Below are 120587 nucleotides of genomic sequence, written 5' to 3'. Positions count from 1 at the left end.
CGCAGGAAACACTGACATATCATTCGTCCAATTGTTTTAGTATTGTTTGGGACCAAGGAAACGCACCATTGGTGACTTCTCTTCAGCAGCTGCTGCTACATCCACTTCAGTACCCCCCAATGTAGCCGCAATAACCTTGGGCTCTATTGTTGGTTTTGACATGACGTCACTAAAACTATCGATTCTACCGAGATTTTACTTTCACGATGTATTAGAGCAGCTGAAAACTAATTTTCATACAAATTTTCGCTTCAAAAGGGTTCTTGGTTTTGTGATAGAGTACGTTTGAATTTCTAAGCTTTTGCGTGACGCTGTATTTACATGACGGCCAAGAGAGAAGTCATGTAGGTTAAAAAGATGACTTATTTCAAGACATTTTGCTATCTAAATAGTTTATGTGTTAGAAAAAGTATTACTTTAGTGTTTCTGAGTTCCTCGAAGAATAAATTCGTGCTTTTATAGCAAAACTCGGTAACAGATGTTTCTGTTGGTTTCCGTCCGCAGTGTTGGTGCCCTTCCGGATTAGACTGCAAAACAGTCGGTTTTTTTCTCAAAATCAGTACAGAAATCGGTAAAGCGTAGCGTAAGAGTCTTATGCGCGCGAGGCGCCGGCCTCCCACGCCCGTAAGGCGTATGAGGCGACGTCTCTCCCCAGTCTCGCTCTCAGCTTTCAGCCTCGTTCCAGACCTTATGTTTGACAGCTCGCGCTTACTTGAATACGCAAAAATACGATTTTTATTTTGATTTATTTTGAACGGCTTGACACTGAAAACCAGCAATAAATGAGCCCACGCTCCTAATTTTACATTGTAGAAGGCACAAGTGTAATAACTAGACCCAAGTGTAATAGAGGTCCCATCTGTAATCACGACATTTGGACCCAAGCGTAAGAAAGTCTTATCCGTAAGAACATTTTAAACCCAAGCGTAATAAAGGTCTTACCTGTGACAACATTTGGACCCAAGTGTAATAAAGGCAATATTTGTAAAAGCTGCGTTTATACTCAAACCAGTAATACACCAACAAAAAATTATGGCCAATAAGAGGTAAAAAGTGTGAAATCATGTGACCTGCGGAAATCAACCCTTGCCATTCAATTTTATCCTCATGGCTTTCATCACTGTCCAACTGAATTTTACACTTAGTAGTTTGGCTAGAAAAGTATAAATTAGCTAAACGGCACGGACCCGTTGTTTAAATATTTATGTTTTGTTTTATTCCTTTGTTTACTTCTTCATCGCCTTGCCGTAAGGATCAGTTTGCCGTTTCATGCTTTTCTACAAGTTTAATTGTACTGATCCAAGTCTACAACTGGGAGATCCGGCATCACCCATTGGTTTGTTGCCGTGGACTTGCTGATATTTTATATATTTTCAAAACAAGCCTGCCCGGTTCATGTAATCAGCCCCTAACCAGCCGCAACCCCAGCCCCCCCCCCCCCCCCCCCCACCACCTTCCCCCGTCTGAGTGTAATTCGGAAAGTCGACAACACCAACGTTGCAGTGGATGCTGATCGATGAATCTGACCTGCCCTCGGGTCTCGGAAACCATTGTTAGTTCGCTTTTGTGTTGTGGTGTGAGTATTGTTCAGTGCCTTATTACATCATTCTATGATTACACCATTTGCAATACCAAGTAACCATTAGCGGCTGATACGGGTATCAGCACTGATGTGTTTCACCTCTCGTGCAACATGACACGTAAGGTTCAAGTTGATAGAATAAAAACGGTCCCGATAAATTGGGGTATTGAGATGGGTAAGTTTATATGGCAATGAGCTTGTCAATATTCAGTTTCCACTATGTTAATTAAAAAATGCCTGGGGCCTTAGAGCCATCTTAGAGTTCGGAAAATTTAAGTGGCTCTGGGCCTCGCCAACCTATTAGTCTCGCTTGCCTAAGCAGCGAGACTCATATTCTGCAACGCGTTTTTTGTCGTATTTTGGACGCAAAAATGAGGTCATTGTGTCGGGCGTTCCTTGCGGAGACCGTGGAAACTGGGACTAAGAATCGCGGCGTGATCGAAGCCACGCATGTTTAGGAAAGATTAAATTTCGAGCTTTTCCGAAACGTGTCGGTCCACGAATTTTATCGCTTGAAAGCGTTGATTACTTTGGAACAAGTGAACACTACTGAGTGGTCGAAAAAAAAAATAGGAATCTTAATAAACCTGCGATGTTCGGGTGTTGCAAACTTTCATTATATGCAAATGGCTCTTGTGATGAACATGCGTTTTATTATCGGCGATGATTGGAATGACGTGCCATGTAAATTCATTTTTTTGATCTCTGGCAATGATGTAATTTCTCTGGAATAGAGGCCCTAGAATTTTCGTGTATTTATACACGCGTATAGCCTGCGACCGCAGACGCATTTCTGGTCGTCACTAACACGCGTACTAAATCAATTCAGAAACAAATAAAAAGTATCGACGTCGATAAAGCAGGAAGTAAAATCCTTTAGCGATTAAATCCTGTTTCGTGTAAAATAAATCGCCTCCTCATTTCTAGCATGCGCCCACTACTTCCAAGCGCCTGCTACCTCATTTCTCGATCTATTAAATCTCCAAGCAAGCGAGACCGACGCCGCTGTAAGAGCATTCTTGTTTTGTTTTTAACTCGGTTTGTACGACCTAGGATGCCAAGTCATAAGAATTACATTACAAGACCAAATAAACAACACCATATTGAAGTCTAGTTTTATTACAAAGGAAAAATAAACCTGAGAGGTTTTCACTCATTTTGAAGTTCACACTAGTGTTTTATTTCAACAGCTTAATACCCGCACTAATTCCTCGGATTTACTCGAGGCACAGAGTTAGCAAAACTCGTACCAAATCGTTAAGCTAAATCTTTGGCATAAGGGATGATTTTAGTAAACAACTCAAAGTGAAGTCAAGTCGTATTAAACTACACTGTTTCTCTCTAGAATGTTACAAACCTATCTACAGTAAGTAGAAGTGGCGAAACGGTGTAATTATAATATTGGTAACTATTAGCAACTACGATAGCAACGCTAAGCACACCGTGGTAATAAGAATGCAGTATTACTGTTCTAAATCACTTTGAAATCGTTCCAATTTATGACTTAACTACCCAGAACATTTTCTTTTCAACTTAACAATATAAGATTTAGATTTAGATTTTATTGTTTTTGCACTATTTACATATTCCCCGAGAAATCTTCACGTTCTTAAATCTTAACTGACGTAGCAGTTTTGCAGAAAACGCTTGCGAAATGTAACAAAATGGGAAACGCATGTGTACAAAACACTGTTTTCCTTATCAATCTCATAGTTTTTGGGACGTTCTCCGTGCTGTGGACGCATCGCCTTCGTGGTTGCATCTCCCCACCCCTCCCTTAACCTTTCTATTGACGGAAGGGGAGTAGCCTTGAGCTTACATTTGCTTCGTATGCCTACACCAGCCCTTAACTTAAGAAATGCGGCTGCATTTTCGAGAACCTTTTTTTACTAAAAAACATCGAATAACGATTTAAGTAGAAAAATATTACGTTACAAAAGCTAGCAGTAAGTGTACTCCGGCACTAAACTGGAGAGCTTAATTAGAAAATATTACGTTTGCTACAATATTGGGAGAAATGAAGGGAACTCGTTAAAATAAAAGAGCTTGATATTTTTGATTTACAATCGACTGATAAAGAATACAAGGGCGTCTTTAAATTTTCTTAGTTTGCCCCACCAACATTAATGATTATAGTAGCACAAGTTGACGAAAGAAAACTAGTTTTTCGTGTTTCATGAAAAATGCACCCACAGGTTCGGGAGGGAAAATACTACTCCCCAAAAGCCACTCTGTCGTAGAATAAGTCAGCGATGATAAAGTACTTCGCAGAGTTAAAGAAATTCAGACAGTTACAGCATAATTCCAGCTTACAGACCAGCACCACAGCTGACATATTTGTAGCATATTCTTTTGTCAAATAGTTAATGGTTCAAACCCATGTCAAGCTATACAACTTTTAATCGGAGAAAATAAGGTTAAGCCCGTCCGCACCGAACAAATTTTGTTTGACAATTCAGTTTAAGCCACCCGTTTCTAATCCTAGGTTCGCCAGGAATGACTCGACACAGTGACGATATGCATCACAACATGGCTAAGGTGCGAGAAGAAGCTAAAAAAACACTTTCAAAAATGAATATGCCACAACTTTTGTACCGCAGAATAGTGAAGCAGCACTTTTAGACAACTTCATTTTTCACAGATTGCAAAGCACCTTTATTTTCACGTACACGAGCATATAAAAACTGTCACAAAATTTGCTTGCGCAGACAGGACCTAAATATGATCTTTTACCTGGTCTTGTTTTTCAACTTCTAGCTGGTCCTAAACTAAACTAAGTCTACCTGCTAATTAACGTGGCCCGCAGTATCTACGCAGCGTGACTTTCACTAAAATTAAACCATCGTCTGAGAGTTGCTCAGCAAAATTGCACAAAGCGAAGTAAAGCAAATCTCACTCATACTGACTGGATTTTTCAAAATACCTTTGTTCCACAAGTCCTTTTGCGCATTCAAAATGACGGAGTGGATACGCCCTTTGAAAACGTTGCTGAAATCTCAGTATTACGATCGTATCGTGGTAAGTTTTATTATGAATTGTTACGCCCGGGACTTATAAAAGGGTGAGTTTTATTTGGTTCTGATCTGGTGATAAAGAAGCATTATTATAAACTTCATCATTTCCTGCTTTCCCAGACGGAAACAGGGTAGATAGCTATAAGCTTAAGTTAGAACTATCAATTTATTTTAGGTATATCACAAATTTTCTGTATCGTTTAAGGTATACCATGGCTCCCGTTTACTTCACCTTTATTGTCACGCAAACATCTGAAGAGACATGAAAGTGGCTGTATACTGATATCAGCATCTACAAACAGATATAACGATCTGTGACTGACATAAGATAAACCACTTCCTCTTTTCCCCTCTTGACCTGGGACCATCGACAATGGATGATTTTATACACCATTCCATTTATTCCTAGGATTCTGACTTGTTTGAATCCTCCCTTTCAAGGAACCGCCTAACAAAAGAGAATCGACAATTTCTCAAGTAACACAATCTTTCCTTAAATAAATATATAAACAAATGAATAAATAAATAAATAAATAAATAAATAATTTAGAGGTAGCACACCCACATAGTGGTTCTTCGTCTACTATTCTTGGCACCGGTTATTCAAACATTGGATTGCGCTATCCACCGGTTTAATCACTATCCAGCGGATAAGGATATATTGCGCAAACTAACTGCACTATCCAATTGATAGAGATAGCGCTATCCAGCCTTTGAACAACCGAGGCCAGGTCGAGTTGGAAATTGGAAATGTTGGTTTTTGAGCAGGGGGGAGAACCAGAGTACTCGGAGAAACCACCCCCGGCCCCCAGAGCAAAAGAGAGAACCAACAACAATTTATTTATTCATTTGTTAAAGATTCGCCTAGCTGTTTGGCAGGTATGTCAGCAACAGAACACCATGTCCCCTACTAGGTTAAACACCAGACATAAGAAAAACTTGTAAGGGTAACTTGTTTACTCACGACTCAGCATTGTAAGTAAATAGAAGGTGTCAATACCTTGTTTGACAATGTTTTTATGTTCCAGATCGAATTGCAATTAGAAATGCTAGTTTTTAAAAAGAAAGGAAAACCGGGATACCAAGAGAAACGTATGCGAAAATAAGTCCCGAGCGGCGAGCAGCGTGGACAGACGGCTGTATTTACTGGCTAGAAAGAGAAAAACCTCTCGGAGCAAGGGAGAGAACCAACAGCAAACTAAACACACATTTCACTTACCTCCTAGCTTGCTGTAACATTGCTTCCTTCCTCTTCAGCAGCATAGTATGCCTAACACAAGGCTGTAAAGAGAACTCAGCTGAAGATGATGCAGCAGCAGCTGTGTATCCACTCCCTGCCGTTCTTATTTCCTGAGTGAGTGGGCTGCTTTCTTCTCTCACCTCCGCCTCCTCCACTGAAGACGACTGCTGTCTCTCTTCCATCACGGGCAGCTCTTCATCAATGGCTTTCTCTGTGTTTGAACTACTAACATCTTCTTGCTCTGCGGACAAGCTTCCAGTGTCATCAAGGTTATCTGATGAAGCGGTTGAACCTGAAAAGTAAGTTAAAGTGATCTGAATCAGCATCAGAGTCCATGTAAAAAGTTAAAAGGATCTAAAAGCATTAGTTCTTGGTCCACTCAAAATGTATCTGCCCAAACTACCTGTACACCACGTTGTGTTACATGACTATTCTCTCCCTATTTCACAAATACAAAAACAAATCACTGTCAACCGAACCATTTTTGCTGTCATTCTGGTTATAAGGCTTGTTGTTACACACATTGCTCATTGCTCTTGTCTTCCTTCGTCTAAACGTAAACAACTTTTCTATAACCCTTAATTTGGCAAGGTGTGCCTTACACAAGTAGCAAATAAGCTAATATGGTAAGTTCTTTGTCATACTTGGCTGTGCAATCTGTAGTAATTCAGAATCTTCCACTGTACGCTGATCTTCAGGTGGAGTCCACACCTGCGTAAAGAAGAAATCAACCTTTAAGACCTAACATCCACATACATTAAACAAATTCTCCATTCAGATCTCCCTACATTTCGTTAGAGAATTAGCTGAGAGAATTTGATTAGAAATCAGTTCATTTTCCCCTTGTGATCATTTTATTACTCTTCTAACCTCTTCTTTTAATTGTGTATTGATATCGTTAAAAGGAAATCGATGTTAGAGTATCTTAAGACTGAGGGGGTTAGTGAATCATTTTCACTCCCTGAGATAATAGAGAGTAGTAGTATGACGTCACGTTACCATGGTACCAAAATTTTTGGATCACAACAATAGGGAGCTTAAGCAACGATGACGGCGACGGCAAAGAGAACGGCAAAAAAGCAGTACACGCTTTTTTGTACATTTCTTAGCCGTCGTTGCACGACTGCGACATCACGCGGCCGTAGATGAACACAACACAAAATTTTCTTTTTCTTTTTCTAAACTTAGATACGTTCCTTTCGGATTCAACCCCGGAAAATTTCGCCAACATTTGACAAATTAAATGAAATTGAATAGGATCGATGAATTTTGAAACAGCGTGAATCCACTTTTTAAGTGACGTTTTTGGTTTGTTGTCATCCAGAAATTTTACTACCATGGTAACGTGGCGAAACGACTTCTCCCTCTCCTATTATGTACTATTTAAAAAAGGAGCAGGAGTGTTATTATCAGGTTTAAAAACTCGAGGCCAAGCCGAGAGTTTTTCCACCGATAATACACAACTACAAGGTTTTGAATTGCTTCAAAATCTCTGATATAGATCAACTCATTCTTGCAATAATATTCAGATTTTGGGTTACTTTTGTGTACAAAATTGGACGTAAAGTTTAGCCGTGTCTTTTTAAGATATACAGACACTCATTAAACATTAATTTCTTTTGTTTAATGAGTTTTTGAAGAAGTCTTATAAGGTTGTTCCAAATTCTGAGTCTGTGGATGAAAATTTACCATTTCCTTTAAAGTCTTTTTTAAAACAAAAGGGGCCCTGCCGCATTAAACTCGAACAAATGGAGATTTAAGCCACAGAAAGAAAGCTCTATTCACATAAAAACGTACAGATGGAACAGCAATGTTTCCTTCCAGAACATTCTCAATTGTGACTTCCAGAGAATGGGTGTGTCTCAGATCATCCATGATAATGTTGAATGGCATGTGTGGAAACATCGCTTGAACTTGATGTGCCTAAAGTGTATACAACAGAAATAAATTAACAGAAACACCTGAATACAGTAAAAGGACTGGAGATCCAAGGCTTCCCAGAATGCTGGCTGGATCCTTGAACCTCTGAGTTCCAAACCGATTAGAGTGGGGCCAGGGGGGGGGTTGGAGGAACCTCCCCCTTTATCTAAAACTGAGGGAAGATTTTAAAGAATTCTCAGTAATATCTGTCTTCTAGAGCCTTAATGTTGGAATGAGATGCTCTGATAGTGTTATAACCAATCAATACGTGTGAATAGTTTCGATATAAACTTGCTCTTAAGTCTCTTGGTGCACTTTTTTTGAATTAGCAAATCCGCCCATGGAACTCATAAAAAACTAAGCGTTAAGGTTCAGTTCATATATGACATGTCACTCTCAGCTAATAAGAAAAATAAATTAAAACAAAACAGACAAACAAACAAACCAACAAACAAAAACAAAAAGGTCTTGATAAAAGGACTCTTAGCGCCAAGAAAACATCACTTTTAGATCCTGACAGTTGAGATAAACGTTCTATTCTCACCATAGCTTCGATGCGACTTTCAGGAAGTTGTCCTTCCATTAAGTTATTGACTCTTGTATGCATCACCTCCACAGAAAAGCTTGGGAACCAGCTCGCAATTTGAGAACCTGTTAAAGAAAAGTTATGAAAGGTGTGATGCACTTCTCATGAAGAATTTAGTTTCATTTGTTTCAGTCAAAAGAAACCAGTGTTGATAAAACATTTTCAACAAACAAGTTGCATTAGGATTCTTAGGAAGGTTGATTACTTTAATTTTGAACGCACAGGAAGTCACAAACATGTTGCGGTTCAATTTAATCCTTGGTTTAAATTTTACTTTTCTTTGTTTTTTTGGTATGGTAATGTATGATAATGAGTTTAAAACAAAGGAAAATAAAATTTAAACCAAGGAAAAAATTGAACTACAACATAAACATGTGAAAAGATTATTATCCCGCTATACTTTTTTTATGTCCAGTAGTTTTAAAAGGATTTTTTTTCCTAACTTCAGAATACTGGTTCGTTGTAAGCAATAATAATACTTGAAAATCATAAAACATTAGATAAATTATACATGTACAGGTTAGCGAATACTAGCCATAATGAAATACATATGATGGCAGAAAGTCGTTATGTTGTCTTGATTTGTATCACCAAGGTTTGGTGTATGTTACATCCCAGGAGAACAAGTGGTCTCCAAACTGATCTACTTTTCTACCTGATAAGATCCTCCCGCATGATCATCTAAACAAGGAATCTTTGGCACATATTTCTTTAATTTAACACAATTACTCTTGACTATTTCAGAGGAAAAATGGTTTCTCATAAATAAATATGACCCAAATTTGTACCATCAAAGTGGAAAAAGTGGTTTCGTCTGAGGCCCCGTCCCATCATGAAGGCAGCCATCCCTCTTGGTTGCCTCTGCTCTTCCTGTTCTGGTTGCAGATCACTGGCTAATGACTGACGGCAAGTCGGACAGGATGTGTCATTTTCCAACCAAGATCTCAGGCAAGAACTACATCATAAAAAAGAAAGGCAATGCAAAACTCAAAGAAATGCTCAGAGTTACAACAACTTAATCAACACACTGAACCTTTTGGTTCTGTAATATTAACTACTTAATTTGCTGCCCAGAATGAAATCAATTTTTATGAAGATAAATTGTGAATGTAGCTGAATGTAATTTATGCAAAGTTAAATTGTGAGCCAATGCAGTCAGCAGTCTCCTCCTCAGGCGAACGTGATCTGTGGGGTGACCTTTGCTTATCTTGTGACTTACATTGCACCTCATGCTGGCATTTTCATTTGATCTTTGCAGATCTGGTGCTAAGGCAAATCTTTGCAAATTCTGGCTCCCAGCCCTTCCCTCCCTTTTTTTTGGGTTTGTGTGTTGGTAAGTATGGGATTCAAGTGAGTATTTTCCACTGAATTCCTTCAGTATGACCATTCAGTTGGCGGCTGCATACAGCGGTGGTTCCCGCTTGCAGGGTTGCCATGGATACCTCCTTGCTATGCTTGAGGCGCTCAGGCTCCCATCTAACCTTTAAGGCACCAGTTCCCAAGCTCATCTATTGATGATTAGTTTAAATACAGTGTAAGTAGAGGTATGACTGGACCAAATCAAACACTACCAACAACAAAATAGTTTGCAAAATGCACATGTCCATACATGTATCAAATTAATAGAGAGGAACCCACTCTCTACTGAACTTTGGGTAAGTGTCACGGGCCTGTTATTTTTAGCTGGCTTTATACTGCAATAAAGGTATAACGTAAAAAAGAAGCCATACTTGTGAAAGAGATGACCACAAGGTAACTTTCTTGCAGCTGCCATTGAGTCCCAGCAAATTGCACAGTCATCATTATTCTTGATCAGCTCTTCCTCAGTAGCCAAAGGAAATCTGGTGATTTAACATTGACCATGAATTTATAAAAAAGAAATAAATAATAAAAAATTCATGTGAATGTGTTTTTCAAGGTCTGTAATACCACAACCTACACATGTGACAGCGCAATTGCCAGCAAGCAATCTACAGCTTGAGAATTCTAGACCAACATTTTAAATACATAAATTCGTAAAGATGGTACTACATTGTACCTTGGCTTTGCTCTGCAATTGCTAAAATGGCTGTCCCATCTCCAGTGGAAAACATACACATGTAGGAAGAGTGTCCTCTATTTAATGGATGTATGGAAATGACAAATGTAGGAGCTTGTTACAGACCATATGACACAAAACACCCTGCCTTTGTGAAAATTCTTGAGTATTCTAAATTCTATAATTTACCTTGCTTCCATGCACTTGATAATTCTGATGTAGTTCCTGTGCTTGGCCAGCTTTTTCTTAATTTCATAGAAAAGATGTCGAAGCTGCATACACAGAACTAAACTCGCCATGCTTAAGAAGATATTTGACCACAGCTGCAATGGAATTTTTAAAAGGTTCATTAACCATCAATGTAATGGGTACAATAACACTACATTACATCTAAGGCTAAAAAGCAGACTTCCAGAATGTATAGATCTCATCTTCATTGTTTATTAAAGACAACAACATGCTTTTTGAACAAAGGGTTTCAAATGCATGTCCTTTGAACACTCCATTATAATTTTTATTATGCAAACAATGAAAAAGAGATATCCTTTTTGTTGCTTATTTGCTCACTTCTGTTTGATGCAAGTAATAATTAACAAAGCTCAGAAAAAAGAGCATGCAACAACTATAGTGAATTGTACATATCCATAGCTTTTTCTTGAGATTATTTTCAGCTTAAAGAGTGATAACAAACAACATCATGGACAGCCAGTGCTGTAAGACAGGTACTCAGTTGTAAGACGCTCCCCAAAACTAGAACAGATTTTACACAATCGAGCAAAACTTACCCCTTTTTACACACACCTTTTTTTAAAATAAGTTCATTGCTTAACAGATTTTTGCCAATACTGAAAACAATGTATTCAGTGCACGCAATCTAAAAGTAGTGCACAATTATTTTACCCACAGTTATGATAAGCTGCATGAATTTCCTCATGCTTTACTTTTCATGTACTTTACCTGTATGCCTGTCTTTGATGGTTTTTTGCCCAGTAACATTATTGCATGCCTTAATTTATGGCAGATTTATATGTACAATGAAACACGCATGCATGAAATATCCCTGGCCTGTACTGTATCAGACAATTTTTGATACCTCTGCTGTACATTATTGTTGATAGAAGATTATTAAATTGTTACACTCACCAGCATGTGTAAGTGATGTGCAAAATCCACTGTATACATTGCTAAATCCAAAATAAGATCCGTGTTGTAACTCCAAGTGCTTCTTCCTTCCCACATTGTGGTGTGTTCAATGTCCCACAGATGGATTCCATATCTTTAATAATGTAATGAATTGGGATCATTGATATTAACAGAGTGCTGCAAAACTACAGCTCAAGTATTCTAAGCAGTAACTTCCATGAGATGCATCCAAAATCCAGTGAACTAATCAGATCCCAAATCAATAATTAATGCACACTAAGATATTACAAAGGTTTGCAATTCTCCACTGCTTCAGAACACACCCACTAGATCAGCCATTCTCCCATTAAGAACTAGGTAAAATAAATGGACCAGGCCCTGGTTGTTCAAATATTGGATAGCGCTATTCATGCACCAGATAAATCCCTATCCAGTGGATGAGAAATAACGAAATCTATATTGTACAGTATACTTGATAGAGATTAATCCGGTGTAAAGTCACAATTATCCAACTTTCCAACAACAGGAGCCAAGACTCACGTAGGCTTAAGAAGCTATATCCAAGTAAGACTTATAATAACACCGAAAGGGATTACTAAATTTAATTTAAAAAATCATGACGCATGTATGTCAAACATTAAGAATATATTATTATTATACAATAATAATGCATAATATATAACAATTTGACCTCATTGTCTGAGCATCAAGATCTACCTCTACCTTTAAATTTCAAGAGACTAAAAGAGACAAGCAATTATAGTCCTTAACTAAACCAAATTCCCTCTATGCATGTATTGAACCATCTGACTGATGCATTTATGCATTAATGATGTACTTGTGCGTACCTTATCAAAGCATGGATCACTTTGATGAGTAACAGCATACACTACAAGAAAATAAATAAACACCAAAAAAAAAATTACAAGTGTTTCCAAGGAATGTTTAGTTATCACATTTATTACTTACTTACTACAAGGGCAAGAGAACAAGTTAGTGAAAGGTCCCAGGGGAAGAAACTGGTACTAGTAAGTCATAATGTTTAGCCTTGCAAAATGCAATAATATTGTATTTTGTTTGGTACAATAAAGACAGATTAAGTAAATTCGCTGATCACTTTTGAAAGAAAAGGCTGTAAATCTTAAGCCACGCGCAAACAGACACAACACCTCCCAACATTGTTGGGCCATGTTGGCAGTGATGTGCAAATGGATGCAACAACTCCCAGTAATGTTAGCCCATCATGTGTGGTCCATCATGCAAAGTCATTGCTTTGCTGACAGTCTCCAAGGTAATCATGTGTGATGCAGTAACACTGTGCTACGCTTTGGCGACCACGGAACAAAAGAAATGTTAGGCGCTGTTGGCTCAAAGGTTTTACAGGTTTGAAACTTTGCGCAACAACTCCCAACAATATGCAACAACATGCAACAAGACAATGCTGTGCTCTAGCAGTTCCTGGGTGGTGGCCCATGCACCTTAAACTTTTGCTCCTGAGTGCCCAGAAAATCTTACTTTCTTTAAAATATTATGCAACAAACACTGGACACTCTGGATTTTACAGGTTCAGAGCACTGGGATCCCTTCAATAATATTTTTCTTAGAGCACAGCCTTGCGAGGGTGTGCAAACCGATGTGACATGTAACATCCAACAATGTTGGAAGTTGTTGGCTAACAATGTTGTGTCTGTTTGCACAGGGCTTAACATTCGCACAGGTCTACATGTATTTAAGTCTGACCTGTCTAAACAAATTCCTCTCTTTCCACTTCCAACAGTTGCTGTTGGAATGTAAAAAGAGAAAAAAAAAGTACAGTACAAATGCACATGTACTGTCTTGCTACTGTTTATAACATAATATTATTTTACCTCTGCTAACATGAACGTAAAAGTATGAATGCCATCTGGCCAGCCAATAAAAAGGCAGATGAAGAAGAGGCCATTGCAGCATAAAACCAGAACATTGAGCAATCCAATCACTTTTGCATGAGACCAAGGTGACGTGGTTGGGGAAAATGACAACTGAAAAAGCAAGATCACTTGTAATAAATATACTGTACACTACAGTGTATGTAACAACTGCACATAGTTGAAAGAAAAATAAAATTATCGCCAACACTGGAGCTAAATGTGCCTCAGTCAATACTTATTACAACAACAACCACAGCAACAAGGAAATGTGCAAAGTTTGAGAACGACAAGGTCACAGGGTACCCCCAAATTTGCAGCAACCCTCCTAGATCATTGTTCTCGTACCTCAGACAAAGTACAAGTCCTAACTAATTCCTCTCCATTACCATTTTCACGTGGACTATTTATGATGCTGTATAAATTGGTTCTAACGTTTGAGAGGATCAAATCCTATGATGTGACCACTTAAATGAAACCTCATTAGCAGTGCATTTTTATGGTACTATTTATATTTAGTATGTTGTTTTAACTTGTTCTACATGTAAGTTTGGAATAATGTGTGGCCATTACTACACACAATCCTCTCCAGCATTGCTTTCACATGATACAGTACATGTAAAATTACAGTTGTGCTCCAACAGTAAGAACTGTACAATAGGTTCTTACATACACTGTACATGCAGGCTGCAAAGAAAGCCAGTTTTACAGCCTGTCATTCAGGCAAGCTGTAGCTAATATGTACCAGCCCACAAGTCATTTCAACTAGCCCCAAAACCCTTTTGATTAGTAGGATTGATTACAATCCTTCTGTAATTTGAATTTCCCAAAAAACAGCACTTGCCCGTTGGGCAAGTAAAGAACAAAAACCACTAACCCGATAGCAAAATCCACTAACCGCAGGCTATTGCACACGACTTTCTTTGCACGCTGACATGGTAATATTAGCATAAATTTAGGCTGCAGTTATTTAGGTTCTCAACATGTACATGTACATTCTTATTTTCTGAAGAAAAAAATTATCCAGCCTACATGTATTCCTTGCAAAAGATCTGCAAACCAAGTAGGTATTTCATAATATACAATGACAATAATAAGAAAATTTGAAGCACTGATCATGTGAATTTTGAAGTCCTCCTTCAGAGTACACTAATATTTTTTACATATAAACTTTAGAAAATTGGAACAAAAAAAAGGTCTTGTTTCAAATTTAGGCCAACCAGGCTCTTGTATTATAAATGTGGAAGGGGTCCAACTGGTACAGTACATGTAAATTAACACAACAGGTGCTTCTATTCAGAGGCTGTAACAGATTCGAACTGGACTATTAGACATTAAAACTGCCATTATTGGATGGGCCAGATATGATACGAAAAGTTATGCAGATAACACCCACTGAAATCTGTATAATTTTTTATATCAATAATCATACCTAAGCCAACATGAAGTTTTTGTCTTCAAACAATTCCCCCTTCCTCGACAATGTCAGTGCTTTTTTTTTTCACTTTCACTTGCAATGCCTTTTACTGTCAAATGCAGAAAACCGTGATCGCCTGAGAAATTTCTGGAATGCTGCCAGATTGTGAAGTCACCATTCACAATAAAGATCAGGACGTGCAAGCAAGTCTCAAAACCACAGACTAAAATTTTTCGCTTTCCTTTTTGTGGTTTAGTCTTCTCACCTCTTATTTGCTGTTTCATTGCAACACAATACAGGGTTTTTGATAAGATTTTAAGTAGATGGCAAAAGATTTGGAGTAGGTGAAGAAGGAAACAAAGTCGCGACAAAGTCACGACTTGCAAGTGTGAGTTTCTGGAAAATTTGAATGCATAGAATGTATTTCCAGCATTCTGGAGCAAAAATTAGAGTGTTGAACAGAACACAGACATCATTAAATTTTGGCTTTATTATTCAGTGACGGCACATGATTACTCTATCTTTTATTTTAAAACTTCTAGAACATTTCTTATACGTGCGTCGAATGAGATAAAGATGTGATGTCTTATTTCGAAAGTGGTTCAAGTCATTCGAACACATTCGTGGTCTCGGCATTTACAATTTCTCAAAAAAAAAAAAAATAGTGGGGTAATTTCGATAGAAAAGTAGGTGGCGAGTTCATGTGAAATAGCCGGCGAATTTCGCTGGCCACCGGTTCTAATTGAAAACCCTGCAATAGCATTCCATAAATGTTTCTGGTTTTCACGGTTTTGTGAGTTTCACAGAAATGGTATTGTTTATTCATCCAAATAAGGCTAAATCAAGTTTGGTATTTCATCTTGTGTTTGTTGGGGGTACTCTCAGAGATAACAGGGTTAAACCATGACCTTGGAGTTTTAACGAATGTTACTTAAGATAATTATTTATGGTACTTACATACTCAAACCTGTCCTTACAAAGCTGCGTAAAAAGATGAAAGAAACCCAACAATGTAAACCAAGCCGTCCACCACATGACTTCATTGAATTTCTGAATGTTCAGCACACCAAAAATGAAGATGAACTTGTAGAAAACAAAGTTCCAGAATCTGTCTTGAATTTGCTGCAAAAAAAACACATGAAAAAGTCAATGTCTTAATCTACATGTAGGGGCTGACCGATAGCTTTAGTCCTTAATTTGTAAGCACCGGTACAGCCTTACAGATCTTAAGTCTGCTTGATAACCACCAGAGCAGATCCACAGGCTGACATTAAAAAGTAGCTGGCAGAGCACTTGTTTACTGTTTTTGAAATGTGAATGTTTGTTGAAAACTTGCAATAATAATATTATATTTGTGGAAAACAAAAATAAGTCCACAATTCAACCCTCCAAATCCACTTGCTATGTCATGTGAGAATTGAATGTTGCCTGTTTTGCCAAAGAAAATAAAGCGCGATTTTTTGTATCAAGGACACAATTTTTGATGCCCAAGGCGACACTTATTTATCTCATGCAACAAGTTATGCTTCATGTTCATGCAGTACTGACAACTCTCCTGGATTAAATCCAGGAGATTTTGGACTGCATCTCCCAGTCTCCAGATTAGAGTAACTGTATGAAATCTCCCAGACAATCACAAAGTTTACCATTTCTTGTAGACTCGACTTTCCAATAATGAACTTTCACATATTATTTTGCCTTGTAATGTTAACATCGAACATTCCTTCATAAACTCAAGTATGCCATTGTAATAATATAAGCAATAATGTGATTAGTGGGAAGTAAACCGATCAGATCAAAATTAGTAATGTTACAAGACCAGTCTAAGGCCAACAACATCTTTTTTGCACGTTTTGCGTCATTGCAAATATCCATGACAGTAGGAGTCAACGAGTTTTTTTTGCACAAATGACATCATGTGCGGTGCATTATATGATGTCATCTATCAGCCACTCCCAATCAATTCTCAATATATGAAGACGTGGGAGGTTGACAGCCCCATTCATATAGCATGCCACTGACTGGTGTCAAAGAAAATGGGGTGTGACATCTTGCATGAAGGAAATGATTTTTTCAAAGCAACAGGTCGCACTTCATATTCATTTTAAATAACACACCAATGACCACAGTTTCCCCCTTTTTTGCAAAATTTCTTTTGACTACAAAAAAGAAGAAGACTAAAGGGTAACGGACTCTCCTTGTTTACAAACTGAATCATGCAGTATTGCATATTGCATTTACTTACAGACATGATGGACATACAAAATGAATTTCTTACAAAACGGGTGCAAGGGCGGAAATGACCTGTTAACTAGGCTCCTCACCCCATCATAACTCGTCGTGTAAGTGCTAGTTGTCACCCTGGTGAGGTTTCCAATTTCAAATGCAAATTAGTTGGTAGGCACAACAGTACCCACAGGTACTGGACAAAAGCCAGACATGCCTCAAAGTCCAGCACAATGGCTCGATTTGATGCGGAAATTATGAAAAAATTATGCAAATGAAATGAAATGCCAGACTAACCACATAAACTAAAGCATTTGTGAAATTATGGACAAAGAGCCGACACAAACATCATTTTTGCAGCATACAACTTCCATTTCACTTTGCACCGCAGCAGATTCAAGAACAGAACAGGTAAGTTTTTATCCCTCGTTTGATTTCCATTTGCAGTTTACAAATAAGAGTGTGGGTTCCCTATGCTGTGCGTGACAAAGAGATAATTTTTAATACATTATGTATAGCTGAAGCTGTATTTCATTGGTGAGACTTCAGTCGTACAACTGGACCAAGTTGTTTGCAAGACAATAAGCTGCCAATATAGGTGTTTTTACAGACAACGCACATGCTCTGTTTGTAGTTAATGTATGATTACAGGTCTAAACTAGGCTTTAAAGGGACACAGTCAGCTAATGCACCTGCGCATTAGATACCATTTCTTAGCTGATTTGCATGTCACAAGACGGATGTGAAACAGAAAGTGAGAAGCGTATTCAGAATACTCTAAACACACCTTGTAGAGTTGAACTAGTTACAAACCAAAATTGTGATTATAGACCCTAGAAAGCTTGTTTTTCCAAATATATTTAACCTTTTCCATCGATTTTCCAAATATATATAACAATTATTTGCTCGCCAATGTTACTGATTCATTTCTCTTGTTACTTTGGTAAATGGAGGCAATTTCTCCTGCCCGGGGCCTACGTGTTTCTCACCTCTTCTGTTTATGTTCCTTTGAATACTGTTTTTAAACAAATATGATAAAATAATGTAATAGGATGAGTAAAGTTTGCTCAAAAAGAGGTTTTCAGTAAAAGATTGAGGATCAAATGAAACCTTAGGTAGGATTGAAGTGGATTTCTAGATGTATCGGGCGAGTAGATTTGATTTTGGGTTGAGGTAAACACTTTTCAAACAGGCAAAAGTAGGGTCCAGGTCAGTGCGGTAACAAAGTCAGCTCCGTACGCTTCCAGTGGAAACTTATGTCAAGAAATATCACTGAAAAATATCAAATGTCTTGTCATCTGTAGAGGGATTTTTTTAGATTCTTGCAGTAAACATTTTAATATACTTGCACATGTTAACAAAATTTCCTTTAAAATGATAATAAGCTGATGTCCAATGAGCGATAATGAGTAGCAAACAGGGAAAAAATAGAGCGCAAGGATTGAAATTGATGTACCCAACACAACTTTGAATACTTAAACGTTTCATGAGATGTTGTTGGTGTAAGTGCAATAAGCTTAATAACGGTTTTTAATTTTTTATACCCTACAATGACAAGAAACAGTAGGAGTAATAAACTGATGATGAACGATCAACGTGTAAATACTAGCAGTTTACACAACATATAACCGACAGTTTCCTAGCCAAAACAGTCTGTACGGTACGGCGAATCAAATAGGTTTAAATATCTTGACTGGTGAATGAAGGTCCTAAGTTACAATTTCACCACAGGAGTAACAAGACAAAATGATGGCACACAATGTAAAACAATAATGACATGCTACGTTGGCTTTTTGATACATTTGCATGATCAACATCACTGCATCAATTATTGTTGTCCGTTCTAATAAATAGAAGCCAATTAAACCATGGAAAATATCGTTCTTTAGAGGCTGCTACAAACTGTCCAACTTTTAGACTCACCTGTAGTTCACTGGCTCGAAGATCGCCGAATACGACTCTCTGAATGATTTTCCCAAACAAAAATAAACAACAGTAAGCCATATTCAAGTTCGACTGAAAAGGAAAATGAATATGTTAGCATATCAGCAAACCACCGGTCGTTGTCATTAACGAAGTATCCCTGTGTTGAATCCATCGTTGTGTTTACTTACCCAGAAGCAAAAATTATCCTGAGACATGAAATCGTATACTGGGACTTTGCTTTCTTCAGAACCGATAGTCACATTCAATGCATAGAGAATGGCGGACACAAACACCAATACACTCACGGCAACGTAAGACTTAAGCGAAGGAAGCGGCAACTGTTCGAGAAAAACTAACGGCATTTTGTTTTGCGGCGATTGGTAGTTATGCTAAAGTGAATAAAGGTGATTCAAAACAGGAAAAGGTAAAAAAGGAAACCTTCCAGTGCAAGACTCGGTTGCTCAAGATCAAAGTACTCGAGCACGAAAGAGCTCGTAGTGACGTCACGTGCGCCTGAGAATGACTAGGGCCTAGGTCTCCTCCTACCAGATTCTGGTTATGATGCCACTGGGGCTCCCAGTGTGCCCAACTGCAAATGTCAGTTGTTACTTAAATTTTAAAGGATTCTTCTCTATTTTGTCTAAAATATTGGCCATTTTTGTGTTGTCAATGCTAGTGCAATTGATTTCATCCAACCCTGCAGCAGATGTACTCACTGATCCCAGGGGGTGGGGGTACTTGGGATAATTTTGGCTCAGATATGTGCCACTGGTTTCTTGGAACCCCTACTCCACTTTAGGCTATTCTGTGGCCAATTATAGACCCTCATCTTAGTCACGTTTGCCCAAATAAAGTTTTATGATCAGTCACTTTCTGTCACTTTTTTAACCACGAATCTCATTTTTAAATCCCTTCTCACCAAGAACTTTCTCATCCTCTATGTCAAAAAAGTGTCTTAAATGATTCTACTAAAGCTGGAACTGATCAACATTCCTGAAGCAGATTTTTTTGTTTGAAGTGATAATGATAAATTTTGTTATTTTCCTTTTCCTTTACATCTTTTAATATATTGTTGGATTTTATATAATTTTGTTATAAACTGAATAGATAAATGTATGAATAAAACATGCCGGCCTCCACAATAATATGATGAAGGGCTAATTGGAGGTGGGGAGTAGACTGCATTAATTTATCAGTAGCGAAAAATGATGATATAGTAGAGAAAATTATACAAGACCTAAATCAGTTAATGCTGTAGCTTTTTGAATTCACCAGCTTTCATAATTATATAAACTGATAAAGAAGTAGTTCTTTGAGATTTTTTTCTTAGAATTCTCATAAGCCGATTACTCAATAAAAAGCAATAACTTATGAGATCATCACTATTGTTTGCCCTGATTTATACTGTTGTTAACATTAGATAGCCAAATTTATATTAACAGAGGTCCCCTTATATTAATAGTTTTTGTTACCAAGGAAAAGAGTAAACACCCTCAGGCAAACAGGGGTCACAGAAGACAAATAATTGATAAGTCTCTGTGTCCCCTGGTTGCCTGAGGGTGTGTGCTGTTTCCAATTTGCTCAAAGAAGCATAATATATTGACTGAAGTCTTTTTCTCGGTAAAAAAAGAATATACAAACATGACGCAAAGTCCCCAACTGAAGAAATGTTTGCATATACAAGGTGTATTTTCAAAGGATGTCAACAACTTAACTCTCTGTTATAATGATACAGACAATTCAAGAACAACACCACTTTATTGCAATTTCAATTTTTATAACTATCAGGACACCCAGCGAGAATATAGTTCAAAACCACTTAGACATAGCATAGTTGAATGTATTTTAGTATAAACAGTAGATATAAGCATATTTTTATCCCCTAAAAATTTTTCATCTGTTCGGATTTTCTAGATGAAAGTCTAGTGATCCGAAAATTATCATTAGGTATCAAAACTTACCTTTTCAAAAATTTTAGCCAGAAAAAAGGCTCCCGAAAGTTCTAGGTCTTTTTAGGGTAAAATCTATTAACAATGGGCAATTATACCATTTTTAGATGTTCAAAAATCCTAGGAGAGGAATGCAAGAAAGAAATTCTACAACAAATGTTCCAAAAATTCTGGATCTCAAATCGTCTTCCGAACATATATTTTCCAAAAATTGACATTGCGTGCCCCTGAACTATAGAAACCACTTGCAATTGAAGACAAGGAGCTGTCACGTCCTCAAGGGACTGGGGCTGGAGATTTTCCCAAGCTACTATGAGGGTGACCCATGGCTACTTTCACAGGAAACAGTTCTATATGTATATAAGTGTTAAATTCCCCACCTACATGTATAGTACTAGCTGTATATACCTGGAAACTTGAAATCTTACTGATATCCTTGAAATTATTATTGAGGCAATATTCCTTCTAAACAAAAAAATTGTACTGCTCACTTCCATTTTTTTAGGGTACACTGTACTCATCCAATTATACATATCTATACTCACAGGTTAAAAGTGAAGCTGAAAAAAGCTTAACAGGCTTATTATACCCAGAAAACTCTTTTGCACTATTTTGCTTAAAGGGGCTGTGTCACGGCAGTCCAATTTTTGTTTAATTTTGCCAATTACCCACCCTCATCGCTATGGAATTTAAAGTAAGCAAAGAAATTACATGTAAATGACAAAATCAGAGATCCGAGACAAACAATTATGTCTCCTGAGCATTATTTTTGAAGTTGCAAGTAGCAGGGATCAACTTTGAAAAACTGTTAGGCTGAACAGTTTTCAAAAACCCTAATTTCAATCCGTTTCAATCTTCTTCAGTTTTGCCCATCTGTGGCATCTGTTGTTTCTGTTATGTTATTTTAACCTTCCTTTAGAGTTTTGAATGGTTATTTCTATGTTTCTCTTAATTTAACGCGCATTTTGTAATTTCCTAATTTGGCTGAATTTCGTTACACAGCTCCTTTAAAGGCAACTTCAAAATTTCCCCAGCATGTTTTGTACTCAAGAGATCTTTCAGCCTGTGATAAGATATGTTTCGCTGCAAAAATTAACTGACAGCAGACTATTAGTTCAAACATCTATCCCTGAATCTAAAAAAAATAATAATAACAATAAAAGTCCTGTCTGGTCAACTGCATGAGGCAAGAAGATTTGTTACTTAGCAAGTAAAATGGGCTTGGGTTGAGGCAATTCATTTTGTAAATAAATCTTTACTAAGACAAGAAAGAACTGGCCCTGTGCAAGTAAACTGCAAGGGCTGATTATCCAAAGGACAAGCTGGAATTCAAGTTATAACCACTGAGGAAGTACCCAGTGCTGGAAAAAATCTAGTCCAGTAGTCCTGCGAAAAAGCATTTTCTTGCTCAGTTTTAAGTAACTTTTACAGTCAAACCGGGAAAGCCATGAACACCAGAAATATTTCTGGAATGTTATTGTGTTGCAAGAAAAAGGCCAATTGGGTGTGAGAAAACTAAACTGCAAGCAAGACCATCAATTTGTTTGTGGTTTATGGCTGGTTTGCATGTCCTGATCTTTGCAGAGATTGGTCATAACACAATAAACATAATTTTCCTGAGATATTTCAAGCGTTCACAGTTTTCCCAGTCGCACTGTAAAGCTCACTTGCCCAATGGGCGAGGGTCCTGAAAACTCATCAGCATTAATGTGAGAGCTGATTGCCCAAAGGACAAGCTGGAATTCAAGTTTTTTCCTTTTTCGAGCGCTGATATGGAAGGTCTAAATTGACTTATACCTTACTCAAACACTTAATTTTGCCCTGTTGAGAATTCACCTGCTTAATATATTTTTCCAAATCTGGATAGTATTCACCAAGTTGATACTCAGGTAGCTTATTTAATGCTGCTACAGAGACTTTCAAACAAATTGTAGCTGTTAAACCCCAAATAACAAAATTCACAGGCTTGGTTTGATCTCCAGCATCTGTTTCATAGTCAAAAAAGGTGATGTCTATTTCTTTCTCCATGAAAGTCATTGTGCCTTTTCTGTGAGTGGCCTTATAAAGAAAAAAATTCAAAGGTACGTCGAATGTGGTCTGGACCTCCGAGGTGTTAATAACTAGTTCAAAGCTTGACTTTATGATACCAATGACAGGATAGACATATGCATGCAGTTTCTTGTTTCTCGTCACTAAAGGACATAGTACAGCCACTACTTCAACAATCTCTGGGGATAAGCCTACTTCTTCTTTGGCTTCTCTCAAAGCTGTTTCTACAATATCTTTGTCACTATCTTCTTGTTTCCCACCAGGAAAAGCTACCTGTCCTTTGAATGTAGGAAGCTCCTCTGATCGTAGAGTAAGGAGAAAGTGCAGAGCTCCTTCTTTAACGAAAATTGGGACTAAAACAGCCGCTCTTCTGAAGGCAGGATTTTCCTTTCCTGAAAAATATTTGTTGGTGTTGTACTTGGATTCGGCGAAACTTTTAACTCTCTTGCGACAGAACTCTAGCAATGCGGCTTCATCTGATGGAGTTGCCATTTGCTTCACATTTTCTTAGAAGAAAACTTAAAAAATGGCCAGGCGCAATGACTGTCACTTGTCGTGTGACATACATAAGGTCCATATCTATCTCACCCAGGCTCTCTCGGTGCAATTGTGGTTGGTGTCACGCATTCAGCCTGGGGGATGTCCTCATGACCAAAGTTTTTCTCTTGAACAAAAGAGTTTTTCGTTTCTCTCGCATCTCGAGAAAGGAAATGTTTTCACAAAGATTTAGTCCAACGACAGGCAAAATGGAGTGGGTTGTCGAAGATGAAGATTATGACATGCGAGACGAAATAGCGAGGTGAGCACGCGATTTGAAATACACGTGGTGTTTGTATTACCCATTTGCCTAATTTTACTTTACTACTTTTTATTCCACTCGCAGGTCAGCTTATACAGACATGCTTCACGATGATGAAAGGGTAGGAAATCATTAATGATCTGCGATCGTTTGCCAAAATGTATTTGCAAATTTAAACATATGACATGATACAGTACATCAGGGCGTAACACATCGATCGAAATCGATCATCGGAAAGCTAATCGATAAATCGATACTACTCGATATTACTCGATAATAATCAATCGATTAAGCAAATTAATCGATCAAAATCGATAATCACACAAGTTTTAGCATTTGGTATCGATTTCTATCGATTTCGTGAAATTTTCGAAGATTCCACGAGAAAACAACCGCTCATAATCTGCCCCGAGTATTAAAGCCAATTTGATCGAAACAATAGTGTTGAATATATTTACTACAAAGCAAGACTGGCTTAGTGCACCCTGTATTAACTCTGATTAACCATCGCTTTCATCCGCTTTCATACCTTAACACCGGCTATTAAACAACGCCGAACAACGGCAACTCTCAGGCGTCAAACTAGCAAACCTCAGCAAACGCATTTTGTCAGCAGCCATCATTTTCGGTTTGAGATTAAATATTCTTTGACCCACCGACCCATTCAGCATTCACCGGCCCATTCATTCTGCATTCAGTATGCTGCTGAGTATAGTAGAAAAATGTGCAAATATAGTCAGTCACGGATAACGAACGCTAACGAACGTCTTAGGTTAGTTCGCTAACGAATATTCTTCGTTCTATAAGCGTGAACAGTACCTTTTCTTGCCCAATATTATCGATCGAAATCGATACTAATCGAACGAGATCGATACTAATCGAACGAAATCGATACTAATTGAACGAAATCGATCAAATCGATAATCACAAAGAATCTGGCGATCGATTTTTATCGATTTCCGATATTAATCAATTGATTAGTATCGATGTTTATCGATGTTTATCGATTTTGATCGAGTATCGGAATTATCGATGTGTTACGCCCTGAGTACATATGTGTCTTTCTCACTCGTAGTCTAATGACTAAAGCGACAGGATATGCAATGGAAAGTTCTCAGTTATTTGATTCATCTGATCTGGCTGCCATTCTATATTAGATTATTTTAAAGTTTAGGGTTGATGTACTTTAATGAGAGATTAGAACTGAAACATGTGTGAATGCAGCTAATTAATTAATATTATGAATGAATGAGTGAGTTAATGAATGAATAAATGAAGAAAGGAAGGAAGCAAGAAAAGTGATTGAGATTCTGATTTTGCATACTAGAATAACAATCACCTGTCTTTAAACCCTTCAACAGACCTTCTTTGTTATACACTCATAACCTGTGCCACAGATGGAAGTGATCATGAACTTCCGGTTAAGTCCATCTGTGAAACAGCACCAAAATCCGAGTTCTGGGCCACCACCTGTGTACCAGGATTTGAGTACGCTCCATGATTGGCCTGTTAAAGAAGTCACTGTCAATTTGCCTGTCAGGTTGAAAGGCAATTTGAAATTAATTTTTGATAAATCCTTAAGTCTGTTGGGGGCCAAGAATTAGCGAACAAGGATACATTGTATATATTGGTGTGCGTCACAGATATAACTAACCGGGTATATAATATATACCCGGTTAGTTATATTATGCTCTTTGCCCATACGAGATTTTGTGATCTCAGAAAGGCAATATAATTATTTCATCCCTATAAATAGTACCAACAATCAGGGACAAAAGTAGTTGACACACTTGTTTAAAACGGGTGCTTTTAGCAAACATTTAATTCATCTATTATTTCATTCTTTTTAAACGCCGTAAATCCCCTCACCCCCCGAATCAATGTTGTCTGAAGTAAAAAAAAGACTTGAGGGTCCAAAATTCAACATTGATTTTGGGGGGGAAGGGGTTGGGGTAGACAGGGGAATGGGATAAGTATATCCACTATGCAAAAAGGGGCCATTTTACGGAAGTGTGCCAACACTTTTGTCCCTCATTGTCTGAATGCAAAATTGTGCTACTGCACACAAGTTGAGCCGTGCATGACACTGATTTTAACTGAAATTAAAGAAATCAAAGACATAATTATGTTATTGGTGGTGGGGGTGACATTGACTTATTCACGACCGAATTATAGGGCCAATTGGAATTACGTGATGACGTAATAAAAGGGCTGCGATATCCAGAATTAACGTCGATATGGTTTACAAGCTAAAAACTAACGCTGAAACTCGCGCACATGTACAACTTTTGATGAATTTCAAGGGTACGCGTACTGAAAATGTTTTTAATAAAGTGAATATTTCTCGTTCTTCACTTTATCCGATGGTTAAGGCGCAAACAATCACGGGTAGGGTAAGGATTGACACGTAGTGGGGATAGTCACTGGCCGGCCACGGAAATATGGAGCGTTAGTGCGGAGCGGCCGTCACTGCGTTCAATATCGAAACTACGGAAAAGTGAAGGTACATTCATTTTCAATTCAATAAAAAACTAAGGACAGCGTAGCAAACATTGCAAGTGTCCACGAAAACAATTACTTTCAATCCCACCTCGTGACACCATGAGTGACATGATAACGCAACGCAAATAGCGTGACATGAGCGCATATGTCTGTGTATTTGGACTGTATTTCTCAAGCGAAACCCTGTGTTTTTGTCTATTGTCGGCAGAGAAAATGAAAAGAGAGCTTTGAAACGTGAACTGGTATTTGACTCTCAAAGAAAACGACAGCTCAAACGGAGGAAAACACTGCTTCCTTCGTGTTACAACGGTTAACCACGTTTCGGAAAACGAAAAGTAAAATGAGTCTGTTATGACCTCTTAATGTCCATATGTATTCTTGTGGTTAACCGTTGAAACTCCTTATTTGCACCACATCGCTGGAATTTTTCTTGCCAAGAATACGTATTGCGAAGTACTTTCTACATAGCGGAATCTTCTTTTGCCTTTCGTGAGGAATTAGCGCATAAAAAAGGAAAATTTTCCAGCGCACGGCTGTCATTGATCACATGTTATCCCGCTTTCCTTGTCATCAAGTGAACTTCTGGGCAAAAGTAATTGCTGTTTTGGCGATGACGCAAACTGGTGTGTCTATCTTGAAAACAATTTCTTTGGTATTCTGTGATTTACGAGCTGGGAAATGAAATAGTTGTCCATCCAACATCAATAAAAAAATTATGCCACTGAATAAATGGCAGGCGGTCATCTAAAATCATTACAAAAGTACATTCCAAAACCTGGTCTAACCTGTTCGACGCCTACCTACGCTAAAGGTTTGGATCACTTAGGTTTGAAAAGGTCTCCAAAAAAAACACACATCTATATATAGGACATAGCACAAACGGCTGGCCCATCATTTATGAGGTTCATAACCTGTATATTGTTCACGTCCTTTCACTAATGGCACAAGTCAATGTCAAAAATAATGCATGTCCCCTCAGTTACTCTGCAGTACTTCATTCGCTTAAGTTAATCATTTACCAGAACAATTTCCATTGCACCTTAGTGTTTCCATCCTTTTTCCACTATTGATAATACTTGTGAAAACATTACATCCGCTGCAACGGCATTGATCATAACACAAATGATTTCCTCTCGACCCCACAGGGTATCAGGAACGCGCGCGGAAGTACAAGATTAAGTGATGACATACGCTTCGTACATTTTACTCTACGTATACTACAAATCAGGACGAAACTTTACAAATTGTTGTTTCTAAAAAAAACAATTTGGCCCATAGAGTAACGTCATCGCACAAAAATTCAGCAGCGTCAAAAATCTAGCCGGAAAACACAGATACATATTTCAGACAATCAGGGACAAAAGTAGTTGACACACTTGTTTAAAACGGGTGCTTTTAGCAAACATTTAATTCATCTATTATTTCATTCTTTTTAAACGCCGTAAATCCCCTCACCCCCCGAATCAATGTTGTCTGAAGTAAAAAAAAGACTTGAGGGTCCAAAATTCAACATTGATTTTGGGGGGGAAGGGGTTGGGGTAGACAGGGGAATGGGATAAGTATATCCACTATGCAAAAAGGGGCCATTTTACGGAAGTGTGCCAACACTTTTGTCCCTCATTGAATATAAAAAGAGAATATCCCCTAGACCTTCCTTCCTAGACCTTCCTTCAACCATGCTGACCCTGGTTGAACATTTGGCTACAGTTGTTCAAACATTGGATAAAGCAATCTGCCAGATAAACCCCTCTCCAGAGGACCCATGTGCAAGTACATTGTATCAAGTAAACCAATTGCTTTATAAATTGCATAGAGAGTTATCCAGTAGCTAGGTTTATCCACCTTTTGAACAACTGTAGGGCCCAGATAAATCACTACCCTGTGGATAGGTACTGTGTACTAGGAAAAAAAGTGTTAAGAATTTTGCACTTTCTAACTCACAGGAGACCCTCCCACCCCCACAAATTTGGCACCATGGTCACCCGGCCCCTTCTCTCACCCCTCTCTGGTCAATGTTGTTTAGCCGGGAGCAAAAATGTTCCAGCCACACTTCAACTTTTTTTTTTTGGGGGGGGGGGGGGGGGAGGGGGAAGTGTCTTGAGTGAACCGGGCTTTAGAGGGAAGTATTCTAAAATGAGACACACAATGTGCATTTTTCTTAACATTTTTGTCCAAGATTGTAGCTGGTATCCATTCAAAAGGATTTATCCAGCAGATAGTATTGTCCACATTTGGAACAGAAAGGGCCTGGTCTACAGAACAGGAGATCACCAACTTGATTCCCAGCGCTAAACCAATTTGGTTTTAAAATAACTAAGAAATAACATTTTTACTGCCATTACCCTGCCCTGGTAGGCTAGGCCTTCTTTTGCGATTTACATGTACCATCACTCTGTGGTTGTCATAGAACTCTCCAGTTGGAGATGACCTTTAAAAAACATTGACTATTAAAATATTGAAATAGGTTTTCAAGTACAGTTGTATCGTGTTTATGGGGCAACAATGTTATAAAATGAAGCATGGTCTGTTCTAATTTCGGCAGTTTATATATACCTTATTTTCACTACCATCCCAACTTTCATTTTCAACTGGAACACCCTACATTTTTCAATTCTTGTTTCATAGAACAAAAAGTACTATCAGGCCACTATACAGGCTGTGAAAAATCTTAAAGTATCTAGAAAGAAAGTGCATATGCTGGATATCGGAACAGGGACTGGACTTCTGGCTATGATGGCTGTGCAGAGTGGAGCAGATAGAGCTACTGCATGTGAGGTTAGGCATAAATTGACATCATCATTTTTTTTTCAATGTAGTTTAAAGATAAAGTTCCAGTTCACTTACATACTGACAACAACACATAGAAAAGAAGAGTTAAAAAAAAGTTGAATTTCTCATTCCATGTTTCTTGATGGCTGTACTTTGTACTTTGTGTTTTCTTTTTGTGCTGTTTGTGAGGGCATAATGAATATATTTTATTGGCCTTTGTTACAATGCAAGTAGATTATTGATATTATCTTTTTTATCATTGCAGGTTTTAAGCAACCAGCTTTTTATATTACTTGATTGACTCATGTTGTTTGAATAATTCTCACAAGAAAATTTCATTGTTGTCACAGGCATTTAAACCAATCGCCAGTGTTGCCAGTGATATTGTAAAAAAGAATGGATTTGGTGACAAGATCTCTGTTGTTGGAAAACGATCAACTAAGTTAGAATTGGAGAAAGGTAAAACCTACAGTAGTAGTGTATAGAATATTAGGTGTGGTTGTAACCAGTTAATAGTGGGAATTAAGAAGAGGATGAGCAGGCAGAGTTTTGTGTGGCTATTTTTACTTTCTTTTTCCAAATTGTAGTTAAAACTTAGGGTGAATGCACTATACAGGGACACATTAAACACTGGTGAATACATGTATATGGTATACACTGTATTTCAAAGTAATGACTTACATGTAATAAGCTGAGCCTGCTTTATGTTTGACCTCACACCAGTTCTACAGCTTGATTTATTTTGCTTTATTTAAAAAATAACAGATGTAGGTAGCCCAGTTAAAGCTAATTTACTGGTGACAGAATTATGGGACACAGAACTCATTGGTGAAGGAGCATTGCCGACCCTTAGGGATGCTTGCAATCGTCTGCTTGAGGTTGGTAAAGCATGTATTTCCTTATTAACTATTTACATTGTATTGCTTGCTTCATATAATCAGGCCCTTTATAGAGGGGTCATAACATACCAAAAGGCTCAACAAGGCCTGGGACTTCTTTATTTATTTATTTATTTATTTATTACAAATTCACTCCACTGCATAACAAGCAAATAATGAAATGAAATAAGCTAACACTACTTTAACAAACAAACAAACAAACAAACAAAAAAAGTTGTGGAGAAGGAGACAACCAAAAGCACCAATGCGCCATACTAGGGATGTGAAAGGAACAAAAAATTAATGCTTGTTGGAAAATTGGATGTCCCCACCTCTAAAGCAGAATTGCCACCTCTGGAGAATAGATTTGTCCCTCAGCCTCCTCTCCCCTCCCTCACCTGCATCCACACATAATCACAAATTGATCCATGGTCCAAAGAACATGGAGGTGGCATGGGATATTATACAAAGTCTTACAGAAGTACAGAGTAAATCAAAATTCACTTTTATGATGAATGGAACACACCAAAGTGAAACTCTAGATATAAAAAAAGATCTACTGTAAGGCTAAAATTAGTATTTTCATGTACATCACTGGTAAGAATTTTAGATGTGGCCAAGTTCCTCTTGACCTTACCACAGGAACCAGACCCTGTGCACTCACCTTCAGTTGTTGTAAAGGAAAAGTGACAAAATGTTGAAACACTTGTTGTGTTGCTTACTGTATGCATGAGCATGCGAGGCATTGGCAATGTTAAAAGGGAGGCCCTAAAGGAGTTTGGGAATGGGAATGGGAATTGCACAATTTTGAATGGGAAAAAATGGGATTTGAAGTGAACTGTAACTGAGACACTGAGATCTAAAAAACATTCACCATCAGGCTTGGAAAATTAAGTCACTTAAGTTATTGGTTTTGTTTTTGTCAATAGAAAAAGAAGTCAGGCAAATTTTCTGTTACAATGTAGTACGTAAAAAATGGGATTTAAACCCCCCTACTCCACGTTCCCCCCTTCTGTTTCAAGAACCTCAATAAGGCATAATCATTCATCATGGCAGAAGGCAACGTCATTTCAATCTGAAGTTGTCTTGATGGAACTTGATATTATTTTACTTTTTTGCAGCCAGGATTTGTGAGTGTTCCTGCAGCAGCTTCAGTTTATGTTCAAGTCTTTGGTAGTGAAGCTCTTTGGAATATGCATCAGCTGAACCCTAAACATGTAACTACATTTACTTCATAAACATACCTTTTATTTGACCCCAGTAGGTGGAAGGGAATTGTATTGCAACGGTGTGGAAGTCTCGGGGGAGTCCTTTTGCTATTTAAGTCATCTATCCCGTGATTTGTCTCTCCTTTGCCCTACTTAGCCAGGGTACAAATTTTTACCCTCCCACCTCCCTTTTGGGGATGCGTATCCCCCTCTCCATTCTCTGTCTTATGACCCTATGCCTTTGCAAAATCTTGCTTCCCATAACTTAGTTTTGTGAAGGCAGTAAGTGGTTGTTCTGACAATGAAAATGGTTTACTATTTTTAATTTAAATTAAACTTAAAGTTTGTTATGTTCATGGTATTTGGGGTGATAACAGTTTTAATTTCAAGAAGTTTTAATTTGGGTTTGAAAATCCACCACCCTCCTTTCAATGGTCTAGGTGTTGTCTCACCCGATCACTTGCCAGCTGATGGCCACTGATACTCTTTTGTACAGGATGTTGTTTTCATTGTGAAGAACAATTAGCAGAAGTTTTTGGCCATGGAAAATCACCTCTATATACTACAATAGTGGGAATTCTTATTATGAATATTGTTCTAACCTTCCACTTGGCATGTTTAAGCTGTAACATTTGCCTCATAGCTACAGAGAGATGTACAATTTTATGTAGATCAGTTTAAACCACATGTGGTGTTATTTGCACAAAAACAACATGTTTGATGTGTTTTTCCCCAGATATCTGAGAATCAAGATCTGATTTTGCCAACTGAAATGGAACAGTGTCGTGGAACAGCAAGTGCTTTTGATCTGCATGTTGATGAACTCTCTGATAAGGAAATCAATATTCTGTCAGCCCCTGTTCCAGTTTTAAGGTTAAAAATGAATTTTTGTACTTTGTATCTTTGAATGTAGTTTTTCCAATTAGCATAATAATTTATACTTATCCTCTCACCTGAGCTACAGCACATAGTAACACAGCACAGTATAATTATCTAAATGATTATTTTCTAAGAGGTGTCATTTCAGTCAAAAACATGTACAATAGAAAAGAGACGTGTGACGTCACGTTACCGTGGTAGCAAAATGTTTGGATCACAACAATAATGAGCTTAAGCAATGACGATGGCGACGGCAACGGCAACGAGAACGGCAAAAAGGGGCAGGAGTGGCAACAGGAGTTTTGAAGCAAGAGTGAATATTGACTGTCACATTGAACTATCTTTCTTAGCAGTCTGAGAACATCACCCCCCCCCCCCCCCCACCCCCTCCCCCATCACCGGCAATATTAATCAGGGTAAAAGGGGTTTTCCTTAACGCGTGATGGGACCCAAATTATCAGCGTGATGCGTGATCGGGCCCAAATTAGCCGCGTGAGGCGTGACTGTGCATAGTAACGTGATGCGTGATTTACTATTTTCACGACGCCTGTCGCGTGATTTTCTTTTGAAATTTCTGTGATGGTTAATGTCATTTGAAACTAGAAGCAGAGACATTAAAAATAGATAGGTATGACACCAACTTCTTGCCCTCTTTTCGCGTTCCTCAGACCTCAGATTTCCTCAGATCAAATGATAATAGGATACTTGTAAATGTAGTTAATATTTTGTTTTATTTTTCCGTGATGCGTGATAGCTTAAATAAAATCAGCATATCAGCATGATCCGTGATAGGACCCCCCCCCCCTCCCTCCCTCCCCTTTGCCACCCTGATCAATCTCTCATAAATTTCTTTTACTTAGTATTCTCATATTTATAGCTACATACCTTGTTGTAAGAAATTAGCGCTTTATTAGCCTTCGTCGCATGCGCAGACACTCTAAACCTTCTGTTTATATTAAGTTATGGTTTACGCGATACGTGGGTTGGCTGTAACGCAGGCTACGCCTCATGAAATTAACGTAAATTTCCAAAATTCGCGTTAATTTAGGTAAACCTTAATTTCCGCGCGATTAATTAAGTGGAGCGTTATTTTGCGTGAGCTTAATTTCCATAATTTGGCCCCAAATTCTCGAAACACTTTTGATATTCTTGACAAGAAAGAGGAACATTTTAATTCCAGGTGGAGATCCGCCAGTATCAGTAAAACTGTGAAGATCCCTCGAAGTGGGGAGATTTCTTCGCGTGATCCCTAGCTTCTGTGTTTAGGGAAAGTACCACGATCAAAGTTTCCATTTGGAGTTATACGATTAACTTTGGTCCTGTTGTCTCAACAAGTTTTGTTTCTTTGTAAACGCCGCGTTAATTTTCTTTATTTGAAAGTCGTTTTCCCTTAAGTCGCATTAATTTCCAATACCTCAAAATTTCATGGAGCGTTAATTTCCTATTAGAAGATTCACTTTCAGTTGAAATACCATGTGTCAATGTGCACTCTGTCCTTTCCTAATCTCAGGTTTGACTTCTGTAAAAACAGCGCGTCTACAAAGTCAGATTGTATCAACAAGGTTTCTATACCGGACACCAAAGACAAATCGGACAGTGAGTCTTGTTATAGTGTTCAGGCGTCTGTTGAACACTCTGGTATTGCTCATGGTGTGGTAATGTGGTGGACATTAGATATGGATGTTGATGGCGAGATTACCCTCACGACAGCACCGCGCTGGGCACATCCTGATGGCGACAACAGACAGGTTTGAATTTTGTCAGTCAGAACTCTGTTAGAATTGTTTCATTAATTTTCTGCACTAGCTGAGTCATTTTTCAAAAATTATGTGGTATTTAAGCTCTGAAGCTTTTAGTCGGTGGATGAAATCTTGTGACATCACCATTCAAATGAAACCTCTTCAGCAGTACTTTTACACGTACCTGTGACTGTTTACTTCTTTATGCTGTGCAAACTGGTTCTGATTTTTGAGTTTGTGGATGAAAACGTATGGTGTGGCCATTCAAATGAAACCTCTTTAGCGGTACCTTCACTAGGCTGGGACCAGGGACCGACCGTCTCTTGGTGGGGAAAAAGGGCAATACCTGTCATTGGATGCCAAAAAATCAGCGAGGCAATGGAAAGAGGGAAAGGGCGGCCGAGCTTGGGGCATGCCTTTGATGCTGACAATGGTATCATGCTCTGATTGGTCAAATATCTCAAATGTTTTGTATTTGGGATTTCATTCATCAGTAAGTGTAACCATGGGCAAAGATTTTGAGCTTTTTTTTTCGCTGAAAACGCTTCGCGCGGGAGTAAAATCATGCTGAAAAATGGCGGCGACAATAACACCAGAATTTTTTTTAAGTTAAGTAAGCTAAAAGGTTCTTGGAAGTACCTTGAACTTTCAACGCCTTAGACGTTTGACCGCGGTTATGACGCCACCATCTCGCAGGCTCAGATATCAGTAAAATGTGCGTTAGTGTGGACGTGAAAAAACAGTAAAAAAACGCAACCCATAAATAATAATTCTATTGCTACTAACTGTGGCTTGTACATCATACTGGATTGAAAAAATATATTAAATGAAAGAAATAAATCAATGAAGCCAGGTCAAATTATCATTGAAAACAGCACTTGATTCTATGAGCTTCATGTTAATGTCAACTTACAATATTTATTTGTTTACACAGTGGCGGGACCATTGGATGCAAGCAGTTTATTTCTTAAAACGACCCTTGCTTATACAAGCAGGTAAATTTGTTACAACACTTTAAACGTGGTACAAAATGAGCTGTTCAGTTAGTCTCACAGTTCTGGCAAAGTGAGTAATCTTAGCAGTTTTAGTTCCAAAAAAACTAGCTTATCTGTCTGCAATTGCCTACAAGTTACAAAAAATATGATTTTCACATTCATCAAATTATTAGTTTTAAAATGATCATTAAAGTCTAAATATTTATAAAGGTGCACCGCCCATTTTTTTGTGATCTGTTCCGTTAGAATTGACAATGTTGACAGGTAGAATCCCTAATTTTAATTGTAAAAAATTCAAAGCGCTAAATTTGTTCAATATATTTTCAAAAATAGCCAGAGAATTTTCCACAACTACTCTTAACTTTTAGACATTTTTTTGTATCTTACTGACAGGCGATAAAGTAAAAATTCAGTGTTGCCATGACGACTACAGCATATGGTTCGACGTCACACCACAGAATCGGTAAAGTACACTTAAATGAAATTTATTTTGTTCTAAGAACTGTGAAAGTGTTGATCATTATGTTGATTTGCCAACGTAAAAGGATTCAAAACCATCTGCCCTTTGTCAGAGGGAGTCAACGGATTTCTCGTTCAGTGAGGTTCATACAGTGCATCGAAGAGTGTTTCGGGCGAAACGTCCCCAGCGGCGAAGAGCGAGGAGAAACGGATGTTTTTGCAGGCCATGAACTGTGGAGCTACGTTTTTGTTGGAAACATGGTAACATGGTAAAAAACAAGAATAAATTAGTTCGATGAAAAACGTTAATTTTTTCTTTTGGGATTTAGAGTGCAAATTTGAAAGACAACTTTTGGTTCAATTTTTTTTTTTGCGGTCTCCCGAGTTGCCTTGATGTCGTTAGAGAGAGAAAGAGATTCCTTACTTTACTTTTTTGTAGGGGAGAGTGATTTGGAATATTCGTAGCGTACGTCTTGAGGCGAATTGCGGTCGTTTCGCCTGAAAGTTGATTCGCCTGATCTGACGGCTTTCGCCAGGACTTAAGTCTTTTCGCCCGATGACATACAACACTCTACAACATGGTGAACATGCTTTTCAGAGGTGTTGTTTTAGTTAACCTTGGATTCCACGTGTGCAGTCACTGTCTTTCCATGCACATTCCTTGTTTCAGGCTTAGAGAACAACAAATACACTTCGGGGGAATCGACTTACTCTGGGCGAACAGCTATCAGGCTTGTCGACCTTCGGGCAAAACGACCTTTCAGACTTGCCAAATGTAGTAAACTGTTCGTGGTGTTAGTTTCAACATCTATTTTTTTCCGAAAACTTTAAAAGAGGCTTGCTTGGCGATACATATGAAGTTATATATTGTCTTTGTTCAATCTTTTTTTTAAATCCCTTAAGAATTGCAACAACGGTTAATCGTCCTTTGTGCACGTGCGGTGCCCATGTCACTTGGAGTCGACATAGATTTGCCATGTTGAATGACAGGCAAAGAACACGAGCATTCAGGCAAGCACTGAAACAGGTAAATTAACACATACCACAGCCTGCGTGGCAGTAGTCTGTTACACAGCCGTTTTTAGTGTCGTCACGGGTCACGCAACGCTCCTCTTCACTGTGGGGAGGAGCGTTGCGTGACAACACTAAAAACGGCTGTGTAACAGACAAGCGTGGGAGCCGCCTGGTTTCTCTCCGAACGTGGCGTAATTTCCCGAACAGCTGCGGGAAACAAGGGGCATAACATGACACGAACCGGGGGAACTAACATTTCTATCTTTGAGACTCAAACAAAAGCGTCTCCAGTTTGCTGGTCATTGCTATCGGGCAGGTAAAGCTCATCCTCTGACGCCCAGTGGATAGACTGCAGTCACGTAAGCTAACATACTTGAAAGTGATTACTAGGGTTTCAGGACTTGACTCCAGGGGCCTGAGTACAGCGATGGCGAACCGTGATGTTTAGGACGAAAACTCCATCAACGTCCCGTCCACTCAGGTGGTCGCAATGGCGATGATGATTACATGCACAAAGGGCTACCCTTTGAAGTCTCTTGCTGCGGGCAATCCATACTATCCTTTCTGAGGCCTATTTTTCCATACTGCGCAAGAATATTAGTTGACAACATCCTTTATCAGGTACATTTTATGGTGAAAAAGACTTCCGGCAGTAAATAGCAAAACGCTGAAGGCCGTGTTGCAACTTTTTCGAAGGAAAAAAGAAAATTCCGAAACTGATCTTTTTTTGTTTTGTTTACATGAAGCTTGTTGCAGAAGGAAACTTGCGATGCCTAAGCATAAATGACGGGTCATTACTCCCGCTGTTGGCTGCAGAAGCTGGCTTTGATAAGGTAGGTTTCATGCAAAGAACAGGCCCAATGCAATTGCAGTCATCTGTATGTTCCAATTTCAACGAAGACGACCTCGCCCTCAAAAGGAACGCGTTTACTTTGCCCAACATGTTTAAACGTTCACCTGGTAAAAAGAAAGATGATTATTCAGGCCCGTATTTACAGAAATAGGTAACAGTAAAAGCAAAAGGTATTTTGACCAGCACTGTGACAGCTTGTTTGGTTTACGGTATTTCGTGCCTTTTTCTTGAACTGTTATGGATTTGCCCGTGGTGGGTAAAACGATCTCATTGTTATCCTACTACCAGCTTTAATATCATTAGCTCAGTTCCATCGATTCATGCTCTTTGCAACGGCGTCTTAGAATAAAAACTCGATCATTATATTATCTTTTCAGGTTATCGCAGTGGAGTCCTCTGTTCTTTATCAGAAGTTTCTTAGAAAGGTGTGTATTGTATACGTCATTTATTGCTAGCCTTTAGGGACTGTGCAATTATTTTGGGAAGGTGGCGCAGCATAATGAGCGTCATATGAAGAAATAGATTGGGTAATACCCCACTTAACAGTTTAACTCTCACACCCTCCTGATTCGTCAGAAATTTTGTCTGAACACCCCCTCGCTCCCTCCACCCTCCATTACATACAAGAGTGGCACTTTCTCGTTGTAGAGGAGGTTTAGAGTGGTTTTCGTTTGAGTGTCGTAAAACCAAAACCAAAGTAATTACTCTGGCCAATCACATAGGACACAGACAATACATTGAACCAATCAAAACTCGAAGTAATTACATGTGGCTGACGCAAAGCGCGGGAAAATGCATGCGAGCGCGTCACAATTGGCTTTGGTTTTACTTCTGATTGGATGAAAAGGTGGCGCGAATCTTTTAAGCCAATCCCATCGTGTAGAAAGTGCAAAACCAATTACTTTTCGACACTCACATGAAAACCGCTCTAATCATCAAATAACGTAATAAAAGAGTTAAAAGGAGATTCAGCAGTTTATCCACATCACAACACAAAGCTTACTCGCACTAACTAGGGAATATATACGTCGAACCAACAATTGTTTCGGTGTACAGTGCCAAAAAACAAATTGGGGGTGGGCGGGGGGGGGGGGGGGGTCTTAACTCTGTACTCGCTATCTTCCACACTACTAAGACGTTTAACATTTATCAGTTGTTCGTATTCAGCTTGCCCAGTTGATCGTCACTCTCTGTAATTATTTCTTCCATATCAATGGACATTTGTTTTAGCTCAACTTCCATCAGCCGCTTGTTCGAGTTGTGTTTTTAAGCTGTTTATTTTCTTACAGTTAATCGATTCGAATGGACTGGGTCAAACAATTGAAGTTCAGGACAAAGAAGCAGCAAACCTCCAAGCTAAGGACTTATCCACTGATCAGGTAGAGAAACGTCTTCCCCATTTTGCTCCACGTGGGTTCCATAATCAGGGTTGTCATTAAGAGCCGGGGGCCAGGGAATTTCCCCGGCTACTTTTATTGGAAAATAGAAGAAAAATGGGACCAAAAGAAATCCCTAGCCGTTTGATTTCCCGCCTACTTGTTGTATTTACCCGGCAACTTGAAATCTTAGTGACAACCCTGGTCCATATTTCACGCATAGTGTTCAATACGTTTTGATCTCATTTTGCCCAAAGCATTTATCCGTTTATCATGAACAGTTTCATGAAAGCATGTAGCGTACTAGACTAGAAAGGTACTTACCTTCTTTTAACGACCCTCTTAGAAAGAGATTTGGAGGTGCAATGATTCCTTAAACTGCGGTGCACCTAAGTTAGTCTCCGTTGCAAAAGCCGGCCTTAGACTTTAACTGTAGCTGCTGTTGTTGGGACTGGAACAGTGTTTCTGTTGGTTTTTCTGGTGCTTTTTCTAAGTCTAGGTAGCCATTCATTTTAGACCTTAAAAGACACCTGTCACATGTCCCATCCACACTGGGTCACAGGGGCTAAGTCACGCCAAGAATATTCCTGTTTTAGGTCAATTTTAGGCTGAAGTCATTACTCAGTACCTTGAACCCCTGAACCATACAGTTTCAATGCCTGAATATAGTCTTAACAAAACTGGACAGTTATTTTTAGAATTCAATTGATCAGAAGATATATTCTTGCTTTTCAAAATGATAGCAAGTAGCGTGAAGTTCTCATAACATCGAGTCATGTTTGTAGGTTGATGTCATTCTGGGTGAACCATTCTTTACTAGCGCATTGTTTCCATGGCATAACTTATACTTCTGGTATGCCGCATCCAGTGTTGCTCAAATAACCAGACCAGGGGTGAAGATACTGCCTCGCGGAGCAACGCTAAAGGCATTAGCAGGCATGTAATGAATTGCATATACATTTAATAGTGAGACTCGTAATGATAGTTATTGTGATAATGATAAAAGCAATGGTAATAATTATGATATGTTATGCAATATGTAATAATTATAATAAATAAATTATTTAATATTTAATAATTATGATAATTATGAAAATTGATTTTGACCGTGATTATGGTCTGGTCTATTTTCAGTGGAATTTGAAGATCTTTGGAAGTTCCATGCTCCAGTGAATACAGTGGAAGGATTTGACGTGACTTTGTTTGACAAACTCATTGAGGTAGTGAATGGATTATAAAATTTTTTTGCTACTCTACATGGGCGTAGTTCACGATTTCTATGACGCAGTTGGTACGTTTCATGCCTGATATCGTTTAATCAATTGTCTCCTCTTTGCGTTCTATGCATTCCTGTGATAGCATTTGAGAACACAGCAAAAAATTTCCTTCAGACATTAAGGTCTTTTCTAAAACTTTGAAAAGCAGTATAGTGGGCAACGTGTGAACCTTTTTGCGGCTTGGTCGGGTAGAAGGTCACTCGCCTACCAGAGTTTCTTACATTTCCTTACAAAACTTGCTGAGCCATTAACATAAGAAATAAAAGGTTGTTTCGGCTAGAAGAGTGATCCACTTTGCCGGGTCTCTCTTTCTAAATGGTAGGGTCACCCTCCAACCCGGACTAACTTTGGCTCTCCCAGCCGGGTCAACAAATGTTTATGAAGGGAGGCTCCAACCGAGGTCCAACCCATGTCGCTTTTATAGACCATTTTTCTCGAAATAGGTGCCCCTTTCGTTTACCTTCTATCGACAAATTGTGCCACTTCCATATACCTTGTTTAGAACTTTGCATCCCTTTTAACTGCTGTAAATGCACTGTGCGTTAAATAGGAATCACTCACAAAAATAGAACGTTTTCTCGACTTTATAACGCCATAAAATTCATGTGTGATCATGTTTTGGGACCTTTCACAGACCCAAATAACAGATTTCCATACCCATTTGCATACTTCAACGAGTAAAATCTCTACCCTTTCATATACCTGAAGCCTGAAAAAGATACCCCTTTCGGGCGGAGCCTCCCCGTATAGGCCATCATAGGGAGTCCCCCAAACCCCCCCGCCCCTCCCCTCGGCCGCGTTGGGCTGTATTTTCAAAACTCAAAATGTGTTGTTATTTAATCTCAAATCAACGGATTTTTTTGTTTCAATATAACAGGGTTCAAAGCTAAAAAATGAAGGTATTAATAACGAAAAAAGTCATGGAATAGCTCTGGAGCCTCATCATGTATGGGAGTACCCCTGCCGGGCGCTAACTCAAGATTCCACCATCATGACTTTTGACTTCACGAAAAATGTACCCGCCGAAAAAATTAAGACGGAGGGGGATATCAAAATACTAAGGTAATTCTGTGAATGGCAGATGTAGGGAGAAGCTGACTCGTACCCAGTCGTCTCTTACTCTCTCTTCCTAGTGGCGCGCGGGGCGAAGACGACTGGGGACGAGTCAGAGGGAGAAATGTTCCATTTGTCAGTTCTCAGTTATAATTTTACTGTCACGCAACGCCGTTGCGTGGCTGGGCCACAACTGGGCTTCGTTGTTGTTTACTCTAGAGTTGGTCTGCTACCCTGTTGTTTGTTGGAACGGTCATTTTGGCGCGATTTCTGTAATGGAGCGAAGCTGCGCAGGGCCGATCGTGAAAGTGGAACGTCGCATATCGGATAGCTTTCTTCTACTCTTATGACTCTTATGAAGAGGGTTATTAGTGAGGCTTCTCTATTCCCCGTTCTTTTATTTATTTACTACTGTGACATGTCTTAAATACCTGGTTTTTAGTTTGTGATAGTTTAATTCTAGTATACATTTGTTTCTGTTTTCTTCGGGTACTCCGATTTTCCCCTCTTCTCCAAAACGCACATTTTTCAAATCCAATTCGACCAGGAATCAGGTAGACTTAGAGCCACTAAGTGTATTTACTACCGGCTAAATCTTTATTTATTTATTTATTGTTATTATTATTATTATTATTATTATTATTATTATTATTATTATTATTATTATTATTATTATTATTATTATTATTATTATTTATTCATTTATTCATTCATTCATTCATTCATTTATTTATTTGTTCTAAACACTGCTCCCTTTTTTCAGCTCCGGAACTCTCCACGGTATTGTAATATGGATGGAGTTTCATCTCACCGATGACATAACAGTCACAACAGGATTACAAAAGGTAATGTTTTTTTCACGCCAGTGCGTCACTCAAGCTTAAAAGGCTACGGGGAGTAGGACGGATATGGGACATTAGTATCGAGGTAGGGGAAGGGAGGGTAGCCGGTTCCGATTTTTCCATGGGGTGCTTCGAAAAACAAACAAACTCCACTTAGTAGAAAAAATAAAACTGACATATTTTTATATGCAGATCTCGTTAGTTGATGCTACTCTTATGGCAAAAAATTCAAATTGTGCTGCTCTAAAAAATAGTTAGCTGGCTTACTGCCCTTATATCTTCCACTATCTACCTGCGGTTCGGTGAAAAGTAAAGATGGTGTTCTAATCCACTAGTCTAACCCTAACCCCTACTCCCTTCCCCCACCACACACACTCACAGACACACCCTAAATCTGGCTCGTGTTAGAATCTGGCTATATGCTGAGCTGTTTTTCATTTGCCTCTGCAGAGGTATTCAAGTTTGTGTCTAGTGAATAACACTTTTAGATTTGTAAAATACCATACCTACCCCGGTAAAGTGATTTGTCTGCAAGACCCCATTCTGCACGCTTTGCCTGCTGACCCCCAACTCTTACACTCAGGTCCAATTCATTTTGTCACGACGTATCCTTATGCGCTATGGAACGTAACGCTCGCAAAGAAGTTATTTGTAAATCTTCTTCAACTTTGTTCAGCTGTGCCTTCTTTTGTATATGCCTTGTTATTATACCTTCTTTTAATGTTTGATCGGCTGTTTTTGTCTTTCACTCAATTTGGTGGAAGTTAGTACTGTTTGAATTTTGATAAATTTCGAGAGCACAGCTCCTTTAACTTTAATGTGTCATTTTCTTTCTCGTTTTCGTTCTTACAGAATCAAGAAGTGAACGGCAAGTCGCAGCCAAAGTTGCACTGGGTTCGTCATACTAAACAAGGCGTATATTTCATTCAGTCACCGCCTCGAATTGAAGATGAAGCTCTCATAAAAGAAAACATTCCCCGTGTTCGATATTCTGTTAGTTTTGAACCAGCTACTGGAGAAATAGACTTTGACTTTCAGCTCTGTGCAAGTTAAGAAAATCACATTGATCTGCTCTTTGCAGGTTATGAGCCACCCTGCCTGTCAACAGAGCCTAGAGTGCCTTACACGAGAAAGACTCACAGTGAATCGAGCAAGATCTTTGTTGAACATACGCGGCATCTAGCTAGGATATAGTTTCGAAACCAGGCCTAATAGCCGTGCGCTCGCCACAGGGGGCTTGGTTCTGAGCATCGGTTCGTCAATAAAAGGATGCTCGCACTCGAGAAAACCAGTTTGACAAACCAGTTTGACCAGTTTGGCCTGTGGCGACCTCACAGGTTTGACGTGATTCAGGCAGAACCACGCGAGTCTTCTCTTCTCCTCCTCACTCAAGAAGGCAAAACGAACTTCTGCTCGCATGGTGGCTATGACCCTTTAAGAACTTGGAAGTGTTCCGGCTAAATTATTTAGTTGTTTATATTTAAATATATGATGACATACAATAAAAAGAAACGTGACTTCTTCCACTTTCGGGAACATATCATATGTATTTAGATTTAACGTCCAAATTGAATTACTTAAACTAAGATTGACTAGGATGCGTCGTACACTGTCTAAATCCCCGATATAGACGTGGACTATATCGAGTTCTTTATCTAGGACTCTAGTGGCAAGTCCGCAACGCAGGCCAAGAGTGACTAGCCTCGATTTAAAAACGTCAAGTGACCCAAAAGACCCCTTTAAGGCATAGGCCCTGTCCATACGTATCCGATCATTTTTCAAAACGGAGATTTCTTTCTTCCCTTTTCATCTTTCGTCCAAGGTGGATAGCGCTATCCGATGGATAAATCTCTATCCACTGGATAACGTGATTGGTTTCCCAAGTACTTATCCGCTAGATAGTGATTTATCCGGTGGATAGCGCTATCCAGCTTTTGATCAACCGAGGCCAGAGGTAAACGGCGTTTGCTGCTTCCAAAACCGAACAACACAAGGTTTACGAAAACCGTCCCCTGAGTGGAGGTCTTTGAACACGCCGACTTACCTTATTCGTGTGGACGGACGCAAGCGGAGGTTTTCGGATTCTATGATGTCATAGAGGCAGTCCAGTCCATCCCGGTCTGCCTTGCGAAATTTTGTCTGGGCGGGTGAAAGCGGTTCGAGTATGCTACACACTGTACGCGTATTGTTTTGAAAAAGGAGAAAAAAAATCTACGTTTTCAAAAAGCCCATATCGTAAATGACGCCCCCTCTAAAATAAACGCCATTTGTGACGGTTATAAAATTTTCCATTGTTTGTAACCTCTTCAAAGCGACCACCGAAAGAGTATGGTGATGATTGTGCTCGCCCTATGTCCTACGCTACTCAGAGTATTAGGAGTGCGTTTAAATAACAACATGGATTTATAAATATTGTAACCTAAAAATTGCGTGCAATCAGTAGCGTATTACCCATGGGCTCCTGCAAAAACACATAAATAGCGACTGGGTACAAGTCTACGCGAAAAGTAACAATTTTTGCGACATAAACCCTTTTGTTTTGTTGTTGACCAATCAGATTTCAGGATAGAGTAAAAGATAGAGCAAAGCCCGCCTGCGCGTTACGCGAAGACGACTGGTGACGAGTCAGTGTTCAGACGCCGCTACACTCATTTGCCGAAACTAACTGGACCTAACTGATGTCGAACGGTGTCTGAATTTTAGTTTGTGCGGCAAAAGCGTTAATTTGGACAGAATCTGTCGGACTTTTGACGAAGTTAACTTAGGTTCGACACACGATGCGCCGTCCGGAATCAGATGTCGCGCCAGTGTCGCTCTAAAGTCACATGAAAAGTACGGCTCCTGAACCACGCCTTTGTCTCCCTAGGTAGCATTTGTTTTTGTCTCTGTCGTCACGCAACACTCCTCCGTTGCGTGATGAGTGAAAAAAACGGCTGCGATACCGACAACTTAATAATACAAAACGGAGACGCTGTTCGTTTCAGAAACACCCCTCTCTGATCCAAAACTGACAACGAGCTGCAAGCATGAAAGTCATTTGCGCAGGACTTTCAAGAACAGGAACTACATCCATGGCAAGGGCTTTAGAGATACTGGGTTTTAAAGTCTACGATTACAAAGACCATGCAGAGTTCCATGGCCAAGAATGGCTTGCTGTCTACTTGAAAGGCAAAAACCCTGATTTTACCTCCATGTATAAAGATGTTGATGCGGTAACCGACCTTCCACCGGCCTTTTGGTTTCAAGAAATGTCAGAATCTTTCCCGGACGCAAAGGTGATTCTGACTGTTCGAGACAGCGAGGAAGTCTGGCTGAAAAGCTACACAAAATTAAACGATACGTTGAGAAATTTAAACGGGAGTGGATTCTTTACTAAGCTGTTTATCAAGAGATGGTCTCGACACTCCATGTATTACATGCTGGCCGATGTTGTGGATACTGCAGCGATGGGTAGCTTAAAAACAGAGTCTGCCCTTTTGTTCAGGAAAAAATATCGCGAGCACAATGAACGAGTTCAGGCCGTCATTCCTAAGGAGCGACTTTTGGTGTACAACCTGAAACAAGGCTGGGAACCTTTGTGTAAGTTTCTTGGATGTGAAATTCCACAGGAAGACTTTCCTTGGGTGAATGCAGGACAAAGCCTTCTCTTGGCTCAACTGGCGAAACGAAGACAAGAATTTGCAATTAAATCCTTGTTTATTAGTTTGTTTGTTATTCTGCTTGCGATCTGCTATAATATATACTTTTGATTTTCTAGCATGTATCCGAACTATTTTATAGTAAGGGATTTCGCCTCTGACATTAAGAATGGAGGACGAACTGGTGTTTAAAACAGGACAAGTGTCGGTTTTTACTCAGGTGCCGGGCTGGTTCCCCCGCAGCCGTTTTTGCCTCGGGAGGAGCGTTGCGTGACGAGACATAAACGACTGCGAGGGGGACTAGTGCCGGGCTTACGCCCGAAATACTGGTTACTGTTGCGTAACGGTCGAAATATCAAATACCGTAGACTGCGCGCCGCGCCTTGGGCTTACACATCTTCGTTATGGGTTTTAGGCAATAGGAAGGCTTATAAACGGAGGGGCTTGTATCCGAGGAGGCTTATAACCAGAATAAAAAGCCCTTCGAAACAAGCTGTAGCAATGCTTATCAAAATTCGTTCAGCATCTACTCGTTATTATTATAATTAAGCTTCCATACTTCATAATGATAAAATCGAATTCATACAATTGGAAAGGGGCTTGTATCTGGGAGGACGGGGGTATAATCGGATATATTTTTTCGTTTACAGAGGGTTCTTATAAGAGGCAGTTTGCGGTGTTGTGTAGGGATAAGCGATTGTTTCTGTAAGACGCTGTAACCTACCAATGATTTAAATAAAAATCAGCTAACCTCAGTTTAGTGTCTATTTCTTCTTTCATGTGTGGTTCCCGAGCCGAGTTTATTTATACGTTATTAACAAAGTTTTTACTCCAAAGGAAGCAAAGAACAAGTTTCCTTGACTTTTATGGCGAGTGTGTATAATTATTGCATAAATTATGCAATAATATGGATAAATTATGCAGTAATAGGCCTTTTAGCTTGTATGCTTGTTCTCTGTACCCAAGAGAATTATTTCTTTCAAATGTCGTCCTATGCACGTAAATCCACCTGCACATGTATCATAATTAATGAATAGACAAAAGGCAAATTCCCTGGAGAACATCACGTGGTCAGAATTAGGGAAACAAAATTCCAATTTTAATTGTGTTTTATTGAGTTTTCTTCCCGGAACGATGGAAATCGAGCAGACAGAGCCTCCCTGATTAAAAATTTTGTTGAGTGCCCCCATTCCCCCGCCAGCGGGCGGGGGTGGGGGGGGGGGGGAAGGGTTGTTATGTACGATCACAGGGAGGTCGAGAGTTATTTTCATTACGTCATAACTAATACTATATGAGGTACTTGCACGCCTTGCCTCGCTATTCCATGGAGGGGGGTGTGCATGGTACCTGAGACCTTTTTACCATATAAGGAAAAGTAGGGGCTCCTTAAAATAATTCTTGAATCTGTGGATAGTAAGTAATTGAGCAAAATATCGTGATTTGTCCGAGTGGCGAGCAGATCAATTGGCCATTTGTACGATGGCGTCATTTTACTACTATGACCAGAACTCTTTTCGTTTTTCTTTTCATATTTAAATTTGGTAATCCCAGTGAGGTTTAAATAACAAAAGCCCTTATTTGCAAAAGAAAGCAAAATCCTGAAGGATCCTGGTCATAGTAGTAAAATGACGCCAACATGCAAATGGCCTGTTATTTGCCGAAGTTTGTTTTTAATAAATATCTTCGGAAGGCGAAGCGATCTGCCATATTTTCACGCAAGTTTGTTTTAATCGAATGGTGTAGACCGCAGTCTCGGGCGCTCGAGTGCGGCGTACCTCAAGGTTCTGTCCTTGAATCGATTCTGTTTGTACTCTACACAGCACCACTGGCCGACATTCTACGATTCCATGAAATGCAATTTCACTTTTACATCAATGACACTCAATTGTATATTTCTTTCTCTACAAACAACGACATGGAATTAACCAACAGTATCACTGAGATTGAGGAATGCCTGTCTTACATTGATAAGTGGATGTCCATCAACAGACTAAAACTAAACAAAGACAAGACTGAGCTTCTCTACTTATTCTCAAAGTATAATCTACAACAATCCCTACCCCCTCTCAGATCTTCGCTTTGGAACTGACATAATCAAGCCCTCTCCATATGCAAGAAACATTGGCGCTATCTTCGATACCAATATGGTATCTGAATCCTGTTAGCTTTAACCTTAAGACCTATGGATCTAGAGCATTCTCTGTCTTGCCGCCCCCGAACTTTGGAACAAACTACCTGACGACATACAAACCTAGCTTTTTAAGAACTTTTACTTTAGTCAGTAGGAAGATGTATTTGATTTTATATGTGTTTTATTTAAATTTAAATTTATGTATTTTAATTAACTTTTAATTCTAAATTTTTCACTTTGTTAAGCGCCTAGATCTATTACTGGATAGGAGCTATATAAATCTTCTTCTTCTTCTTCTTCTTCTTCTTCTTCTTCTTATTATTATTATTATTATTATTATAATTATTATTATTATAATTATTATTATTATTATTATTATTATTATTATTATTATTATTATTAAGAACGATCGCAAGAAGGAGAAAAGCGTGGTTTCGTTTACGCATGAGCAAAATATTATTTGCAGCCAAACTCCGTTGGACGACATTGCGCATGAGCAGACCATTATTTGTAAGCAGTAATTGCAGGTCACGTGGTGGTCTTTCGGCCAATGAAAAGGAAGACAAATTTGCATCGAATGATAATAAGACTTCTTGATCTTCGCAAATTATCAATCTGGAATACTAAAAATTATATCACTACTTCCCCCTCTCATAATCAAATATCCTCTGTAACTAATAACAGATTATCTAAATTATAAAACACTAAGTACTTTTGTTTTTTTTCCTTAAGCCCGCCTCGAAACCTGTTACATAGGGTTTTGGATTATTTTTTGTTTGTTGTTTTTATAATTCATATCATTAATATCATCATCATTATCATCATCATAATCATCATCATCATCGTCATTATTATCATTATCATTATCATCATCATTGTCATCATCGTCATCATCATTATTATTATTATCTTATAAAGTCTGATGTTGTTTTGTTGCTTGAACGTTTTCCAGGTTGACAATAAATAAAATAAAGCAAGAAAGCTTAGTGCAGTCTCTGCAAGCTCAAGTTCTGAGAAGACTGTAGCTAACGTTTCCAAGGCTAACCAGTTTCCGTCTTCTGATAATAATTATGCAAAGACTTTTACTTATACTGAAATTATCTCAGTCGTGGGTGCAAAATAGTCTGTTCGCTCGCATTTGCCTTTTATCTCCTGTTTTCCAAGGTCGTCATCGTTCTTAAGGAACCGTTCTTTATGACAGTAGTTCTGAATCATATTCTCGCTTCACACCGAGGACCTTCTAACGGCGCTCTTGACACCGTGGACCATGATGGTCGATGGTCTTGCAGGCGTTTGGATGAATTGACGGATGGAGCCGACATGGTTCTCTTAACCAACATTTTATTTGGCTCGATATAAGCTCGATCAAAAAACCGGTTCAAATCCAAGGATGCTGATCTTCTCAACAAGACAGTTTTATCTTCTTCTTGTGTAATCTCCACCTTATCTTTTAGTGGACCACGCCCATCTTTTCTTTCGGTGAATCGCACTTTGTCCACTGCATTCTTTGGTTTAGGTTTTTTAATCCTCAAAATCTCGAGCACAACTTTCCTAAAACGACGGTCTCTGTAACAATAAATGAGTGGATTAACCAAAGAATTTGAAAACATTAGTGTTTCCCCTAAGCGCACTGCGGACATTTCACGAAGTACGGGAAAAAACCGTCCCAGTAAAGCAAAAGAAACAACAGGAACGAAGGAAAAAATCTGTAACAAAAGCAGTGGTCTTAGCAATTCTGTTTTCCAGTTTCATTGTCACTAACACGCTGACCTGGGAAATTTGATTGAACTTTTGTTTGCATACTCCAAGGTACACCATGACGTAAAAATATACGATGAGTGCAAGCATACAACATATTAAAGCCGCGAGAACTTCAATGGTATTGTGTCCATTGACCGCTATGGAAATAGTGGATGGGCTAAAAACGAATACTGGCCCAAAAATCCAAGCTATTGGGGCCAGCTTTTTCAAGCGGCCTTTAGTCACTATAACTCTGTAGTCCCTCCACTTTTGAGTGGCCACGTATCTCTCCCATGCAATCACCACCAGATGAAAGAGGGAACAAAATGTCAGAGTGATTGAGAACCAGCCTGTTGCCGTTTCGAGCGTGCAAATATGCTGAGCAGCAAGAATTTGATAGGGAAGTAAGAATCCAGTTACAGCAGATAACGGTATAGATATAGCACCTACAAGAAGGTCCGTAACGGCCGGACTTGACAACAGGATATTGGAAGGTTTCTGCAGTTCTCTCCTTTTCATAACTGCTATGATAACTAACGCGTTCAAAAGAACTGCAGCGGGTGAGATTATAGATGCAACACCAGCAAATATCCAAGGAGAAATGGTGTCATGAACGTCCCATATGAATTGTGGAACCTGCAGACAATTGAACACTGACTTGGTCGTGCTCGATGACATGATGGACGTTTCTGTCGGATTGTGGTCCAAGATGAAGCAGTTTCTGAGACTTACTGTCAAACAGGCACTTTCAGTTATTAATTTAAGCTATAAAGCTAGCTTCTACTGATTTTGCATAAAAGGATGGAAATTAATTCCATTTTAAAAAAAATTACGATTATTATAATGTTTATCTTTTATGTTTGATCGCAAACAAAAATTTGAACAGACAGTTACAAAGATAGTTCATTATCAAAGTAACCTTTATCCCAAATTTGGCAGTGTTAGCGCTCTCATGTAAGACCACAGGTACCCCAAGTTTACCAGTGACCGTTGTTGCGTAACAGAAATATTTTTAGGGCTTGTATCTTTGTTTTTAAAAAACTCGCTAAATCGCGCTGAAACGGCCAAGTATGTTAAGATCTAGAAAAAAACACACCATGAATAAAACTGGAAAACAAGGTAAAATGTACATGTTCTGATGTATTTTATTGCTGTTTTTGTGTCCTAGATAACGACTATACTCAGTTCCTTATTCTGTTACGCAACAACTACCTGAGCTTGGGGTACCTGTGGTCAGTTAAACCATCTGTACATGTCCGAGAACGTTCACGCTTTCCTATCCTCCATGATCACTTAATGCTTTATTCTGATCCCTTTTTTTAGTCTTAAAAGAATTCACGATCTGTGCCTATTTTATCTTAGGACACAAAAATCAAAGGCCATAGGATTTTGTAGCCTCGGCTAGATTTCGTGTTTTTTTTTCTGATTTTAATTTGCAAAATTTGCAGGTGCCAGAACCAGGAGCATTGTTACTTGGTGCTATCGCCAGAAAATAATGATGTCAATCAAATTCAGATACTGGAGAAAACAACTACATGTACGTCATTGTTACTCTGCGGCATGGGTAGAAATTTAAAGCCAACAATCTAATCAAACCAGACCAGCTGCTAAGTTACAAAGGTTTAAATTAAATTGTACATCAACTCAATAATCTTTTTTGTACTTCTTAGTATAATGTGGCTAAAATAATAAACAATAGTTCGTAATGACGTCGCTGATAAGAATGCATACAATAAAACTAAGACAGACTTTATTCGGACTTTTATAAGGGTAAAACCACTTGATAAGATACAACAAACTAAGCCACAAGAAAGCAGAGCACGGAAGTATGAAAATAGAAAAGCAGTTACGATAACCAGGATTGTTTCCAAGTTCAAAACTACAACCATCGTTTATTATGCACTTTACAGAAAAGTGCTGCTAAAATAAGGCACAACACCATCACGTGTAGCGCTTTCATAGGCGCCAAGATGAAAAAGGAAAAATACCGTTCGTGCAGGGAGAGCGTTTCATTCCGGCTTTCTTGATAATGAAAAAAGACCTATCTGCAAAACAAAACTTCAATGGCGATGGCCAAAAAAACCCGTCTTTTTAACCAAATCCTCCTTCCTGGACCGGCAATTAGCATTGATAAAAATGGAAAGTTTTCCTGCTGTTTGGATGCAATTAAGCTTCATTTCTTAAGCTTCATTTCATGACAAATTTAAGTCAATTTGATGTTTTCCAAAAACCCATATTTATTTAATATAAACCGTACCAAATTGGAGTTACCTTTCCACAAGAAAAAATTAATACAAATGTTTGAAATCTTTTCAAATTTTTTTCATCCTTTATGGCAAAAAAAGAAAAAGGGAAAAGAAAGTTATGCTTTCAGAAGCTGTTTTAACCAGATTTCGTGTTTCTAAATTTCATTTTGCGAAATATGAAGGTGCCAGGACTCAGTTTTCTAATTAATAAGTTATTGTTACAAGAGATATCACCAGGAAATTGATATCAATCAAATTAAGATGCTGGAAAAAACGAATCAGTACATGTACGTCATTGTTACTCAGCGGTATGGGTAGAAAAGAAAAGATCCCATCAAACATGACCAGCTGCTAAATTGTACATCAACTTATCTTTTTTACTTCTTAATGTGGCTAAAATTATGAGCAATAGTTCGTAATGACGTTGCTGATAAGAATGCATACAATAAAACTACGACGGACTTCATCCAGTTGTGCCACAGGAAAGCAGAGAACGAAAGCTTGAAAAGGGAATAGCAGTTACGATAGCCAGGATTGTTTTCAAGTTTAAAACTACAACTATTGTTTACAGCACTTACAACAACAACAATTTTATTCCACATAGTTCAGATACAAAGAAAATAAACTTTGCTACCGCTAATAGCATAAAGGGCTAATCGAGGCGGGGGAAATATGAAAACAAACCTAAGTTAATAAGATAAGACAAAAACTGATTACGGCAAACTAACATAACAATACAAATAAGGTTGAATAGGAAAATTAAATGAAAAAATTTACATCCAAACATAAATTAATAAATAAAATAAAAACAATTATTGCGCTTTCCAAGGCTAAGATAATTTGCACTTTATAAAAGACTGTAAAACAGTCGTTTTTTTTCTCAAAATCAGTAAAGAAATCGGTAAAGCGGGCGTGTGAGGCGAGAGAAAAAAAACCAGTCTCGCTCTCTGTTTTCAGCCTGTTCCAGACCTTTTGTGTGACTGCTTGCGCGTACTTGAATACGCAAAAATATAGACTGTTTTGCAAACTAACTTTATAGGAAAGTGCTGATGAAATAGGGCACAGCACCCTTATAAGCCCGAATCGCGCTTTCATTATAGGAAAAAAAAACGTATTTGTAAAAAAAATAAACTTCAATTTAACACTTTGGCGAAAAAAAAAACACCGCATTTTTAACTAAATCCTCTTTTTTGAACCTGTCTTCCGCCAATAAGCATTCTTGATAAAAATTACCAAAGAGTTCCAACATAAAAGGCGGATTTTCCTGCAATTTCCTCCTGCAAGTAAGCTTCATTTATCATAGTGGCATATTTTATCTATATATTTGATTTTTTTCCAAACACCTTTATTTAAAAGACTCGTATCAAACTGGAATTACTTTTCCAGCAAAAAAAATTGTTACAGAGCTTAAGATTTGTTCAAATTGTGCCTATCCTTTATGGTAACTAGTGAATTTACAAAAAAAAAGAGAGAGAGAGAGAAATAAAGTAAAAAAAGAAAGTTCTGTTTCCAGAAATAAAGCTGGTATACCGTAAAACAAAACCGTAACTTGTTCAACAAACCTCAAAAATTTTCAATAATTTAAGGAGTAAGGCAATTTATAATTTCACGATATTCAAAAACATTTTTCGATTTTGCAGGAACTGGTAGTTTTTCAAGACTTTTCAAGGCCAGCTGTCTGGTAACAATAAGATTGCGAAATTTGCATTAATTATTAAAATAATTTTTGTGTGAGTCCAGTAAGTGAAAAATTCGTCAACACGGCTAAAATAAAAAAGAATGCTTTAAAATTAGTAGAGATGCTAATTTACTTTAAATGTGATTTGTTGGAAACTAACGAAAGATGTTGCTCTGCAAAGTCACCGAATTTTACATACGTTTGTGTGGTGTGGGTCTGTGGGGGTGAGGGGTAAGTTCGTGCCCGCCACTATATAAACGTCTCAGGCCTGTATAGTTTCGCCACTTTGTGCAGCAATATCTTTGCTCGCTCAGCCGTATCGCCCTGAAAAAAAACTTGGAAAGTTTTCTAACTTTAAACCGCTCTCCCAGAAGTACATTGTCTATGGATATTCGCTGACTGGTCTTTACCAAAACTTGAGAAAAACAAAAACAAAAACAAAAACAAAACCCAAAGGGAAGGATCTACTTAGTAACGTTCATTTTTCGAACTTGAAGTAGTGTGGTCGTGCACAACCGGTTTTTTTTTCTCTCTATTTCGCGTCAATATATAGAGCACCATCGAGTTTCCTTATACGTTATTAACAAAGTTTGTACTCCAAGGGAAGCACAGAACACGTTTCCTTTATCAGTCCAGGCCACAACCAGATCTGGATATATGATGACGTCACCCACATTTGCAAAATGGCGCCCACGCCGAGAAACATGAGGGAAGGTCACTTCAGGGTTCTTTGCCGCGCCTAGAAGCGTCTTTTCCCCATACTACTTTGAGAGCTGTGACTTTAGACAATGAGAAATCAGGGGTGTGAAGAAAAAATTCCGTCCGATGAACGTTGAGCGTTCTTGAGAAGTAAAACGACCGAACACGAGAGTTTTTCAGCTCAAAGAAATGCCGGACAAGGCGCAAAACATCTAAAAAAGAAGGTGAGTTTCAATTTTCTGATCCTTGAAAAAATTTTTCTGAAAAAATCTACATAAAATTTGCTTTTTGATGGTGGTCTTTTTGGTGTAGTGCATAGCGAATTCAAATAGTGCTGTGCTTTGGAAGATGCAACAGTCAGCTGCGCCGTTCACGTGCAGGTTTTCATTGTAACGCCATGTTTATTTTATGTTATCTTGCAGTCGGATGCAAAAGCAAAAGCACCTTGTTTTTGTGGCAAAAAGATGCCGCCGGTTTGTTCGTGGAGAACCGTAACCATGGTCTTGCCTGATCACAAAGTGGTAATAACAAAGCAGTTCAAACACTGTTAAGCTTATTCAAAGCTATTACATATCAAGGAAGGGAATACGCGCTCCAGTCAGAAGACTCGCATTTATAGAAAAACACCAAGCTGGAGTCTACTGAGTCACAATGCATTTCTCCATAGTTGATGCAGCTTCAGTTGAAGCTGCACTTAATTCTTACAATTTTGTATCTGTAAATCACTATCCGTGATAATTTAACATCCTGCAAAGGAAACTCATGAGCTGGGCCCAGCGTGATACAACATTGCAAAAAAAAAAATTTATTTACATTCACGGACTAACAAAAATCGCTTAGTTATTCAGATCCAGAAGGCACTTTGGAGAAAATTAGAACCCTTATTCAGCCGTAATAAAATTCTTGACGCTTCAGAAACTGAGGTCACAGAATATGCGCTTGCATCAGAGGGAAATCCTTCAGACCAGATACAAAAACCACAGTAAATCGATATGTGTGCCATGACCTCTCAGTGTGAACAAGCGGCTAAAATCACAATTGCTCAGTGAAAATGTGTAGCCTTCCAGATCATAATCTACCCAGCAGAGGAAAAAAACTTAATTACCCGGGGGGGGGGGACTCTTCATATGAAAAGGGTGGGGATGCTCGTCGGAAATTTTGAATTAAACCCCTAAAGGAGACCGATCTGGGCGTGGCCCAAGCTTTTTTTGATCCCTAAAAGAGACCATGTTAAAACACAGACAAATGAGAAAACTTGGATTATATGAATGGAGTAAATAAAACGAATTAAAAATACACATATCAAATATATATTTTTTTATATTTTTTCGCGTGCAACCCTAAACGAGACCTTTACGGCTAAATATAATAGCGTTTTGCCCAGAACACACTAAATGAGACCAAAATCCGAAATTTACACCCCTAAGCGAGACGACGAGCATCCCCACCACTTTCATATGCGGAGTCCCCCCCCGCCCCCTGGCTTAATTGGAACGAGCAGCATTTTGGCATGAGATAAAAGTTGTGTAGGCCTACCAGCCCACTTTATTGCTATTAGAACACGATAAAGTCCATCTCTGAACTGGTGAATGGTATTTTAATATTTTCATCCGCAATAGGGTTTTGCAACACAAAAAGACAGACATTGATTAATGACTGTTTACGACCCTTCGTGAGTGCAATTTACAGAAATTCTATTTATTTTTTTACCTTCGCCTAATAATCCAAGATGTTTGACGACTGAAATATTGAAAATTAATATCCAGCACTCCTTCAATCGCAATTAGATTTTAGCGCGTATGGTATTGCTCCATAAGAAGCATAGAACACACTACTCTAGGCCGAAGCGGTGCTCGCAAAAAGTACTCCAAACACGACCTCTTTATACCTTTCCACTTAAAATGGATCAGTATTGCAAGTATTCAAATTCCCTACTCTTCCCTTTCGATCGGTGTCGTCGAGTTGCTTCGGGTCTCTTGATATCAGAAGTCCAGGCGTTTTTACAGAAACCTTCCTCGATCATTATCATCTTGATATTTGTAAACCGAACGCTAAGACGCATAACATCATCTCTATTAATCGGTTTGGAATTGCATGCTGTTACTTTTCTTCAAGGAACATCCCAGCCACACCGCTCTTTTCTTCGACATTTCTGTCGAACTTAGTCCTTTTGCGGTCAAATCAATGTTTTGGTTACGGTCTGGACCAATCACATTGCAGGAAATTACATATCCAGATCTGGTTGTGGCCCGGACTGTTTATGGCGAGTGTGTATAATTATTGCATAAATTATAAAACAGACCTTTTAGCTTGTATGCTTGTTCTCTGTGCCCAAGAGAATTATTTCTTTCAAATGTCGTCCAATGCACGGTGGGGAAGGGGGGGGGGGGGGGGGGCATGTATGATCAGTAACATCTGTAAACCTGAAGAAGGCTGGTATGGCCAGCCGAAATATTGTTATAAGAAATTAATACACGATGTTATGAATCAGCTTTGCAGTAGTCTTTGGACTGCTCGTTTTTGGTTCATTATTTGTAGGCAGATATTTGCAGGTCACGTGGTGGTCTTTCGGCCAATGAAAAGGAAGAAAAACTTGCATCGAATGATAATGAGACTTATTGATCTTCGCAAATTAGACAATGTGCGTTGAATATGGTGAATCTAGAATACTAAAAATTATACCACTACTTCCCCCTCTCATAATCAAATATGCTACGTAACTGATAACAGATTATCTAAATTATAAAACACTAAGTACTGGCTGGCTGAATATTTTAGAATATTTTTTTTCCCCTTAGGCCCGCCTCGAAAAGTGCTAAACGAGGCTTTCGATTATTTGTTGTTTGTTGTTTTTATTATTCTGATCATCATCATCATTATTCTCATCAGTATTAGCGGAGCTCTCGAGCGCGCGAAGCGCGTGCAGCGGAGCACTATGGGTAAGAAAATTAGGTAAATCTATGCATCCAAGAAATTTTGGTTCTGAGAAAATTGTCCGTACGGGGTACATTAGTCCGTACGTCCACCCCTTAGAGATAAAAACAACAACAACAAAAGCCGATTCTTTCTTTCGACTAAATTTCAATGTCTACATTGACGTGGATAACAGACAAAGAGCTAGAGCGAAAGATAAAAACCAAAGGAGACCAATTTCGTTGGAAGAAAAACATAACACTTTTATAGCGGCTGTGAGAAAAAGGGGAAATACTAGCTGCCACCAAGCTGAAAATGAACGGCAGCGAAAAGAAAGTGAACAGGACCACATACAACATTTCCTCCATAAAACGTGTAACTAGGAAGTTTCTGGAAGTTTCACGTTGTAGTCGGGCAAAACGACGGCAAAGAAATGTACAAAATAAAAATGTAAAGTTGTTTTTTTTGCTTATTAGAAAAAAATTGTGCTGCACGTGCAAAGTGTTTTTTGCTAATTAAACCTACTGATTTTTTTTTGGCTGTTTTCGTTGCCTTCGCCCCTTGGCGTTACCCGATTTTGTATTTAGTTTAGTAAACTATTGATATTAACGAGAGCTTCGCTTTTAACCCTGGCAAAATCCATATATTATTGTTATCATCATCATCATCATCATCATCATTATTGTTATTATCTGATAAAGTTTGTTGTTGTTTTGTTGCACGAACATTTTCCAGGTTGACAGAAAATAAAATAAAGCAAGAAAGCTTAGTGCAGTCCCTGCAGATATCTGCTAAGCTCGACTTCTGAGAAGACTGTAGCCAGCGTTTCCAAGGCTGACCAGTTTCGCGTCTCCTGATAATAATTATGTAAAGGATTTTACTTATACTGAAATTATCTCAGTCGTGTGTGCAAAATAGTCTGTTCGGTCTCCTGTTTTCCAAAGTCGTCATCGTTCTTAAGGATCCGTTTTTTGTTTTTTGCTTTTTTGAAAGGATTTGGTCTTTGTGGCAGCACTTCTGGATGAAGATCTCGCTTCTTACCGTGTTTCGAGGACCTTGAAATGGCGCTCTTGAAGTCATGGACCACGATGGCCGATGGTAGTGGAAGCGTTAATTAGTCTATACTACGCCCGAAATGCCACCAACATGGATCAACGGAGCCGACAGGGTTCTCTTAACCAACATCTTATTAGGCTCGATATAAGCTTGATCAAAAAACCGGATCAAATCCAAGGATGCTGATCTTCTCAACAAAATATTTTTATCTTCTTCTTGTGTAATCTGCACCTTATCGTTTGGTGGACCACGCCCATCTCTTCTTTTGGTGAATCGCACTTTGTCCACTGCATTCTTTTGTTTAGGTTTTTTAATTTTCAAAATCTCGAGCACAGCTTTCTTAAAACGGCAGTCTCTGTAACAGTAAATGAGTGGATTAACTAAAGAATTTGAAAGCATCAGTGTATCCCCTACGCGCACTGAGGACATTCTATGAAGAACAGGAAAAACCTCTCCCAGTAAAGTGAGAGAAACAGCAGGAACGAAGGAAAGGATCAACGCAGCTGTAACCAATGCAGTGGTCTTCGCAACTCTGTTTTCCAGTTTCATTCTCACTAACACTCTGACCTGGGAAATTTGACTGAACTTTTGTTTGCGTACTCCAAGGTACACCATGACGTAAAAATATACGATGAGTGCCAGCATACAACATATTAAAGCCGCGAGAACTTCAATGGTAATGTGTCCACTGACCGCTATGGAAATAGTGGATGGGATACAAACGAATACTGGTCCAGAAATCCAAGCTATCGCGGCCAGCTTTTTCAAGCGGCCTTTAGTCACTATAACTCTGTAGTCCCTCCACTTTTGAATGGCCACGTATCTCTCCCATGCAATCACCACCAGATGAAAGAGGGAACAAAATGTCAGAGTGATCGGCAACCAGCCTGTTGCCATTTCGAGCGTGCAAATATCCTGAGCAGCAAGAATGTGATAGGGAAGCAAGAATCCATTTACAGCAGATAACGGTATAGATATAGTACCAACAAGAAGGTCCGTAACGGCCAGACTTGACAGCAGGATATTGGAAAGTTTCTGCAGTTCTCTTGTTTTCATAACTGCTATGATAACTAACGCGTTCAAAAGAACTGCAGCGGGTGAGATTATAGATGCAACAGCAGCAAATATCCAAGGAGAAATGGTGTCATGAACTTCCCATATGAATAGTGGAATCTGCGGACAATTGAACACTGACTTGTTCGTGTTCGATGACATGATGGACGTTTCTGTCGGATTGTGGTCCAAGATGAAGCAGTTTCTAAGACTTACTGTCAAACAGGCACTTTCAGTTATTAATTCAAGATGTAAAACTTCTACTGATTTTACATAAAACAGATGGAAATTAATTCCATTAAAAAAATTTACGATTATTATAATGTTTAAATCTTTTATGTTTGAACGCAAACGAAAATTTGAACAGACAGTTACAAGGATAGTTCATCATCAAACTAACCTTTATCCCAAATTTGGCAGTGTTAGCGCTCTCATGTAAGACTACAGGCACCCCAAGTTTACGAGTGACCGTTGTTGCGTAACAGAAATATTTTTAGGGCTTGTATCTTTGTTTTTAAAAAACTCGCTAGAATCGCGCTGAAACGGCCAAGTATGTTAAGATCTAGAAAAGAACACACCATGAATAAAACTGGAAAACAAGGTAAAATGTACAAGTTCTGATGTATTTTTATTGCTGTTTTTGTGCCCTAGATAACGACTATACTCAGTTCCTTATTCTGTTACGCAACAACTACCTGAGCTTGGGGTACCTGTGGTCAGTTAAACCATCTGTACATGTCTGAGAACGTTCACGCTTTCCTATCTTCCATGATCACTTAATGCTTTATTCTGATCCCTTTTTCTAGTCTTAAAAGAATTCACGATCTGTGCCTATTTTATCTTGGGACACAAAAATCAAAGGCCATAGGATTTTGTAGCCTCGGCTAGATTTCGTGCTTTTTTTTCTGATTTTAATTTGCAAAACTTGAAGGTGCCAGAACCAGGAGCATTGTTACTTGGTGCTATCGCCAGAAATGTAATGATGTCAATCAAATTCAGATACTGGAGAAAACAACTACATGTACGTCATTGTTACTCGGCGGCGTGGGTAGAAATTTAAAGCCAACAATCTAATCAATAGTTCGTAATGACGTCGCTGATAAGAATGCACACAATAAAACTAAGACAGAGTTTATTCGGACTTTTATAAGGGTAAAGCCACTTGATAAGATACAACAAACTAGGCCACAAGAAAGCAGAGCACGGAAGTTTAAAAATAGAAAAGCAGTTACGATAACCAGGATTGTTTCCAAGTTCAAAACTTCAACCATCGTTTACAGCACTTTACAGAAAAGTGCCGATAAAATAGGACACAGCACCCCTATAATCACGTGTAGAGCTTTTATAGGCGCCAAGATAAAAAAAGAAAAATACCGTTCGTGCAGGGAGAGCGTTTTATTCCGGCTTTCTTGATAATAAAAAAAGACCTATCTGCAAAACAAAACTTCAATGGCGATGGCCAAAAAACCCGCCTTTTTAACCAAATACTCCTTCCTGGACCTGTTTTCCGCCAATTAGCATTGATAAAAATGGAAAGTTTTCCTTCTGTTTGTATGCAATTAAGCTTCATTTCATGACAAATTTAAGTCAATTTGATGTTTTCTGAAAACCCATATTTATTTAATATAAACCGTACGAAGTTGGAGTTACCTTTCCACAGGAAAAAATTAATACAAATGTTTGAAATCTTTTCAAATTTTTTCATCCTTTATGGCCAAAAATGGAAGAAAAAGGGAAAAGAAAGTTATGCTTTCAGAAGCTGTTTTAACCAGATTTCGAAATCTCAGCTATTTTTGTTTCGTGTTTTTAAATTTCATTTCGCGAAATATGAAGGTGCCAGGACTCAGTTTTCTAATTAATAAGTTATTGTTACAAGAGATATCACCAGGAAATTGATGTCAATCAAATTAAGATACTGGAAAAAACGAATCAGTACATGTACGTCATTGTTACTCAGCGGTGTGGGTAGAAAAGAAAAGATCCCATCAAACATGACCAGCTGCTACATCAACTTATCTTTTTTACTTCTTAATGTGGCTAAAATTATTAGCAATAGTTCTTAATGACGTTGCTGATAAGAATGCATACAATAAAACTAGGACGGACTTCATCCAGATTTAATCGAAGGTAAAAACCAGTTGTGCCACAGGAAAGCAGAGCACGGAAGCTTGCCTGAAATGGAATAGCACTTAAGACAGCCAGGATTGTTTCCATGTTCAAACCTAGAACCATCGTTTACAGCACTTACAACAACAACAATTTTATTCCGAATATTTCAGATACAAAGTAAATACAAACTCAGTAAATTAGTTACAGGTACAAGAAATCACACAATAAACTTTCCCCCCGCTAATAGCATAAAGGGTTAATCGAGGCGGGGGAAATATGAAAACAAACTTAAGGTAATAAAAAATGACAAAAACTGTTTATGGCAAACAAAGATAACAATACAAATAAGGTTGAATAGGAAAATGAAATGGAAAAATTTACATCAAAGATAAAAGAGGAGTATTGCGCTTTCCCGCAAGGCTAAGATAATTTGCACTTTACAAGAAAGTGCTAATGAAAAAGGGCACAGCACCCTTAGAAGCCCGAATGGCGCTTTCATAGGAAGAAAAACATATTTGTAAAAAAAAACTTCAATTTAACACTTTGGCGAAAAAACAAAAGCATTTTTAACTAAATCCTCTTTTTTGAATCTGTCTTCCGCCAATAAGCATTCTTGATAAAAATAACCAAAAAGAGTTCCAACATAAAAGGCGTATTTTCCTGCAATTTCCTCCTGCAAGTAAGCTTCATTTTTCATAGTGGCATATTTTATCTATATACTTGGTTTTTTTCCAAAGACCAGTTTACTTAAAAGACCTGTACCAAACTGCAATTACTTTTCCAGCAAAAAAAATTGTTACAGAGCTTGAGATTTGTTCAAATTGTGTCTATCCTTTATGGTAACTACTGAATTTACAAAATAAAAAGGAGAGAGAGAGAGAGAAATAAAGTAAAAAAAGAAAGTCCTGTTTGCAGAAATAAACCTGTTATACCGTAAAACAACGACGACTAACTTGTTCAAGAAACTTCAAGAATTTTCAATAATTTAAGGAGTAAGGCAATAATTTAACGATATTCAAAAACATTTTTCGATTTTTCAGGAACTGGTAGTTTTTAAGTTTCAAGGCCAGCTGTCTGGTAACAGTAAGATTTCGAAATTTGCATTAATTATTAAAATAAAGAAATATAATACACCCCCTTGATTAAAATATCCTGTCGGTTCTCTTAGCCGAGAAAAATATTTCTTGATAACGTCCATTTTTGTTAGTTAGCGATTACAAGGATAAATTTCTCATGTATGTGAAGCCTTCCTAATAAAATTTAAATGGATTATTTGATGAAACAACTTAACACTGAGGCAACTAATATAATTTTATACCCAGATGGTCTTTTATGTTAAATACTATTTGTTGTACCGGGTTAGCCCAAGATCGAAATATAAGCGTTCTTGCTCTTGCACAAGCTTTCAGAGCTTTGAAATATAAACATTAATATGAAGTAAAAATATTCTAAACTCTTAAAATATGAAGGACATTTAAATTATGAAGAATATTTTTTGTCTGAGGCCAGTAAGTGAAAAATTCGTCAACACGGCTAAAATAAAAAAAAGAATGCCTTACAACAAGTACAGTTGCTAATTTTGAACGTGATTTGTTGGAAACTAACGAAAGATATCGCTCCGCAAAGTCGCCGCATTTTACATACGTTTGTGTGGTGTGTGTATGTGGTGGGGGGCAAGCTCGCGCCCCCACCACATAAGCGTCCCTGTATAATTTCACGCCTTTGTGCAGCAATATCTTCAAAGGCCCACTTTAACGAATCACCCTGAAACTTGGAAAGTTTTCTAATTTTAAACCGTTCTTCCAGCAGTACAGTGTCAATGGATATTCGCTAACTGTCTTTACCAAAACTTGAAAGCAAAAACAAAAACAAAAAACCAAAGGGAAGGATCCGTTTACTAACGTTCATTTTTCGAACCTGAAGTAGTGTGGTCGTGCACAACCGTTTTTTTTTTCTCTCCCTATTTTGCGTCGATGTATAGAGCACCATCTGGCGACAGAAGACTATGGACGCGGCCCAACCTTGTCCCCAGGGTCAGACCCTGGGGACAAGGTTGGGACGCAGCCTTTTACTAAAATGGATCATTATACGTTTCTAGGAAACTGCCCACCTACCCCTCCCCTCAGCCAACATTTTGCCCTAAGTGAGAAGTAAGTGTTAATGTTGGCTTAGGGGAGGGGTAGGTGGGCAGTTTCCCTAGAAACGTATCTAAAACTGTCGCGCCAGTGCTACCATGGTAACCATGCGGTGGACTTCAAACAGTCAAAAATAAACTGGCGTTTTTTAAAACGAAACACTACAAAATATAGGGCTTTACTCACCCTTTTAATTAAATATGCTGCGAAACTCTCTTGCTTTTTCAAATAATAGTGACATTAAGCTTCACGTATACTGCAAACGGCAAACGTCAGATTCAAGGTGACAATTTCTCAAAACAGAAAATGAGCAGATAAAAACAGCTTAAAATAATTCTTATGGATAGAAAATTGCATGAAACTACTAAATTATGTGTAGAATTAATGAACAGTAAGTTAAGGGGAGACTTGGTCACGAGGTACAAATTTGACGTAACCGTAATGCTTAACCTCAACTAAAGCTAGCGTTTAAGTTTTGCAGAGAAGACAGGGCAAGGCGCCTTGATAATTCCTGTATGAGAATACACTTATTAGTCAAGCGCAATATATTGATAGCTCGCAGGTACTGCCCTAAAAATGGTAGTTGTGAAAGATGTAAGATCCAAGTGTAACATTTTTTCTATTATTTGTTTTTTCTCTTATTTGTTATTTGTTGTTACCTTTGGGTAGTCCATGCATGGTACCAGCGCTACAAAGGCTCGTGTTTCAAAATGGTGCTTGGCAGGGCAACATGGAGTAACTATATAATCAATCTCCAGGAGGATGTCATGTTGTTGCACAGACACAGGATTATCATCTGGGCTGAGTTGCTCAAAGCATGGTTAGCTTTAACCATTGGTTAAGCAGTATCAAAACCAATACATTGTCAAGGTATTAAACGCTGGTTAACGCTAACCATGCTTCGAGCAACCCGGCCCTGGTATGTATTTGGGGTAGCCTGGTTAAATTCCAGGGAGGTGGGGTTGTTCTAAAGAGCATGATTTGTGCTGGATTGTGGATTTACTGAATTTTTGTACCGGGGCTTATCCCTGACGGTCTCTCAAAGCTCAGTGTCTCCTTCAAATTGAGGTGGTTTTGTATCTAGCTGGGTGTCATGTTGTTGCACAAACACAGGGCTATCATCTGGTAAGCATCTGGTAGCCTGGGTAAATTCCAGGGGCGTGGGGTTGTTTTAAATTTTGGTGTGTTGCCGCACTGGAATGCCGTTTCCTTGTGCTGTTTGCATGCAAGCAATGACCCACTCTGTTGCTAATGTTCCAAGTCAGTAAGCAGTTAAATCGGTGGTTGTAGGACCTGGTTTTGTTGAGCAACGTTGTTTTGGATTGTTTTTGGGAGACTAGTGGCAATGAAAAATGGGGTGAATTGGGGAGATGGCCTTACAATCGGTGACGCTAACGCTACTACTGTCCCTTAAAATGCCTTACTTTCAAGACTAATCAGTGAGGGAAGCTTCACTTTTGACACGTTTAACTGAAGACGGACGTTTCAATCAATCTATTCAATTGCTTTGACCATTCTAAATTTGTGGTACACTACACTTAATCACTATAAAGATAACCTTTGCGAACGTAAATATATAACGTGTCTTAGTTCTACCAATTATTATGTAATTATCAATACTGAACATGAACAAAAAAATGCTCCCGCTGTGTTTTCTCCTCCACCGAGGCCTCTTTGTGTTGCAAGGAGGCTGTTACCTGCAAGAGCATCCGGTTTTTTTAGGCTCAAGTTTCTAGTTTCACTCGTCGGAAAAAACGGCAGGTGAAACTAGAAACTTGAGCTGAAAAATCCGAATGCTCTCGCAGGATAGGGAGGTTGGGGAGAAAGAAAAAGAGAGCGCGCTGGGCACGATGGGAAGGGATGGATCGTGCCTCGTGCGCTTTCTATTTTTTTGATCATTGCTATTTATTTTGGGATACTCAGCGGGAATCTCGGCGGAGGAGAGAGCCCACTGTGCCTTATTCATCGGCTGACCACACGCGTATTCGCCAACCGTGCGTGATTAGGGACCTTAAGCAACCAAGGCGACGACGGCAGCACCAAAAACGTCACTGCAAAAATGAACTCCGCTCGCCGTTTCAAACTTTACTACTATTATTCAACTCAGTTGAATTTGTCAAACGTTGTCGAATTTTGCGGGAGTTGAGTTTGGAGCGAGAAAGTGCGTCACAAAGCACGTGATTCTGTAGTGCTGGACTTTAGACAAAGCCCTCGACACAGCCTTCTTTAGCTTAATTTGATACAGCCAAGTGGATGGGTCTTCACACGCAAAGAAACTATCTGTCATGATCAATCAGTCCAATATTTTTACCTTCCGGCTTTTTACAACTTGCTTTAAACAGAGTTGTCTTTTTTTGCTTTTGACTTTACTACACATATTCTTCTTTTCTTTTTCTTTGCTTTTTAGTTATTATCTGTAATATCTGACTTGTAGTAGAATTAGTTTGGCACGCCACGACTAGAGTTTTTGGCTAACTGCGTGTCAAGAAATTGCACAGGCAATATTTTGATAATAAATGTCTTGTCTTGTCTATTCAACTGATACAGATCAAGTGTTGTAGTAGGCGGAGAGTTTTGCTTCTTTGACAGTCTAGGACTGAAAAGCTCCTTCAGTTCTAGTCTAAAGCAGGACAACTTCCACAAACGAATTAGGAACAAAATCAAATCTTACGCTATTTGTATCAGCAAAGAATAACAACGTCTTTTAGGCTTTCGTTGTTGGTGAATCATTCATCTCCGCGCCTCAGCAAGGTTTATTTGTCTTAAACCGCACTGAAGCAAAACTCTAACAGGTTGTAAATGAATGTAAACATTATCAGAGTCAACCATTATCGTCATCACTACCATACTACTGCAGGAAAGATAACACTTATTCTTAAGCAGTTCCTATACTGATACTTTACTGAGTCTTAAACAAGTGGATAAGCTGAGGATGCAAAAGCGTGTACAACAAGGAAGCTTTACTTCATCTTTACTACCTTTACTCGACAGCGTACAAGTCAAGCCTCAGTGGCTACCTTGAATATAGCCAGTGAGGCAAGGCCAGCCTCCGTAATGAAAAATGCTTCGGGCCTCAAAATGATTAAACAAAACCGGCCGGTATACCTAGAGTAAGTACTGACAGCAGGGTGCCGGTGTTACATATTCATGATTACATAATCCAAGTAAACGGAAAACCGGCAAACGCAAAAACCTTTTCAGTGGTGGAGTTTATTGGAATATATTCCATGCCTAAAGTGTTCTAGCCTGCGTAGCGCGTCCTCGAGATTTCTTCCTTCGCCCTAAAAAAACAAACCGGCGCCTGCTACGCGCGCTAAAAGTGCTCTCACTTTAAATTTCTCGTCTCCTGCCGATCTTGTCATAGAACGTAAAACTTGTGGAAGACAAAAAAAGCGGTTTTCTACAAAGGTTGCCGCCTTAGGGGCAAAATATCATCCATGTAAGATGTTTGTTATTTCCTCTGTAGGCCTTTTTTTTCGCCCGTTTAGGGGAACATGTGACATTCAACACTTGATGGCCAAGCGTGTTCCAGTGACTGATCTCATGAACCCGAGGGGACGGGGTGGCGAGTGCCCACCTAAGACTTCAAACCCCTTCCCCGGACCATGTCTTTGAATTTTGGTTGACAAGAAACCAAATTTTCCCACCCTTTTCCAGCCTTCCGAATTTCGATGCCTATTCTTAAAACCTCTCTGATATGAAGATACCCTATCCTGGACTACGCTACTTGAAATCCATACGCCCTCATCCTCCTGACCCCCTTCAATACAATGCCTATCCTTCTCTGGCCCCCTATATGTTCCCTGAGTCCCTATATGCATATACCAAGTGTATTGCCGCACAAAGGACAAAATATATTTTTTTTCATCCGTTAACTTGCATCAACGCGTCAAAATCAATTCAATTATCGCGATGTGTTCAAGGAAAGAAAAACAACTAGACGCAACGTTACAAATGTATATTTCTGCTCAAAGGGAGACTAAACAAAGTAACAGATAATCTGTTAATTTTATAGCGTTATTTACATTCAAACATTATTCAAAGTTTGTCTTACGTTGAAGATTTCAACCCTTATACAGTTAGCACTAAAACGAAAAACAGCATTAACTACAAAAAATATAAATTGCAATACCGTCAAGAACTAAAATAGACGGAACAATTATCTCTAGTCAGCAGTTTACATTGTGTTTAGTATAATGTGAACCAAGGTTAATAACTTTTAAATGGCACATCGATAAGATGTGCACAACAAGTGCTCGAGGAGCCCAAAAAGCCACACTGGGTTTACTATAAGAAAATAAGATGTAAGAGTATACTCAAATATAAAGCGAGAAAGTCACAATTAACAATTCTTCACTTTCATAAAATATATCAAATTCAGCTATATAATATTTGTATGGCCCTACTTTTTACAATATTCCAGCTGAGCGCATATTGTTTTGCATTTTTGTTTGTTTGTTTTTTCTTTTTTAGTGTCCTGCAGATCTCTGTCATCAGCCCAACTGCAAAATTACTATACGACCAGGGGCCTATTAAATACGAAACAAAATAAATATACGGAAGTGTAAATTCAATCAGTTTTCTCTCTAAGCCGTAAAAGCTTTCTAAAATGATACTACAAAAAGCAATACTAAACAAATTATTTTTATATGTTCAGTTACAGTGGAGCCTCTCTTAACGCCACTCTCCTAAGCGGAAAGCTCTACCTACGGTGCCTTCAGATGGCAAGTGCCGAAATTAAGATTAAACCTTGACCATCTTTCTGGAATTTTCAGTCCTACTTCTGGAACTGCGTTTGTTCTTATGACACTTTGAGTTAGATGTATTAACATTCTACAACTGTAGGCTTAAAATGCAACAAAGGTCGCAGAAATAATAGTATTTTTAAAAGCGTTATAACAATGACCTAGCACATATTAAAAAGGTAGGTAGAATAAAAAGAAATTCGCTTATCCATTACAGTATATTCACTTCATTCTTTCTTGTGTCTACAAAGCGGTACTATCTTTGAACGCTTCGTTATCGAATCCCTTTTGTGCAGCCTCCTTTTCTTTCTCTGCCGCCCTATTCTCTTCCTCTTTCGCTTCAATATCTGCCATGATTTTATTGCCAAGCCACGCGATAAAGCCGAAAAAGGCGAACCCGAAGACTAACATCCCCACGGACAGGCCAATCACAGCGCCAGAGAGCGGTAGGATTGCAAAGGCAGTTACCAGAGAAATGGTGTCCAAGATGTAGATCAAAGCAGCAAGAACCTGGCGATGGAAGTGAGTTCCCAGGAGGGAGCCAAGGGGAGCCATAAGCATAACAACTGGGGCAGTAACAATGATGTAGTGCCACGCCTGTAGATCTACCGTATCTTGAATGAGACGACGCCATCCGATTCCAACCAAGGAGGTCCATGCCATCATGACCACGGATGTAGGTGTGGCTGTCTTTTCAGTGACACGGAATAGAAGTGTCAAGACGCTGAAGCTGCAGATGTCTACTCCCCCACCAACAACGGCAGTGAAGATTCCACCAATGAAGCCAGTGACGAGAAGGGTGATTATCTTCCACAACTTCACATCGGGGATTGTCTTATATGTCTTTCTCTTGTAGTAGCGGTTCAAAAGAAACAGAGCGAAGGCAAAGGTGAACCAGACGCAGACGAAAATCATCTTCTTCACGACGGCACTTACATAAGGATCGACAAACTCCAGGCCAAGTATTACGCCAAAGACTCCCCCAAGGAAACAGAATACTATGGAGTGCCACTCTAGCTGCACACGCATAAAGAAGATGGTGAACGTCGCCGCTGACATACCACAGGATTGCACTAACAGTGCGACATCGCGTGCAATAGAAGGTTTCTCGCCAACAGCAAGGGTTAAGACAGGAAAAGCAACCGCTCCTCCACCTTCACTGGTCATTCCTGTAGCAAGAAAAGTTCCACATTATCGATTCTGTATCACAATACCTTTATAACCTAACACTGGAGACAATCTTTGCAACAGATGCTTGGTGTTGATGCAGGGGAACACGAGCAACTTACTAAGAAACTAACGCTATTTTATTAAAGGCTCACTCTGTCGTGGAAAAATACTAGGCTGGTGATTAATGTCTGATGATATTGCCTTGAAAGAGCCCGTTACAAAATCAGTGTCTCAGAGCATAGTTCCATTCCCCCAACTTGACCACGCTTTAGTTAAGTCGTTAGTTTGGAAATGGCTGTTACGTTAAAGGATCACATTACCTGCGACGGTACCGCCAACAACCATCGTTAAAGTCATGAAGTAATTATCAGGAAAGATAGCGAACCAGTTGTATCTGATAGCAAGAGTCCACCAGACAATGTGGCAGAAGCCAGACGCTATGCCGATACCCACGAAGCGACGATACTTGACAAGAAGCTTCGTATGCCATGGCGCGTTGGGGTCCAAGTTTGCAATTGCTTCGTTTCCCTCTGCGGTCAGTGTTTGACCTAAAAGAAAACGAGGTATTTAAATGATTCAACCATTTGTAGCAAATAACCTAACTTTTCATAAAACAAATAAACAAACAAAGAAAAAGAAGTGGACGTTTAAGAGCTCAGTGAGTATCCTTAGGCTAACTTTTAAAAGTTGAAAAAAATCTTAACACCTCCCAGCTACCCATAGCTTACCACTTTTCAAAACTTGAACTATAACTCTTCAGTGGTGTTCTAGCAGCCATTCGCGGAACAAAAGGTTGTGGCTCATAATTTTAACAAAAATGTAACAAGAATTTCGACTCTAACCTTCCCAGAAATATTTTTTGCACCACTCTAGTGGAGTTCTTCTTCGTCGCCGGCGGGGTGGCTCGCTGTCCTTTACTTCCTATAACAAATCGATCAAAAACATTAACTTCCATCGTCATCTACGTCTGTTTCTTTTACTCAGGGGCACCCAAAGACGGCTTTTTCCCTGGAAATGTTCTCAAGTGAATTTAAGGCTACCTAGAGTGTTTTTGACTCTGCAAATGCATTCTAAGAAGCTCTATACAATTTTTATCTGTTCCGTCATCCTAAGGTACCTTTTGCCTTCTCAAATTTATTAGCGCTTTCTTATTATTTTCCCGACAATCATATATGCGATTTAAAGGTTTACGAAACCTCGACATTCTCTGAGTCGTCTTTCGGTCACTATTCCCAAAGCCGAAAGTTTTAGGGGAGTTTTTTTTACGCATAATGATCAAACCCGGGGGAGCGAAATGTGAAAAACCCAACTATCGAAAATCGTAGAGAAGTTAATGGACAAGCTTCGAAAATCTGAGATAAATGGGGCAGTCATCTAGACTTGTATAGCCTCTCTTAAACAATAAAAATTTCTAGATAATACGTGCTTCTTGGAACAGATATTTTACAGAAAACAGTCGTTGGGTGCTGTATAACCATGAGCTACCAAGATTCACTATGTTATTAATAATCAGAGACGAACTGTGACGTTAAAGGATGCCAATGTAAAAAAAAAAACAGTGTCGCAAAAAGGCTGTTCTTTGTTCGTTGGTGGCTGAGGAAGGTTTAATGGTTATGTACTGGGGAAAAATTTCACTCGCTTTATCACTTGTCATCACTTGTTTTAAAAGTTGACTGTTAATCCAGCCTTTTCCAGAGGCTCTAGCAGTGACTAATAAACCATTCTGTCCCTGGAAATGAGTGAAAATATTGATACTACACTTTGTTAAATCCTTTAAAAAAGAAAAGGCATATGACAGTGCTGCTTAAGAGGATTTATTTAAGTGATTCTGCGTAACATTTCCACAACAGAATTTCATGTTTTGTTAAGCTGAAGAAAAATTATACAGTTTTTTCACAGTTAATGACATTTTGCCAAATCGCCTAACAGACTGCATCTCCGATCAGCTTACTTCTGTTTTTCTGTTAGTTCTGTCTTCATCCCATTATAGAACAAACAATGTGATGCAAAACGTGAAGCTTTTTAAAATTAGCATTTCAATCGACCAAGTCATAACAGCTAGCTAGCTATATAAAGTGGCATACTGTAGAGCAAGAGTGGAGCTTTCTCTAAGTAACAAAAACACGAAATGACCTTCATTATGTTAAAAATGCCAAGATCAATTTGGATTTTTAACAAAGAGGTTTGTTTCGCTTCCCTCTGAGCGGCCAAAGGGCAGAATTCCTTGGCTCAATGATAAACAGGATACAGAACAGTGAAAGAAACAAATAGGAACAAGATCGCAAGGAATAGGATGAAACCTGTTTCATTCTAAGACTTGTGCTTTTACAACTGTACAAGAAGCGCTCTATAGCTTATTCATTCGAATTCATCAAAATGGCAAGGATTTACACGTGCATCTGTGTCTATCTTTGGTCGTTTTGGAAGGGATTTGCATCACAGCGAAGACGGTTTCTCCGTTCAAATACAAAATATCATCCGTTCAAGCGGGTCGGAATCTGGATCCGACATTAACGTCTCGAGCTTCAAGTATATGATATTACTCTTCAGGGGAGCGAGTCTCGGGTTTCAGGTGATACTTAAAACTTCAGACTTTCATGTGGATTGCAGTTTCCGCTAACGCGCTTGAACGACGAAAGAAATACACAGAGACCCTGGTAAAACATTTTGATTTCATTGCATTGGAAGGAATAAGACACATGTAAAGCGCTCGGGCTCCCTTTGCGTGTTGTAAAGCAGGTAAAGTGTTTGGGTAGCTACTTCAAGCAACGTTACCCCTTATTTGGGGCTGTCACTGTAGGGAACAATGTGAGGATGATTACTGTTGCGTGCGCACACTATAACTATAGCAACATTCGTCAATATCACGTGTAGTTAACGTGAAAATTAAAAAAAAGCGGCGATCACGCGCTGGACATACGTAAACAAAAACTGAAGTTTGATCTTGCGGAAACCAGAATCTTCGAAAAACGAAAGTAAGATCAAACGTTTGACGCCGCTTATGTTTGAATCAATCAATTGCTCGTCAATTCGTTATTTCCGAAATGATTTTTTTTCGTCGCACCTGGCACGCAAAATTTGTTCGCGCAATCAATTCTGTACTCTTCAACATATAAAACACCTTGGTTAATGTTTTCGGCTTTAGTAATAGAGCCCCCACACTGCGCTCTGCTTCAACTGTGCACAGACTTGAAATAAAGATCGAAGGTTTGCAAAAACAAAGTGACTGAAAAATCTATTTTTCTGGGTAAACTGTTCTTAAACAGTTGAACTATTCATTGGTGCGTCTCGCCTCAATGGCTCTGTAACTGGCAATCGACTGTTTTACTTATCTCTTTTCCATTAAATCGCTTAACAGACTTTGACCCCCAAAAAGTGCTGTTCCGACAGTTTCCGTGATCTAAAGTTTTTGCATGGATAATGAGGTGCTTTTGGAAAGATCAGGGGCACGCAACGAGAATATAGTTCAAAACCACTTAAACATAGCATTGTTGAACGTATTTCAGTATTTAAACGGTAGATATAGGCATATTTTTATGCGCTTTTCGATTTTTGCGTCTTGTTTGGAAAAGTCTTTGACAAATTTGCAAACCTGAAGTAACGAGTTAGCGAGACCAGCTACAACTTTTCGCTGAAAGGTTTCATTTTGGTTTGGTCGTAGCCGTTGACGTTAAAGAAACGGCGATAGGGCGACTTTGATCATTTCTGTGCCTTGACGAATAAAAAGGAACGCTTGAAAGTATAAGCATACGAAAAAGCATACGACAGCTTCCCTGCGGCTAAGCCTCGGTGTAAGACTATCAGTGTATCTTTAGATCTTACTACCGTTTGTAAACCGGTTAACTCTTAAGGCTAGTAAAAAGCTGTTGTTCTAGACAGCGCTGTACACCTTCCTGCTATTTTGCAAAGTAGAAAAACGTTTATACATTAGGGGTGGCCATATTAAAATGGATTGGAACGGTAGACGCGTGATATGCGTTATCGTGTATTAATCGAATTTGCCTACTTTGGCACCACAAGTTGTTACGTAACGTTTAAATCTATTCTACAACACTAACAATTAGTTTATGGCAAAAATCTTTCGCGCGCAGTAACTTTCTCCGAATGTTTATGGACTTTTTTCGCATTTGTTTGGCAGAAAACCCTTCTTATGATATTGGTCCGCACTTCTGAAAAATGCAAAGTACTGATGGGGTACTTAGGAGTGATGCTACTAAATTCAGCGAAATGCTTTAAATCGAAGTCGAGAACTTCTTAAGGCAAAGAACAACGAAGTTTAGCTTAAACTAACCACATGGCCATTTCGCTTTTCGACGTCAGATGCACGACCAATGGTTGGTGAGTGTGGGGCGCCCGGCCTGTAATTGCCGCCTGAAAGATCGATCGCGACGTCACCACTCTCCATTTCAGCACTCTATCCTTAACCAGGAAGCTGTTGAGTTGATCTTTAAAGTTTGAAAAACAAGAAGCTGTGTCAGGAACACCAACGAAAAAATTGTTGGTTTAGATAATTAAAACTAGGTAAACCGGTTTGACTTACTTTTAGATGAGTACCGGTTAGATCCGGGGCGCAGTTGCAATGAGCTCCAGTTTTGATTGTTCGTTGGTCTTAAAGTGAGTTGACGGGCGAGTGAACCCTTTTGTCTGTTGTGAAGCAAACAAAATAACTCCTCAGGGGTTCGTAAGACCGGCCACTAGAACACCGTCATTCATTAATATGGGCCTCCGACCGTAACATTCCACGTGTTCCCGCAGATTCAGCGAACCTTTACAATAAAAGAAAACAAAACAAATGTACATTGACCTATTCTGGGTGCTATGCATAACCTCCTATATTCTCACACATCATACATTCCCGGAATGCAGAAACTAAAAGGTAGTTTTTGCTACTGAATTATTTTATGCCACCGAAAAGACAGTTCACTGTGATTAAGCGACCATTCATATATTTGACCAAATGGGCATCAATACTAACAGATTAAAGTAATGTTTTATTAATAGATACCTGCTTAGATGTAGATATATTTGAAGCGATCTTCTTGATGCTTTTATTAAGGCATTTAGTTGGCTACTGTATTTTCTTATCAGTTTGATTGAAAATATAAACTTTTGCTTCAAAAGCAGTTATCTGTAAGATTCGAACTATATTGAAAAGTCGCTGCTACACTATCTCACCGAATTGGTTATTTAAAAAAATTTGCATGTAGACTTGATTTGGGGTCTTTGATAAGGATTAGGCAATTTTAGGCTCTAATTCCTCCTCTTTCGGAAATTATTGACATGGCCGGCTTTTGGGTGCCTAGGAACGGCGGCATATATTGGTTAAGAGAAGCTGTTTTTAAGCCCTCAAGTACAACCCTGTCTTCAAAGTAAATCTTCCATTGCCGATACACATTCAAAGAACTGTCCCTCTTTATTGCATTTTTAGAAACTACTCCTAAACTTATTTATTCGAAATTGGTTAATCCGATCGATTATACTTTTGGTGGGTGTACTTTTTGAATTTTTTACACTCAAAATTAACAGAAATCCAAAGGCGTATATCTCTCTTGCCACATCGCATTAAAGCTTGCCACTCTGCCTGAATACTGATTGCTTGCAGTAAAATCGATTCGTTTTAAAAAAAAAATTCGGCAAATTTAACGGGGCCGAAACAAAAATAATGAACGACAGAGTGTTCTAGCAACTTTGTCAATAACCTTCACACAAATACTCGCCAGGTGTTGCCACAAAATTACAATGGATAATAGAATTTCTGTCATATAATAAAATTAGCTTCTGCAATTATTAGCGATGGCTCACTGGACAATTCCAGATTTTCGTTTTCTTGAAAAAGGTTAAAATCGCTATTCCATGCAACAAATAAATATATGATACGGTATAAACCTAACAGATTTAACTCGATAGCAAGAGAGTCCTAATAATATTTATTCTAAATATAGGAAACAGCAGAGAAAATTAGTGACCAGAGTGTATTCCCGACATCGCGAAGAGAATAAAGGTGTTCTTTCTTTTACGAAGTGATTTCAGATGTGTCTGCAGTTTAATGTACAATAATTCACCATGCTCATGTTAAATCTTTTACCCGCAATCCCTTACCTCTTCTCCACAAGTTCACGGATGAGTAAACCTGAGGTTTTGCGTACGCAGGATTGAGGGTCACCGTTAGCATGTGTAATAGCCTTAACCGCTTAGCAGCGTCATAAAAAATGTATTATTCCTTTACGGACCTTTCGACAAGATAAGTGTACCAACTGACCGTAATGTGGTAAAAAAACAAGCGCTTTTTACTATAGGACGATGACGTCATCAACAAAAGACGTCGTCACCCTGGCATCCTCTTAACAAACCTGCCATGTTTCAATTTAAAACCTTCAAAACCTAATTCTCTCTGCACCCTTAGACTCGCCAACTCATAAAAGTCTAGGCAAACTTGTGTTACTTAGTCAAAGCCTGGTTAATGCGCTTGTTAGTGAGACGTCCAAAACAATCAACTTGGTCAATGCATTAATGAAGGGGAACTTTCTCCTTTACCCTTGTGAATAGAGTTCAAAAGTGCAAAAGACTTTTTTCAGCTCTGGCGATTTAAGTTCCTTAAACTTCTCTGAATTTTCCAGATCAAACAAGCTGTGCCCATCGTACATAATCTTGTGTGGGCTCCCTTGAGAAATTGCACCTGATCAGAAGCCTTCAAGTTCATCCTCCGCCCCTGCAACTTCATTTTTAAAAAAAAATTGTCCAAACTATGATGGCATAACTTCATAAAGTTAACTCTATTAATTGCCAGCCCTTTCCCTCGTCTTCGTTTATGGCGCAAGACAACCGTAAATAGTTTCGTTGCCTCTTACGAAGTGCTTCTTATTAAACAAAACAGGAACATTTTAGTAATGTTTTCACTTTTGCAAATAGGTCTTTCGATTTTTCCATAACTCGTAACAGTGCCCCTTAGGATGTAAGTTCATAAGCTATTTTTTGTTTCCATTTTCTTTCACGTGCAGGTTATCTTTTTATTGTGTAATCGATTATGTAATGAAAACACTCGCAGCAGTTTTCAGATAAGCCAACTACAATCAGCTATTTATTCAAAGACATACCGGACTCAGTGTTGTTTAATCATTTTGATGCCCGAAGCGTTTTTCATAATAGTGTTTGGATTTGCCTCACTGGTTTTGTGGCTTGCAGTCATTAAGCCTTCGGTTCGAGCAAACTGATAAATGATCTTGGTTGGTCTCATGCACTACAAATACGTAGACGTGTAGTGCATGGGCGATTAACTCAGTCCACAGCAATTAACACTTTCAAGTAGCACTTAAGAAATTTTGCCCCAGACTTGAATACAAAGTAGGTAACTAGAAACAAAGCTCGAAATCTCCATCAGTGCGTAAAGTCATCAATAACACCTACTCATTACGATCAACTAACTGGAGGCCCGTGTCCAGTGCATGCTAGCCTCGTTTTCCTACAGAGTGTTTTATGAAGCATAACATCATTTTCAAGTCAATGAAATAGGGTTTCAAAAACCTTTCGAAGAGATCTGTTTTTTCTTTCTTTCTAAACATCTGTTCTTTCTTTTTGTCGCTGCTAAAAATTCAACGGTTTTTTCTTAAACAGATTTTGTAGTTTCTTTTCGAATTAGTAAGGAGTTTTTAAAGTCATCCTTGGAACCCGTGCGTTAAAAGCCAACATTTGGCCTCTCAAAAAGTTATCTCGCTCAGCGGGTAAATAAGAAGTCTGCGTAAAATTTTGTATGTCCAACACGAAGCTGACAACAATTTTTGCCTCTGATAACGTTTACAGTGCTTATGGATTTTGTTTAAGTTTAACACTCTAGGCAGAAAAAGGAATGGAATAGAAGACTTTATTTCGTACAAATAGCTAAAGCTCTTATAACTAAAATTCGAGACAAGCGCTCAATACTTACACTAATATCTATATTTAAATAGATATGTTACTATAAATAAATATATTATATAAGTAAATAATTAAAAAAAGAATCACAAAACTAAATGTAAAGTCAACACAAAGTTTATGTTAAAAGATCTGTCAAAAATAGCAGATCAAGATAGAGCTAATGATCAGCAGGATTTTTACAGTTTTCGGGTAACACAAAATAAATCTGCTCATGCGCAGGAGTTGTTTTTCCTTTTAACCAGTGAAGCAATGCCGCCCACTGTAATGAAAAATGCTTCAGGCAAACAAACTAATAAAATCCATGCTGACACGTGAGCCTTCGCCAACAGAAAAAGAAACTGAGCGTCTGTGTTACAAATTGTTACGTAATCAAATGAAAGCCGAAAACCGGCGAAAGATAAAGAACTGACCTGTTCTATCAAAAATAAACATTAAAACTTTTTTTGCTCACAACTCTGGTTAGGGACTCACTCTAGTACTGGAGTAAGTTTGACCAGCCTCCACTTAATTAGTGCTTATGGCTTCATTCTTAAAATTTTTGTGTTAAGTAAAGCGTCTCCTTAGTAAATTGCTGATGAGATTATCAAATTTCTTCAATATTTTCACACTAGTACAAGTTTAAATCCATAAATTCATCCATAAAAGTAGATAAAACTTATTCATGTATAATATACGGATTTTCGTAGCAAAACTTGAAATCAAAACAACATCAAAATATGGCTTTGTCTATTTAAAGCATTAGTTTGTCCGAGGACTAAAGGCCTGTCCAAACGGGAGATGCTTGGTGACCAAACATTTTACCGTTTGGCCACCTTGTTTAGTACTGTTTGGTCGGCGTGTTTGATCGTGTTCGGTTGTGTTTTATAAAATTTGAAGGCCATCAAACATTTGATCAAACAACTTAAAACATTTCTTTTGTTCTTGTGTTTGATGGGCGATGTTTGATGATGTTTGGTTGCCAAACATTTCCCGTTTGGACAAGCCAATTATAGGCAGAACTCCTTAAAAGAATCACGTGCTTTGTAACAGTTTGTCAGTCCAAAGTACGGCTCATTTGAAATAAGTTCTTGGCCTTATAAGGGCATGACTGACAGATCGGCATGAACTGCATGTGAGCAGCTGGCGGCTATAACGAGTGCAGTGTCATTATTAGAACAACGCCATATCATTTAGATGATGTTCGTCCTGAAGAAGCAAAAATGTTAGTTAAAGTTATAACAATTTTTTTCTTTATGCTGGGAAATTTCGCAGATGTCCTCGCATTGTCATGGTGGAGATTTGTTCGTTTCTTTTACTGGATCATTTCCTTTTCCTGGCATCAGGTTCATAAAAAGGCTCTAAAAGGACAGTCAAGCTTAATCACTGCTTCCCATATTACTTGAATTTCAGTTCTGTTTAGTATCGTGTGAAAGGAAACGCTTCTCGGTATAATATTCACATACACTTTTAAATTGCAAATATGATCCCTTTTTCACCACGATTGTTTTCTTTAAGAAACGAGGTAGTTCATTATTATTATCTGAGTAACAACCAAACGATCATGATACTAATGTCACCTCTAAACTAAGGCTATAAAACTTTAGGAATTCTCAGAAGACACACATTTTGAGGTTAGAAGGCTGTTGTCAGTGTGTTGTATCTTACTTTTGTAACATCTCACCTCAGTTACTGATGCTGGGCAGATATGGGCTCCTCAGCCAACAGAAAACATTCTCAAGGTTAAAGTCTTCAAAGAAAGGCAATTGAATGATCTTATTTAATATCTCTATCAATGATCTTAAAACAGCAGAGAAATACTATTCGCTCCACGCACACTAGTTTAAATTTCCAATTCCATCCGGAACGACAGGTACAAAACTGCTATTCGTGGATATGACTACCAGTAAAATCATAATTAGTCATTCATTTTATTTACTATTTAGCTCAGCACTAGATTTATCTATCCCAAAGTGCTGCAGTAAATTGTTTCAATCTAGGTACTCTAATAGCTTACCTAAAATATAGGCGGAATAATCTCACAGTTTCCATCTGCTTAGTTACGTCTGTTTCAACTCAACAAACACTATGCCAAAGCCTTCGTTAGTTCTTACAACGACCTATAACACCTGGAATTCTTTTTGCCCTTAACGTTGCGCTGCGTTTAATATCTTAAAAACTAAATAAATATATGCTGTTATTAAATCAATGTGTAAATATTGTCTTCTTATATTTGATATTTATTTTGTAATTAATAGACATAGCTTTACCAGTTTATGTAGTAAATTCAAATACGACTGACTTTTCGTTAATTGGAGCCTCGCTATGTTGTGCCACCCATACCATGTTTTTCCTTCTAGACTACATTTTTTATTTCGCGGAAGTTCTGTTGATAATAAGCCTAAAAACATCAGACAACTGTTGTTACGCTAGCTGTGAATTGCATACAGACGACAAGTTCAGTTTATCAGAACACTTCAGCAAAGTAAGAAACTAGGACTTTTCTGGTAAAAGGGAAAATACATTGTTATATCTTAATCAAAAACTGGGTTACGTCTGGAAACTTTGCCAGGTGTGTGGCGGATGTCGACACAAAGCTAATATTCAAAAGTTGAGATCTATCAAGCGCTCGAGATTGATAGCGATTTTTAAGAACGCTAGTGAAACGGTCCACTGAAGAACTGAATATATAGGGCCAATTAGGTCAAGCATGCAGATAGAACGAAAACAACTCAAAAGATCTCTAAGTGAATGGAACGATGGTTTTGACGGAAAACAAGATTTAAGAAAACACTTTAAAAAGAACGGAAGCTAGATTAACATTCTCGATATTCTCGGTGACGAGAGATATTAGCCGTTCAGAACAAGAAAGCTCGAAACTTAACCACATGAAAGACATTCAGGGCCAAATATTTAAACCAAGTCTAACTTAAGCCGCCGTTTAACGAATCTTTGAACCTTCAGATCTCTTCTTTGGTGGGTTGTTTTCAGAAGATAAATGCTTTTCTAGTCTTCTCTACATGCTTTCATAAAACTTTTTACAATAAATGTTGTTTAGATGAAATCGTTGGACAAACTGAAAATGACTAAGAACGTTAAACACTGGCTAAACTACGTTTAAATATTTGGCCCTCAGGGTTTCGTGGCTTTGAACAATAAAAGAAATTTCAAAATTTTGACCCAAAATCATTGGCTAGCACCTTCGGCAAAAACAAAAGAAAAACCAAGTGGCATCTAGCCAGAATAGAAATCGAAGCAATTCGTCGAGGTAGTTTAGTGATCACTCTAATACATGACCAACCATAACTTCTTGCCAAAAACCAACAGAGAAAAAATTTCCGGTTTTTTTACCAAAATCATAGGCTAACCGTTTTCAAATAATTTCAAGATGGCCGCCAGGCGTCAGTCTTAATCAAATTAAAAAATATTTCTATGGTTGCTTATGATCAAAATGGATCAAGAAATGATGCCTGGTTATGTCTTAGCATGCTAGAAAAGTTTAAAAGACAACTGAGAACAATTTCGATTTAAGGTGCGGTTATCTTGGATATTTCCAAAGAAGTTAACCCTTGCTTTTGAGTCAAAATTGAAAAATTTCTCAGTTTTTGTTTACGATCAAAATGGATCAAGAAATGATCTCTAAAGATGTTTTAGAGTGCTAGAAAACTCAAAAAAGACAACTTAGAAAGATTTCGATTTGGGTGCCGCAATCTTAGACTTTTGCAAATGGGTTACCCATGCCTTTAAGTCAAAATTAAATATTTTTTCTAGCTTAGCTCAAGATTAAAATGGATTAAGAATTGATCTCAGAAAATGTTTTAGAGTGCTAGAAAACTGAAAGAAGAGAACATGGGGATATTTTCTATTTTGGGTGCAGCCATCTTCGATATTTGTAAAGAGGTCAATCAATGCTTTTGGGTCAAAATTATTGATACATTATTTTTTAAATCTTTGTTTATGATTTTTCTACGTTTGTTTACGATCAAAATGATTTAAGAAAAACTCTGAAAATGTTTTAGACTACTAAAAAAACTGAAAAAGGCCAACTTATGAAGATTTTGATTTTTGGTGCGGTCACTTGGATATTTTCAAAGGGGTTAACCCATGCTTTTGGGTGAAAATTATTATTATTATTATTATTATTATTATTATTATTATTTATCTTTGTTTATGATTAACATGGATTAAGAAATGATCTCTGAAAATGTTCAAGAGTATCATTAAGACTTTTGTTCTTGGGCCATCGTAGCGTGATAAGATATAGAACACAAACAAGGGTGATAAACATATTAAACTTACTAATTTGTGTAAAAATGAACGTTACAATTTTGAAAACTTTTCTTATATAATAGTGAAAAGGGGAGTGGGACCGAGATTAAGCAAAAGATTTAGCAGTTAATCTATAAAAAGAAACTGCTGATAAATATAGACTCAGCTCCTCGCTACTAATGTTAACATTGAATGCTGGCTTGAGTTCCTGTACAGTGATAATCAGTTTTGCTCAACGCTAAGATATCAAAATCATCCGCCACTTGATGTTGTGTCCAGTGGTGTTGATGAGCTCAGCAATGGCTGATGTGTGGTTAACAATTAGTTCATGCGCCGGCGTGCGTATGTCGAGATATTGAGCACTTGAAAAGTTTGGAGAGCACAAAAAGAGGCGTAAGAGTTGCTCGAGGCGTAGCAGAGAGCAACTCTAGCCTCATGAGTGCTCTCCAAACTTCTCAAGTGCTCATTATCTCGACATACGCACAGATGAAGCATGAACTAATTGTTTTATAACATCACCAAAGCGATCAATGCCGCAGTTAACTGAAATTTTTATTATTGTGGCGCGCGCTCAAGCAGTACGCGTCAATGTGTACGTGACTATATTTTTTTACCTTACAATTCTGTTTTTGTCTTGAAACTGAGAGAAAGTTTACTGAAGTCGCTTAAGATAACATTAAAAAGATTATAAAATCCATATTGAGGTGCCGGAAAACTATTAAATCACCGAAAAATTCTTTTTAAAAGAAATAACTTTGCAAAAAAATGATTTGCAGACGTCCGCACAGCTTCCGCAGATGACAACAACAACACTCACCTCTTTTCCCTACGATCGGAATTCAAAATTTTCTCTTAAATTAACGTTAGAAAACACATGGTTAACGATTCATCGTGTACTCTTGAGTTATGGATGCACTTGGGAGACGTCCTGGGAGGATTGCTAAGCTCACAAGAACTCGAGGTATAGTTTATTGAAGTCATCAGCGTGCTCAATGGGTATATGAAGCCCGCTCGCGCTATTGAATTTGATTAGACGAATATTCTAGCTATGTTATAATCATTTTTAGCTAGGGCCTTAAAATGCTCAGTTTTTCTATCATGAAGCCGTCGTTTAGTTTTACCAATTAAAAATTTTTGCAGTCCCAACAACTGTCTTTGTAAATAACTTTAGACTGTCGAGAAGCTTCTTCAAAACAGTTACCCTCAAGGCATAATCTCCTAGCACATTAATGATGTTATAAACAGAAGTATTAACAAGCAAAACAACCATGTCTCCACTGTTCCTAACCTTACCTAGGTTCACATAGCAAACAAATCTCAAAACATCTTAAATCCTGTGTATACAATTTCTACTCTAGTGTTAGCCTTAAAAAAATTTTCAAAACACTCGCCGCATCAAATCTTTCTTTCCATACACGGACCACTTGAATCGTTCTCAGCATCGTTCTCACCACAAATGCGAAACAGTTTTGCATAAACTTGAACTTTAGTCACAGTACTTATATTTCATTTATTATTCATTGCTTATAGAGTATTTACGTGACTGCGCAATGCTGTTAATATTGTGTGTTCACTTGACATAATGTGACTGCGCGGTGCGGTATTTATGTCAGCCCACAACTGACCTGCTCATCACCGAGTTCTTAGTAGCTCAGTGGTTAGAGCATCCGACTAGTGTACGGATGGTCGTGGGTTCAATTCCTATCTGGAACTAAGAATTTTTTCCTGTGTTCTTCTCTCCACACATGTCATTTCATTTATTACTTAAATGTTCGATAAAACAAAAGGCCTGATGAATGGTGTGGATTCTCAACCATCGCGTTGTGCTTGGCGATATCCAGAAAACTTGTAATTGTTTTTTTTTTTCTTGGAGAAGAAGAAGCTCGTATGCCGAATTCCTTGTCTTTGCGAGCAAGGTTGGAAGACTTGTACTTATCGAATTCTTATAAGAAAATTGCTGAGTTGTTTTGAAAAGAAGCGACCTGTATTTTGATTGTTTTTCTACTCTGAAGTGATTTGTGACATTGTTGTTGAAGTTTAATGACATAAATGCTTGCACAGTGCTATTGAGAAGGTAAAGTATTTTTTAGCATAATAAACAAGTGTAAAACATTTTGAAAATTTTTACCATTAGTCGTTTTCTCACAGACAATTGGCGGTTTTTTCCAGCTCAAAGTCTTTCCGTCAGAAACTTCTACAATTCGGACTAAAAATTGTCAAATTTGTCAGAAGGCACCAGTTCTCTAACAGAGTTCTTTTTCGCCCAATTTACTTTTTCTGAGTAAAATTTCAGTTCAAAGAAATTAGGACGTTTCTCACTCTTTTTTCCCATCATTGATAGAATTTCTGGAAAGCAAACGATGGAAATCCAAGTTTAAAACACAGCAAACCACTTCATCTTTTTTACGTACGGGCTTACGTATATGGAAAATTTCACATGATGGCTCAATAGGAAAAAGATAGGGTAAGAGCGCGCGCTGTGTCATGAAACGAAATTCTTGAACCTAATTGGTCCTTAGCAAGAATTTTTTTGTTTCTAAATGGACAATACCGGTACCCAAACTGTCCGATTTGATCTCTCCGACTACCAGCTACTTGTAATCGGACAGGTCAAATCAGGCGGTTGCGTAGCCAATGAAAGGTGAGTAAAAGATACCAGTAGCCACTGACATTTAAGCCATTCTAAACCGACAAAAATCAATGAAAAATGCAAAGCTGGTGGGCTGCCCCGCTACGTCTGGAAAACCATGGTCAAGCAGTGATATATTTTCAGACATATTTTTTTCCTTAAAATTTGTCAATTTGTTAGAAACAGCTGATTTAGAACACTTTCAAACTGCAAGTCAACTTCAAAAATGTTAACTTGAGTTTATTAAAACATCCTTTTTAGCAAGTATTTTGTTACTGATATTAATAATTGGTAATACGACTTCGTGTCGCACAATTTAGGGGTAATCGAGCCCGTAATTTAAAATCAGCCTCGCGCTACGCGATCGGACGCTTTGAAATTTATTTATGTTTTTATCTTTTTCGATAGCTTGGGATTTCCTTAAAAACTAAGAAACGTCTTGTAGCTACTTTCTTCATTCCTGACAAACCTTTGTATTTGACACTTCACCTTCGTTTGATAGCACGAATCTTGTAACTAACAGGAAACTGGACAAAGACTGCCTTTACTTTTGGAGTATGCCCTTCCACTGCAATGAAAGTAAAGCTGTGAATCAGCCACGACACGAACAGAAACAGCTCAATCAGTTTTGCTAGAGATTCACCAGCGCAAACTGGATAAAAATTACCTTGGTTGGTGACCAGGTTACCTTCTGCGTCAATATGGCGGTACGGATTAAAGACAGTGGGGTCTTCCCAACATTTGGGATCCAGGTGGACTGACTCTGTCGTGTTGTATCGGTGAGGGCAACGTGAGGTACTGCCATGGCGACCAAGTTTCCTACCCTGAGCGCTTCTAAAATCGCAGCCTGAACGAGAGGTAGATTGTTACGGTCATTAGCCACAAAGGGTCTTCGATCTCCCATCACTTGGTCCATCTACCTCTGCGCGTCCTCTTGATACTTTGGGTATTGAGCCAAGAAGGTTAAGATCCATCTCAGGGTCGTGCTAGTAGCTTCGTAGTCAGCGAGAAACATCTTTAATCCACCCCATTCAAACCACCCACAATACCTTTCCGGATTGTCGCGGGGACTCTTTCCCACAACCTTTCTCTCGAAATAGCTGTATATATTTTAACTTTCGGTTGATGTCCGCAATAATGTCACCAAGCAACAAACTTGGTCCGTTGTTTTTACTGTTTTTCCGACCGTTTTCGCAATCAAGAAATGGTTTTGGCGAGATATTTTAACCGAAGAAGTATTTTACAGATAACATTGAAGCAATTTTGGACCAGTAGCTCCAAAATAAGAACGAAAATCGAGATGAAAGAACATTTGTCAGGGCGTCTCACTTCGCAGACGAGTTTGTTTAGGTCGCGCGATATGTTTGTCAGAAGTGCGTTGCAGTTTTCGTCTTTTTACCGTCAAACCTTGCTATTCTTCTCTGGAATCCACCTTGGAATTCAGTTTACACCATGGAAAACCCACATTTAGCTTGGTGCCTTCCCCGCCGGTTAATCAAACTTTCAGCTCCGTACTTTACCCCAAACTGAACTTGCACGCGGGCCCACCGTGTTTGGATTTTTTCAAAAAAATCCAGAGGCCGAAACAATACTAAATATGCTTTTCAATACAAGTTTAAAAATAGAATAGGACAATACAGAGCAAAGAAGAAGAAGAAGAACAGAAAGAATAAACTAGGGGCCTTCACGACAGGATACTCGCCGCGGGTCACCCATTCAGTTTTGTAACCCCGCCCGACACAGCTAAATTTGAGTGGCGCTACCAAGTTTTTAACAAAGAGATTTTAATGCGAGATACTTATTTCTAGGTTATCATTTCATCATCCCTTGTTACTGAGGGACACGGTGAAAGTCCCACAACAATTGGACGGATAAAGGATGATTTTGGTGCAGCCGAATGATCAGTTCGTCATAAATTTGATTCCTTCAACATGATAGAGCGGCATATGAGTCAGAATGATACCAAATGCGCTCTTTTTTGCATCAAAATCAGTCCCATTGAGTACCTGAGCCGACATGCAGGTTTTGAATGGGGCAAAACAATAGCTGGGAAACTTCCTGTCAACTGAAACACTAACGTTCTTTAAAAACGATCTGCTGATCGCTGCGATCTTTCATCGAAAAAAACTGTTTCTGAATTTTTGGGTAGTCTATCATAATCTTATGAAACTAACTGTTGTTAAGTCGCTGTTATATAATCTTTGAGCGTTAATTTTGTGCAAGCCCTTGTCCTGATCAGATAAACCCTTTTTTTTTGGGGGGGGGGGGGGGGGATGGGCGTAAGCTTCTTGTAGCACGCGAGATACTGACTGGTTTTGAAAATGTTCATAGGCTGACTATCGCAGGATTACTCGCGCAGTCAACTGAAGCGTGCAAATCTCTAGGGACCTGGGTATAACAGTCGTCCCAAGAGAAATTGAAGACAATGAGCGGTAAAACTTTGGGGAGGGCCAACAAGGTGGATTATGGGAGATGTGCAAATGGCGAATAACAAAATTTAAACATTACCATGACAATGGAGTATTAAAAGAACTAAAATATTTTTCCTTCGTTGACTTTTCTCGAACTCCGCACTTTTCTCAAGGGAAATCTTCACAGTATAGTAATACGAATGGATTTTCATCGGCAGTGTAGACATGACATCAAAACAAGATTACAACAGGTAGTACGGATTTTTTAATGCGTTAATTTCAGGTCGGGAACTTCGCCCAGATGTTTTATGGGGGCAAGGTTGAGGGGTTTGGTTCACATTTCTCACGGTTCGTTTCAAAAAACCTAAGATCGAAATTGTAGGACAAGATAATTTTCACGTTCGATTTATGTTAGTTTATGCTGATCTCAACACAAAAGTTCAAGTTGTGCAATAAAAATTAAAAAAAAAAAAACTGGCTTGCGATCTTTTCATCTTTCAGTACTACCTGCAGTTCGACGAAAAGTCAAGACGCTTTTCTGATACACTCCCCTCTCTTCCAACAGACGTACTGTGAATTCCCCCCTAAAAGGGTACTTGCCTCCTCTTAGGAACGGACGATTCTCTGAGCCCTTCTTCAATTGGCGAATAACGCAATCAGTTGAGCATAATGCCAATCCTTTTGGAAAAGCTGGGCGCGCGTGTTGAGCTCATGGTCAGGATTTAGGAAGCCCGTTATCGTTTAGAAGACTGTACTCTTGTGCCAGCTCACACGGCCCACTTCCTACCTGTTACGGAACAATACAGTATAAGACACAAGGATAAAACTATGTTTCCCACGCAATTTTTCCGGAGATTCTTGATGGGAGTTCCTAGCAATTTTCAATAGGACAACGGAGGAGTGTAAATAATTTTTGCCTCAATCGACCTTTACCCATCATGGTTATCGATCACCTTATGAACGAGGACATTCTTGCGATCAAAAAGGAGGTTCGTTAAATGGAACAAAAATCTTTGACCAGATTGACTAAACTAAATTCGTTTTTCTTGGTATAAGTATACTTTACTTCTCTTAATGCTTACGAGGACTTTTTCGCTTTTTTCCTCGTATTTTTGCATTATTTTTTCTCACTTTTTCTTCTTCCTTTTTACACTTGCGCGTTCAGCGTTATCTATTTTTATCCTATTTAATGATTATTTTCTATGTTATAAAGAAATCGTGTATGTTTAGTTTAAGGTTCTTGCCGATAGCAGTATTTTATTTAATAATTAAGTCATAAATTTTTAAAGGTGGTCCTTTTCATAAGCCTTATTGGCTTCCATGGGCTCCCTTGCCTCATCTTTCTGAATTTTATGTATATATTTGATTTAAATGTGGCAAAATGATAGCAAAACAATAACACAATAGATGGTTTTCACAGTGACGTCATCAAATTGTAAAGTCAAAATAGCGAGGTTTTTCGGGTTCTTATTTATACTAGGTTAAAGATAAATAAAAAAATAAATCTTTGTACAAGTTTCCATTCCAGTAGCATGTTTAATTTCAAAAATACAGCGATTTGAACTCCCGAGTTTTCACAGTGCGTGACACCAAAATGGGAACGCTGTCTCGTCGTAAAAAGGTCTCTTCTCTTGATTTTCAGCAGTGAAACCATTTCAGGTATTAGAAAATATGTTTATGCGCACGTACGCTAGTTCTCGAGTGAAAAGAAAGAGCTTTATAGAAAAAGTGAACTCCAGATGTTTTTGATGATTTCCGGCGGCCACATTGGTACACCAACATGGCGTCTCCACAGAAAGCTCTACGAAGGTGCGTGAAACGTTTCGCCAAATACCTCAGAAACTGTGGGCTACAAAGACCAGAAACTTGGACGTGAAATTGTTTATATATTAGTCTTTTATAACATTTCATTTTCTTGGCTTCTTCCACTGGATGGTTTCCAATTTATTTTTTGTTGCGTGACAGTGAAAACGATCTATTGAGAAACCAAACTGAACGATCCACAGGGTTCGTACCCTTTTTTGAACAAAAAATTCAAGGACTTTTCAAGCACCCATCCTATTTTTCAAGGATCCCATTCAGTACGAAAAAGAGCCCTGAGCCCATGTCTTTTCTAGTTCTTCCACAACATGAGCAATTGTATCGTGAAGGTCTTTCTGTGTTTGCTCCTTTAGGCACTAGAGAATCTGGGTTGGATAAAATTAGCACCGAAATTCAAGGACTTTCCAGCACCGACTGCAATTTTCATGGACTTTCAAAGCCTTGAATTTTTATTTTAAAATTCAAGGACTTTCAAGGTGCGTGCGAACCCTGGATCCAAGTGCGGAGGTGGATCGTTCAGATTGTAATCTAAGATTGGTTTAGTCTTTAATGGAATGATAGATCTAATTTTGAATCGCAATATCCGGATTTGGTCAAATGAAACGCAACCTTATTGGCTATTACAAGGTTGCAAAGGAAACTGGGTCAAAATTTATCCCCCCAAAACGTTCCCATAATGCAATTCAACACAACATTGAAAGGTTGTCACTCAATAACATCCGTCGAAAAGCCCTTAGACACCTGATGAAGGTTATACAACTTAGTATCCCTTATCGCTTAGGTTTTGAGCACTGACTATTGTGATTTGTGTTAGGCAATACTGATTAGGGTTAAGCACTGAAAACAGTGATTAGGGTTAAGCACTAACTTGATTTCAAGAGATTTAAAAGTTTGGTCTTAGTGTAATGTGAAGACAATAAGAAATACTACGTTGTGCAAACTTCATTAAAGTGTCCAATGGCCTTTCGATGGATGTTATTGAGTGTCGACCAGATCGAAAAATTTGGAGCTGGAATAAGATCCTTCCACAATGAACGCCATCCTAGTATAATGGGAATAGTGCTTATGGATTTATCAAGGATAATCACACCTTTGTTGATATGATGTATTTGATAGCTCCCTGGGTTGGTTCAACATTCACTGACTCTAGGAGACCCTGGAGAAAAACAATTTGTGAGTGTCACATTTAACATCTCAAAGACAGGATAAATGATTCAATGCAAAGGATACATTTTTTAGACTTAAAAGTAAAGAGATTCAAACCTTAGGTAAACTTGTCGTAGCATGAATTTCAATCCCTCTGATGAACCTGTCAGAAAAACCGAAATCAGGAAGGAATGACGTGTGAATCGTACATTGTACGGTTATAACCTATTTAAGACTCAATGTAATGAAAATAAAATAACATCCAGACCCTGAGATAAGAGGGGGGACTGGTCTCCAAAAAGTTTTTTTTTTTCGGCCATTCGGGCCTCAGTTTCGTCTAAAAATAAAAGGGGGGCGGGCCCCCCAGGCCCGGGGGGGGTACTGCCATATATGGGCTATATAGGTATGTGCCGCTGTGAAGGGTATGGTTTTCAAGCAGTTTACTCTAGGATAGGGTATATAAATCAGAGCGTTTGGCTCTAGAACAGGGTATCATTTTTCAGGAAACTGATCAGTTGGTTGAAGATTTTATCTAGACTAGGTACACAGCTACTCTAGGATAGGGGGATTTGGGGAGTTTACTCTAGTATAGGGTAGCAAAACTCAGCTGAACTAGCTCTGGTAAAGGTTAAGGGTTCCAGGCTACCAGCGGCACATCCCCACCCAGAAATTCCTAAAGTGCCCCCCCCCCCGGGCCCCCAGGCCCCTCCCCTGGATCCGCCATTGCCAGGTAAAGTTGAAGTTAGGTACATTTTACCCCTCCACACTCAAGGCAGATTCCAAGTATACTTACATTACGCCTGCACTTAAAGACAAACAAAACAAACAAACAAACCCCGCTCATCTCACTTAGGGGTGCTTACCTAACGAAGGTCTCAGGGGAATTAACCCGTTTGTCTTTTCATAAATTATGCGCACTGTAGACGTGAATAAGGCTCAGTTTGAAAGAATCTCTAGAGTATTATCACATGACCTGCACTGGGAAAACGAAACATACAAGCTAGAAAGGTCTTTTGTAGGAGTTTACTCTAGTATAGGGTAGCAAAACTCAGCTGAACTAGCTCTGGTAAAGGTTAAGGGTTCCAGGCTACCAGCGGCACATCCCCACCCAGAAATTCCTAAAGTGCCCCCCCCCCCCGGGCCCCCAGGCCCCTCCCCTGGATCCGCCATTGCCAGGTAAAGTTGAAGTTAGGTACATTTTACCCCTCCACACTCAAGGCAGATTCCAAGTATACTTACATTACGCCTGCACTTAAAGACAAACAAAACAAACAAACAAACCCCGCTCATCTCACTTAGGGGTGCTTACCTAACGAAGGTCTCAGGGGAATTAACCCGTTTGTCTTTTCATAAATTATGCGCACTGTAGACGTGAATAAGGCTCAGTTTGAAAGAATCTCTAGAGTATTATCACATGACCTGCACTGGGAAAACGAAACATACAAGCTAGAAAGGTCTTTTGTAGGAGCGCCTAACATTTGATTGGATTTTTCGGTGGATTTTTTGCACAAATTAAATTGTACTTTTTCTCACCAAGAAAAGCGAAACGGATTGAGCCGTATCATTTGATCCGAAGATTTGGATGCAAGTGTTTTCGCAAAATCTCGAATAGTGGACGCTTACGTAAAACGCGAGTACCGACGCCAAAACTTAATCCTCAGTTGTGTCGCACGAAATCTGTTAACATTGGCTACGAAAATAAAACAGCCGTTACGTCATAAACGGTTTGAAATAGTAAAGATTAATCACTGGAATCCACCACCTTGGGTAGTTCTGTCTTCTCGGAATTTGTCTCCGAGTTATCTTAAGCCTCTGTTTCAAAGCGAAGTTAAGTGCGAAGCCCTTGATATGAAAATAATTTTTTATTCCCATGCAAACATAATTCATTATCACAAAAAAGATTTTGAACTTAGCCTCCTTTTGAAGGTGATAGTTTCTGAGACTCAGAAATGGCCTACTGTGGACAAATGGTACAAACATTTCCAGGAATTCTGGTAATACCGCGGATGGTATAGAGAGAAGTATGACGTCACGTTACCATGGTAGCAAAATTTCTGGATAACAACAATAAGGAGATTTTGCAACAGCAAAAAAGCAAAAGGTTAAGATTGGCACAAGAACAACTTTGCACGACCATCACGCTTTTTTTGTACATTTCGTAGCCGTTGTTGAACGACCGCGACATGAAACTTCCTAATTTCACTCGCCCGCTTTAACGAGTAGGTGAGCACAACACCACAGAAAAACCCAGAAAATTTCGCCAACATTTGACAAATTAAATGAGATCGATGAAGTTTGAAACAGTGCGAATCCACTTTTTAAGTGGCGTTTTGATTTGCTGTCATCCAGAAATTTTGCTACCATGGCAACGTGACGTAACGACTTTTCCTCTCTATTACCTTATTTCCGAAACCATTCCCCCGAGAAAAACCATTCGCTTTGAATTCTCCCCGGAATTACCGGGTTTTCCATACAAATGGTAAGCCGGCTCTCACGGAAAGCTAATATTTTAAGCTATACACATATTGCTTAGGGTGGTGTGTAAATTTCAGCATTTTTCGCGCAATTTAGAGCTATTTTCTATTCTAAACGGTAGCTCTTAATTAATCATGGTAACTGGTTGCTTCTTTTAGTAGATTCTCTTTTGGGGTTAAATAAAGCTCAAGCCGCACCCAGATTTATCCCCATTAGCGTCTTAATTCTAATTTTCACCCCCTGCCTACCGTCGCCAGTTCTCGCCCCTACCACGACGAAGGTGATAGGAAACACCAGTAACCGCCGTATTTTGTGAATTACTAGCAACCTCAAGGTCCGATTTTTAAGCGACGTTTTCGCCCCCCGTCGCCGTCTCGGCAGCTTAAGAAACAACGGGTGCGACGGCTACGAAAACGTCACCTGAAAAGTGAATTCAAACTGCTTCAAACTTTATCGCGCTTTCTCTATCTCGTTTAATTCGTACAAATGTTGGCCAGTTTCTTTGGAGTTGAATTCTAAAGCATTGTATCAAAGTTCAGGAAAAGAAAAGGAAAATTGTTGTTTTGTGTTCCCGTCCTGGACAAAACGTGAAATTAGGTATTTTCACGTTGTAGCCGTGCAATGAAGGGAAAGAAATGTACAAAAAAGCGTGATGCACGTGCAAAGCTGTTATTTTGCCAATCTAAACCTATTGGTGTATTCAGGCCGTTCTCGTTGCCGTCGCCCTCGTCTTTGCTCAAGCTCCCTATTAATCAAGGTCGACACTGTCTACTGTATATTTTGCTGCTACTTACCCGCGATATGTATCTGGAGGGAAAAAATGCTGTATCATGGCCAGGACTTCAGGAACTTCTTTTTCCATCAGAAACAGACATGCGTTTGGTCCGGCATCAAAGGTATAAGCTACCTGAAATGAAACAACAATCTGTGTGATATCTTGCCACAAACTATCATTGCTTATACTATACTCGAGTGGAGTGAAACCTCAGGGTATCAGGGAGACCATCTTGACTCAGAAAACTCCTTACCCACTCATTTTACATCCACATCCAGAATGGAGGTGAAAAGAACTTGGAACATTGTGGAAAAACCCTTCCAAGTAATTGTTACGTAGGACTCTGCCCCTGGTAACAATTTTTGGATTGGCCTTGGGCTCATCCCTTCATTCCCCCTCCCCCAGCAAAACGGAACTTAAGCAACAACGACAGCGGCGGCAACGAGGACAGGAAAAAGGAATACGCCACTTACACATCTCCCATAATGCACCTTATTTGCCCTCCAAAATTTTGTATAAGCATTGTTTTCAATTTCTCTTGGGACGGCTGTAATACCCAGGAGAAATGAAAAACAAAGGTTATGCACAATTTGGGGGGCACATAAGATGCATTAAGGGAGATGTGCAAGTGGCATATAGGTTTAGATTGGCAAAACAACAATTTCGCACGTGCATCACGCTTTTTCGCACATTTCTTTGCTGTCGCTGCACGACTAAAACGTGAAAGTGCCTTATTTCACGTTTTGTCGTGGACGTGAACACAAGACAACAACTCTCTTTTTCTTTTCTTGAACTTTGAAATAGTCTTTTAAAATTCAACTACAAAAAAATTTGCCAACATTTGACGAATTAAACGAGATGGAATAAGCACAAAGTTTGAGGCAACGCGAATTCACTTTATAAGTGAGGTTTTCGTAGCCCTCGCCTTCGTTGTTGGTTAACCTCCTTAATGTTCCCCCCCCCCCCCCCTAAAAAACTTGTTTCTACCCATTTTGCTCAAAATTCAACACTGTTTGGGGTGGAATGGGGGGGGGGTTGCCCGTTTTACTAAAATACAGTTTTGAACTATTTAAGAAGTTGAATTGGCTGTCACTTCACGTCGAGGTGAAAGTAAACATTTGTATTCAAGTTCACAACCGTATTAATGGACATAGCCCAAGCTACACGAACGATCTTCTGGTATTAAATTCGGACATAAATGATCGGAATAGCCGAAATAGCTCCTTGAACTTAGTCTGCCCTCGCTTTAAACGTGAAACCGAAGGGGGGCGTACCTACATTTAGTGGGAGGTCAGCAAAATTATGGGATACAACACCAAATTCTTTAAAGAAGATTGAACGTGTACATAGTTTTAAAAAGGCCTTAATTGACTTTTTTGCATCTTCTTAATTTCCTTTGTTGTAATTTTTATTACTTCCTACGTACAAATTTTTAAATTGTATTTTACTGTTGTATTTTTTAATTGTAATTTCAGTTTATTCTACGTCTATTTTTAATTCTGTGCATGTTTTCAATTGTAATTGTTAACTGTTGCATAATGACGACCGCAGGTTTGTCCGTTTACTTTTTTGCGTTAGGCTGCGTGGAAACGGACGCAACATTGTTGATCAACAACTCCCAACATTGTTGGATGTTACATGTTGCGTCCGTTTGCACACCCTGTTGCCAGGACAGGACTTGTTTTGCAATACTGGTTACGGTGCTCCAACCATTCGTAAACCCTCACGCGAGTAATCTTATTTAAATTAGTGAAAACAATAGATTTTCCTCATTAGCATTAAATTCGGTGTTTAACGTTTGAAAGGAGCCTAACTTTGAGAATAGGCTTATTGTTTTTTTTTTAATTGCATGTATTCCCGTAAAAAGAGTAAATGTAGATGTTTTTTTTTTATCGGCGTGTACATGACTTGGATGTCGTGGCTTGCAGGTTAAAAGGTTGAAGGTTTGTTTTTAGTGGAACATGCACTTAACTTATGTGTCCTTCAACCTTGCCCTGTCGAGCAGCCAATCAAAACATAGGAATTGCTTCATTTAGCCGCTAGCGGAGCAAGCCACTGAGAAATAAGGTTAAGTATTGTGATTTTATTCCAAACACTCCCTCTTATCTGATCTTATCTGAGAGACAACGTTAGTAACGTTCCAAGCATGAAAATCATATGTGCAGGACTAGCAAAAACTGGAACAACGTCCTTGGCGAGCGCTCTAAGGATCCTTGGCTATAAAGTCTACGAATATCCAGAACACGTAGCGTTCAACGGCGAAGAATGGCTTGATATTTACATGAAAGGCAAAAGCCCTGACTTTGTTTCTATGTATAAAGATGTCGATGCGGTAACCGATCGTCCACCAGCCTTCTGGTTTCAAGAAATCTCAGAGGCTTTTCCAGACGCTAAGGTAATTCTAACTGTACGAGACAGCGAAGAAGTCTGGCTGAAAAGCTACATGAAATTAAACTATGTGTTGAGAACTTTAAACGGGAGTGGATTATTGACCAAGCTGTTTATCAAGAGATGGTCTCACTACACATATTACGCACTAGCCGATGTTATGGATAATGCAGCCATGGGTAGCTTACAAACGGAGTCAACTATTTTGTGCAAGAAAAAATATCGCGAGCACAATGAACGAGTGAAGGCCGTCATTCCTGAGGAGCGGCTTTTAGTGTTTAACGTGAAACAAGGCTGGAAACCTTTGTGCAAGTTTCTCGGTTGTGAAATTCCAGATGAAGACTTTCCCTGGTTGAATGCAGGACAAAGTGGCAGCTTGCAAGGATTGGCTCAACGGAAACAAGAACTTGCCCTCACAGTGGTCAAAGTTCTGTCTTTTCTAGTAGTCCTGTTTTGCTTGACTTACTATGTAAATTGTTATTCTAATCACTGAAGTCTTTCTGTAGTGAACTTGTCAAGGTTTTTCTTGTTTTGTTCCGGCGTTTGTTTGCTTTTAAAAGAGTTGCAGCGAAAATTTTAAATTGGTAATACTTCTAACCAAAAGCTCTGGAGTCTTGAATTATCTCTCCCGTACTAAAAAATCTGCAAGTGTGCCACGAAAACGGTGTATTATAATTTACCCCTATTTTAATTATGTAGCATTGTGATGGGGCAACATCTATGAAACTGGTTTACACAAGATCTGTACTAAGAAAAACACATGTACTGCTAATACAACCGAGTACAAACCCGCGTGTAAGAGCCAGGTTTTTAAGAACCAGTTATGCTAAAATTTCCAGTTAGGTCCCCTCTATACAAGAACCTGTTTTGCCTTAAAATTTGAAACAGGATCTTATTTTCAAAATCTAGATTATTCTATCTCGCTCAAATCTATAAAAAAAATTCTGTACACATGGACAAAAAAAATAAGTCAACATTCAGGATCCTCTTTGGAGGCATTTAGGTGGATATCACTCCAAATGCAATGTAACGTATGCAGATTTTATAAAAGGAATAAGCTGCATACGACTAAAATTTAATACTATTCGCTACAGTAAAAGGTTACAGCAAGAGCAGAAAGTGAGAGTAGAGGAGCGTTAACCGCCAAAACACGTCGTCTGTTCGCCATTTTTGTGTTTACGTGCTTAGCGACCATTCAATAATCTTGAGAAAGTGCACCCTGAGATAGCGGGGTCTTAGGTTGCATGTAAACGCGGGTTTTTTCCCCACCTCAACGGGTTACTTCACCACCACCATGTAAACAGGCCCTAAGATGTGCAGCGACGAAAGCTTCAAAAAACCAATAGGTTTAATAAGCGAAAAAACTTTACACTCGCAGCACACTTTTTTTGCACATTTCTTTGCGGAGTCATTACATCACTACGACGTGAAATGCAGAGTAAGTACGTTTGAATAACCGGAATAATCGAGATGAAGATTGAACAAACGCGAATTCATTTTCTAAGCGACGTTTTCGCCGCTGACGCCGTCCTCGCTCGGCTAATAGACTTTACTTTACCAATAGTCAGTCCAATATGACGTGTTTTGAATGCGCAAATGTAAAATGATAACTGAAATGGCCATATGGCAGTAAAATCAGCTATCAACAAAACTAATCTTACCTTTGGCTCGCCGTACAAATTGTTATATCCAGTCACCATTTGAACGACTTTATGCGAGGTGTGGTTCATGTAAGGTGGTGATATAGGAGGGTAGGTATCCTGACACACTGCATGAAGCTGATTACTTTCCTACAAAGTGAGAAAAGTTAGCTCAAGTTAAACTTACTAAGTGAAAACATAGTTAACAATTATTCCTCGAGCCCGAATGGGCTCTGAGCCAATAGCCCATGAGGTCAAAAATATCGAGACAAAACAACTTAAAGCAAGACTTTAATCCTTTTTTGCCGCCAAAAATCCGGCGCTTTTCGCTACTAGTGGGCTATAACATAGAGCCTAGCTAGTAGCAGCTCAACCAATCAGAACGCAGCATTGATAATGACCACTAGTTGGATTTTACTAACATTATTTATTTCATCGATTTTGCAATCACTTGTCGGATCCTTGCAATCTGATTGGCTCGGAGGGTCGTTTCAGTGGAAAATTTCCAGGAGCAATGGAACGTCTGACAAGGTAGTCCTGTTTTCCCAGTGGGAACGTTCCAAACGGGAATTCGTTTTCATTTCTTTACACTTGCCTTTGATACCATTTTCAGATTTTCGCAGTCGTTTTTCGGTAAACGGGACTGATTTGTGCAAAAGATAAATGAGTTTTAGTGCAACGCCAGAAAAATTCACCAACTTTTTACATATTGAACGACAATGGAATAAGAGCGATGAATTTTAAAACAGCGCGAATTCACTTTTTAGGAGACAGTATTCGCCACCGTCGTTGTCTTGGTTGCTTAAGCTACCTAAAGACACTACTTATCAATTTATCACTGCAGACAACTTTGGCTGTTAACCTTTTATTGAATAGAGAAAGGAAATAAAGAAAAACAATTGGTCGAATGTACCTTCATTGTAGTTTCTGCAAACGTCCTGAAATCTCTTTCTAATATGGCCTTTTTTATAACCCCCATTCTCTGGGGGACACAAGATTCAGCTCTTAACTGAAAAAAAAGAGGAAAAAATAGTAACAATTCGTTTAAACAGTTAAAACTCCTACAACTGTTTCTGGCAGTGGAATAGATTAGTGGCGGATCCAGGAAAGGGGCCCGGGGGGCCCCTCCCCCCCCCTTATTTTTAGACCAAACTGAGGCGCGACGAAGGGCCAAAAAAATTTGTTTTGAGACTGGGTCCCCCGTTATCTCAGGGTCTGGATGACCGCCACTGTAGAATTTGGATAAGTAAAAAACCTACCGGTGTAAGTATTTTGTTAAGGGCTTCAGAATGGGACAGTCTCAGGCCCCTTTTAAACGAAGAAAAGATATCCCGGGTCACCCGCCGACCCGAGCTACCCTGGGCGAGCCAACTTATCAGATAGTTTCTTACAAAAAGTGACGAACCGTTTACATGAAAAACGAAAAGTTGGCCTGGCTATATAGCCACGTCACTCTTTTGCGATGGTAGGGTCACCCTCCAATAAAGCTAGCCAGGCCAAATATTTTCTATACAAACACTTTCGCTTGCCCAACCGGGTCAACTCGGTCATAACAGCATGAACATGCGCTGTTTTAGACAACGCGCGAGTGCTGTAAGCTCAGGCAAAGGAAGAGCAAAGGGATCAGCTTTTTTCTCATATAAATGCTCGCTTAAGTTGATTATGTTCCTTGATTGCAATAATTGTACGCTTTCTTTGGGTTTCCCCCCCTTTTTTTTCTGTTACATGGCTAGCTTGTACCTTGGTTATATTAACTGTACGCTTTTTTCTTTAGTTAATAAATTTACGAATTGTAAAAAAAACTTTGACACGGCTGGGAGGTTGACCTTTATACCCTGGACCAATGTAAGCCATATGAAATAAACGGAGATTCAGTTCAGTATGGCTTGGGGCGTGCGACACTCTGCCTTCATCGCTTTTGAAACCATCATCAGGCACGCGTGGTATTTGTTAATCTGCCTGATTTAATTGGTACTTAATGTAAGTAGTCTTTTGGTTGTCACTGGTTCCTCCTGCTATGAAAGCGGCCATGTCATGATTTAAGCTGAGTTGAAATTAAACCAGATTATTCATTCCAATTATTTCTCCGTTTCTGATTGGCTAGAATCACATGCATAATTCATTATAATCAGCTACTGTTCACCAAGTTTGGAAGAATTTTGCCATATATAAAATTGAACCAATGACGTCAAAAGTGCAGTAAAGTTGCAGATTATTGAACCATTAGCCGAGAGGACCTGGGGAAGAGATTGAGTTGTTTTCGGAGTAAATAATGGCGGAACATTCTACTCGTTTCACGACGAACTATTGTCTAAAAACATGGCAAGAACAGCAAGACGACAACTCGACGGACGACATCTACTATTTGGAGATATTTGCAGACCTGAACAGCCCTTTACCTCCTAAACTTCCCGATAAAGATGCACGATTGATTTGAACAAACATCGACGGAGGTAAGCATGTTTTAGCTTGTTATTAAACTTGGAATTATTTTTGAACTAATAATAAGGCAATTATTGAATTCGGCTTTCGTAGGATATGAAGAATTATGCAGATCGAGGAGGGTGTTATCCACCGAGGCTGACTAAATATCCCTAATTGTTCTCAGTCCCCTCTCCTTATATGTATGGCTCTAAAAAATTGTTATCGAATGGTTCTGATCACAAGGAACACAAGGCAGGATCGGTTTTTGTCGATTGTTTAACAACACAGGAGGTTAACATTAAAAATTTGGTCCATTTTTTTCCAATTGCAATCGGGTTTTCATCCTGAGCATTAAAACTCAAAAATGTGCGCATATATTACAGTTGAGCCTTTCTCGTCCCCAGAACCTCCTGGAGGCCTGAGTATGAGGACCAAGAGGCTTTGTGGACACAAGATTTGAAGTCCTAGATTTGAGGACTTCCGGTCATTTCTGATTCTTATAACGTTTCTAATAGCGGTCAATTGCTCTTGCCCAAGTGTCATCAAAGCTTTTAAAGAAAATCCTCCAACTTTCATTTGAATCGGAAATGACCGGAAGTGCTAAAATATAGGACTTCAAATGCTGTGTCCCTCGTGTCCCAAGAGCCACCTTATCCTCGTGCTCAGGCCCCAGGAGGCTCTGGGGAGGAGAATGCAGTTGACCCAGTCGAGCAATTTTGAATATCGTATTTTCTCGAATAATAGCCGAGGGCGATTATTTCTTTTTTCGCACAAAAAGGGAGCGATTATTCGAGGGAGGCGATTATTTCAAATATTGTTTACCGGAAGTCGTGCCCTAAATATTTTGTTTCATTTTTCCTCTAAATCCAAAAATAATCACATCAAATAATCTGAACATGGGTTTTTTTGTTCCAAATTTAGTTCCTTGATGAATTCATCACTGATCAGTTTTGATAGATCACATTGCACTTCAACTTGACGGGATCAGGAAGAGAAGATGGCGAGAGGGACGGGAAGGGGGCGATTATTCGAGGGATACAATTATTTTAAATATTTCCGTCAAAGGAGGGCGATTATTCGAGGGAGGCGATTAATCGAGGGACGGCTATCATTTGAGGAAATACGGTGACACTGAACCAGTATTTCGGCGTTTTCTTTGATTCCAATGTGTTTTTGGAGTTTAAGAGTAATAGCAAAAAAGAGATTTATAGTAACATAGCTCTAATTACCTTAAGCAAATCACTGCTTTCTACACTTCTTCTCATTCCCTCTGTACTACTTGTGCCTTTTTTGTTGTCGTTTACCTAAAAAAATAAATTGATGTGAAAGTCAAAAGTGACAGGACAAATGATTATTAACAAAGGGTTACTTTAGTCCATATTCTGACTCTGTAACACCCAAAATACCTCATCAAAAAGGTCACTGCGATGTACAGTGGAACCTCGATACATTACAGTGATTTTGTTATCTCTGCGTCCTGCGTCCCTGACGTATAAAAATCCTCCAAGACACGAAATAATTCATGGCACGCGTCCGGTAGGACACAAAGATCGTTCGACTGACCTGAACATGTGTATTTGTAGAAATATCCCATTCCTGTAATTTCTGTGGTAGTAATTAAGGCTGTCGTTTAACGATGCATATTTCTTTTGGCCTTTTTTTTAAATTTGCTGTGCTTTAAGACAGAAGTAATTTATTTTAATTTCTGAACACTGCAATACAGAGCATTGTAGTCTGTCTGCAAATTAACTGTCTGTTTACATAAAGACCCAAGCATTTTCAATTTCCGACTTGTTTTTTTTTTAACTGGGACTCATGATTTTTCACAAGACGAGTCCCAGGACTCACCATAATTATTTGTAGCAAAATCACTCTACAACGAATCTCTATAACAAAGTTCTCAGAATAACGAACGATTTTCTTTACCTCAGTAACAGTAAAATATATGAAAAACAACCTCGATATAACGAACCTCATTCTAGCGAAAATTTTCTCAGTCTCCCGGCCCTTCATTAAATCAAGGTTCCACTGTATTTTTTAAAAATTCAACATGTATCTCTATGTCGCAAATAGGTATGGAGGACCCCACCAACTGCAACTGCAAATTACATCAAGACATACGGGGCTTTCAAACTGGAAGTATTGTTTCTTTTCATACACAGGATGTTAATTATTCACAGGCAGGCGTCCAGTATTGTGTCTCTGGTAACCATAATAAATGAGTTTCAAGATTCAGATTTTTTCAGTACTATCCACCATGTTAGAGGCTCCTTTTGTCTTCTTGAGTGAGAAGTCCTGAGAAGAGGAGGCTCTGCCTGAATCACGTCAAACCTTTGAGTTACGGCAGCCCAAACTTCTGGACAAGCGAGTCAATCTTGTTTTCTCTCGTCAAAGTGGTTTTTTGGAATGTGAGCATCAGTTTATTGATAAATCGATGATCATAACCGAGCCCACTGTCCTAGCACGATCATGGAGCCGAGCTATTAGGCCTGGGTTTCAAACTATGTTGCGCATGCTAAACAAAGATGCAGAGTCTTTCTCGAGTTCGCCAAAATTAAGCAAGCAAAAGAAACGCTCTGCTGACAGGACACCATGTTAGAGGCAGTAGTCTGCTAAAAATGCAGATTTGTGCATTTTTAGTATCATTGTGAAACTCTGTTATTTTCCAAGGCTAAGGAGGGAAAACATGACAGTATAAGCAAGGCCCATACTGCTTTTGGCCCGGTCATCGCGTCTGGACACCATCTGAAAATTATTTTGAGGCGTGTACTTACTACCAGTATAAGTACTCTCAATCCTGGCCAGTGCTCCTCTGAAGCAATCTGAAAACAAAGAGGTTGTAGATATAATGCTGACCCAAATAATTAACACTTACTCCAGTTGCTCCGGAAAACTATTACACTGCTATACAATCTAGACTTGGGATGGGGTGTGGAGTTTTGGCTTCTACACAATAACACTAGATAAGGTTTGCAGAATATGCAGCTGGGCATGGACTGGTAAAGTCATTTCAGTCACTCCAGAAATCTGTGGCACTACATTGCATACAATCAGCGACAAAATTGTTGAGACAAAGCCCTAAAATGGGGTAACTTCGTAGACCAAAAAAATCCACACCCCTACCCATCCCACCAATCAAAGTTAGGGTGTTTGTTGTATTTTACATGTACAGGAAGCTCGAATGGTGGCCCAACATTGCATGGAGGGGGTGGGGATGGGAAAGCTCTATTTTCTCCCTTTTGAAGTCGGTAAAACATCAGAAAGGCCATTTAGGGCAAAGTGTCTCTACTAACTTTGTCACCAATTGTAGTCTTGGGGTTGGGTGTGGAGTTTTTCCTTCTAGATTAGGTTAGGTTTGCAAAACACAGCTAAGCATTCCCTGGAATAGATTGACAATGTCAGGTTACTTTGAAGGCAATTGTTAGTCACCTGTTTAGCAATGCTGTCAGAACCATCCTTCTTTTCTCCTTTCTCCCACGCTACAAAGCCTCCATACATGCTGCGGCAAGCACTTCCTGAGCCCTGTCTGAACAAGAAAAAATTATTAAAATTAACAACTGGAAATAAATAAAAACCATAAGAAAGTCCTCTTCTAATTTCCAATAGAATACCTTCCAAAAAAACTATCAAATCTGCCTTTTTTATTGTTGTTGTATATTTTAAATGTTTATTCTCCTGCAATTATCAACACTCAAACAGGTACAGGTGAATGTACTTTCTTTGAAGTGGGGCTTGAAGGTTGCAAAAGAGTTTTTAGGTGGCTATTGAAAACCTGGATCAGGACGCATCAGATCAACCCTGCAACCCTTTCCCTAGTTTCCTGTCTTTAAATGAGTTACAGCTCGATCTGCATAATTCTTCACATAACACTCAGCCTCATTCAATAATTTATTTCATTACTCATTCAAAATATTTCTCCTTTTCTGATTGGCTAAAATCACATGTATAATTCATCATAACCAGCTATTGTCAACCAAATTTGGAAGAATTTTGCCATATTGAACTGATGACGTAAAGAGCAGCAAAGTTGCAGATTATTGAACCATTATTATAAACTGTGAAGACCTGGGGATGAGATTGAGTTGTTCTGGTAGTGAGAACAAATATGGTGGAACATTTCAATTGTTTCACCAGGGAGAAATAGTGAACTGTTGGCTAAAAACATAGGAACAACAGCAAAGAGACTACTCGAAGGGCGACATCAGCTATTTGGAGAATATCAATTTTGCAGAGCTGAACAACCCTTTATCTCCTAAACTTGCCAATTAACGTGCACTATTGAAGATGAACTTTACCATCAATGTAGCCTGCGTGGCAGGCGCAAAAAGGGGAGGGAGAGGGGGAGGGAGAAAAGCACCCAACCCTACCCTCCTCCCTTTTTTCCTTTTTCCCTATCCCCTACCCCTTTCGACGCCTGCTATGCAGGCTACCATCAATGGAGGTAAAAAGCATGTTTTAGCTTGTTTTTAAACTAGGAATTATTTTGAATGAATATTTTATAAAATAATTATTGAATTCGGCTTTTGTATCATGGAGATTTCTGACGGTGTTATCCACCGAGGCTGTAGGCATTTTACCTTGCAATGCCCGAAAGTTCACCACTGACTCGAAATAACTTTGAAAGAGCAAACACTGCAGAGACAAACAACAATGGACACATAAATGGTCATAAAAAGATTTTAAAAATCAAAGAGATATGCAGTGTTTTGATTTTAACAAAACTGTTCAGAGTCCCTGTTGACAAAATCATGATAGACAATTCACCAGCTCACTGCAGAATATAAATTTATTAACATTTTTGCTTGGCTTTAACCTAAAACCAGTGGAGATATTGAAAACCAAGAGGGGGCAAAAAGTAAGTGAAATACAGTTTGCTTCAACCTTACTGGAATTGAAGGAAAGAAATGTCTTAATAAAAATTTATGGGTGGACGAATTTCAAGAAAATCCTCATTCACATTATTTTGGAATTTTTAGCTAAATCTTAATTAATCTCTCAAGGTCATTGTCCTACAAGGATCACTTCACTCTTAAGGGCCTGGAGTAGACTTATCATTGCCAACTAGTTCCAGTTTTTGAAGATGGGAGACCTTAAATATGAGTGCAAAAAATGTAACATTGTACTATTTTTGCACAGTCACACATTGCCATGGTATGCTTGTGGTCTTAGTAGGGCACATGATCAGAAAAACTTGTGCTTTGTTGTTGTTATATTTTTGGTGGCCATTAAAAGGTTGAATGTATTGCCAGCGTCCTTCTTAAGTGTTTGGGACCACTATTGTTACGTCAGGTGTCAGGAGAAATCAAGTAAAAATCTTCAAGCAAGAAATTCAGCACCTTTTAGTTGGCCCTTTGGACATTTTTGAGAATTTGGATCATGATACAGTGACAGGATTTGAGCAAATAATGCCAACCACACCAGGAGAAAGCAACAGGGCCAAGAGCAGCAGCAGCACAGCAACACCTCCATGCCCTGCAGCACTGAAGCAAATATTTACCTCTAATTATGTCCCAGTACCTCCTAGACTAGACCTTTGTGGTGACTTAGCAGAAGTCTTGGAGTTGTGGAATAATTACTGCATACATAGGCAAGAGTAATACGATTTATGAACACTACAAATTTTATCTTAGAGCAAAAGAACCCACCAAAAAAATTGAAATCTATGCATCTGCACTTCGCACAATGGCTGATACCTGTGCCTTTGGATCCCTCAAGGAAGAAATGATTAAAGACAGACTCCTATGTGGTATTTCAGACAGCGGACCACGCAAGAAGCTGCTGCAAGAAGCAGACCTTATATTGGAGAAATGCATGAACTATAGCAGATGAGGCTGCAAACAGCCAGCTGAAAGAGATTGACCTCCAGCCAATGCAGAAGCAGTCAACTGAATGACTACAAAAAGGCAAGGGCAATGAGAGTGTGCAAAAACTGTGACAGAAAACATGAGTGAGGAATGGAGAAATGCCCAGCATATGACAAAACCTGTACAAAGTGTTTCAAACAAAACCACTTTCATTCTGTCTGCCTACAAACAAGACAGGAGGCAAGCTGCAGTTAGAAGTTGACAATAAAGTGACACCTGTTGTAATACCACCCCGGCGTGTCCCTGTGGCAATTAAAGTAAGATTGAAGGAAGAACTTGATCACCTTGAAAGCCTGGAAGTAACCAGAAGAGAAGATGAACCTACAGAATGGGTATCCAGCATGGTTGTGACTCAGAAGCCAAATGGAAAAGTTTAATAGGGTTTGCCTCGACCCAAAGCACCTAAATCAAGCATGGAAGAGGAGACACTACCCACTACCTGTGGCGGAGGAAATTTTGCCAGAGCTATCCAAAGTAAAAGTGTTCGCAAAAGCTGACCTGAAGGATGGATTCCTTCATATACAACTTGACTAAGAGTCCAGTAAGCTCACGACATTTCATACCCCTTGGGAAAGGTTCTGGTGGCTCTGCATGCCATATGGTATCTGCGCAGCACCAGACTGTTTCCAATAACAGGTCGACCAATGCCTTGAAAGGCTGAAGGGAGTGTATAGGATAGCAGATGATTTACTCATCATTGGCCAAGGGGACACTGATGAAAAGGCTGTCCTTGGCCATGACCAAAACCTGAAGAACCTTCTAGAGCATTGCAGGGGAAGAAATATAAAGCTGAACAAGAGGTTCCAGTTCAAAAGCAGTGAAATGTCATTCATTGGCCATGTAATGATGATGAATTGGTCTGAGGGCAGATCCTGAGAAAGTTGAAGCAGTTATCAAGATGGAGCAACCAGCAGATGTACCAGCAGTGCAGAGATTCACTGGGCTAGTGAAGTACCTGTCCAAGTTCCAACAAGACCTATCAGAAATGTGTGAGCCATTGTGGACATTGAACACTTTATCAAACTGCTGAATTTGTTTATTCAGAGTTTCCCAGTCAGTGCTTGCATTGTTGTTGCATTGTAGCTAGTCAACTCTTAATGTAATAACGTTTTTTTTCTTAAAGGAGGATTAAGATGTCATGGTATACCTGTGGTCTTAGGTAACGTGATCAGAAAAACTTGTGCTTTGTTGTTGTTGTAATTTTAGTGGCCATCAAAAGGTTGAATTTATCACCAGCATCCTTCCTAAGTGTTTGGGACCATTATCATTAAAGGTTCTAACTGTCGTTCTGAAGAGAAAAGTGTCTTGGAGCCACTTGATTCCTTAAACCTCAATCGCTGGCAGTAAAAATTCATATTTTTCCTGTTCTGAGGCCATAAAACCTTTTACTACTTCTGAGGCAATCTCATTTTTTAAAACATGATTTCTTTCTTAGCCAGTTTAATCAATAATGTAAAGAAAAAAAGGCAAATCAAGGGGTTTGAAAAATTATATCAATACCTACTCCGCAGAAAGCTAAAATTTTGTGGGGAGAGTTCCCAGAGACCCAAACTGATTAACAGGAAAAGTATCAATACCCACCCATAAAAATAAGAAATATTGAGAGGAAGGGTGTCTTTAATGACTTAAATGCCAAAATGTTTTAAGAAACGTGTGACACTACCATAATGAAGTAAACTGGAATTTGCACAGAGGGTGGGATTTGAAACCAAAACAATCCAATGATAGGGGTAGTACATGTATGGTTATTTTCTGGAGCTACACAAGCCCCTTAAATGAAAGTTTTTCACTTTTTTTTTTCTAGTCAGTGGGAGTTTAAGAAGGACGGCAACAAGTCAATTCGTACACATGTACCTAGGCAAGAATAGCCAGCAGCTGAGGATGCCAGTCCTGCTGCTGTCGGAAAGTTGTTCTCAGAACAGATATGAACACGACAGTCCTTGAGTTCTGACCACCTGCTGTTAAGATGATCACTCTTACACAGTTCTCGAACTAAAAATGAATTAGAATACACACAGTTAAATATCCTGTAGGAAATGCTAACACCAGGGGTAATATCATATTTTATTAATACATTGATCACTGATAAGGACCACTGTACATAAATATTACAGGTTAATAAAGCTTCTTGTTCAATATCAAAAATATCAGACAGACAGCATGCACCTTCCAATATGTGTGCTTTTTCCTTTTGCAAAGAGAAGTCACTTAGAATTTCACCATAACCTGAACTCTGATAAAAGTTTCTTAGAATCATTTTGAGATTAGATAATGGCTGAAAGCCAGCTTTACAACGATAGCTCAACATCGCAACAAACGTTTATACAGCTATTTTGAGAAAGGTTGTCCGAAAAAATGTGCACGCGACAATCCCAATAGGTAATGCGGGATATGATCAATACCCTGTTCCCAACACTGTAGCTGTCGAACCTACGGTACTATTGTTGTTTTCCTTTAGCACTTAAATCATCAGTATAACAAAATGTTTTTTTCAATATCTAATTATGTATCAAAAATCTCACTTTTTAACAGGCACTTTTGAATTCTGGGCATCTCAGCAATTTCTTGCTTCCTATACATAAATAAAAAAGATTGGAAGGTAAAACCTTATGGACTGATTACGAACATTCACCATTGCAAGTCATCAACAAAGAAGAAGAAATCCTTTATTAAAGCCTTAAGAGTGATAAGTATAAAATTTCTCCTCATTTTTAATATTCTCGCAAAGCGAATTTATAAATTTGTTGCGCACGACAACAATTGCTAATTAAGGCATGATATTGCTTTGGTCATAAATTGTAATATCAAAATAATAATAATAATATAACAATATTATTATCATTATTATTATTATTATTATTATTATTATTATTATTATTATTATTATTATCATTTTGATATTACGATTTAAAGGTTTTAAAAGTGTGGCAACATCCTCATCCTGGGACCCAGACTTTCAGTCAAATTCCTGAGGAAATAATCGTTATTTTTTTCAACGATACTGTAGAGACATAAAAAAGTGAAAGCACAGCGTTTATACAGCTCTCACCTTCCATTAAGCCATAAACAGTCTTCTGAAAATTTGTGGCTGGCTGCGACAGTGGTAATGGAGTGCAGCTTAAAGCAAATCAAACACGGGTGTTTTTGGTTAAGTTTATAGCACTTTCAATGACAAATAACTGTCTAGAAGGGCAATTTTACACATACAATGGAATAAGTCCTACCTCATCGTTATTGAGAGTGGCACTAAGGGAAGAATTCAGTGGTAATATGAGTTCCTCGTCTCTTTTCCCCCCTATAAAGAAAAATAACCAAAAAATGCATTTCTAATCTTACATAATAAAAATTAACACATAAAACCATTTTATTGTATTTTACTTACAATATTTTATGACGGCAATATTTACTGGGCTCTGGCAAGTAACCATATGAACGTAATTACCCTTGCTTTGTAAACCCAACTCCTCCGCCATCTTGAATGTGAACGGGTAAGCCCTGGGAACGACCCACGAGGTGAAGGTTACTACTTTATGTAAGACAATGCTACTGAAAGTGCACTGATCTAATTTCTTCGAGGCCCAAATCTCAAATTACACAGTACAAAATGCAGACTGCAGACTGACTGCAGACCATTGTTTTCAGGGGTAGAGGACAATGCGTTTATTGTTGTTTCGTTCTCATTTGCATGGTGAGAACAATGGTTTGCAGCAGTCTGCAATCTGCATTTTTTACTGAGAAAAGGCTCAAATATTTTCTCTTGCGTTCGGCAAAATGTCGCTCCCAGCTCTACCCTCTCTGCCTGGAATAAAAGGCTCCTGCACCTGCGGTGAAGAGGAAAGGGAATGAAAAAGGAGAAAGGCCAAGGGAACACACATTTGTTTAGCCTTTTGGGGTAGCTAGAGTCTGGTCCCAGGCAACAATGGGGACACTTTCTGTCGCAGGAGTACTACAGGAATCTTATTCGAGAAAATTATAATTCTAATATTATCAAAATATTAAAGCTATATCGACTGAATTTTCAGTTCCCTGTCGGGTTTCATTACCCACTGCAAGAGCAGGCCCTAAAAGGATTTGGCAAATTTTTGACGAGCTCTTTCCTGGATTTAGATGACCAATGACGTTATTTCTAACCTGTACCTCCGTAGCCTGTGAACAGCAGGCGTATTTCCGGTCGTCGCTTCTCCCCTGGGGGCGTCAGGACGTGCCTTGTGGGAGCCACGCAGTCATGATGATTTCTCGTGATTTCCTGAATTCCGCCCGCAGTTTCAATTACCTGTTCTTGGCGGGATCGGGACAACAGACGGGACGAGGGAGACGGGATAAAATTCGCTATTGACCAATCAGGAAAAGGCTAGAACAGGCGCCGCGTGAAGCCAGCGGAGTACACACATGGTTTGTGCAAAAATCCCACCTTTCTTCAACCGATGTTTATAGTGAGACTGTTACACAGTGTAGATATATTTCCGGTCAAGGGTTTTCTTGGGAATCTGAAGTTCAAGCTAGAAGTATCATTCAAAGGGATCAAGGTACAAGAAATTAAACGTCGTATTGCAAGATTCGAGATTACTGTAAAGTCGTGTTGCGTCAGCGTTCGAAAGAGACCAACGGTGCCGGCTTCTTATTCTACCGGTAGATGTTGAAGTTGTTCAAGATCTCACGGGTTACTGCAGAACTTATTTTATCTACTAACATGCTCCATGCTGAGCTGTAACAAGTACAAGAAAGTTGAGGCGGGATCAACGTGGTAAAAGTTCGGGAAATAACTCGTCGATAATTCATTGCGTCACTGTTCACTACATAGGAAACCACTGCTGCACTGCAGTTAATTGATCAATTGCACAGAGACTTTGATCACAAATTGTGCAACTTCGGAAAAAGAGTCTTTAAATTAGAAAATTGGAGATCTCTGCCGAATATCGGAAAAGGAGTTCTGGAGGAATCGTTTTCAACATCGGCTTTCATACCCAGCACGCAACGTTATAATTATGACTCACAGCCTCAATTACTCTGAGCAACAATCACTTCTTGGCTCAAAGAACCTCCAAGGAAAACATTTTCGAAGCCCTTATTATAGCGGTGTAATGCTTGAACAGCCTCTTAATGCAAGTGATGTAGATACTACTACAAGTGTAGGCGTGTTTAAGTCTCGCTCGGTGGTCCAACAACCAAGCGTGGATTTCTTTCATGAAGGTATACCGATATGGAGGGCTGCTTTGCTTGTGGTAAATGCAGCTCTTGGTGCTGGTATTTTGAACTTTCCTCAAGCGTATGCCGAATGCGGTGGTATTGCTACTGCTATTGTCATTCAAATGGTATGTTTACGTTTTTAACCTGTTGTGAAAATTAATGCCACAGCAGTGAGCGTGGGTTATCACAGTGTCTTTTCTGCCCCCAACTTAATTTTTTTTCTAGTGGGATTAAGGAATTATTTTCAATGGTTCATTGAAAGTAATGTGTCGCAAATATGCTGCGAACTAGGAGGTGGCATATTCAACAAGTAGTGAAACAGTTTGTTACCCCCCCCCCCCCCCCCCGACTTATAGTCCTTTTTTACCCAATTTTTTAAAGTTTTTTTTTAATTGAAAATTTTATAATAGAGAAACAATTGGAGGTTTTTCCTCACCTAAAAATACTGACCCACCAGTTTATCTGTTTTGGCACTGCTGAGCTCACTATTCTCATGTTTTGCAAAGACAAAATAGCTAAATTAGTTGCTGCCTCAAAAAACAACAAACCAGTCAAAACCTCCACTAACAGCCATTTTCTCCACAATGGCCACCTCTCTACAGCAGCTGCATTCTTCTGTCCCCATGAAGGCGTTGTGGAGATCGAGGTTCAACAGAAGCAAGAAATTACATGTATACACTAAAAACTCCCTTGAAGAATGTCAACTGTTGTTTGAAGGAGAGCTCAAATTCAGTGTCATAGAGCTCTAGGCTTCTTAACTGTATACTTGGTTAGCCAGTCGTTTTTTTCCAACCCATAAAACATTTTAGTAATCCCAAAATTGCTTTTCAGGCTTGGTTACTTTTAATTTAATATTCAGTGTTCCATCTAGGTGCATTAGTTTTGTTTGGTAGTATTCAAAGATTTTCCTGTCTGGCTAGTGAATTCTGTTCTTAGCTTGCCTGTTGTGCAGATTATTAGGGAATTTAAATTACAGCTGAACACTCTGTTCATAATTTTTCTTTCGGCTAGCTGAAATAATGAACTCTTGGGCTAGTACACGTTCAACTGACTTTCTTTGCACCCTGCATGCTTGGTACAGAGTCGAAGTAAGATAAACATACTTAAATGGATGCGCTGAGTAAATTTGTCACTAAAACACAATGCCTAGGGCATTTGCCAGAAGTGTACATGTTCGTAGTAACCTGTTTGCTCAGGCTAGTACATGTACAACAGACTTTCTTTGCACCCTGTTTGGTGCAAAGTCCAAGTAACATTATTAATAATCATTCTTAAATGGATGTACCATAAATTTGTTGCTGAAACACAAGTTATTTCCCAGAAGTGTAGGTAGTAAGCCATTTGCTTGGGCAACTCTTGTTCTGTCAAACGTGAACCAGAAATTAGGTGATGTGTCAACAGCTATCAGCTGTGTACTAGACAACAGTGCATATGTCCCCAATAACACGCAAGTTCATGACTACTCTTGAAGGCAGGTTATACAAGATTCCTTCTTACTGTTATAGTTATTTTGATTTTTGGACTCAAGCAACATGCCATCTAGTAATGTGATCAGCATGCACTAAACAAAAAGAAACAAAGTTCAATCCTGAGTTGATGAAAGTCTCTTCAACTAGTGAGTTCAAATGTCCAACAAAGTCCAAGGATCTCCTTTAATTTAAGGGATCTGTTCATTCGGTATAAAAGGGATTAGCTTTAAAGTAGTCAGCATCTTGTCCCAGGACTTTTGCTTTGATGAGCAAGATTGATGACAGTTTTTCTGTAATTGAATTCCCCCAAAAACTATACTTGCCTGTCGGGCAAGTTAAGAACAAAATTCACTAGCCTGATAGCAAAATACACTAGTCCTCAGAATGCAAAGAAAGTCAGTTTTACAGCTTGCCATTCTGGCAAGCTGCAGCTAGCATGTATTAGCCGAAGAGTAGTTTTAATTTTTTGGCCTGAAATTTTTTTTTTGATGAGCAGGATTCATTACAATTTTCTGAAAAAAAATTTTGCCTGTCGGGCAAATTAAGAACAGAGAATTCACTAGCCTGATAGCAAAATCCACTAGTCCAAAGCAATCGGACAATTGCAGGCTGTACAGATCAAGTAAGTTGCATTTTTAAACGATGTTATAATAACTTATATTAATTTTTATTATAATGTTTTGTATTCTACAGAGTTTACTTGTATTTATCACTGGGGCCTTCCTTATCTTAGCTTACTGTGCGGACAAACATGGATCTCAAAATTTTCAAGAAGTTATCCGCGAGGTTTTGGGACCAGGAGCATACATTGTTACGCAGATTTTCATACTTTTATATATGTTTGGTTCTACAATTGCTTATATGATTCTAATTGGTGACCAGCTGCAAAGTGGTATGTCAATCATCTTTCTCTTTTAATTACTTAAATATTTTTAATCAATGTGTTTATAAAGCACTTGGCACTCAGTTTTTAATTGCATACTTGTGCATACCGTAAAATTCCGAAAATAAGCCCCTGGGCTTATATTTTCAAAGACCCTTTTTGAGGGGCTTATTTTTGGAGGGGCTTATAATTATTTGGAGGGGCTTATATACGGAGGGAAATTTTAGTTTCAGAATTGATTGGGCTAGCCTTATAGTTGGAAGTAAATTTACCGTTTTTGCTGTTTTATTTTGTATTTGAGGGCAATTTTCCAAATACAAGCCTCCGGGGGCTTATATTTGGAGGGGCGATTTAACAGAGGGTTTTTTGCGTTACGAGTTTGGGGGGCTTATACATGGAGGGGCTTATTTTTGGAATTTTACGGTATATTAACACCAAAAAGAGAGTTGATAGAATATGACAGTCCCACATGCATAGCAGCTGTGTTTTGGACAGACCTGTTGATATTGTAGTCAAACATAATGGTGTTACAAAAACTGTTTTGATGACAACTTCTCAAACAAATTGATTTCTAAGGATCAAGATATTGCTACTGCTATGCAAGCATTTGAAAATGAAGATTTTATTAACCAAATGTGACAGTAGAGAGATTTAAAGCAACTTTTATGGCAAACGGCTTCATCAGATTCAAGTTGAGAAATTCTCAAAATAGAAAAAATTAATGTGCAGCTAAAGTCAAAACCTAACATGAAGCTACTAATTTGGGGATAGAAGTAATTAACAGTAAAGCACATCAAGTAAAGGGAAAACTTGGTCGGGTTGGTACAAATTCATGTTTGCCATTTCCCATAAAGTCACTTTAAATCTCTCCAATGAATCGCATTGTAGGATTTCCTTTATGTTTATATTAGTTTTGTAATGTTGACAATAAGTGACAAATGTTTTGGTTATGTGATTTGAGTAGAGTTTCTTCTTAACCATCCTGAAATGATGAATATTGATTTTTGCCATATGGCAGTTAAAACTCAAATCCTATGATGGATCATCATTTTTCAGAAGGGAGTTCATTGCTCATCTCTGTCTTCTTTCCTTCTCTCTTCAGTTGGTAAAGCTATTGACAGTGATCCTCCTTGGTATCTAAGCCGAATTTTCCTCATGTGTGCTGTTTGTATCATATTTCTGTTACCATTATGTCTCCCAAAGACCTTAAAAGTTCTCAGTTATTCAAGGTATGCAGAACCCAATGTCAGTACAACAATGTAAAAAATAAATTATGTAAATAAAATGTACGAGAGACACCATTACATTTCTTTCATTTTTAAAAATGTACTTTAAGCCAGCCAGCTATTCTCAGATATTAATGCATAACTTATTAGGACGTCAATGACAGTAAGCAAGATCATGTTATTTATTTACCTTATTACCAGCTTCTCTGGACACAGGCCTACCTAGAGGGAATGTGCACGAACGGGACTCAGGTTCCATTCAAGGTGCCATCCATACCCAATCCCACAACCCGTAAAGGTTGACCACACCACCAGGGTCTACAACCCCTACTCTTTTTGAATAGTGATGTACACTCTTTTACGTCCCACAAGAACAAATCATGGTTTTTTGTCCCTAACCGAGAAGACTAGAAAGTGTTAACCATTTGCAGATGTCATTACAAAGGCAGCTCATTCTTCTCAGTTATTTAAAAACCCTCTGTGTTGGTCCGGCTGGGGTTTTAACCTGTGACCTCCCACTCAGCAGACTGGCACTCTCCCAACCAAGCTAACTAGGCAGCAATTAATTATTAACTTTAAAATAGAATATAATTGCAATAATTATTGTATTATTTCTGTTAGAAACTTTAGTTTTTGCTGGTCAAGAATCCTTTTTCTGAGACCTTTAATTTCTGATACACTTCTCTTCGAAAATAAGTACATCGTCACAGATTGATTTATCATACTGAAATCACTGAAAATGCAGTCATCATCATTGTCATCGTCATCTATTTCTGCACCACAAAACACTTCTTGGAGAAAATACTGTACATGAACTTATTACAGGTGCATGAGAAAAATAATTTATAACAATATTCCTGCTGGGTGTTATAAAAGTTTGGGCACTTGCATTCCTGGGATCTCAAAGCCAGTAAATTAAAAAGCTTTCAGGTTTGCTTCATTAATTATTATGATAAATCAATCTATAAAGGTCACTTTAGTTTTTTTAAACCTTTAAAAATTTGTATTAAAAAATGTTGTGTGACTATGATGTCACACTAGCCTCCCATGCAGGCGTTTTTAGGGGAGCTCGTTTTTTATCCCTCCCCACAAACACCTGCTCAACCGAAGACAACATTCCTTTCCCATGCTTAGCCAATCACATTGTACTTTCCAAATTCTGGAAAGTTGACCTTGACTGCAAGGTAATCTGATAATTACTTAATCTGCATGAAACACTGGAAAATTTTCTAACCTCCAATAAATGTTAGATTCAGAGTGGCAAAAATGAGAATTAATCAAATTTTAGAATATTCCATGCACTTCGATCATAACCTTAATGAAGGAAAGGAAAGAAAAGAAGGAAAACGGTAACTGTAGGGTCATGTTTTAGTCGCGTTTAGCCTGTCAACACTTTATTGCACAACTGTTTATTGGTCACTTACCACGCAAATAAAACAATGGGAAAGGAATGTTGTTTCCGGCTGAGCAGGCGTTTGTGGGAAGGGATGAAAAACGAGCTCCCCTATTAAAAACGCCTGCGTGGGAGGCTAATGTCACACATGCACACTACGTTTACATGGTAAGAAAGTTCATCATTTAAAGTACACGAGTACCATGTGCAGTGTTAAAATAGAATTGATATGCCTGTTTTTTCTTTCTTTCTTTCTTCCTTTTCTTAGTGCCCTTGGAACAATTGGAGCTATTTTCATTTGCATAGTAACTGCCACAAAGTATTTTCAGGGAAATTATACTGTTAATACAGAGTTTGTTCAGTAAGTGCTTTTCAGTGCAGTTTCAGATTTTATAGTACAGTTGTAGATTTGGAAAGCACAATGTAGAAGGCCAGTTCATCTCATAAAAATGGACATCTTTTTTTTTTTTTTTCAGGCAGGGGATGGGGGTGGGGTGGTTTTTACAGCTTTCAAGCATAAGTTTGTCAGTTATAAATGGTTAGAATGAGTCAGTCTTCAGACAATTTCCTACTTAACCTTAAGCGGACAGTGGTCAGACATGATGCCTGGACATAATTAAATACAGTCAAACTCCGATTTACAGACACCCACTTAATATGGACACCTCATTATTATGGACAGTTTACTTAAAGAGAAAGCCCTTACATTTTCTCTAAATTCAACCTGCTCAATACGGACACCTTGTTAATATGGACACTTTCTATGGCCCCCTCAGTGTCCGTGTTAGTGGGGTAAGACTGTACTATCATTAACCCTTTAAGTTCCAATGGTGCTCAAAATCAATTTTCTCCTAACGATATCCATAGACTATCAAGAGCAAAGTCTATGAGAATTAACAAAATGATCACAAAGAGAAAAATATTTGATCTTTTACCAAATTCTCTCAACTAATTCTTCAAGGAAATGTATGGAGATCAGTTTGGAGAATTTGTATGTGGATATTGGGTCTTAAAGGTTAATTTTTGAAGCTGTATTTTTACATAAATAAAAGTCAATATGTTAATGTCTCCCTCCCTTCTGCCCAACTGAAATGGTGACATTGTTTGACAACTCCAGTTTACAGAAGAAAGTTATTTGAAACCCTGTTATCCAGCGAAAACAGCTGACGTTTCATGATGCCTGGTTTCCTCACAAAATGATGTCTGTGCAAATGACTACTGAAATTTCATACTGATGATTTAATATCAACTTTGCACCTGTGCGCATGCCTCTTATCAGTGTACTGTTGTTGCTGTCTTGTAGAGTGCAGTTACCATGGACAGAAGCTTTTAGTGCAGTGCCAATTATTTGCTTTGGTTTTCAGGTTTGCACTAGTCTTGCTATTTATAACCATAAGATTTGTTTGTTCACGGGAAAACAACTACAGCTGTACACTGTAGGCTTAAAAGTATGTTCTAAACACCTGCCAACAAGTTGTACCTGAAAATTTTTGGTGGCTTATCTGCAAGAAATAATATTATTTTCTAACTTTCCATGAATCAACCCAAAACATCAGGCCAAAATATAATTTTCACCAAGCAAGCAAATAACACGCTGTCTACTGTTTCTCAGAGCATGACTTTAACAGCAAATATGTGAATCAAAAAATAAATCTCAACCTACATTTTATCTTCAACATTACACATCACATCAGTTCTGAGAGTAGAGCTTGCTTTGAAGTTAATTAACCATGTATTTGATGGCTCTGTGACGTTGTGTTTTTGTGTCAAACATATTACTTTTTATGTGTCAAACATATTACTTCATGTTTACAACAAATAAAAATCATGCAGATAATTTATTATAATTATTTTCTTCCAGTGTCATGTACCATCAATAGCTGTTTATGCAGAACTCAAGAGAGCAAGTGTGCCCAGATTTGGAATCGTCGTTGTCATTGCCATGGCAATTTGTGCTGCGGCTTATGCCATCACAGGATCCTTTGGCTACCTTACCTTTGGCACCACAGTTAAAAGTGATGTGCTGCTAAATTATCACCCTAAGGATGTTTTGGTGAATTGTGCAAGGGTGACATTGTCAGTGATAGTCTTATCCACTGGTGCTGTGGTCGTTTTCTGTGGAAGGTACAGTGTAACACTATATAAGAACAACAAATTTTATTTTTTTTTTTATTTTTTTTTTTTATCATTATTTTCTGGAAAGGTCTCTGAACTCCCCCAATGAATTAGGGACAGTCTCCCCCTCACACAGATGTGTTGTGTGAAAGACCAAGAGCTCTTTGTGAATTCAGTCCTTGCAATGCAATTTATTGGTCAGACATGTCCTATTTGCTAAAACTAAGAACTTAAGCTGACAATATTAAATGTTAAAACCGTGAAACTGATAACCACTTTATGATGACTGCTTTAATAATATAATTATACTAATTCAAGGACAAAGACAGACCAGAGGACAGACAGGGAGCAGTATACAAAATCAAATGCTGCGACTGCCAGGCCACTTTATAATATACATCGGTGAGACTGGTAGAAACCTTAGCACACAACTGACTGAACACAAACTAGCGACAAGAAATGGTGATGTCAACAATCACATTGCTGAACACCATTTACAGACAAAACATCAAATCGACTGTGACTCTGCGACATGCGTAACATATTCTACAGAATACTATCAATGACTCACCTTAGAAAACTGGTTTACTAACTTAGAACAAACGCCACTGAATCACAGTCAACAATTACCATGAAGCACCATACAAACGACTTATTGACAGACTCAAATGAAACTGACAACGGCAGAGTAACTGACCACCGACAATTTGACTAACAATAAAATGATCAAGACGACTGTTCAGCTGTGACAAAAAGACGGATCAAAACACACCATTGATGTTTGAGAGTCTTTCATTAGCCAATAACATCACGGCTTAACTGACAGATGACCAATAACATCACAACTTAATTGACCAATGAGGTCAATAACCAGAGTTTAATTATACCATCAATTGACGTGATATAACTCAACTTTGACTCTGAAGATGACTACCGCACAGGTTGTCGAAACGTCAGTCACTGTCAACAACAGTGCTATTCAGGACTACATTCAACCGGATGATCATACTTACTGGGTACTTAAATATTTAAGGTTGGGAGTTTTTTTACAGTGTGAAAAAAAAAAACCTGAATTTTCTTTTCGTACTTCTACTTTGGTCATCCCAAATACATTTAATTCTTCATACAGCAGTTCTGGTAAAATTTTATGAATTTCAGTTGTGTATTCATTATAGATAATATTATTATCATCTAACACAGTATTATACATGTAAGACAATTATTATTGTCTCCTCCCTAGTAGCCCACTAGCTTTTAGAAAGACACTTGACGTTAACTTTTATTGCAGGAAGAATATAATATTATAAATTTGCTAATCATTGTAATGCATTTCATGACTGTTTTGTAGGAGCTGCGTGGAGGGCTTGTATCTCTCATTCTTTAGGATGCCTCCTGCATTAGCTGAAGTACATGAAAGACAACGAAGGATCATACAGACAATAGTGTGGTTTAGTCTTTCCCTCATTGTTTCTGTATTTGTTAAAGACATAGGATATGCTGTAGCCCTCATTGGGGGATTAGCTGCACTCTTTATCTTTTTCTTTCCAGGTAGGTTGTCAGAAATTAACCCTTAAAGCCCCAGTATCCACATACAAGTTCTCCAAACTGATCTCCATACATTTCCTTAAAGAATGAGTTGAGAGAATTTGACAAAAGATCAAGGCATTTTTTCTTGGGTGATCACTTTATTAATTCTTATAACTTATCTGTTGACAGTGTGTGGATATTGTTAGGAGAAAATTGATCTTGGTCACTACTGGCACTTAAAGGGTTAAGCCCCGTGCAAATGGACACAACATTGTTGGATGTTACATGTTGTGTCCATTTGCACATGCTGTTGTATGTTGTTGCATGTTGTTGAGAAGAAACTGGTCAAACATTTGAGCGATTGATTCCCAACATTTCAATAAATTTAATATTATTATTGCACATTTCATGTATACATATGGTTGACAAAGTCTTATGGGTTGTATCCTTCCCGTGGTGCACTGCAGGTCACAACATTGTTTGGTTACTTTCGTAGGACACAAGAGGAAAATAGAGCCAAAAGGTCCTCCTAGTTGTTGAAACCTTACCTAACTGAAAATGTTTCTGACAAACCTGCTTACGAGATCCCATGAAATTTTTCAACTCCCTTGTAAAAAGAAATTTTATTAGTTCCATCTTTATAACCATACATACATGAAATTGCCCATGAAATTACTCATGAATTTCTTTCACTCAGACTGCAAGCCACACTGTATGTAGCTAGCAATCTTTTCTTAATACTATGACACAATGTTATTTGCAGTAGTAACAAGCTAAATCTGGTAAATTTGATACCAACAAGTACGCCACTGAAAATATTTCTTCTAACGATCACACAACCATGCTAATGCAAAGAATTTGTTGCCATCTATTTGATTTTTGATGTAATAACAAGTTGATGAAAATTTGTTCCTATTTATATTCACAACTAAGAGACGGGAATGGGTCTGCAGCTTGAACTGTGGAGCCTGAGTGTTTGATGCCGTCCAAATAACATACAAAGTTCAACATCATAACTAAAGAATGGTATACAAATATTCCTAAATAAAGTCACTTGAGGCTGAACTATTCACGTGCGCCACCTGATACGAAAACCCGAAAACCCAATGGGAAAAAATTGGGAAGGTATTTCCTAACCAATGCAGTCGCACAACCTCTGGGGGTTAAAGGAAAAAATCAATCGATAGATGAATAAAGTAAGATATAAAAATAAAAGTTGATAGTTCAAGAGCTAAGATGAATACATTACAACAGTCAAAACCTTATATACCTAACAACAATAGAGTAAATTAATGTCATAGTGGCTCACGTGTGTTCATACCAATAGGAAAGTATTTACATTCTCTGTTACTGCCACTACATTTAGCTCCGCCGAATTTAAATACATTTCCTAGGAGCATTCACCTGAAAATTAAACTCCTGCATTTTTGTTATTCCTAGGAATCTGTCTTGTGCAGGAGATGCTCCAATATCCTGTTTTGTCCACCACCAAGAAGCTCCTGATAGCCCTTGGTCTTTTCTACGTGGTCTTGGGAGTGTTCATATTTGCTGACTCTGAAGTTTTCGCAATAATGAAGGATATCACAGGAAAAGGGTTGTACTGAATCTGATCATGAGAGGGATTGTAAGAACAGACTGTTACAGCATTCTCAACTGTACTCTAGTCCACTGACAGATAACTGGGTTTTTCATGAGTTTTATGTGACACGTCCAGCCTGGCACCTACTCGGGTATGCTGAGCCTGATCTCTACATTGCCAGTGTCAGCGATGTTAAGCGACGAAGACCTAATGCTGATAAAACTTTAATTTCTTTAGTAACCTCTTCTTTGATAATTAGCCTTCCTATTTTTTGACAAAGTGTTGAGCACTAATTCTCTTTTCCTTGTGAATAGGATATTGTACATGTACATCTTAGCTTTTTAAAATATGTAATAATAATATTACATATTTTAAAAAGCTAAGATGTACAATTAGCGATCAGAATGACCATGTCCATTGAGCTACTGCTATTGAAGGTTCAGGTTATATCCTACTGGTTCAGAATCATGGTTCCATTACTGTATAAATATTTTTTTTGTGGCATCCGAGTAGAGTTACACGATCT

At 38.7% G+C, this 120587-nt stretch overlaps 8 protein-coding genes across 10 annotated transcripts; 4 read left to right on the top strand and 4 right to left on the bottom strand.

Moving 5' to 3' along the window:
- Window positions 1-2685: 2685 nt before the first annotated feature.
- On the bottom strand, window positions 2686-19094 carry LOC140928164 (E3 ubiquitin-protein ligase AMFR-like). The gene is made up of 13 exons (XM_073377872.1): window positions 18997-19094; window positions 15805-15969; window positions 13392-13544; window positions 12372-12412; window positions 11524-11656; window positions 10570-10703; window positions 10073-10183; window positions 9131-9297; window positions 8301-8407; window positions 7634-7759; window positions 6481-6547; window positions 5816-6128; window positions 2686-5044 (listed from the first exon to the last, which is right to left on the bottom strand). The coding sequence occupies exons 1-13, from the start codon at window positions 19075-19077 to the stop codon at window positions 5002-5004; spliced, it is 1641 nt and encodes a 546-aa protein (XP_073233973.1). The 5' UTR covers window positions 19078-19094; the 3' UTR covers window positions 2686-5001.
- A 1702-nt stretch (window positions 19095-20796) lies between these two features.
- On the bottom strand, window positions 20797-23541 carry LOC140926787 (uncharacterized). The gene has a single exon (XM_073376479.1). It carries the CDS (start codon window positions 23487-23489, stop codon window positions 22740-22742), a length of 750 nt encoding a protein of 249 aa, XP_073232580.1. The 5' UTR covers window positions 23490-23541; the 3' UTR covers window positions 20797-22739.
- Window positions 23542-23634: 93 nt separating this feature from the next.
- Window positions 23635-43161, top strand: LOC140926786 (protein arginine N-methyltransferase 7-like). The gene is made up of 19 exons (XM_073376478.1): window positions 23635-23796; window positions 23881-23917; window positions 28924-29073; window positions 29418-29526; window positions 29833-29945; window positions 31067-31162; window positions 31890-32026; window positions 33543-33780; window positions 34706-34766; window positions 35160-35229; window positions 36129-36252; window positions 36986-37072; window positions 37470-37517; window positions 38382-38471; window positions 39254-39404; window positions 39603-39688; window positions 40623-40807; window positions 41562-41643; window positions 42493-43161. Exons 1-19 carry the CDS (start codon window positions 23645-23647, stop codon window positions 42691-42693), a joined length of 2217 nt encoding a protein of 738 aa, XP_073232579.1. The 5' UTR covers window positions 23635-23644; the 3' UTR covers window positions 42694-43161.
- A 1361-nt stretch (window positions 43162-44522) lies between these two features.
- Window positions 44523-45904, top strand: LOC140926784 (uncharacterized). Its single transcript, XM_073376477.1, has one exon. The coding sequence runs from the start codon at window positions 44667-44669 to the stop codon at window positions 45387-45389; it is 723 nt and encodes a 240-aa protein (XP_073232578.1). The 5' UTR covers window positions 44523-44666; the 3' UTR covers window positions 45390-45904.
- Window positions 45905-66981: 21077 nt separating this feature from the next.
- Window positions 66982-73709, bottom strand: LOC140928162 (uncharacterized). Of its 2 annotated transcripts, none has more exons than XM_073377870.1 (5): window positions 73494-73709; window positions 73245-73398; window positions 69796-69874; window positions 69274-69501; window positions 66982-68952 (listed from the first exon to the last, which is right to left on the bottom strand). In XM_073377870.1, exons 2-5 carry the CDS (start codon window positions 73356-73358, stop codon window positions 68027-68029), a joined length of 1347 nt encoding a protein of 448 aa, XP_073233971.1. In that variant the 5' UTR covers window positions 73359-73398; window positions 73494-73709; the 3' UTR covers window positions 66982-68026. The 2 variants fall into 2 exon arrangements, with proteins under 2 accessions (XP_073233971.1, XP_073233972.1); XM_073377871.1 differs by having other exon boundaries at window positions 73245-73402; window positions 73496-73708.
- A 12495-nt stretch (window positions 73710-86204) lies between these two features.
- On the bottom strand, window positions 86205-108167 carry LOC140928161 (diphosphomevalonate decarboxylase-like). 2 transcript variants are annotated; one of them, XM_073377868.1, is made up of 15 exons: window positions 108065-108167; window positions 107907-107977; window positions 107732-107799; window positions 107205-107254; window positions 106537-106674; window positions 103396-103450; window positions 102248-102344; window positions 101593-101640; window positions 100048-100122; window positions 97308-97403; window positions 96416-96544; window positions 92386-92498; window positions 89234-89279; window positions 89061-89126; window positions 86206-86936 (listed from the first exon to the last, which is right to left on the bottom strand). In XM_073377868.1, exons 1-15 carry the CDS (start codon window positions 108153-108155, stop codon window positions 86865-86867), a joined length of 1215 nt encoding a protein of 404 aa, XP_073233969.1. In that variant the 5' UTR covers window positions 108156-108167; the 3' UTR covers window positions 86206-86864. The 2 variants fall into 2 exon arrangements, with proteins under 2 accessions (XP_073233970.1, XP_073233969.1); XM_073377869.1 differs by lacking the exon at window positions 107732-107799 and having other exon boundaries at window positions 86205-86936; window positions 108065-108129.
- LOC140928014 (uncharacterized) lies at window positions 94513-95247 on the top strand. The gene has a single exon (XM_073377729.1). It carries the CDS (start codon window positions 94513-94515, stop codon window positions 95245-95247), a length of 735 nt encoding a protein of 244 aa, XP_073233830.1.
- An 895-nt stretch (window positions 108168-109062) lies between the features above and the next one.
- LOC140928160 (sodium-coupled neutral amino acid transporter 7-like) lies at window positions 109063-120387 on the top strand. The gene is made up of 8 exons (XM_073377867.1): window positions 109063-109994; window positions 112032-112230; window positions 113324-113450; window positions 115109-115201; window positions 116144-116204; window positions 116702-116964; window positions 118304-118503; window positions 119923-120387. Exons 1-8 carry the CDS (start codon window positions 109668-109670, stop codon window positions 120084-120086), a joined length of 1434 nt encoding a protein of 477 aa, XP_073233968.1. The 5' UTR covers window positions 109063-109667; the 3' UTR covers window positions 120087-120387.
- The last annotated feature ends 200 nt before the right edge of the window (window positions 120388-120587 follow it).

Source organism: Porites lutea, chromosome 2 (assembly GCF_958299795.1).
Source record: "Porites lutea chromosome 2, jaPorLute2.1, whole genome shotgun sequence".
In the NCBI taxonomy this organism is placed as follows: domain Eukaryota; kingdom Metazoa; phylum Cnidaria; class Anthozoa; order Scleractinia; family Poritidae; genus Porites; species Porites lutea.
The sequence above is the reverse complement of the archived record's forward strand: the minus strand, read 5'-3'. Positions and strand labels throughout refer to the sequence as shown.

Coding starts and splice junctions, on each gene's coding strand:
- LOC140928160 (XM_073377867.1), top strand. CDS start 109,668: ATGACTCACAGCCTCAATTACTCTGAGCAACAATCACTTCTTGGCTCA. Junction 109,995..112,031: donor CTGCTATTGTCATTCAAATG/GTATGTTTACGT, acceptor TGTATTCTACAG/AGTTTACTTGTATTTATCAC. Junction 118,504..119,922: donor CTTTATCTTTTTCTTTCCAG/GTAGGTTGTCAG, acceptor TGTTATTCCTAG/GAATCTGTCTTGTGCAGGAG.
- LOC140928162 (XM_073377870.1), bottom strand. CDS start 73,358: ATGGAGAGTGGTGACGTCGCGATCGATCTTTCAGGCGGCAATTACAGG. Junction 69,875..73,244: donor AAAAGCGAAATGGCCATGTG/GTTAGTTTAAGC, acceptor GATTTGTTATAG/GAAGTAAAGGACAGCGAGCC. Junction 69,502..69,795: donor CAAAAAATATTTCTGGGAAG/GTTAGAGTCGAA, acceptor GTTTTCTTTTAG/GTCAAACACTGACCGCAGAG.
- LOC140926787 (XM_073376479.1), bottom strand. CDS start 23,489: ATGGCAACTCCATCAGATGAAGCCGCATTGCTAGAGTTCTGTCGCAAG.
- LOC140928161 (XM_073377868.1), bottom strand. CDS start 108,155: ATGGCGGAGGAGTTGGGTTTACAAAGCAAGGGTAATTACGTTCATATG. Junction 106,675..107,204: donor TCAAAAGTGCCTGTTAAAAA/GTGAGATTTTTG, acceptor ATTCATTTTTAG/TTCGAGAACTGTGTAAGAGT. Junction 96,545..97,307: donor TTGCAGAAACTACAATGAAG/GTACATTCGACC, acceptor CTCACTTTGTAG/GAAAGTAATCAGCTTCATGC.
- LOC140926784 (XM_073376477.1), top strand. CDS start 44,667: ATGAAAGTCATTTGCGCAGGACTTTCAAGAACAGGAACTACATCCATG.
- LOC140926786 (XM_073376478.1), top strand. CDS start 23,645: ATGACCAAAGTTTTTCTCTTGAACAAAAGAGTTTTTCGTTTCTCTCGC. Junction 29,527..29,832: donor TAAGTTAGAATTGGAGAAAG/GTAAAACCTACA, acceptor AAAAAATAACAG/ATGTAGGTAGCCCAGTTAAA. Junction 38,472..39,253: donor AGGACTTATCCACTGATCAG/GTAGAGAAACGT, acceptor TCATGTTTGTAG/GTTGATGTCATTCTGGGTGA.
- LOC140928164 (XM_073377872.1), bottom strand. CDS start 19,077: ATGGCTTACTGTTGTTTATTTTTGTTTGGGAAAATCATTCAGAGAGTC. Junction 12,413..13,391: donor TTACGTTCATGTTAGCAGAG/GTAAAATAATAT, acceptor ATTTTCTTGTAG/TGTATGCTGTTACTCATCAA. Junction 10,184..10,569: donor ATCAAGTGCATGGAAGCAAG/GTAAATTATAGA, acceptor TTAAATCACCAG/ATTTCCTTTGGCTACTGAGG.
- LOC140928014 (XM_073377729.1), top strand. CDS start 94,513: ATGAAAATCATATGTGCAGGACTAGCAAAAACTGGAACAACGTCCTTG.